Consider the following 144,179-nt stretch of genomic DNA (forward strand, 5'->3'; position numbering starts at 1 on the left):
TCATCCATGAGTTGGGAATTCCGGCTCCTTCCTTTTATTCCCAGGGGCTTGGGAATGGAATTCTGGGAAATGCTGTGGAAATCTGGGATCTGGATACGAAAATTTTCTGGGAATGCATTCCAGGTGCTGGAATATCAACGGGAATGCTGGACCCGGCCAATCTGTGGGAAGCTGTGATTCCCAAATCCATAATGAAGCAGAATTCCTGGGTTTTTCCTTTTGGAAAACAATGCGGAAATCTGGGATCTGGTTCAGGGAATTTTCTGGGAATCCATTCCAGGTGCTCGGGACATCAACTCTGGCAATTCTGGGATGGCAATTCTGGTTCATTCCCAGTGTCTCATCCATGAGTTGGGAATTCCGGCTCCTTCCTTTTATTCCCGGGGTTTGGGAATGGAATTCTGGGAAATGCTGTGGAAATCTGGGATCTGGTTCAGGGAATTTTCTGGGAATCCATTCCAGGTGCTCGGGATATCAACTCTGGCAATTCTGGGATGGCAATTCCAGATCCTCCCTTTTATTCCCAGGGGTTTGGGGATGGAATTTTATCCCTTTGGAAGAAGTTAAGGAAATCCCAGGATGAGGTTCAGAGAATTTTCTGGGAATGCGTTCCAGGAACGTGGAATATCAACTGGGAGCTCTGGGATGGCAATCCCAGCTCCTCCCTTTTATTCCCAGAGCTTTGGGGATGGAAATCCCGGGATGTGGATATGAGGATTTTCTGGAATCCATTCCAGATGCTGGAATATCAAATCTGGGAATTCTGGGTTATGAATTCCAATTCGTTCCTTTTTTTTACCAGAGGTTTTATTTTCAATTTTCTCATATTTTTATTTTATTTAATTATATTTATTTTATTTGTTTAAAAATATTTTTTCTTAGATTTTTAATCTTTTTAAATTATGTTATACTTTTTCTAATTTTTAATTATTCAATTTTTATTTTTTCCTCTATTTTTATTTTAATTTATCATAAACTTTATTTTTATTTTCTATTATAATTTTTAAAATGTCAAATGTATTTAATATTTTAAATTTAATTTTTCTTTTATCTATTCTATGTTTTATTTATTCCTATTTAATTTTTATTTAATTTTTCTCTCTCTGTTTTGTTTATTTTAATTAAACTTTATTTTTTTAATTTTTAATTCTTTATTTTAAATTTCTTTAATTTTATTTTTTTATTCAATTCTTGTTTTATTTTTTATTTAACTTTACTTAATTTTATTTCTATTTTATTTCATCGCTGATTTTCTTTCTACGTATTTTTATTTTTTACTTATATTTATCCTTATTTGGATTTTTAAATTTAATTGTTCTTTTAATTCTATTTTAATCGATTTGATTCCATTTTTTTTTATTTCAACAACGAGGCGAAACAAAAAATAATTTTATTATTTTAATGAGATTTAACTTTATTTTTAATTTTAAACATTTAATTTTAATTTTATTTATTTTATTAAACTTCAGTGTCTTTTAATTTTAAATTTTATTTATTTTTATTTATTTTATTATTTAATTTTGTCAAATCCGGTAAAATCCAGGAACCTCGGGAATTGGGGGAATATTGGGGAATTCGGTGCCGTTTCCCTTTAAATCCTCCCCAGCCCTTCCCGGCTCGGGTTGCAGCCGATGGAATTTTCCAGCGCGAGGTTTCCATGGAGACCGGGAATGTTGTGCCGCACCTTGGGAGAGAAGAATTCCAAGAATTTCGCGTCCTTCCCGTTGGAATTGGGGCTGGGAAGGAGCCGGATCCACGAATTTTCCCGTTGCCGTTCCCATCAATCCGGATCCCGGCCGGTGCCGAGGTAAAAGGGAATTTTGGCTCCCGGAGACGCCTCTGGAATTGTTCCCGTGGGATTTTGGGAGGATCAAGGGGCTCCAGCTCGGGAATTTTGGGATTTGGGAATGTCTGTGCCGATGTTCTGGGGCGTTAGGAGAGGATCCGAAGGTGCGAGGGAGGACGGGGAGCTGGGAATTCGGGAAAATGATCATCCATGGGAATTGGGCCTCGTTTCCTACAAATATTCCCAAATCCTGGACAGGGATGGAACATCGGGAATGGGATAAATATTCCTGAATCCTAGAGTTAGAGCATCAGGAATGGGATAAATATTCCCAAATAATGGACACGGATGGAACATTGGGAATGGGATAAATATTCCAGAATCCCAGCGTTAGAACATCAGGAATGGGATAAATATTCCCAAATCCTTAACAGGGATGGAACATTGGGAATGGGATAAATATTCCCAAATCCCTGAAATGGATGGAACATTGGGAATGGGATAAATATTCCAGAATCCCAGCGTTAGAACATCAGGAATGGGATAAACATTCCCAAATCCTTAACAGGGATGGAACATTGGGAATGGGATAAATATTCCCAAATAATGGACATGGATGGAAAGTTGGGAATGGGATAAATATTCCCAAATAATGGACACGGATGGAACATTGGGAATGGGATAAATATTCCCAAATCCATGAGTGGGATGGAACACTGGGAATGGGATAAATATTCCCAAATCCATGAGTGGGATGGAACACTGGGAATGGGATAAATATTCCCAAATCCCTGCAGGTTTCAATGGGAGTGTTGCGAATGGGATATAACAGTGGGATAAGTTGGGAATGGGATAAATATTCCCAAATAATGGGCATGGATGGAACATTGGGAATGGGATAAATATTCCCAAATCTTGGAGAGGGATGGAACATTGGGAATGGGATAAATATTCCCAAATCCCTGCTGGATCCCTGCTGGTTCCTATGGAACGTTGGGAACGGGATAGAATGGTGGGATAAATATTCCCAAAATCATTAAGTTGGGTGGAAAGTTGGGAATGGGATAAATATTCCCAAATTCTTGGCAAGTCCCAATGGAGTGTTGGGAATGGGATGTTACAGTGGGATAAATATTCCCAAATCCCAGAGTTATATGGAACTCTGGAAATGGAATAAATATTCCCAAATCCCTGAGATGGATGAAACGTCAGGAATCGGATAAATATTCCCAAATCCCTGGTGGTTCCTATGGAATGTTGGGAATGGGATGTTACAGTGGGATAAATATTCCCAAAATCCCTACATTGAATGGAACATCAGGAATGGGATGTAATGGTGGAATAAATATTCCCCAAATCCCTAAATTGGAAGCAATGTTGGGAATGGGATAAATATTCCCAAATCCCTGCTGATCCCAATGGAATTTTGGGAATGGGATAGAATGGGGGGGGACAAATATTCCCCAAATCCCTGAGTTGGATGGAATATCAGAATGGGATATAATGGGGGGATAAATATTCCCAAATTCCTGCTGGTTCCTATGGAATGTTGGGAATGGGATAGAACAGGGAGATAAATATTCCCAGAATCCTTAATTTGGATGGGACATCAGGAATGCGAAATAACGGTGGGATAAATATTCCCAAAATCCCTAAATTGGAAGAAATGTGGGGAATGGGATAAATATTCCCAAATCCTTGCAGTTTTAATGGAATGTTGGGAACAGGATAGAACAGGAGGTAAATATTCCCCAAATCCCGAAATTGGGTGGAACGTCAGGAATGGGATATGATGGGGGGATAAATATTCCTAAATTCCTGCCAATCCTGATGGAATGTTGGGAATGGGATAGAACGGTGGGATAAATATTCCCAAAATCCTTAATTTGGATGGGACATCAGGAATGTGAAATAACGGTGGGATAAATATTCCCAAAATCATTGAATTGGATGGAAAGTTGGGGATGGGATAAATATTCCCAAATCCTGGAGATGGATGGGATATGGATAAATATTCCCAAATGAAGGACAGGGATGGAACATTGGGAATGGGATAAATATTCCCAAATCTTGGAGAGGGATGGAACATTGGGAATGGGATAAGTATTCCCAAATCCCGGAGTTAGAGGGAATGTCAGGACCCTCCTGGTCTTGATGGATCATTGGGATATAATGGTGGGATAAATATTCCCAAATCCCTGCAATTCCTGATGGAATGTCAGGAATGAGACACAATGGTGGGATAAATATTCCCAAATTCCCTGAGCTGGATGGAATATCAGAATGGGATATAATGGGGGGATAAATATTCCCAAATTCCTGCTGGTCCCGATGGAATGTCAGGAATAGGACACAACGGGGGGATTCTCTGGGTCCTGACGGAGCTCAGGGAATGTTTGGACAACAATCCCAAAAATATTTTGGGATGTCCTGGGCAGGAGCAGGAGCTGGGTGATCCCGGATTCTGTTTTTTGCGGATCATTATGGATGTCCTGAGCCTTTGGAGATGGGGACAGGGCGGGGTTGTCCCCATGGAGCTGGGAAATGTTGGACACAGGTGGAATGGCTGGATAGGGATGGGAAGGTCACTCCAAGGCCACCAACTCGTGTGGCCACAGGAAAAAAAGTCCTGGAATGTTTGGGATGGAAGGGACCTCCAAATGTTCTCCAGAGCAACCAATTCCAAGACTTCATCTCTCGTGTCTCCTCCATATCCAAAGGTTGGAGTCGGATGCCAAGGTTGGATAGGGATAGAAGGTTCTGAAGGGTTGGAGGTGGATGGGAAGGTTGGGAAAGGTTGGATAGGGATGGGAAGGTCACTCCAAGGCCACCAACTTGTGTGACCAAAGGAAAAAAAAATCCCGGAATGTTTGGGATGGAAGGCACCTCTGAAGTTTGTCCAGAGCAACCAAATCTGAGATTTCTTCCCTCCTTTTTCTCCTCCGTATCCAACGGTTGGAGGTGGATGGGAAAGGTTGGATGTGGATGGGAAAGGTTGGATGTGGATGGGAAAGGGTTTGGGAATGTTGGAGATAGAGGGGAGGAGTGGGAGATGGATGGAGAGGTTGGGAAAGGTTGGATGGGGATGGGAAGGTCACTCCAAGGCCACCAACTTGTGTGACCAAAGGAAAAAAAAATCCCGGAATGTTTGGCATGGAAGGCACCTCTGAAGTTTGTCCAGAGCAACCAAATCTGAGATTTCTTCCCTCCTTTTTCTCCTCCGTATCCAAAGGTTGGATGTGGATGGGAAAGGCTGGATAGGGTTTGGAAATGTTGGAGATAGAGGGGGAAAGTGAGAGATGGACGGAGAGGTTTGGAAAGGTTGGATAGGGATGGGAAGGTCACTCCAAGGCCACCAACTCGTGTGGCCACAAGAAAAAAAGTCCTGGAATGTTTGGGATGGAAGGGACCTCCAAATGTTCTCCAGAGCAACCAATTCCAAGACTTCATCTCTCGTGTCTCCTCCATATCCAAAGGTTGGAGCTGGGTGGGAAAGGTTGGAGATGGATGGGAAAGGTTGGAAAGGGTTGGATGTGGCTGGGAAGGGTTGGAGATGGATGGGAAGGTTGGGAAAGGTTCTGAAGGCCTGGAGATGGATGGGAAGGTTGGATAAGGTTGGAGAGGATGGATGGGAAGGTTGGATAGGGTTGGAGATGGATGGGAAGGTTGGGAAAGGTTCTGAAGGGCTGGAGATGGATGGGAAGGTTGGATAGGGTTGGAGATGATGGATGGGAAGGGTTGGAGATGATGGATGGGAATGTTGGATAGGGTTGGAGATGGTGGATGGGAAGGTTGGGAAAAGTTCTGAACGGTTGGATGTGGATGGAAAGGTTGGATGTGGATGGAAAGGTTGGATGTGGACGGGAAGGTTGGATGTGGATGGGAAGGTTGGATGTGGATGGGTTGGATGTGGATGGGAAGGTTGGATGTGGATGGAAAGGTTGGATGTGGATGGAAAGGTTGGATGTGGACGGGAAGGTTGGATGTGGATGGAAAGGTTGGATGTGGATGGGAAGGTTGGATGTGGACGGGAAGGTTGGATGTGGATGGAAAGGTCATTCCAAGGCCACCAACTCCTGAGGCCACAAGAAAAACCATCCCGGTGGTGACGGAACTCGAGGAATGTTTGGACAACGCCCTTGGAAAAGCTGGAACGGGACGGATCCAACCTGGAACCCTCCAAAGGAAGGGACAAACCCGTGATCCCGATCCAAGAGCTGAGAATTCCCTGGGAATCAAATATTCCTGGGACCTGACGGTCGAGCCAGACAGGTTCTGGAACTCCTGGAGAACCTCCTGGAGAAATTCCAGCGGCAAGCCGGGTGGGGGAACTGCCCCGGGGATTCCCATGGAATTCCGGCTTCTCCCATCCCATCCCATCCCATCCCATCCCATTTTTCCCTAAATCCTCCTGCTCATCCCAACGGGATGTTCCTAATAGGGAATTTTCTGGAATGAGCCCTGGAATTCCATCCTGGTTTCCAACAGCTCTTCCAAGCAAATTCCCACTGCTGATCCTGGGTTTTTTTCCCGTTGTTTTCCAATTCCTAAAAAACCTTAAACCGAACCTCAAAGTTCCTAAAATCTTGTAAGGAGACCCCAGACACCTCAGCCACCTTTAACTCCTTTCCTTCCTCCTAAAAAATCCCAAATCCAACCCCAAAATACCCAAATCCATTCCTTAGGAGGTCCCAGGCACCTCAGCCCCAGGAACTTTTTCCGCTCCTCCTAAAAACCCTAAACCCGACCCCAAAAATTCCCAAATCCATCACTCAGGAGATCTCAAAGTTCTCTGAGCACCTCAGCCACCTTTAACCATTTCCCTTCTTCCTAAAAAATCCTAAATGCAACCTTAAAATTCCTAAAACCTTTTCAGGAGACCCCAGACACCTCAGCCACATTTAACTCCTTCCCTTCCTCCTAAAAAATCCCAAATCCAACCCCAAAATACCCAAATCCATTCCTCAGGAGATCCCAGGCACCTCAGCCTCATCCTTTAGGGAAAGGTTTGTGTTGCTGTGGTGAAAAAAGTGGGATTGGGTTTTGGGATCGCAGCTCCACATCCCCCGTTTTCCAGGAACATGAAAATCCCGGAATTCGGGCCTTGCAAAGCAAAAATTTGGGAATTTTGGGGTCGGATTTAGGATTTTTTTAGAAGGAGGGGAAACGGTTCCTGGGGCTGAGGTGTCTGGGGTCTCCTTAAAAGGATTTGGGAATTTTGGGGTTGGATTTGGGATTTTTTAGGAGGAAGGGAAATGATTCCTGGGATGGAGGTGTCTGAGGTCTCCTTAAAAGGTTTTGGGAATTTTGGGGTTGGATTTGGGATTTTTTGCAAGGAGGAGAAAGAGTTAAAGTCGCGGAGGTGCAGCAGAGAACTCTGGGAGCTCCCGAGAGAAGGATTTGTGGGTTTGGGGTCGGATTTAGGGTTTTTAGGAGGAGCGGAAAAAGTTCCTGGGACTGAGGTGCCTGGGATCTCCTGAGGAATGGATTTGGGTATTTTGGGGTTGGATTTGGGATTTTTTAGGAGGAAGGGAAGGAGTTAAAGGTGGCTGAGGTGTCTGGGGTCTCCTGAAAAGGTTTTAGGAATTTTGGGGTTGGATTTAGGATTTTTTAGGAGGAAGGGAAATGGTTAAAGGTGGCTGAGCTGCACAGAGAACTTTGGGAGGTCCCGAGAGAAGGATTTGTGGGTTTGGGGTCGGGTTTAGGGTTTTTAGGAGGAGCGGAAAAAGTTCCTGAGGCTGAAGTGCCTGGGATCTCCTGAGGAATGGATTTGGGTATTTTGGGGTTGGATTTGGGATTTTTAGGAGGAAGGGAAGGAGTTAAAGGTGGCTGAGGTGTCTGGGGTCTCCTTACAAGATTTTAGGAATTTTGGGATTGGATTTAGGATTTTTTAGGAGGAAGGGAAATGGTTAAAGGTGGCTGAGGTGCACAGAGAACTTTGGGATCTCCTGAGTGATGGATTTGGGAATTTTTGGGGTCGGATTTAGGGTTTTTAGGAGGAGCGGAAAAAGTTCCTGGGACTGAGGTGCCTGGGACCTCCTAAGGAATGGATTTGGGTATTTTGGGGTTGGATTTGGGATTTTTTTAGGAGGAAGGGAAGGAGTTAAAGGTGGCTGAGGTGTCTGGGGTCTCCTGAAAAGGTTTTGGGAATTTGAAGGTTGCATTTAGGATTTTTTAGGAGGAAGGGAAATGGTTAAAGGTGGCTGAGGTGCTCAGAGAACTTTGGGATCTCCTGAGGGATGGATTTGGGATTTTTTGGGGTCAGGTTTAGGGTTTTTAGGAGGAGCGGAAATGGTGAAAGGTGGCTGAGGTGTCTGGGATGTCCAGACCGATGGATTTGGGAATTTTGGGGTTGGATTTAGGATTTTTAGGAGGAAGGGAAATGGTTAAAGGTGGCTGAGCTGCACAGAGAACTTTGGGAGCTCCCGAGAGAAGGATTTGTGGGTTTGGGGTCGGGTTTAGGGTTTTTAGGAGGAGCGGAAAAAGTTCCTGGGGCTGAAGTGCCTGGGACCTCCTGAGGAATGGATTTGGGTATTTTGGGGTTGGATTTGGGATTTTTTAGGGGGAAGGGAAGGAGTTAAAGGTGGCTGAGGTGTCTGGGGTCTCCTGAAAGGTTTTAGGAACTTTGGGGTTGGGTTTAGGGTTTTTAGGAGGAGGAGAAAGAGTTAAAGGCGGCTGAGCTGGAGCCGGGAACTCCGGGATCTCCTGAGGGAAGGATTCGGGAGTTTGGGGTTGTTTTTAGGAACGAGTTCCTGGGGCTGAGGTGTTTGGGATCTCCTGAAAAGGTTTTGGGAATTTGAAGGTTGCATTTAGGATTTTTTAGGAGGAAGGGAAATGGTTAAAGGTGGCTGAGGTGCACAGAGAACTTTGGGATCTCCTGAGGGATGGATTTGGGAGTTTTGGAGTTGGATTCAGGATTTTTAGGGAAATGGAAAGAGTTAAAGGTGCCTGAGGTGTCTGGGGCCTCCTTAAAAAGTTTTAGGAATTTTGGAGTTGGATTTAGGATTTTTAGGAGGAGGGGAAATGGTTAAAGGTGGTTGAGGTGTCTGGGATCTCCGGACCGATGGATTTGGGAATTTTGGGGTCGGGTTTCGGGGTTTTAGGTGGAAGGGAAAGAGTTAAAAGTGGTTGAGGTGTCTGGGATCTCCTGACCGATGGATTTGGGAATTTTGGGGTTGGATTTAGGACTTTTTTTAGGAGGAAGGGAAAGAGTTAAAGATTGCTGAGCTGCACAGAGAACTCCGGAATCTCCTGACGGATGGATTTGGGAATTTTGGGATCTTATTTAGGGTTTTTGGGAGGAAGGGAAAGAGTTAAAGGTGGCTGAGGTGTCTGGCACCTCCTGACCGATGGATTTGGGAATTTTGTGGTTGGATTTAGGAGGAGGGGAAAGAGTTAAAAGTGGCTGAACTGCACAGAGAACTCCGGAATCTCCGGACCGATGGATTTGGGATATTTGGGGTCGGGTTTAGGGTTTTTAGGAGGAGGGGAAAGAGTTAAAGGTGACTGAGCTGCACAGAGAACTCTGGACCGATGGATTTGGGAATTTTAGAGTTGGATTTAGGGTTTTTAGGAGGAAGGGAAAGAGCTAAAAGTGGCTGAGGTGTCTGGGATGGATTTGGGAATTTTAGAGTTGGATTTAGGGTTTTTAGGAGGAAGGGAAAGAGCTAAAAGTGGCTGAGGTGTCTGGGATGTCCTGACCGATGGATTTGGGAATTTTGGGTCGGATTTAGGATTTTTAGGAGGAAGGGAAATGGTTAAAGGTGGCTGAGCTTCATAGAGAACTCCGGAATCTCTTGACCGATGGATTTGGGAATTTTGGGGTTGGATTTAGGATTTTTTTTAGGAGGAAGGGAAAGAGTTAAAGGTTGAGGCGCAGCAGAGAACTCTGGGAGCGCCTGCCCGAGGGATTCGGGAAGTTTGGGGTTGGTTTGGGGATTTTAATGCGGAAGGGAAGCGGCGTGCGGCGCATGTGAATGGCAGGAAAAATCTCCTTTTCCAAGGAATTCCTGGAATTCCCAGCAAATGGGAGCGAGCCTGGAAGGAGGCGGAAAAAAAAATCCCAATTTTTTTTTTTTTTTTTTTTTTTTTGGGAGAAGCGCTGTGGGAACAGAGCGAGGCTGAGAAACGAAACTTGCCCCAAAACCACTCCTGACCTTTTTTTCCTTTCACTTCTCGAATTTTTCAACTTCCCGAAAGTTCAACTTCCCCCCAAATCCGCGTTGACAAAATCCGGGATGACAAAATCCGGCCTGACAAAATCCGGATTATTTAAATAAATAAATAAAATAATAAAAGTTGGGGGGGAAGAGGAGGAGCAGGAACTTTGGGGAGCCAAGATTCGGGATTTTGTAATCCCCGGCTCCCGTGGGCGTTTGGGATTTGGGGCTCTGCCTCCAAATGTGGGAGGGAAAGATGGGAGGGAAAAATTCCAGCCTGGGGAACAGCGAGAATTCCCGGATTTCTGCGCCTCCCGGAGATTTTCCCAGCCGGGAATTTTCCTGCGCTGCCTCATTCCAGGTGGGTCCCTCCGAAATCCAGCAAACTTTGGGATTTCCTGCGTGCTTTTGGGATCAGTTTCATTTAATCCGGATGAAATTTGCGAGTGTTTTCCCCATGTTAGAACCGGGATCAAATTGCAAATCCCGGAGCGGATTTTCCCACTAAACCCCGCTTTTCCAAAGGAATTTCAGCTCTTTTTAAGGGATTTCACTCCTGGCGAAAATAAAACCCCGATTTAAACCGGTCCTTGCTCCCACCGCGGCTTTTCCAGGCGGGACTCCCGGTCCTGCTCCTGCAGGGAGGGATTTTCCAGCCTCGCCTGCAATTCCAGGGCGGATGGAACAAAGCTGGAGAAGCCGCGGCCGTGCCAAGAGATGGAGAATTAAAGCCAGGCTGATAAACTCGGTTTAACAGGTTTCTGTCCGGGGGAGGTGATCCCATAAAAACCCTTCCAGGAGTTTCGGAATTCCATGGAAAGTCGGGATTCCAGGCTCGGTTTTGGGTGGGGAGCGGCGCTTTGGAGGCTTTTAAAAATAATAAAGAATTAAAGGCAGAGGAGGGGCTGGGTTTAAACTTTGGCTTATTTTGGGGCTGGGTTTAGTCTGTGGTTTAAACTTTGGTTTCGTTTGGGGCTGGGTTTAAGCTGTGGTTTCATTTGGGCTGGGTTTAAATTTGGGTTTATTTTGGGGCTCATTTGGGGATGGGTTTAAACTTTGATTTCATTTGGGGCTGAGTTTGAACTGTGTTTTAAATTGTGGCTGGGTTTAAATTTGGGTTTAATTTGGGGCTGAGTTTAAACTGTTGTTTCATTTGGGGCTGGGTTTAAACTGTGGTTTAGTTTGGGGCTGGGTTTAGTTTTTGGTTTAGTTTGGGGCATGTTTTAAACTTGGGTTTAATTTGAAGTTGGGTTTAAATTTGGGTTTAGTTTGGGGCTGAGTTTAAACTTTGGTTTCATTTGGGGCTGGGTTTAAACTTTCATTTAAATTGGAGCTGGATTTAAATTTGGGGTTAGTTTGGGTCATGTTTTAAACTTGGGTTTAATTTGGAGCCGAGTTTGAACTGTGGTTTAAACTTGGGATTCATTTGAGGCTGAGTTTAAACTGTGGTTTGAATTGGGGCTGGGTTTAAAGAGTGGTTTAGTTTGGGGCTGAGTTTAAACTGTGGTTTAAATTGGGGCTGGGTTTAAACTTCGGTTTAGTTTGGGGCTTGTTTTAAATTTGGGTTTAATTTGGAGCTGGGTTTAAACTGGATTAAAGTTGGGTTTATGTAGGCCTGGCCTAATGCTGAAGCATTTTAGGGAAAACCCCTTTGGAACGTGCAGCTGCTCCCTGGAACGGCTTCAATCCCAAAGAGCAGGAAAATGGGAATTTTTGGGAATGTGGGTGGGATTTTCCCAAAAATCCAGCCTAGATTACTTTTGGAGGCCAAAAAACTCGGGAATTCTGAAGAAATTCAGGAATAACAGGGAGGAACAGTGACTGAAGTTGGGAATTTGGAGATTCCTGATTCCAGAGTTGGTTTTTTTGGGAATAGGAGCAGAATAAACCTCGGGAAGCCTCCCGGGTTTAGGTTTGGTCGTTAAAACCAGCTCTGGTTAATCCCAGCCTAGCTGAGGCACAGGCCTGACCTGTTTGGGAATGTTGACATTCCAAAGGGGTTGGAAAAGCCTCATGCAAAGCACCCGGAATTCCCTTGGGAACGGCTCCGGGCAGGAAAGTGCTGGGGGGAATTTCTCTGGGAATTGTGGGAAATTCCTCCAGGAATTGTGGGAATTCTTCCTGGGAATTGTGGGAAATTCCTCCAGGAATTGTAGGAATTCTTTGTGGGAATTGGGGGAAATTTCTGCAGAAATTGGGAAAATTTTCTGTGGGAATCGGGGGAATTTTCCTCTGGGAACTGTGGGAAATTCCTCCAGGAATTGTAGGAATTCTTCCTGGGAATTGGGGGAAAATTCCTCCAGGAATTGTGGGAATTCTTTGTGGGAATTGGGGGAAAATTCCTCCAGGAATTGTAGGAATTCTTCCTGGGAATTGTGGGAAATTCCTCCAGGAATTGTGGGAATTCTTCCTGGGAATTGGGGGAAAATTCCTCCAGGAATTGTAGGAATTCTTCCTGGGAATTGGGAGAAATTCCTCCAGGAATTGTAGGAATTCTTCCTGGGAATTGGGGGAAATTTCTGCAGAAATTGGGAAAATTTTCTGTGGGAATCAAGGGAATTTTCTGTGGGAATTGTGGGAAATTCCTCCAGGAATTGTAGGAATTCTTTGTGGGAAATTTTTGGGAAATTTTTTTGCAGGAATTGGGGGAATTTCCTCTGGGAATTGTGGGAACTTTCTCTGGGAATTGTGGGCATTTTCTTTGGAAAAATAAAAATAATCCTGCTGGATTCCATTAATTCCTGAAGGAATTGGTTCCAGGCTTTTCTGAGTATTTTGTGGCCCTGGGATCATCGGGAATTTGGGAAAAGAGGGACAAGAACGGGAATGAGAGGGGTGGGAAGAGATTTCTCCTTCATCCCGTGGATTTCCGGGATTTTCTCCTGGGAAAACCCCTCTGGAATTCATTAGGGTTAACACAAGGAATTCCAAGCTTTTCCTGATTATTGGGAATTTCAGAAAACAAGGCTGGGAATGAGCGGGACAGGAGTGAGAGTGGTGGGAAACGATTTCACTTTCATCCTTGGGATTTCCAGGATTTCTGCTGGAAAAGCCCCTCTGGAATGGGAAAATTCCCATCAGGATTAACACAAGGAATTAATTCCAGGCTTTTCCAGCTCTGAGGTCATTAGGAATTTGGGAAAATTCGGGAAAATTTGGGAAAATTTGGGAAAATTTGGGAAAATTCGGGAAAATTCAGGAAAACTGGGCTGGGTTGAGCTGTTTGGTTTCTGTTTCTCTTCCAACTTTTCTCGAGGATTTTTGGGATCAGCCCCACTCAAGAATGGGGCCAAGGGCAGGGAAGCTTTGCTGGAAATCCAAGGAAAAACCTTGGAGATGGAATCCGATGGATTTCCAGGGATTTGATTCATTCCCGCTGTTTTCCAGGCCATGTCCACAGCTGGAATTTCGGGAATTTTGGAATTGTTGCTCCAGCTGGAGGAAAACTTCTCCTCCTGCCTGGCCCGGATCGACGCCCTCATCATCAAACCTCTGCTCCAGGCAGGTAAATTCCGGAATTTTCTGGGAATTTTTCTATGGAATTCCCACCTGGAATTGATCTGGGAGGGGATTTCTGGCTGGAATTCCTGCTGGGAAGAGGAAATGTTTTGTGGGAATGTTTTCCTTAAATTGGGAATGGAGAACGAGACCAGGGTGGTTTTTTGGGATCAATCCGTGTTTTCATCGGGATCAGCGTTCCTGATCCAGGGAAATTCCAAATCCAAGGAAATTCCTGGCCCTGATTTTCCTGCGTGGGGCTTTTCCAGGAATTCTTTTTGGGATGACTCCAAGGAAAGTGGGAATTTTTCCCACCCTTGGGAAAAGGGTCCAGAGAGTTTGGGATAGAGTTTGTCCCATTCCAGCAAAAACGCTCCATGGCCTCCAAAAATTCCTGGAATTTCCCCCTTTTTCTCCCCATTCTTCCCATTTTTTCCCCTCTCTATTTTCCCAAATTATTTATTTCCTTCCAGTCAAAACAGCTCCAAAAATTCCTGGAATTTCCTTTTTTTTTTTCAGATCTATTTTCCCCATTTCCCCCCCCCCCTCTATTCCCAAATTATTCATTTCCTCCAGGAAAAATGGCTGCATGGACTCCGAAAATTCCTGGAATTTCCCCAGTTTTTTCCATTTTCCCATTTTTGTTCCTTTTTATTTTCCCACATCATTCAATTTATTCCAGCAAAATGGCTCCAAGGCCTCCAAAAATTCCTGGAATTTCCCCCTTTTTCCCCATTTTTCCCATTTTTTCCCCTCTCTATTTTCCCAAATTATTTATTTCCTTCCGGTCAAAACAGCTCAAAAAATTCCTGGAATTTTCTTTTTTTTTCAGATCTATTTTTCCCATTTTTCTTCCCCTCTATATTCCCAAATTATTCATTTCCTCCAGGAAAAATGGCTGCATGGACTCTGAAAATTCCTGGAATTTCCACAATTTTTTCCATTTTCCCCATTTTTTCTCCTTTTTATTTTCCCACATGATTCAATTTATTCCAGCAAAATGGTTCCTTGAAAACCATTCTGAAAATTCCTGAAATTTCCCATTTTTTCCATTTCCCGCATTGTTTTCCTCTCTGTTTTCCCAAATTATTTAATTGATTCCTTCCAAAACAGCTCTGAAAATTCCTGGAATTTCCCCTTTTTTTTTTTTTTTTTTCATTCTTCCCATATTTTCTTTTCTCTACATTCCCAAATTATTCAATTCATTCCTTCCAACCAAAACAGCTCTGGTAAAAAATTCTTGAAATTTCCCATTTCTCAGAATTTCTCAACCACAAAATTCCACAAAACCCCTTTGGAATTCCACTTTTCCCACAGGATTTTCCCAATTTTTCCCCTCCCAGAGCCGCAGGATCCGAAGGAAAAGGAGAATTTCCAGCTCTTCGTGCTCCTCAACGATCGCTTCCAAACCCTCTGGAATTTCACGGAGGAGAATTCCCGGATCCTGAGGGGGAAATCTCCGTTGGAAAATTCCGGCTGTATCCAGGATTTTTACATCCTCTGGAAAGGAGAAGTTTTCCTCAGCCTCTACATCCAGTGAGCGTCGGAATATTTGGGAAAACGGGATTGGGTTGATCCCATTGGGAATATCGGGAAAAATTGGGATGGGAGCTCACAGAGGGAAAATGGCCATGGAAAATGGGTTGGGTGGGATTTTCCCAGGATTTTGTGAAATTTTATGGAGAGCTGAAATTCCATAAAAATCTTCAATTTTACATTTTCGCTTCTCCATGGAAGCGGCCAAAGCGTTCCCAGTTTGGGCTTTCCCAGTTTGGGTTTTCCCAGTTTGGGTTTTCCCAGTTTGGGCTTTCCCAGTTTGGGTTTTCCCAGTTTGGGTTTCCCAGTTTGGGGTTTCCCAGTTTGGGCTTTCCCAGTTTGGGGTTTTCCAGTTTGGGTTTTCCCAGTTTGGGCTTTCCCAGTTTGGGCTTTCCCAGTTTGGGTTTCCCAGTTTGGGCTTTCCCAGTTTGGGGTTTTCCAGGTGAATGAGATTTTGGATGATCCAAAGAAATTTTCCAGAGGTTTTATTCCTGTTTTTTTTGAATTAAACCCAGGTTTAATGTGGGATTTGCTGGGAAAATGTGAAATTTGCTGGGAGAAAATGTGGGATTTACTCAGAATTTTAGGTGCAGAAAATGCAGATCTTGGAAGAAAATCTTGGGAAACATGAGATGGAAAAAAAGAGAATTCCAAGTTTTACTTGGAAAAATAAAGCACAGAGCTGGAGTGTGACAACTCCATTATTTCCACCCCAGAATTCCCAAATTTTCCCAATTCTGTTGGGAATTCTGTGGTGAATAAACAGCTCAGATCAGAAAATTCCTTTATGGAATTTTATTCTGTAAAATCTGATGGAAACGGATCCCAGGATTATCAGCACTTTTGCCTTATCCAAATCTGCCAAAAAATCCTGGAATTAAGATTGGGAAAGAATTCCAAGATCTGATCCAACCTTTGATCCCAATCCATCCAACATCTGGGCCTGCATTTTTCCAGAGGTGCTTTTATGGGATTAAGGGAACTCCCCAAAAAGCTGGGATCCATAAATTCATCCCGAATTTCCCTCTCAAACTCCTCCTTGGAATTTTTTCCAGGTATTTCGTCACCTTCGCCAACTTTGTCGTGGTCCAGGGCTTCGAGCAGGCCGCCAGGAGCAAGAGGTCGGCGGGTGGAAAATCCTTGGGAATTTTGGGAATCCTTGGGATGTGGGGACACCAGAGAATCTCAGAATTCCAGAACGGTTTGGAAAATTCCCCAAAAAAATCCTCTCATCCTATCCTGGGCCAACTCCCACTGTGGTTGCTCCAAGCCCTTTCCAACCTTGGACAATTCCAGAATTGGATTTTCCTCTTCCCTTCTGGAGCTGGAAAGTTGGGATTTGGGGATTTAGGGAAAAGATGGAATTGGAATTCCCAGCCAAATTCCTTTCTCCAATTTATCCCAGATTTTTATGGAAGCAGGGAATGGAAACATGGATTTCTAAGGAGCACATTCCCAGTTTTTCCTTGGCTCCCATTATCCCAGGTTGCTCTAAACCTTGTCCAATTCCAAGATTGGCTTTCCCTCTTCCTAACCTGGGATTTGGGGATTTAGGGAAAAGATGGAATTGGGGAGAGGAATTTGGCTGGGAATTCCAATTTATCCCAGATTTTTATGGAAGCAGGGAGTAAAACCAGGGATTTCTAAGGAGCACATTCCCATTTTTTCCATGGCTCCTGCTATCCCAGGTTGCTCCAAACCCTGTCCAGTTCCAAGACTGGATTTTCCTCTTTCCAACCACCCCCAGCTCCTTCTGGAATTGGAAACTTGGGATTTGGGGATTTAGGGAAAAGATGGAATTGGAATTCCCAGCCAAATCCCTCTCTCCAATTTATCCCAGATTTTTATGGAAGCAGGGAATGGAAACACGGATTTCTAAGGAGCACATTCCCAATTTTTCCATGGCTCCTTTTATCCACGGATGGATTCCCTCTTTCCCAGTTCCCTCTTTCCAACCATCCCCAGCTCCTTCTGGAGTTGGAAACTTGGGATTTGGGGATTTAGGGAAAAGATGGAATTGGGGAGAGGAATTTGGCTGGGAATTCCCACTTATCCCAGATTTTTATGGAAGCAGGGAGTAAAACCATGGATTTCTAAGGAGCACATTCCCAATTTTTCCATGGCTCCTGCTATCCCAGGTTCCAAGATTGGATTTTCCTCTTCCATCCACCCCCAGCTCCTTCTGGAGTTGGAAATTTAAGATTTGGAGATTTAAGGAAGGGGTGGGAATCTGTCTGGGAATTCCAACTTATCCCAGATTTTAATGGAAGCAGGGAATGGAAACCTGGATTTCTAAGGAGCACATTCCCAATTTTTCCATGGCTCCTACTATGCCAGATTGCTCCAATCCTTGTCCAATTCCAGGATTGGATTTTCCTCTTCCAATCACTCCCAGCTCCTTCTGGAGTTGGAAACTTGGGGTTTGGGGATTTAGGGAAAAGATGGAATTGGAATTCCCAGCCAAATTCCTTTCTCCAATTTATCCCAGATTTTTATGGAAGCAGGGAATGGAAACCTGGATTTCTAAGGAGCACATTCCCAGTTTTTCTTTGGTTCCCCCTATCCCAGGTTGCTCCAAACCCTGTCCAGTTCCAAGACTGGATTTTCCTCTTTCCAACCACCCCCAGCTCCTTCTGGAGTTGGAAACTTGGGATTTGGGGATTTAGGAAAGGGGTGGGAATCTGGCTGGGAATTCCCACTAATCCCAGATTTTTATGGAAGCAACAACTGCAGACAGGAATTTTTAACGAGCGCATTCCCATTTTTCACGCCTTTCCCCGTCCTCACCACACAGAAAGTTTGGAAAACAGAAGAGCGGGAATTCCGGGATAATTAATGACCCTTTCTCATCATTCCATGGATGGATTCCCTCTTTCCCAATTCCCTCTTTCCAACCACCCCCAGCTCCTTCCAGAGTTGGAAATTTAGGATTTGGGGTTTAGGAAAGGGGTGGGAATCTGGCTGGGAATTCCCACAAATCCCAGATTTTTATGGAAGCAGGGAATGGAAACATGGATTTCTAAGGAGCACATTCCCAGTTTTTCCTTGGCTCCCATTATCCCAGGTTGCTCTAAACCTTGTCCAATTCCAAGATTGGCTTTCCCTCTTCCTAACCTGGGATTTGGGGATTTAGGGAAAAGATGGAATTGGGGAGAGGAATTTGGCTGGGAATTCCAATTTATCCCAGATTTTTATGGAAGCAGGGAGTAAAACCAGGGATTTCTAAGGAGCACATTCCCATTTTTTCCATGGCTCCTGCTATCCCAGGTTGCTCCAAACCCTGTCCAGTTCCAAGACTGGATTTTCCTCTTTCCAACCACCCCCAGCTCCTTCTGGAATTGGAAACTTGGGATTTGGGGATTTAGGGAAAAGATGGAATTGGAATTCCCAGCCAAATCCCTCTCTCCAATTTATCCCAGATTTTTATGGAAGCAGGGAATGGAAACACGGATTTCTAAGGAGCACATTCCCAATTTTTCCATGGCTCCTTTTATCCACGGATGGATTCCCTCTTTCCCAGTTCCCTCTTTCCAACCATCCCCAGCTCCTTCTGGAGTTGGAAACTTGGGATTTGGGGATTTAGGGAAAAGATGGAATTGGGGAGAGGAATTTGGCTGGGAATTCCCACTTATCCCAGATTTTTATGGAAGCAGGGAGTAAAACCATGGATTTCTAAGGAGCACATTCCCAATTTTTCCATGGCTCCTGCTATCCCAGGTTCCAAGATTGGATTTTCCTCTTCCATCCACCCCCAGCTCCTTCTGGAGTTGGAAATTTAAGATTTGGAGATTTAAGGAAGGGGTGGGAATCTGTCTGGGAATTCCAACTTATCCCAGATTTTAATGGAAGCAGGGAATGGAAACCTGGATTTCTAAGGAGCACATTCCCAATTTTTCCATGGCTCCTACTATGCCAGATTGCTCCAATCCTTGTCCAATTCCAGGATTGGATTTTCCTCTTCCAATCACTCCCAGCTCCTTCTGGAGTTGGAAACTTGGGGTTTGGGGATTTAGGGAAAAGATGGAATTGGAATTCCCAGCCAAATTCCTTTCTCCAATTTATCCCAGATTTTTATGGAAGCAGGGAATGGAAACCTGGATTTCTAAGGAGCACATTCCCAGTTTTTCTTTGGTTCCCCCTATCCCAGGTTGCTCCAAACCCTGTCCAGTTCCAAGACTGGATTTTCCTCTTTCCAACCACCCCCAGCTCCTTCTGGAGTTGGAAACTTGGGATTTGGGGATTTAGGAAAGGGGTGGGAATCTGGCTGGGAATTCCCACTAATCCCAGATTTTTATGGAAGCAACAACTGCAGACAGGAATTTTTAACGAGCGCATTCCCATTTTTCACGCCTTTCCCCGTCCTCACCACACAGAAAGTTTGGAAAACAGAAGAGCGGGAATTCCGGGATAATTAATGACCCTTTCTCATCATTCCATGGATGGATTCCCTCTTTCCCAATTCCCTCTTTCCAACCACCCCCAGCTCCTTCCAGAGTTGGAAATTTAGGATTTGGGGTTTAGGAAAGGGGTGGGAATCTGGCTGGGAATTCCCACAAATCCCAGATTTTTATGGAAGCAACAGCTGCAGACAGGAATTTGTAAGGAGCGCATTCCCAGATTTTTCACACCTTTCCCCGTCCTCACCACAGAGAAAGTTTGGAAAACAGAAGAGCGGGAATTCTGGGATAATTAATGACCCTTTCTCATCATTCCATGGATGGATTCCCTCTTTCCCAATTCCCTCTTTCCAACCACCCCCAGCTCCTTCCAGAGTTGGAAACTTAAGATTTGAGGATTTAGGGAAGGGGTGGGAATCTGGCTGGGAATTCCCACTAATCCCAGATTTTTGTGGAATCAGGGAATGAAAACATGGATTTCTAAGGAGCACATTCCCAATTTTTCCATGGTTCCTGTTATCCATGGATGGATTCCATCCTTCCAACCACCCCCAGCTCCTTCCATAGCTGGAAATTTAGGATTTGGGGTTTAGGGAAGGGGTGGGAATCTGGCTGGGAATTCCCACTAATCCCAGATTTTTATGGAAGCCACAACTGCAGACAGGAATTTGTAAGGAGCGCATTCCCAGATTTTTCACACCTTTCCCCGTCCTCACCACACAGAAAGTTTGGAAAACAGAAGAGCGGGAATTCTGGGATAATTAACGACCCTTTCTCATCATTCCCAATTTTCCAGTGATGCCTGGAGGCTGCACAAGGCGGTGCTGAAGGAATTCCTGCGGGATTTCACCTCGGAGAGCTCCCTGGGCCTGGCCCTGCACTTGGTGCTCCACAAACCCTTCCGGGAGCACATCCAGAGCTACCTGCGGCTCCTCACGCAGCTCCAGGAGCAGCTCCAGGAGGTGGGAATTCCCTGGAATGCTCAGGGGATCTTCTTGATGGGATTTGTGGGAAGAAACATTCCCTAAAATTCAATCTGGAACTCCTTTGCTAAATATTCCTGAAAATCTAACCTGGACCTTTTTTGATCCAGGATGGATACGTTGCTAAATGTTCCCAAAAATCGAATCTGGAACTCCTTTCCTAAATATTCCTGAAAATCTAACCTGGAACCTGTTTGGCCCAGGATGGACGCATTGATGAATATTCCCAAAAATCCAACCTGGAATTTTTTTCCCTAAATATTCCCTAAAATCCAGCCTGGACCTGTTTTGATCCAGAATGGACACGTTGCTAAATATTCCCAAAAATCCAACCTGGAACTCCTTTCCTAAATATTCGCTAAAATCCAGCTTGGAATTCCCTTCCTAAATGTTCCCAAAAATCCAACCTGGATCTTTTTTGATCTGGAATGGATGCGTTGCTAAATATTCCCAAAAATCGAATCTGGAACTCCTTTCCTAAATATTCCCTAAAATCCAGCTTGGAACTCCTTTCCTAAATATTCCCTAAAATCCAACCTGGATCTCCTTTGTTAATTATTCCTGAAAATCCAGCCTGGACCTTTTTTGATCCATGATGGACACGTTGCTAAATATTCCCAAAAATCCAACCTGAAATTCCTTTCCTAAGTATTCCCAAAAATTCAACCTGGAACTCCTTTCCTAAATATTCCCAAAAGTCCATCTTGGAACTCCTTTCCTAAATATTCCCTAAAATCCAGCTTGGAGATCCCTTCCTAAATATTCCCTAAAATCCAGCCTGGACATTTTTTGATCCAGAATGGACACATTGCTGAATATTCCCTGAAATCCAGCCTGGAACTCCTTTCCTAAATATTCCCTAAAATCCAGTTTGGAACTCCTTTCCTAAATATTCCCAAAAATCCAACCTAGAACTCCTTTGCTAAATTCCCTAAAATCCAGCCTGGAACTCCTTTCCTAAATATTCCCTAAAATTCAACCTGGATCTCCTTTGTTAATTATTCCTGAAAATCCAGCCTGGACCTTTTTTGATCCAGGAGGGACACATTCCTAAATATTCCCAAAAATCCAATCTGGAATTCCTTTCTTAAACATTCCCAAAAATCCAGCCTGGACCTTTTTTGATCCATGATGGATGCATTACTAAATATTCCCAAAAGTCCAACCTGAAATTCCTTTCCTAAATATTCCCAAAAATCCAACCTGAAATTCCTTTCCTAAATATTCCCAAAAATTTAACCTGGAATGCCTTTCCTAAATATTCCGTAAAATCCAGCCTGGACCTTTTTTGATCCATGATGGACACGTAACTAAATATTCCCCAAAATCCAACCTGAAATTCCTTTCCTAAATATTCCCTGAAATCCAGCTTGGAACTCCTTTCCTAAATATTCCCTAAAATTCAACCTGGATCTCCTTTGTTAATTATTCCTGAAAATCCAGCCTGGACCTTTTTTGATCCATGATGGATGCAGTACTAAATATTCCCAAAAGTCCAGCCTGAAATTCCTTTCCTAAATATTCCCAAAAATCCAACCTGAAATTCCTTTCCTAAATATTCCCTGAAATCCAGCTTGGAACTACTTTCCTAAATATTCCCAAAAGTCCATCTTGGAACTCCTTTCCTAAATATTCCCAAAAATCCAAGCTGGGCCTTTTTCAATCCAGAATGGACACGTTGCTAAATATTCCCAAAAATCCAGCTTGGAACTCCTTTCCTAAATATTCCCTAAAATCCAGCCTGGAACTCCTTTCCTAAATATTCCCAAAAATCTAGCTTGGAACTCCTTTCCTAAATATTCCCTAAAATCCAGCCTGGAACTCCTAAATATTCCCAAAAATCCAGCCTGGACCTTTTTTTGATCCAGGATGGACGTGTTGCTAAATATTCCCTAAAATCCAACCTGGACATTGATAAATATTCCCAAAAATCCTACCCGGACCTTCTTTGCTAAATATTCCCAAAAACCCAGCCTGGACCTCCCTCATTCCAGGCGGGACACGATGCTGGATATTCCCAAATATCCCGCCTGGACATTGCTACATATAAAAGAAATATTTCAATTTAATGTTTAAATGGATAAATATTCCCAAAAATCCAGCCCGGACCTCCCTTGACCCAAATTTCCTGGAGTTTTGCCGTCCTTTCCCAGGGCTCGGAGCGGGATGTGGTGGCCACAGTGGCGCAGGAATTTGGGAAGCTGGAATCCTTCATCAGCCAGGTCCTGGATGAAGCCGTCTTCACCAAGGAGCTCTGGAAATCCCTGGGCCACAAATTCACCGTGAGTCCCGAGGGAATGGAGCAGGGATCGGGAATTTGGTGTGGATTGGGGATTTGATAAGGATGAGGAGTTTGATATGGATCGGGAATTTGATGAGGAGTTTGGTATGGATCAGGAATTTGAAGTGGACTCGGAATTTGTTAAGGATAAGGAATGAGATGTGTATGGGGAATTTGGTATGGATCAGGAATTTCAAGTGGATTGGGAATTTAATAAGGATGAGGAATTTGGTATGGATTGGGAATTGATAAGAATGTGGAATTTGGTATGGATTGGGAATTTGGTATGGATTGGGAATTGGAATTTGAAGTGGACTGGGAATTTGATAAGGATGAGGAATTTGATATGGATTGGGAATTTGATGAGGAGTTTGGTATGGATCGGGAATTTGAAGTGGACTGGGGATTTGATAAGGATGAAAAATCTGGTATGGATCAGGAATTTGATATGGATCAGGAATTTGAAGTGGACTCGGAATTTGTTAAGGATAAGGAATGAGATGTGTATGGGGAATTTGGTATGGATCAGGAATTTCAAGTGGATTGGGAATTTAATAAGGATGAGGAATTTGGTATGGATTGAGAATTGATAAGAATGAGGAATTTGGTATGGATTGGGAATTTGGTATGGATTGGGAATTGGAATTTGAAGTGGACTGGGAATTTGATAAGGATGAGGAATTTGGTATGGATCAGGAATTTGATGAGGATTTTGATATGGATCAGGAATTTGATATGGATGAGGAATTTGAAGTGGATTGGGAATTTGTTAAGGATGAGGAATTAGATACGTATTGGGAATTTGGTGTGGATTAGGAATTGGAAGTGGATGAGGAATTTGATAGGAATGAAGAATTTTATAAGAAAAAAGAATTTTATTTAACTGGGAATTTTGTATGGGTCAGGAATTTTATATGGTCAGGAATTTGGTATGGATTGGGGATTTGATAAGGATGAGGAATTTGATATGGATTGGGAATTTGATGAGGAGTTTGGTATGGATCGGGAATTTGAAGTGGGCTGGGGATTTGATAAGGATGAAAAATTTGGGATGGATCAGGAATTTGATATGGATCAGGAATTTCAAGTGGATTGGGAATTTAATAAGGATGAGGTATTTGGTATGGATTGGGAATTTGGTATGGATTGGGAATTGGAATTTGAAATGGACTGGGAATTTGATAAGGATGAGGAATTTGGTATGGATCAGGAATTTGATGAGGGTTTTGATATGGATCAGGAATTTGATATGGATGAGGAATTTGAAGCAGATTGGGAATTTGTTAAGGATGAGGAATTAGATATGTATTGGGAATTTGGTGTGGATCAGGAATTGGAAGTGGATGAGGAATTTGATAGGAATGAAGAATTTTATAAGAAAAAAGAATTTTATTTAACTGGGAATTTTGTATGGGTCAGGAATTTTATATGGTCAGGAATTTGGTATGGATTGGGGATTTGATAAGGATGAGGAATTTGATATGGATTGGGAATTTGATGAGGAGTTTGGTATGGATCGGGAATTTGAAGTGGACTGGGGATTTGATAAGGATGAAAAATCTGGTATGGATCAGGAATTTGATATGGATCAGGAATTTGAAGTGGACTCGGAATTTGTTAAGGATAAGGAATGAGATGTGTATGGGGAATTTGGTATGGATCAGGAATTTCAAGTGGATTGGGAATTTAATAAGGATGAGGAATTTGGTATGGATTGGGAATTTGACAAGAATGAGGAATTTGGTATGGATTGGGAATTTGGTATGGATTGGGAATTGGAATTTGAAGTGGACTGGGAATTTGATAAGGATGAGGAATTTGGTATGGATCAGGAATTTGATGAGGGTTTTGATATGGATCAGGAATTTGATATGGATGAGGAATTTGAAGCGGATTGGGAATTTGTTAAGGATGAGGAATTAGATACGTATTGGGAATTTAGTATGGATCAGGAATTGGAAGTGACTGGGGAATTTGATAAGAATGAAGGATTTGATGTGGATTGGGAATTTGGTATGGGCAAGGAATTAGATATGGATCAGGAGTTTGAAATGGATTGGGAATTTGATATGGGTCAGGAATATGGTATGGATCGGGAATTTGATAAGGATGAGGAATTGAAATTGGATGGGGAATTTGATATGGGTCAGGAATTTGATAAGGATGAGGAATTTGGTACGGATCGGGAATTTATTATGGATTGGGAATTTGAGGCTGGAATTCAACAGAGCAGAGTTGGGTGGAAGAGTTGGAGGAATTCCCTGGGGTTTCAAAGCCAAGTTTGTGTCCTAAGTGTGTCACTGTCACTGGAACCTTGAGCCAGAGAGAATTTTATATGGATCATGAATTTTATATGGATCGGGAGTTTGATTTTGACTGGGAATTTGATATGGATGTGATATGGATTTGATATGGATCCAGGGTTTGAGGATTGAAGTTGACAGAGCAGAGCTGGGTGGGAGACCTGGAGAAACTCCCTGGGGGTTTTAATGTTGAGTTTTGTGTCCAGTGGTGTCACTGTCACTGGAGCCCTGAGTCAGAGAGAATTTGATATGGATCAGGAATTTGATATGGATCAGGAATTTGATGTGGATTGGGAATTTTAGACAGGGATTCAACAGAGCAGAGCTGGGTGGAAGAGTTGGGGAAACTCAATGGAGGTTTCAAAGCTGAGTTTGTGTCCCAAGTGTGTCACTGTCAGTGGAACCCCGAGCCAGAGGGAATTTGATGTAAATTGGGAATTTGATATGATCAGGAATTTGATTTGGATCAGGAGTTGGATTTTGACTGGGAATTTGATATGGATGTGAAATGGATTTGATGTGGATCAAGGATTGAAGTTGACAGAGCAGAGCTGGGTGGAAGAGTTGGAGAAACTCCGTGGGGATTTCAAAGCAGAGTTTGTCACTGACACTGGAACCCTGAGCCAGCGGGAATTTGATGTGGATCGGGAATTTGGTATGGATCAGGAGTTTGATTTTGACTGGGAATTTGATATGGATGTGATATGGATTTTATGTGCATCAAGGAACTGAGGCTGACAGAGCCAGAGGGAATTTGGTATGGACTGGGAATTTGATATGGATTGGGAATTTGAGGCTGGAATTCAATAGAGCAGAGCTGGGTGGAAGAGCTGGAGGAACTCCCTGGGGGTTTAAATGTTGAGCTTTGTGTCCAATGTCAGTGTCAGTTTTGTGCCCAGTGTCACTGGAACCCTGAGTCAGAGGGAATTTGATATGGATCAGGAATTGGAGGCTGGGATTCAACAGAGCAGAGCTGGGTGGAAAGGCTGGAGGAATTCCCTGGGGTTTCAAAGCCAAGTTTGTGTCCCAAGTGTGTCACTGTCACTGAAGCCCTGAGCCAGAGGGAATTTGATGTGGATTGGGAATTTCATATGGATCAGGAATTTTATATGGATCCGGAGTTTGATTTTGACTGGGAATTTGATATGGATGTGAAATGGATTTGATGTGGATCAAGGATTGAAGTTGACAGAGCAGAGCTGGGTGGAAGAGTTGGAGAAACTCCGTGGGGATTTCAAAGCAGAGTTTGTCACTGACACTGGAACCCTGAGCCAGCGGGAATTTGATGTGGATCGGGAATTTGGTATGGATCAGGAGTTTGATTTTGACTGGGAATTTGATATGGATGTGATATGGATTTTATGTGCATCAAGGAACTGAGGCTGACAGAGCCAGAGGGAATTTGGTATGGACTGGGAATTTGATATGGATTGGGAATTTGAGGCTGGAATTCAATAGAGCAGAGCTGGGTGGAAGAGCTGGAGGAACTCAGTGGGGCCAAGTTTGTGTCCCAAGTGTGTCACTGTCACTGGAACCCCAACCCAGCTGATCCCTGCAGGAATTCCTGCCTGGAATTCCACGTCCTCTCCCAATCCTGGTTTTTCCTGCTGCTCCAGGACGTGCTGTGTGTCCCTGAGAGGAGGCTCCTGGAGGACAGCAGGAACCTTCCCATCGCGTCCGGCTCCGCCCGCTCCGAGCGGCTCCTGCTCTTCGACGACGTCCTGGTGCTCATCCAGGTGAGCCCGGGATCCTCCTGGGAAGGGAGCACGGATAAATGGGCCTAAAATTCCAGTGGAATGGCAGAAATGACAGGAATTTCCATAGGAATGGTGGTAAAATTGCAGTTTTTTGGTGTTGAACTCACAGCAGAGTTTGGCTGTTGGGAAAATTGGGGAAACTTTGTCTCGGATCCATCTGTGTGTGGTTGGCTCTGGAAAATAAAGGAAATCTGGGAAGGAGTGGAGGAGATCCACAGAACATTTTTCCAGGAAGTGTGGATTGTCCACCATCACAGGCACCTTTTGAGTGGTCCACACCATTTTCCACAGGGAATTTTGGCCCTTGTTTATCCCAAGGGATTTGATGGATCAAGGATGACATTCCATGAGATCCCATGCATTGGGATAAACGGGATTTTCCATGTTTGTGCCACATCAGCAGATTTGGAGGTGGTTTTGGGGCTATTTTGGGAATTTTGGGGTGTGGGGATGTGTTCCCATGAGGGAATTCCAGCTTGGATCGTGATGGTGGCTGGGATGGGAACACAGGATCAACAAATCCATGGAATTATCTCCATGTTCAATCCATGATTTCCATCTGTGTCTCACCTGCTACTGCCGAGCTTTATGGAGCTTTGGGAATTCCAACCAAATTGGGATTGACCTGGTTGGGAATTTTGATTCCTTCCTTTTCTGTTCTCCCAAATCTGGGAAACCAGTGTGGAATTCCTTGGAAAACTCCATCCCTCCAGGCAGCACCTCTGTGTGAACACCTGGATGTGAGGCAGGGAAAAGAGATGATAAATTACAATTTCCCTTTTATTCCAATCGTTGGAGTTTGTTTTTTTGGGTGCTGTTGATTCCCAAAGTGACTCCTTAAATTTGGGATTTCTGGGATATTTCTAATGGTGCCACGTGGAGTCCAAATCCTAAATAATTCCCAGAATGGATTGGATGGAAAGGGAGCTCAAAGATGATCCATTCCCACCCCATTCCATGGTTCCCACCATCCCAGGTTGCTTCAAGCCTTGTCCAACCTTTCCTTGGATACTTCCAGGGATGGGCAACCAGAAATCTCTGGGAATATTGGCTGGAATGATTTGGGAATGTTGCCATGTGCTAGGGAAGGAATTCCTGTGGAGATCAGGGTCATGTGGGAATGTTTTACTCCTGGATGTGGCCATGGAATTTTGAAAGAGCTTCAGGACTGTTCAAACGAGAACTTCCCTCCTTTTCTGGTGGCTTTTCCATCTCCAGGGTCTCTCCTCCCAATGTGGGATGGATAGACCTTCAGAAAGTTGGGAATTTCTGCTGCCACTCCAGCTCTGCCATTCCATGGATGTTTCCAGCAATAGCAGGACCATCTTTTCCCATTTTTTTTCCAGGGAAACAGCTTCCAGAGTTTTGATCTGAAGCTAGTGTGGGTGGATGAAAACTGTGGAGAGAAATCGGCTCCAGGACTGTGAGTGAGAAATTCCCACTGGGAGTTAAACAAAAGGAATAAAAATGTTCAGGTCAATGGGAAAAGGATCCAAAGCTTTGTCCCATCTCCTTTCCAAGCCATGGGATTGGGATATGAATAATGGGATCTCACCAGCTTGGAATTTGCTGCCAGATTGAAATCCCAGAATTTCTGAGGTTGGAAAAGCCCTCTGGGATCATCAAATCCAACCTGTGTCCCATCCCCACCCTGTTCCCAGCCCAGAATTCCTTGGACACCTCCAGGGATGGGCACTCCAGACCTCCCTGGGCAATTCCAATGCCTGACCACGTTTTCCATGAAAAAATTCCTGCTGATGTCCAACCTGGCCTTCCCCCGGCACGACCTGAGGCTGTTCCATCTTATCCCATTCGTTGCTAATGAATCCCAAAATTCTTTAATCCAGCCCTGGAGAACTTGAGATGTCTCCAGAAGAACCACCTGGGAAAGCACCAGGATCTCCAGGAGGGGAATGGGAAGAGCTGATGGATTGGGAATTGTGTTTTCCATCCTTTTGTTTCCCTCCCAGGCACAGCCTACGCATCACAACCCCGGAGGAGACGTTCGTCCTCTCCACCAAGGACCCTCAGATGAAGGTCAGGACTTGGGATTTTCCCATCTCTTTAGTATTTAAAATAGGATAATAATTCTGGTGAGGGTGGTTTGGGATCTTTGGCTCCTTTTCCCAAAAAACTCCTGGATTAGATGGCCAGAGGAGGCTCAGAGTTGATGGCTGGTGAGGAATGCTGGTTGGAACCCGTCGGTTTCTTGCTGCTTTTCCTGAAGGACAGGCCTATCCTGTGGGCAAATCAGCTTGAAAATTGTCTTTTTTTTTTTTTTTTTCATATCCAAGTGGAATTTTTCCCTCTTTTTCAACATCCAAGTGGAAATTCCTCCCTCCCGGCTGTTGTGCCTTGCTGCAGTTTCCACCTTCCAGGAGAACCCCTGTGGAAGCTGCAGAAGGGCTTTGATGGGAACCCACGAGCTCCTCGCCGCTTTCCTGCAGTTGTCTGCGGTTGATTTTCCTGGGATTTGTGCCCATTCCGTGTTTTCCGTGCCCTCAGGCCGTGTGGAGGTGGAAGCTGGAGCAGGCCGTGCGCCAGGCGCTGAACGGGAAGCGGGATTTCCCTCTCTGGGGCCGCAGCGGGGAGGGCAGCGAGGCCCCGTCCCGACGCTTCTTCAGCTACGTCTTCCGCATGGAGGGACGGCTCCGCGGGGCCACCTACGAGGGCGAGTGGCTCTGGGGGAAGCCCCACGGCAAGTAAGGAACATTTTGGGTCACTTTTCCAAGGGGGAATAAGGTTGGAAGTGCTGGTTTGGAGTTGCTGTGAAGGTTGGGAATGATCTTCAAGGTCAACCCAAACATCTCCAGGTCACTTGACCACATCATGAAGCCTGCCCACAGTTTTCTTGGCAGGCTCCGTGAGGCCACCTACGAGGGAGAGTGGCTCTGGGGGAAGCCCCATGGCAAGTAAGGAACCTTTTGGGCCTCTTTTCCAAGTGGGAATAAGGTTGGAAGTGCTGCTTTGGACTTTCTGTGAAAGTTGGGAAAGATCTCCAAAGTCAACGCAAACTTCTCCAGGTCACTCAAACATATCATGAAGGGGCTGCTCCTTTTCTGGGCAGGCTCAGGGTGGCCACTTATGAGGGTGAGTGGCTCTGGGAAGAACCTTCTAGGCCTCTTTTCCAAGTTGGACTAAGGTTGGAAGTGCTGGTCTGGCATTTCCGTGAAGGTTGGAGAAGATCTGCAAGGTCAACCCAAACCTCTCCAAATCACTCATGAAGGAGCTGCTCCTTTTCTAGGCAGGCTCTGTGGGGCCACCTGCGAGGGAGAGTGGCTCTGGGGGAAGCCCCATGGCAAGTAAGGAACATTTTGGGCTCCTTTTCCAAGTGGGAATAAGTTTGGAAGTGCTGGTTTGGCATTTCCATGAAGGTTGGAGAAGATCTCAAAGTTCAACCTAAACTTCTCCAGGTCACTCATGAAGGGGCTGTTCCTTTTTGAGCAGGCTCAGAGTAACCACTTATGAGGGTGAGTGGCTCTGGGAAGCACCTTTTAGGCCTCTTTTCCAAGTGGGAATAAGGTTGGAAGTGCTTGGAGCTTCCATGAAGGTTGGGAAAGGTCTCCAAGGTCAACCCAAACTTCTCCAGGTCACTCATGAAGGGGCTGCTCCTTTTCTGGGCAGGCTCCACCTATGAGGGAGAGTGGCTCTGGGAAGGAACATTCTAGGCCTCTTTTCCAAGTGGGAATAAGGCTGGAAGTGCTGGTTTGGAGTTGCTGTGAAGGTTGGGAAAGATCTCCAAGGTCAACACAAACATCTCTGGATCACTCAACCACATCATGAAGGAGCTGCTTCTTTTTGGGCAGGCTTAGAGTAACCACCCATGAGGGTGAGTGGCACTAGGAAGGAACCTTTTAGGCCTCTTTTCCAAGTGGGAATAAGGTTGGAAGTGCTTGGAGTTTCCATGAAGGTTGGGAAAGATCTCCAAGGTCAACCCAAACTTCTCCAGGTCACTCATGAAGGGGCTGCTCCTTTTCTGGGCAGACTCCACCCATGAGGGTGAGTGGCTCTGGGAAGGAACCTTTTAGGCTCCTTTTCCAAGTGGGAATGAGGTTGGAAGTGCTGGTTTGGAGTTGCTGTGAAGGTTGGGAAAGATCTGCAAGGTCTTCCCAAACTTCTCCAGGTCACTCAGGAAGGGGCTGCTCCTTTCTGGGCAGGCTCAGGGTGGCGACCTACAAGGGAGAGTGGCTCTGGGAAGGAACCTTCTGGGCACCTTTTCCAAGCAGGAACAAGGTTGGAAGCACCTTTTGGGCCTCTTTTCCAAGTGGGAATGAGGTTGGAAGTGCTTGGAGCTTCCATGAAGGTTGGGAAAGGTCTCCAAGGTCAACCCAAACTTCTCCAGGTCACTCATGAAGGGGCTGCTCCTTTTCTGGGCAGGCTCCACCCATGAGGGTGAGTGGCTCTGGGAAGGAACCCTCTGGGCCCCTTTTCCAAGTGGGAATGAGGTTGGAAGTGCTGGTTTGGAGTTGCTGTGAAGGTTGGGAAAGATCTCCAAGGTCACTCAACCACCTCATCAAGGGTCTGCTCCTTTTTTGGGCACTTCCAGGGTGGGGATAAGATTAGAATTTGATTTTTAATGATGTTGTGGATGTGAATCCAGGCCCGGCTCTCTTGGTTCCTGCCTCACTCATTCCCAGAGGGAATTCTGGCCTTGAGGGCAGGCTTAGCAAAGCCTGAGTCCTAAAACTTGGGATTTATTGTGGATGTCTCATCTGTGGTTTATGGATTAAATCCTAAAGGCTGCCCCAGAAACATGGTGTTGGTCTCACTGAGGGTGCTGCATGAGCTGGTGCCTCTACTTAGGATTTAGCCTGGGCCTAAAATTGAGATCTCACCCTCATGATGAGGAAAATCCCTGATAAAAACCCTTTGGGGAGAATTTTATTTATATATTTTATTTATATTTTTTTATTTTATTCTCCGCTAGCACAATCTCTTTGAACTTTATCCAAACTTGAACATCCAAACTTTTATCGCAGGAATTAAGAGAAGCTTAAATCCAAAAGGAGCTAAAATGGGAACATTGGGAACTGTTCAGTAAATCCAAGTTTAAGTGAATGTCTGTAAATCAAAAGATCCTGACCGAAATTTATTGGAAATAGGATAGAGAACACTCTGGGTTTTTTTGGGAAGAAACCTGGAATATGACCAAGCTCCTCAGCCACCAAAACACTGGGAAATTTTATTTCCCGTGAGTTTTGCACAGTTTGCTCTGGAAGCAAAAAGGATGGAGAGAGACTCACTTTGAGAGAACCTTAAAATAATGAAAGAATCCAGAATGGCTTGGAAGGGATTTGAGTCCAGTTCCAGTCCCAAATCCAAAACTGAACCCTGAATATTCAGTGGAGGAGATTGTGCCGTGCCCTGGAACAGCATCAAGGGAACGTTTAGGGCAGGAGACCTTTGGGTCATCCCCACCTTCACTCCCTCCAAACCATCTCCAGGTTTTTGTCCTCTCCTGCCTTAGGGCTGGAAAACTGGGATTCATCCAAACCTCTCTTGCCACATGGAGTGACTCGGGTGAGGCATCCCAGGAGATTTGTGGCAGAATTCAGGGACTTCAGGTGTTCAGCTCCTTGGATTTGAGTTCTCTTCCCACTGCTGGAATTCCTCTGCTGTGATTTTGTTGCTGGAAGGTTCCAGAGCAGCATCCTGGCCTTGGTGGCTGCTCTGGGATTTCCGAGGGAGGAGCACGTGGGCAGAGCTGTGGGAGTGGGAATTTGGGCTCTTTGGCAAAAACATCGGCGTTCTCCAGCTCCATTCTGCCTGTCCTGGAATTCCAGAGCTCTCCAGTGCCTGTCCTGGAATTTGGGGTGACCTGGGCTGGGAGAAGGCCAGACTCCCACTCACATGTGGCTTAAACATCCTTGTGCCTGGAGCAGACATGAAATTATGGAATATCCTGAGTGGGAAGGGCTCACGGGGATCAAGCCCTGTACAGATCCCAACAACCCCGCCCTGTCCAACCTCCTGGAGCAGCCTTGGGATTGTGCCCATTCCTTGGGGAATGTTCAGTGCCCGACACCCTCTGGAGGAACAACTTTTCCCTAAAATCCAACTTAAACCTGGCCCAGCTCCAGCTGTTCCCTCAACCCTTTGAGTGCTCCCCTTTTCCATTCCACAAAGCCAAAGGAGATTTAATTTTAAATTAAAATTAAAATATTGAAATTTGAAACACATCCAACCGATCCTCTGGAAAACTTGGAGAAGAGCCACTCTCATGGAGGTGTTTGAAACAACAACCTGGGTGAAAGTCAAACAACCTCCTCACGGTTTTGGTGTTGCACCATCTCCTGGCAAACCAGCCCAGAGGAGGTTTGGAGTCAATGTTGGGAAAGAATTCCTGGCTGGGAGGGTGGGGAGGGGCTGGGATGGAATTCCCAGAGAAACTGTGGCTGCCCCTGGATCCATGGAAGTGTCCAAGGCAAGGTTGGACACTTGGATCACCTGGGATAGTGGGAGGTGTCCCTGACCATGGGGTTGGAACTGGATGTTCTTTAGGATCCCATCCAGCCCCAAAAATTTGATGATTCCATGATTTTGAATTGTTCCAGTTGGGGTTTTGAAGTAAACCAGATGAGCTTGGCATCAGTGTGGAGGGAAAATATTCCAACATTCCCTGAGGGATTCCAAAGCCTTGGCCCTCAGCTCCAAAAAGAGCCCCAAATTCCTAAAATCCCTGATATTGCCTCTACCTACTTCTCAGCTTTAATTCCAAGCTCAAGATCCATTTAAGCTCAATTTGGGCAGGAATTCCTGGCTGGGAGGGTGGGGAGGAGCTGGGATGGAATTCCCAGAGCAGCTGTGGCTGCCCCTGGATCCCTGGCAGTGCCCAAGGCGAGGTTGGACACTTGGAGCAGCCTGGGGCAGTGGGAAGTGTCCCTGGCACAGGGTTGGAACTCGATGTTCTTTAGAATCCCATCCAACCACAAAAATTCCACGATTTCATGATTTTGAATTGCTCCAATTGGGGTTTTAAGGCAAAGCAGATGAGCTCAGCATCAGCATGGAGGGAAAATATTCCAGCATTCCCTGAGGGATTCCAAAGCCTTGGCCTCCAGCTCCAAATAGAGCTCAGAATTCCTCAAATCCCTGATATTTCCTCAGCCTAATTCCCACCTTTTATTAAGATTCATTTAAACTCGATTTGGGCAGGAATTCCTGGCTGGGAGGGTGGGGAGGGGCTGGGATGGAATTCCCAGAGCAGCTGTGGCTGCCCCTGGATCCCTGGCAGTGCCCAAGGCCAGGCTGGACACTTGGAGCACCTGGGGCAGTGGGAGGTGTCCCTGGCATGGGATGAGAAGATCTCGAGGGTCCTTCCAAGCCAAAGCATTCCAGGATTTTGTAATTCCATTGTGTCCGGCTGGGGAACGTGCAGGATCCGATTTTCTGGGCTGCGGCCGGAATTGAAGCTCTCAGTGGGTGTGGGTGGAGTGGGATTCCGGGAGGGAGGGAAATCGCTGCGGAGCCGGGCACGGCCGGGCAGGAATTTCCCTGGCATTGCCCATTCCCGGCTCTCCTTGCTGTGGGATCAGCTCCTGGAATCACTTCCCAGCCCCACAGAACATGGGATGAGCGATCCCTTGGGAATGGTTTTCCTCTCTGTTTTCCCGGTGGCTGAGCCGCTGGCATTCCAGGCTGCGGTGTCACCGTGCCCACGGGGATGTGCCAGGCAGGAACTGCAGCTGGATTAATCCCTGTAATTAATTCAGGGTCAGGTGCAAGGTCCCAAAGGCACGAGGCAGCACCTCCAGAAAATACTTTTGGGATTAGGGAATGGAACGGGTTCTTCCCACTCAGCCCAGAGCAGGAAAACATTGTGGGATTAAATCCTCCTGCTGGAAACCAAGGCCTGGGGGTGCCTTTTGTGTCTCTGTGCTCCGAGGAGCATTTTGGATGTTTGCCGTAAAATCTGGGAATGGTTTGGGTTGGAAAGAACTTTGGGAAAGATCCAATCCCACACCCTGCCATGGGCACCTTCCACGTAACTCCAAGGTCCATCTGAGCCGGCCTCAATATTTAGGCTGGGCTTTGGTGGGTGCTGCTCCATGTGGGAATGTTGTGGTGTCCCTTGTGAGAGAATTCCTTGGGTTCCAGGGGGACGCTGAAGTGGCGCGATGGACGCAACCACGTCGGGGATTTCCAGGAGGGCCTGGAGCACGGGTAAGCCTTGGAAAACAGCCTTGGAAAACGGGACATTCCCTGCTTTGAAATTAAACTGGAATGGTTCCTGCCAGAGGGTGGGACCTGGAGGGAGGGGACTGACACTGACTGACCCCAGGGGTTGAAATCTGATCCCAGATCCCAAAATCTGTGAGAATTTATTCCTAGGAAGTGTCTTAAAGTTGTTTTTAGATCCCTTTAAAACCTCACTTAAATGAGTTTTTCCTTCAAGATTTAAGATATCAATCCATGAAATTCAAGTATTATTTATCTCAATTTTATTGGAAATAGGACTTTAGGATTCCTCATTTTTCCAAAGAGGGGGCGAAAAAAATCCCAAATGCTTTTGTTGGGAATCCCAGAACGTTTAACTCTGCCCCTAAAATAGGAAATGGGGAAAGAGGGGAAAACAGAACTGAAAGAAACTCTGGAGAAGGAACAGTGAGGATCTGGGAGTGCAGCTCCCAGAGGGATGAGCTTTCCTTTGGGAAAAGTCCAGTGGCACCTGGGAAAAGTGTCTCAGGTAGGGCTGATCCAAGCACATAAACATTGGGAATTTGGACAATCCTTGGTTTTTGAACTTCATCCGCTACAATGGAGTTGCTGTTTTCAATACAGACATTTCCATCCAGTTGGAATCTGATCCCAGATCCCCAAATCCATGGGAATTTATTCGTAGGAACTGTCTTAAAGTTATTTTTAGGTCCTTTTATAAACCTCACTTAAATGAGGAGTTTTTACAGAAAAAAACCCAAATCCCATGAAATTCAAATTGGTTTTTAAACTTCATCCAGTACAATGGAGTTGGCGGTTTCTGTGCTGACCTTTTTCAGGCAGACATTTCCATCCAGTTGGAATCTGATCCCAGATCCCCAAATCCATGGGAATTTATTCCTAGGAAGTGTCTTATTAGATCCTTTTATAAACCTCGCGTGAGGAGTTTTTACAGAAAAAAAAATCCCATGAAATTCCAGTTGGTTTTTAAACGTCCACTACAATGGAGTCGCTGCTTTCTGTGCTGACCTTTTTCAGGCAGACATTTCCATCCAGTTGGAATCTGATCCCAGATCCCCAAATCCATGAGAATTTATTCCTAGGAAGTGTCTTAAAGTTGTTTTTAGATCCTTTTATAAACCTCACTTAAATGAGGAGTTTTTACAGAAAAAAAACAAATCCCATGAAATTCAAACTGGTTTTTAAACTTCATCCAGTACAATGGAGTCGCTGCTTTCTGTGCTGACCTTTTTTCAGGCAGACATTTCCATCCAGTTGGACTCTGATCCCAGATCCCCAAATCCATGGGAATTTATTCACAGAAAGCATCTTAAGGTTGTTGTTAGATCTCTTCAAGACCTCATTTAAATGAGAAGTTTTTTACAGAACAAAAATCAATCCCATGATGTTCAAAATGGTTTTTGAAGTTCATCCGCCACAATGGAGTCACCCTTTTCCACGTTGACCTTTTTGATGCTGACTTTTTTTCCATCCCGACCTTTTCCATGCTGATTTTTCCATGCTGACCTTTTCCGGGCTGATTTTTTTTTTCCATGCTGACCTTTCCCACGTGCCCCCATCAGGTTTGGGATCTGCCTGGTCCCGCGGCGCTCCGAGGATCGCTACGACTGCTACAAGTGCCACTGGTACCAGGGCAAGATGAGGGGCTATGGAATCTGTGAGTAAGTAAAATCCAGGATGGGTTCCAGGGAGAAGGGGGTTCCAGGGATTTAAAGTGGGAAATGCTTCCTGAAATTTTTGGAGCCTGGTCTGGAAATGCTTTGTGGGCATTTAGAATTCCAGAAGTGTTTGGGAGCTTAAGGATGATGCCGTTCCACGGGCAGGGACGCCTCCCACTGTCCCAGGGTGCTCCAGCCTTTCCTTGGGCATTCCAGGGATCCAGGGGCAGCCCCAGCTGCTCTGGGAATTCCATCCCAGCCAGGAATTCCCAATTCCCAATCTCCCATCCATCCCTGCCCTCTGGCACTGGGAGCCATTCCCTGTGTCCTGTCCCTCCATCCCCTGTCCCCAGTCCCTCCCCAGCTCTCCTGGAGCCCCTCCAGGCCCTGCCAGGGGCTCTGAGGTTTCCCTGGAATTTTCTCCTCCAAGGTCACCCCAAATGCTTTGGCTTCTGGGAACACTGGGCTGCCCCCGGTTCCTGCTCATCCCTATCCCTGATTTCTCCATGCCAAGTGGGACAGACCCAACATTCCAACTGGGATAGACGTGTCCTCCAACCTGGATGTTCTGCTCCTTTGTTCAACTCAGAGCTGCTCTTCCCAGAGGGACCTGTCCAGGGAAGGGCTTTGTGGTGGCCACCACAAAGAGCTGGATCCAAGCTTGGCCTCCTTCCTATGGATCCGATTTTCCAGCCTGGATTCACCAGAGCTTCCTGTGCCCAGGCTGGTGAGAGGTCAATTCTTGAGTGGCCTCTCCCAGGACAACTCCAAGCCCGCACGTTGAATCCTTGGATAGTTTGGGAAGCTTTGGAATGTCCGGTTTGGGTGATGCACATTCCCAACAGCAAACGGGGATCCAATTCAATGCTGTGGGGAAAATCCTTGGAATATTTTGAGATGGATGAGCCTGATCTCCTCACTTCCCTGGTTTTCTACTCCAGGAGAAGCTGTCAAATATTCCCAGGCTGGAATTGCACCCCTCTTCCTGCAGGTACGGGAATGACCTGGTCTACAAGGGCTACTTCAAGGACAGCGTGCGCCAGGGCTTTGGGATCCTGGAGAACTTCTCGGCTGAGAATCCCTTCAGATACACGGGACAGTGGGAAAACGACAAAAAGAGCGGATACGGAGTCTGGGAGGACAAGGAGAGGTAAAGGTGGGATGGATCTGAGGTGTGGGAATGTTGAGGTTGCAGGAAACCCCGACAAGGGAAGGGATGAGAATCTTGGCTCCATGTTTCAGAAGGCTGATTGATTATTTCATGATATAGATTATATTAAAAGAAAATGATATATTAAAACTACACTAAAAGAATAGAAGAAAGGATAGCAAGGAATAGAAAGGAATGAAAATAAAATCTTGTGACTGACCAGAGTCCAAGCCAGCTGGGCTGTGATTGGCCATTAATTATAAACATCCAACATGAGCCCAATCCCAGATGCACCTGTTGCATTCCACAGCAGCAGATAATCAATGTTCACATTTTGTTCCTGAAGCCTCTCAGCTTCTCAGGAGAAAAATCCAAGCAAAAGGATTTTCCATAAAATATGTCCGTGACACAGGAGTGTGGGTATTAATTGTTGTGGTGTTGTTGTGGGTCCCCAGGACGAGGGAAGAGATGAGAATTTGACTCCATGTTTCAGAAGGCTGATACATTACATTACATTACATTACATTACATTAAAATAATATAATATGATAATATAATATAATATGATAATATAATATAATATAATATGAAAATATAGTATGATATGACAATATAGTATGATATGATAATATAGTATGATATGATATTATAATAAGATATAATATTATATTATGATATAATATTATATTAGATATAATATATATTATGTTATGTATAATATGTATAATACATAATATACATTATGTATTGTATATAATATATATAATATATATAATATATATCATATATATCATATATATCATATATACCATATTTTATATAATATATAATATATATTATATTATATTATATTATATTATATTATATTATATTATATATATTATATATTATAATATATAATATTACAATATAATATGATAATATTATATTATCACATTATCATATTATATTGATCTGTTATAATATTATATTATATTGATAGATTAAAACTACACAAAAAGAATAGAAGAAAGGATAGCAAGGAATAGAAAGGAATGAAAATAAAATCTTGTGGCTGCTCACAGCCTGGACACAGGTGGCTGCCGTTGGTCACCAAGTAAAAACAATTTCACACGCTGGGTAAACAATTCTCCAAATCACATTCCAAAGCAGCAAAACGTGGGGAAGCTGAAACTTCCCAGCTTCTCAGGAGAAAAGATCCTGACAAAAGGATTTTTTATAAAATGTGTCCGCGACATGGGACAGCTTTGGGTTTGGTGGGATAAATCCTGGAGATGTGGGATGGATGAGTGGGGATGTAAGGCTTGAATTCCTTGGAAAACACTCCCTGAGCTCAGTTTGTGTGGGACATCCAGCCTGGGGTGTTGTGTCAGGGAAAGCCACCCTGAGCAGGACAAATCCGACGGATTGAGAGCTGGGGAAACTGGGAACATCCGTCACTTGGGATTTCCTTGCGTTCCAGAGCGGAGAGGTACATCGGGATGTGGTTGGATGACCGCAGGCACGGAGAAGGCATCGTGGTGACGCAGTCGGGGCTCTGCTACCAGAGGACATTCCATGCGGATAAAATGGTGGTGAGTCCGAGATTTCCGTGGAATCTGGGAATCCCTGGGATGGGGAATCCATCGCTGAGGGCGAGATCGAGGCTTCGTTCCCAAATTCATCGTGGAGGACAAAGAGGCTTTGGAGATCAGGGAAAGGTTCTGCCCCCAGTGAGTGCTCGGGATGGACATTCCCAAGGGAATGGGCACATTCCAAAGGCCGCCAGAGCTCCAGGAATGTTTGGAAAACTCTCCAGGAAAGGATGGAATTGTTGGATCTCTCTGCAAGGCCAGGGGTTGGATTTGGATCCTTACGGGCCCCTTCAGGACATTCCATGATTCTCCCATAATCACGGTTTGGAAGAACAAGGTTTTGTTTCTTCTCCCCTTCCAGAGGGATTGATGGGATATTGGGAAGGAATTCCTGGGTCGGAGGGGTTGGGATGGAATTCCCAGAGATTTGGGGCAGCCCCTGGAATGTCCAAGGCCAGGTTGGAGCACCCTGGGACAGTGGGAGATCCCTGCCCATGGATCCCGAAGGTCCCTCCCAGCCCAAACCATTCCAAGAATTCCATAACATTCCGTCTTTCCTGGAAATCATGAAATCCTGACTTTTCCAGAGGGAATTCACTCATCCAGTTCATGGAACGTTGGGAATTTGGTGGGGAAAGCAAAGGGAATTGGCATTGGAATAAAAACATCCTTAAAAAAACCCAACCCTAAAAAAATCCGTCCTTAAAAAACCCAACAACCCCAATTCCACTTCCTCAATTAGGGAAAAATGGTTTTTATTGCGTTTTATGAGACATTTTTGGTTGAGGTTTTGGGATTTTTTTTCTCCTTTTTGGGTTTTTTTTATTGAGTTTTATGGGACAATTTTGATGGAGTTCTTGGGATATTTTTCTCTCTTTTTTGGGGTTTTTTTTGGGGTTTTATGGGACAATTTTGATGGAGTTCTTGGGATTCTTTTTCTCTTTTTTTTGGGTTCTTTATTGGGTTTTATGAGACATTTTTGGTTGCAGTTTTGTGATTTTTTTTTCTTTTTGGGTTTTTTTTGTTGGGTTTTATGGGACAATTCTGATGGAGTTTTTGGGGGTTTTTTGGGGGGGGTTCTTTATTGGGTTTTATGAGACATTTTTAGTTGTTGTTTTGGGATCTTTTATTTTTTTTCTTTTTGGGGTTTTTTATTGGGTTTTATGGGACATTTTTGGTTGAATTTTTTGGGGTATTTAATCCCAGAAGAAAATATCCCACCTCTGGAAGTGATCCCAGCTGGTTTGGGGATGAAGAAACCTTTGGGCTTAAACCATGGAATAAATCCCAGTGGGCAGAAAATTCCCTATGGACAGGAATTATTCCCTGGAATAATTTCCCACGGAATGGGCACATTCCCAACACCGCCAGAGCTCTGGGATTTTCCGGGAATTCTTGGGATGCCTCCTGTGCCAAGAGTTGGATTTTGATCCTTCTGGATCCCTTTCCCACAGGGAATTCCACATTTCCACACCGTCGTTCTTTTCTTGGAATCATTTCCCAAAGAATTCCCTAAAATACCCCAGGATTGAGAGCACCACGAGTTTGACCCTGTGACAATCCTTGGTGGCTTTTCCTGGTTTTTTATTCCTTTTCCATGGGAAACCCATGGAATAATTTTATTGCTCCAAGTTTCCTGACCTCCTTCTCCATGGGTTTTCTTGGAGCTTCTCCCAAACATTGAAAACTGATGTTTGGCTTTAAAAAAAAAAATTCTTGGAATCTGCATCCCATAAATTTTTCTGGGATGAATTGGACCAGGTGTGGAAGTTCATTCCACGAATTCCTGATTTTTCCTTTCATCCCAAGGGCTCAGGAATTCTGCTCCTGGAAGACGACTCCGTCTACGAAGGGAACTTCACGGATGATCTGACGTTCGTTGGAAAGGTTGGAATTCCCTCCCTCTTCTTCTGGAATTTTCCATGGGTTCATCTCCCAACTTTATTCCTTCCTGCTCTGCTTCCCTCAGCTTCCTACAAAACCCCGTTTTCCAAATTTCTGGAATATTTAGCACAGAAGGAAAACTGCAGCTGGAGATTTTGGGAATTTCGAGAATAATTTGGGATTTTCACGTTTTATTTACTTCATGTTGGTTGGGTTGGGTTTTTTGGGGTTTATTTTTTTGGGGTTTATTTTCTTGGGTTTTTCTTGGGTTTTTCGGGACATTTCTGGTTGAGGTTTTGGGGTATTTTTCACTCTTTTATGAGGTTTTTTATTTGGTTTATGGGACATGTTTAGTTGAGTTTTCTGGGGTTTTTTTTGTTGTGTTTTTGTTGGGTTTTATGGAACATTTTTAGTCGAGTTTTTTAAGTTTTTAAAAATGTCTTACAGGACATTTTTGGTTGAGGTTTGTGGATTTTTTTCTCTTTTTTTGGGGTTTTTAAATTGGGTTTTAAAAAAACATTTTTGATTGAGTTATAGGGGTTTTTTGGTTGGGTTTTCATTGGGTTTTATGGGACATTTTTGGTTGAGTTCTTGGGGTTTTTTATTGGGTTTTATTAGGGTTTTAGATGACATATTTTGTTGAGATTTTGGGAAATTTTTTTCTTTTTTTTGGGTTTTTTTTGGTTGGGTTTTATGGGACATTTTTGATTGAGTTATTGGGTTTTTTGGTTGGGTTTTCATTGGGTTTTATGGGATATTTTTCATTGAGGTTTTTTTTTTTTCTCCTTGGGTTTTATTAGAGTTTTATGAGACGTATTTGAGATTTTGAGATTTTTTTTTTCTTTGTTTTTTTTTTGTTGAGTTTTATGGGATTTTTTGCTTGAATTTTTCTGGTTTTATTGGCTTTTATGGGACATTTTTGATTGAGTTATTGGAGGTTTTTTTGATTGAGATTTTGTTGAGTTTAAAGTGACATTTTTGGTTGAGGTTTTGGGTTTTTTTTTCTTTTTTTTGGGGGGGGGGTTTGCTGGGTTTTATGGGGTTTTTTCTTTGAATTTTTGCAGTTTTATTGGGTTTTATGGAACTCAATTTTTTGATTGGGTTTTTATTGAGTTTTAAGTGATATTTTTGGTTGAGTTTTTTGGGATTTTTTTTGGGTTTTTAGTTGGGTTTTATGAGATATTTTTGCTTGAATTTTTCTGGTTTTACTGGCTTTTATGGGACATTTTTGATGGAGTTATTGGGCTTTTTTGATTGGGTTTTTTTTTGAGCTTTAACTGACATTTTTGGTTGAGGTTTTGGGAATGTTTTTTTCTTTTTGGGGTTTTTTGTTGGGTTTTAGGGGACATTTTTGCTTGAATCTTTGTGGTTTTATTGGCTTTTATGGGACATTTTTGATTGAGTTATTGGAGGTTTTTTTGATTGAGATTTTGTTGAGTTTAAAGTGACATTTTTGGTTGAGGTTTTGGGGTTTTTTTTCTTTTTTTTGGGGGGGGGGGGGTTTGCTGGCTTTTATGGGGTTTTTTCCTTGAATTTTTACAGTTTTATTGGGTTTTATGGAACTCAATTTTTTGATTGGGTTTTTATTGAGTTTTAAGTGATATTTTTGGTTGAGTTTTTGGGATTTTTTTTGGGTTTTTAGTTGGGTTTTATGAGATATTTTTGCTTGAATTTTTCTGGTTTTACTGGCTTTTATGGGACATTTTTGATGGAGTTATTGGGCTTTTTTGATTGGGTTTTTTTTTTGAGCTTTAAGTGACATTTTTGGTTGAGGTTTTGGGAATGTTTTTTTCTTTTTTGGGGTTTTTTGTTGGGTTTTAGGGGATATTTTTGCTTGAATTTTTATGGTTTTACTGGCTTTTGTGGGACATTTTTGATTAAGTTTTTGGGGGTTTTTTTCATCTTTTTGAGTGTTTTTATCAGTTTTTTGGGGGATTTTTGGCTGTGCTTTGCAGCCGCACCCGAGATCCTTCTTTATTTTTAAAAAAGGCACATTCCAGGCTTTGGGGCCGCAGGAAATGATGCAGAACCCGGAGCTGCCGTGACCGAGGCAGCGGAAATTTGGGATTTCCCAATCCGGGCCCTGCCCTGACCCCTCCCAGCTTTTGTGGTTGCATTCCAACAGAAATTCCCGCTCCGAAGTGCTGAGAAAACCCCCAGGGCAGGAAAAATGAGATTTCCAAAAATCTGGGATGAGCCTGGCAGGAATTCTGGGAAATGGCACAATTAATGCTCGTTAATTAACGCTGACGAGCTTTGGCAGCTGAGGAAGAATTTGTCATCATCTTCCTCCTCCAGGGGCGTTCCGTGCTGAGAAAATGGTGGGGAATGCAAGAATTCCTTGGGATCTGGGAATCCCCGGGATGGGGAAAATCTGGGAATCCCTGGGAAATCTCCGGGGTGGATTTTGAGGGATTGGTTCCAGTGCTGGGATATTTTCCCTCCAAAATTCCTGCTTGGATTTGGTGGCAAATCCAGAGAAATCCGGGATTTGGGTGCGGCTGGAATTCCAAGGCAGATTTGGGATATTGTGTTGGATTTCATTTTGGGAATTTGAATAATGAATAGAGAATTGAATAATGGAGGAGTGGGAGAATAATTGAGAATTTAATTATAAATAAAGAATTTATATAATCATCGGAGAATTTAATTATAAATAGAGAATTTAAAAGTAAAGAATTTAAAATTGTAGAATTAATAATAAATAGAGATTTTAATAATACAGAATTTATATAATAAATGAAGAATTTCATAATAAAGGATGTAACAGTAAATAGCGAATTTAATTATAAAGAATTCAATAATAAAGGATTTAAAATGAAAGAATTTAAAATAGAGAATTTCTGTAATAAATACAAAATTTATATAATACATAGAATTGAATAACAAATAGAGAATTTAGTAAAAAGTGTTTAATAATAAATTTGATTTTGAATTATTATATTAAATTAATAATCGGCAATTTAATAACAGAGAGTTTAATAATAAAAAGGGAATTTAATAATAGAATTCTTATATAATTAATAGAAAGTTCAATAATAGTGAATCTAATAATTAGAGAATTCAGTAAGAAATAGAGAATTTAATCATAAATAGAGAATTTAATGACAAACTAAAATTTAAACAAAATAAAAATAATTTAATAATACAGAATTGGATAGAGAATTTGAAATAAAGAATTTGATTTATAATTAAGAATAATGAAATTTATAGTTTTAATTTAATTCCTAATCCTGGATTTTTCTGCAGGGAAAGCTCTCCAGAATTTAATAATAAATAGAGAATTTAGTAATAAATAGAGAATTCAAGAATACAAAGGTAATTTAATGATAGAGAATTTAGTAATAAATGGGAATTTAATAATAAAAAAGGAATTTAATAATAGAAATTTTAATAACAAATAGAGAATTTAACAACAAAGAATTTAATAATGATTGACAATTGAATAGAGAACTGATGCAGAGAAATTGAACTAAGTAATTTTTTTAAATTCAATTTTTTCAAAATTCATAGTTTTTAGTTTAATTTATAATTTTTATATTTTTTCAGAGAGAAAGCTCTCTGGAATTTAATAATAAAGTGGGAATTTCACAATAAATAGAGAATTCAATAATAAAAAGGGGATTTAATAATGGAGAACTCAATAATAAAAGGGAATTTAATAATAATTGAAAAATGGAAATAACTAATGTAAATTTTGATTAAAACCACATCGAATGTACAATTTTCATTAAATTTATAACTCTTTCTTTAGGGGAAGCTGTCCTTTGCCAACGGCTCCGTGCTGCGGGGGGACGTTCAGCTCGCGGGGCGGGCTCAGCGCCCAGGGCCAGCTCAGCGCGGCCCCCGAGCCCCAGAGACAGCCGGAGTGAGAGCGGGGACAGCGGGGACAGCGGGGACAACAGGGAACAGCAGGAAACAATGGGGAACAGCGGGGAACAACGGGGAACAACGGGGAACCACGGGGAACAACGGGGAACAACGGGGAACAGCGGGGAACCATGGGGAACAACAGGGAACAACGGGGAACAACGGGGAACAACGGGGAACCACGGGGAACAACGGGGAACAGCGGGGAACAGCGGGGAACCATGGGGAACAACGGGGAACAACGGGGAACAATGGGGAACCATGGGGAACAACGGGGAACAGCAGGGAACAACGGGGAACAATGGGGAACAGCGGGGAACAGCGGGGAACAGCAGAGAACAACGGGGAACAACGGGGAACAGCGGGGAACAACGGGGAACAGCAGGGAACCATGGGGAACAACGGGGAACAATGGAGAACAGCGGGGAACAACGGGGAACAACGGGGAACCATGGGGAACAACGGGGAACAACGGGGAACAGCGGGGAACCATGGGGAACAACGGGGAACAACGGGGAACCATGGGGAACAGCAGGGAACAACGGGGAACCATGGGGAACAGCGGGGAACAACAGGGAACAATGGGGAACAGCAGGGAACAACGGGGAACAGCGGGGAACAACGGGGAACCATGGGGAACAACGGGGAACAACGGGGAACAGCGGGGAACAATGGGGAACAGCAGGGAACAACGGGGAACAACGGGGAACAGCGGGGAACAACAGGGAACAACGGGGAACCACGGGGAACAACGGGGAACAGCAGGGAACAACGGGGAACAGCAGGGAACAACGGGGAACCATGGGGAACAACGGGGAACAGCGGGGAACAACGGGGAACAATGGGGAACAACGGGGAACAGCGGGGAACAACGGGGAACAACGGGGAACCATGGGGAACAACGGGGAACAGCGGGGAACAACGGGGAACAGCAGGGAACAACGGGGTCCTGGGGATCAGCGGGGTCCAGGGGAACAACGGGGAACCACGGGGAACAGCAGGGAACAACGGGGAACAACGGGGTGCTGGGGAACCACGGGGAACAACAGGGTGCTGGGGAACAATGGGGTCCTGGGGAATGGGATCCTTGGGGTCCTCGGGATTGGATCCTCAGGATCCTGGGGAAATGGGATCTTTGGAATGGGACCCTGGGGACCAGGGTACTCAGGAACAAGATCCTTGGGGTCCTTGGGATGGTATCCTGGGGAATGGGGTCCTGGGGAAGGGGATCCTTGGGATTCTGGGAATGGGATCCTTGGGAATGGGATTCTTGGGATCGTTGGGATGGGATCCCGGGGAACAGTGTCCTCGGGATCCTTGGGAAGGGGATCCTTGGGAACAGCGTCCTGGGGAATGGGGAAGGGGATCCTCAGGAACGGGGTCCTTGGGATGGGACCCTTGGGAATGGGATCCTCAGGGTCCTCAGGAAGGGGATCCTTGGGGGCAGGGTCCTCAGGATGGGATCCTCAGGAAGGGGATCCTCGGTATGGGAGTCTTGGGAATGGGGTCCTTGGGAAGGAGATCCTTGGGAATGGGATCCTCAGGATGGGATCCTGGGGAAACAGGGTCCTTGGGAACAGGATCGTGAGGAATGGGATCCTCAGGAATGCTCTGGATCCATCCCACAGGCGTTCCTGGGAATTGATCCCAATGTGGATTTATGGGCAGCAGGACAGGGGGGGATGGAGCCCGGGGGATTCAGTGTGGTGGGAGGCAGGGATGGATGTTGGACTGGAATTCTGGGATTAATTCCATGTGGGAATGAGGGAGTGGATGTTGGACTGCAATCCTGGGATTGGGATTCATTCCATAGGGAAGCAGGGATGGATGTTTTCCTGAGATCCTGGGATTTCCATGGAGTTAACTCCACGTGGGAAGCAGGGATGGATGTTGGACTGCAATCCTGGGATTTTCATGGAGTTAATTCCATAGGGGAGCAGGGATGGATGTTGGACTGTAATCCTGGGATTTCCATGGAGTTAATTCCATAGGGAAGCAGGGATGGATGTTGGACTGCAATCCTGGGATTTTCATGGAGTTAATTCCATAGGGAAGCAGGGATGGATGTTGGACTGTAATCCTGGGATTTCCATGGAATTAATTCCATAGGGGAGCAGGGATGGATGCTTTCCTGCAATCCTGGAACTGGGGTTAATTCCATAGGGAAACAGGGATGGATGTTGGACTGTAATCCTGGGATTTTCATGGAATTAATTCCACAAGGAAGCAGGGATGGATGTTTTAGCGCCATCCTGGGATTTTTCATGGAATTAATTCCTGTTGGGAAGCAGGAATGGATGTTTTGATGCCATCCAGCCCAAATTCCTCTCAGATTCCAGTTCCCCTCCCAAATCCCAGTTCAATTCCATCTTTTTTCCCCTCAAAACATTCCCAGTCACTCGGAGCATCCATGGGACAGAAATTCCCTTTCCCTGAGCTATCCAGGCAGGAACAACTCCTGGGAGCAGTTCCTCAACTCTTTTCCAGCTTTTCTGCAGGAATTCTGAGGAGATAAAGAATCTTAATTAGGAATATTTAGGAATATCCAGCAGTGCATGGAGCAGGAATTCAAAAATTTTGGATTATTTCTGTCCCATGCATCTGGAAATTTTTTCCCCCCAGAGGATTTCTGTGGTCGGGACAAGAGACTTGCAGGGTTTTTATGGAATTCCCATTTAGGAATTCCCATTTAGGAATTCCCATTTATGGAATCCACTTAGGATTATCTGGGAATGGTTTTGGTGGGAATGGATTTCAAGGATGATCCCATTCCATGGATTCTCCCACTCTCCCAAGTGGATCCAAGCTGAGCTTGGAAAACTCCCAGGGATCCAGGGGGCTGCCACAGATTCTTTGGGAATTCCATCCCAGCCAGGAATTCCTTCCCAAAATCCCATCCAAATCCCCGTTTTTCCCATGGGAAGCCATTCCCTGTGTCCTGTCCCTCCATCCCTTATCCCAAGTTCTTCTCCAGCTCTCCTGGAATTTTCCCTTTTCCAGGAAAACATTCCCAGCTCTCCCAGCCCTGTGTTTCCATCAAATCCCAGAGATTTTAGGGGGAAATCCACAAGAATTTGGGAAGACCATGGAAAATCCCAACCCTGTGTTGTTTTCCAGCCAGCTGGGCCTCAAGGAATTCCCAGTGGAGAAGAGATGGACGGGAATCTTCGAGCAGTTCCTGGAATTCCTCCATTCCGGCTGCAAGGAAGAAATGGAGGAATCTTTCACGGGATTCCACATCCAAACCAGCAAGGAGCTGAGGAAATCCCAGGAATATCTGTTCTGCCAGAGGTACTGAGGGAATCCCGGGAATTCCTGAGGAAATCCTGGGAATATTCTGTTCTTCCAATGAGGAAATCCCAGGAATTCCTTTCTGTTCTGCCAAAGGTACTGAGGAAATCCCGGGAATTCCCAAGGAAGTCCTGGGAATATTTGTTATGCCAATGAGGGAATCCCGAGAAACCCTGAAGAAATCCAGGGAATTCTTGAGCAAATCCCAGGAATATTTTTTCTGCCAATGAGGGAATCCAGGGAATTCCTGATGAAATCCTGGGAATTCTTGTCCTGCCAAAGGAACAGGAACTTTTACTGAGGGAATTCCGGAATTCCTGTTCCGCTGAAGAAGAAATTCTGGGAATTGCTGGTCTGCCAAAGGTAGTGAGGAAATCCCAGGAATCCCTGAGGGAATCCCAGGAATATCTGTTCTGCCAATGAGGGAATCCCGAGAATCCCTGAGGAAATCCAGGGAATTCTTGAGCAAATCCCAGGAACAGCTGTTCTGCCAGAGGTACTGAGGGAATCCTGGGAATTCCTGAGGAAATCCTGGGAATTCCTGTTCTGCCAATGAGGGAATCCAGGGAATTCCTGAGGAAATAAATCCTAGGAATATTCTGTTCTTCCAATGAGGAAATCCCAGGAATCCCTGAAGAAATCCTGGGAATATCTGTTCTGACAATGAGGGAATTCTGGGAATCCCTGAGGAAATCCTGGGAATTTCTGTTCTGACAATGAGAGAATCCCAGGAATCCCTGAGGAGATCCAGGGAATTCCTGTTCTGCCGGAGGTACTGAGGGAATCCTGGGAATTCCTGAGGGAATCCTGGGAATATCTGTTCTGCCAAAGAGAGAATCCTGGGCATTCCTGTTCTGCCAAAGGTACTGAGGAAATCCCAGGAATCCCTGAGGAAATCCCAAGAATTCCTGTCCTGTCAATGAGGGAATCCCAGGAATTCCTGTTCCACCAAAGAGGAAATCCCGGGAATTCCTGAGGAAATCCTTGAAATTTCTGTTCTTCCAATGAGGAAATCCCAGGAATTCCTGTTCTGCCAGAGGTACTGAGGGAATCCTGGGAATTCCTGAGGAAATCCTGGGAATATCTGTTCTGCCAATGAGGGAATCCCGAGAATCCGTGAAGAAATCCAAGGAATATTTTTTCTGCCAATGAGGGAACCCAGGGAATCCCTGAGGAAATCCAGGGAATTCCTGTTCTGCCAAAGAGAATCCTGGAAATTCCTGAGGAAATCCTGGGAATATTCTGTTCTTCCAATGAGGAAATCCTGGGAATCCCTGAGGAAATCCCGGGATTTCCTGTTCTGCCAAAGGAACAGGAACTTTTACTGAGGGAATTCCAGGAATTCCTGAGGAAATCCTGGGAATATTTGTTATGCCACTGAGGGGATCCTGGGAATCACTGAGGAAATCCAGGGAATTCCTGTTCTGCCAAAGAGAAAATCCCGGGAATTCCTCTTCTGACAATGAGGGAATCCTGGGAATTCCTCTTCTGCTGAAGAAGAAATCCTGGGAATTCCTGGTCTGCCAAAGGTACCGAGGGAATCCCAGGAATCCCTGAGGAAATCCTGGAAATTTCTGTTCTGCCAAAGAGATAATCCCGGGAATTTGTGAGGAAATCCTGGGAATATTCTGTTCTTCAAATGAGGAAATTCAGGGAATTCCTGTTCTGCCAGAGGTACTGAGGGAATCCTGGGAATTCCTGAGGAAATCCTGGGGATTCCTGAGGAAATCGGGAATATCTGTTCTGCCAATGTCGGAATCCCAGGAATTCCTGTTCTCCCAAAGGAACAGGAATTTTACTGAGGGAATTCTGGGAATTCCTGTCCTTTCAATGAGGGAATCCCAGGAATTCCTGTTCTCCCAAAAAGAAAATCCTGGGAATTCCTGCTCTGCCAAAAGGGGAATCCCGGGAATTCCTGTTGTGCCAGGGAACTTTTACCGAGGAAATCCTGGGAATTCCTGCTCTGTGTAAGAGGAAATCCCGGGAATTCCTTTTCCCCCAAAGAGAAAATCCTGGGAATTCCTGCTCTGTCCAAGAGGAAATCCCAGGAATTCCTTTTCCCCCAAAGAGAAAATCCTGGGAATTCCTGTTTTGCCAATGTCGGAATCCCAGGAATTCCTTTTCCCCCAAAGAGAAAATCCTGGGAATTCCTGTTCTGCCAAAAGGGGAATCCCGGGAATTCCTGTTGTGCCAGGGAACTTTTACTGAGGAAATCCTGGGAATTCCTGCTCTGTGTAAGAGGAAATCCCGGGAATTCCTTCTCTGTGTAAGAGGAAATCCCAGGAATTCCTTTTCCCCCAAAGAGAAAATCCTGGGAATTCCTGTTCTGCCAAAAGGGGAATCCCGGGAATTCCTGTTGTGCCAGGGAACTTTTACTGAGGAAATCCCGGGAATTCCTGCTCTGTCCAAGAGGAAATCCCGGGAATTCCTGTTGGGAATGCAGACCCGCATTCCCACCCAGGAATGTTGTGCAATTCCAAGGATTTTCCAGTTGTTCCCGCTCAGGAAAAAGGAGCAGGAATTTCCCACCTCAGCTGGAATTTTTGCTGCTGAGATTCATCCACATCCACGAGAAATGAATTTGTTGAAATTATTTTAGTGCCCCTTGGGAATTTGCCAGTTGGGATTTATCCATTCATTCCTCAATTCCCGTTTTTCCAGAGGTTCTGAGGAGTTTTCCTGGAAAATCGAGGAGATCCTGGAAGATCTCGTTGAGCACCAGGAGCCAGAGTCGCTCCAGAGTTATTTGGAGAAGGTGAGGACTGAAATTATTCAATAAAATCATCAAAAATTAATAAAATTTTAATTATTAAAATGATCAAAATCCAGGATTTGATGATGAATAAATTGAATAAATAAATAAAATAAATAAATTGAATAACAGAGGATTTATCAAAGAAATAATTTCATAGTAGAGAATTTATTAACAAATAGAGAATTAAATAATAAAGAATTTATGTTATAATATAAATATTATAAAAATATCAATTTATATTATAAATATATTGTAAATTATATTTTAAATGAGGAATTTATTTATAACAAAGGAATTTATATTAAATAAAGGAAATTTAATAATGGAGAATTTAATAAGAAATAAGAAGTTTATATTATAAACAGGGAATTTAATAATAGATAATTTAATAATAAACAGAGAATTTATTAATAAATAGAGAATTTAAAAATAAAGCATTTAATAATAAATAGAGAGTTTAATAATAAATAGACAATTTAATTATGGAGCTTTAATAAATAGGGAATTTAATAATGGAGAATTTAGTATAATAGATAATTTAATAATAGAGAATTTATAGGGAATTTAATAATGAAAAGAAAATTTAATAATAGAAAATTTATATAACAGAGAATTTAATAATAATTGAGAATTTAATAATAAATAGCCAATTTGATACTAAAGCATTTAATAATAAATTTGATGTTGAATTATAAAATTAATAATAGAGACTTTATATAACAAATGGAGAATTATTAATAAAAAAGGGGATTTAATAATAGAGAATTCACTAGTAAATACAGAATTTATATAATAAATGGGAAATTTAATAATAAAAAATTTAATATTTCTTAGAGCACTTAAAAAATAATTTAATAATAAATAGAGAATTTAATAATAATGTAACAATGCATATAAAGTTTGATAATTAAGAGTGTATTAATAAAAAGAGAATTTAATTATGGAGATTTTTATTATAAATAGGGAATAATAATATAGAGAATAATAGAGAATTTAATGTAATAAATATTTTAACAATAGAGAATTTTATAAAGAATTTCATGATAGAGAATAATAGATAATTTCATACTAAATAGAGAATTTACATAATAGAGATTTTAGTAATGAATAATTTAATAATAAATTGAGATTTTAATAATAGAGACGTTATTAGTAAATAGAAAATTTAATAATAGAAAATTTATTTTAAAACCATATAATTATATACTGGAAAATGTAGTAATACAGAATTTGAAAATAAATGGAGAATTTAATAATAAAGAATTTATTAAAAATAGAGAATTGACTTTAAAAATATATAACATATGATTATATAATTAAAAATGGAATAATAAAGAATTTCTAGAATGAATTTTTCCCTCACCCACTTTTCCCTGGAGCACCTTTTGTTGCCTCTGGAATATCCCAGCAAATCCCAACTGGAGAAGGGATCAGGGAGCATTTAAGGCATCCCGAAGATCCGAAATTCCAGCTGGGAATTATAGAAAATTTTTTTTTTCTATAATTTTTTCTTTCTATTTTTTCTATTTTTTTTTATTATTTTTTCTTTCTATTTCTTCTATCGTTTTTTTAATTTTTTTCTATTTTTTCTAATTTTTTTTTCCAAATTTTTTTTCTATTTTTTCTTTCTAATTAAGATCCCAAATCCCAGCTGGGAATATATAACATATGATTATATAATTAAAAATTGAATCTTTTTAATTATATAATCATTTTTTAATTAAATAATGAAATAATAATTATATAATCATTTTTTATTATTTCAATAATTAAATCATTATATAATCGTAACTATAATTATGATTATAATTATATAATCATTTTTAATTAATAAAAATGGGGATCTTATAAAAATAGAAAAAAAATAGAAAAAAAAAATAGAAAAAATAGAAAGAAAAAATAAAAAAAAAATAGAAAAAATAGAAAGAAAAAATTATAGAAAAAAAATAAATTTCTATAATTCCCAGCTGGAATTTGGGATCTTAAATGCTCCCTGATCCCTTCTCCAGTTGGGATTTGCTGGGATATTCCAGAGGCCACAAAAGGTGCTCCAGGGAAAAATTTATTATATAAATTCTTTATTATTCAATTTTTTAATTATATAATCATATATGATATATTCCCAGCTGGAATTTGGGGTCTTAAATGCTCCCTGATCCCTTCTCCAGTTGGGATTTGCTGGGATATTCCAGAGGCCACAAAAGGTGCTCCAGGGAAAAATTTATTATATAAATTCTTTATTATTCAATTTTTTAATTATATAATCATATATGATATATTCCCAGCTGGAATTTGGGGTCTTAAATGCTCCCTGATCCCTTCTCCAGTTGGGATTTGCTGGGATATTCCAGAGGGAACAAAAGGTGCTCCAGGCAAAAGTGGGCGAGGGAAAAATTCATTCTAGAAATTATAATCAAGAATTGAATCATCAAGAATCCCAGGAGAAATCCAGGTGCCCTTTCGGGGTTTTCCCTCTCCTCCTGATCCGTGAAATCGGAATTTCCAGGCGTTGGAATCTCCCCTGCATCCCTTGGGGAAGCTGCTCCGGGCTGTGACCGCGGCGTTCCGGGCGACGTATTCGGGCGTCGGCGCCAGCCGGCACCTGCTGGCCATGGCGCAGGAGGAGGTCAAGTTCTACTCCAGGAAAATCTGGGAATTCTACCGGTGAGTCCAGAGGGAGCTGTGCCGAGGGGTGCGAGCGTGGGATGGGGGTTCGGGATCGTGGGATTTGGAGCTGGGGCTGATTTGTGCTCCTGTTTTCTCGGGCGTTCTTGGGGATTCTTGGGAGTCCTTGGGAATTCTTTGGAATCCTTGGGAGTCCTTGGGAATTCTTGGGAATTCTTGGGAGTCCTTGGGAATTCTTGGGAATTCTTGGGAGTCCTTGGGAATTCTTGGGCGTTCTTTGTAATTCTTGGGATTTCTTCAGAATTCTTGGGAGCTCTTTGTAATTCTTGGGACTTCTTTGAGACCTCTTTGGGACTTCTTTGGGACTTCCTCCGAATTCTTGGGAGCTCTTTGTAATTCTTGGGAATTCTTCTGAATTCTTGAGAATTCTTGGGAATTCTTCTGAATTCTTGGGAATTCTTGGGAATTCTTCTGAATTCTTGGGAATTCTTGGGAGCTCTTTGTAATTCTTGGGAATTTTTCAGAATTCTTGGGAGTTTTTTTGGGAGTTCTTTTGGCAATTCTAGAGAATTCTTCGCAGGTTCTTGGGAATTCTTTGGAATTCTTGGGAGTTCTTCTGAATTCTTGGGAATTCTTCTGAATTCATGGGAATTCTTGGGAGCTCTTTGTAATTCTTGGGAATTCTTCTGAATTCTTGGGAATTCTTGGGAGCTCTTTGTAATTCTTGGGAATTTTTCAGAATTCATGGGAATTCTTGGGAGCTCTTTGTAATTGTTGGGAATTCTTCTGAATTCTTGGGAATTCTTGGGAGCTCTTTGTAATTCTTGGGAATTCTTCTGAATTCTTGGGAATTCTTGGGAATTCTTCTGAATTCTTGGGAATTCTTGGGAGCTCTTTGTAATTCTTGGGAATGCTTGGGAATTCTTGGGAATTCTTCAGAATTCTTGGGAATTCTTGGGAGCTCTTTGGAATTCTTGGGAATTCTTGGGAGTTCCTCAGAATTCTTGGGAGGGAGTTCTTCGGAATTCTTGGGAATTCTTTGGAATTGTTTGGAATTCATGGGAATTCTTGGGAGCTCTTTGTAATTCTTGAGAATTCATGGGAATTCTTGGGAGTACTTTGGAATTCTTTGGAATTCTTTGGAATTCTTGGGAGCTCTTGGGAGTTCTTGAGAGTAGTCTGGAATTCTTGGGAATTTTTTGAAATTCATGGGAATTCTTCAGAATTCTTGGGAGCTCTTTGTAATTCTTGGGAATTCTTGGGAGTTCTTCCGAATTCTTGGGAGTTCTTCCGAATTCTTGGGAATTCTTCAGAATTCTTGGGAGTTCTTTGAAATTCTTGGGAGTACTTTGGAATTCATGGGAATTCTTTGAGATTCTTGGGAGTACTTTGGAATTCATGGGAATTCTTCAGAGTTCTTGGGAGTTCTTTTTAATTCTTTGGAATTCTTGAGAATTCTTGGGAGTTCTTTGAAACTCTTGGGAATTCTTCAGAATTCTTGGGAGTCCTTTGTAATTCTTGGGAGTTCTTCCAAATTCTTGGGAGCTCTTTGTAATTCTTGTAAGTTCTTGTGAGTTCTTTGTAATTGGGAGTTCTCTGGGAGTTCTCTGGGAGTTCTTGGGAATTCTTTGGAATTCTTGGGAGTTCTTGGGAATTCTTCGGAATTCTTTGGAATTCTTAGCAGTTCTTGGGAATTCTTTGGAGTTCTTGGGAGCTCTTTGTAATTCTTGAGAATTCTTCAGAATTCTTGGCAGTTCTTTCTAATTTTTGGGAATTTTTGGGAGCTTTTGGGAGTTCTTCAGAATTCTTTGGAGCTCTTTGTAATTCTTGGGAGCTCTTTGGAGTTCCTGGGAGTCTTTAGGAGTTCTTGGGAGCCTTTGGGAGTTCCTGGCAGAGTTCCTTCCTCAAGGTGACAGCGTCAATCAGAGCACAAATCCCCGTGGCTGGAAATCCACGACTGAAGGAAAAATGGGATCCTGGAATGCTTTGGGTTGGAAATCTCATCCAGCTCCAATCCCTTCCTGCTATCCCAGGGTGCTCCAAGCCCCGTCCAACCTCTCCTTGGACACTTCCAGGGATCCAGGGGCAGCCACAGATTTTCTGGGAATTCCATCCCAGCCAGGAATTCCTTCCTAAAATCCAACCTGAACCATTCCAGGATTCGCTGGGACATCACGACAAAGCCCAGCTGCTTTTCCACAGTGGGATCGGGAATTGTCACCACTGTGCTCTTTAGAATCCATGGAAATTCTGGAATTCTCAGCCGTTCCTGGTGCTTCTGCTGCTCCAGCAGAAACCCCTCAAACACTGCAACCGCTCTGCCGGAATTCCAGGGATTTTCACTGATCTCCCACTGGGTGCCGGGACAGCGCCTCCTTTGGGAACAAATTATCCTTCAATAAACCGAGGAAGGAGCTGATCCTTGTTTTTTCTCTCCAGGGGTTTGCTGCGGGTGGCCCTGGAGCGGAAGGGCCGCGCGCCCTCGGAGGATGCGGATCCCAGGTTGGTGGCGCCTCCGGAGGTTCCGTGTTCGGATCCCGGTGGGATTTATGAGGGGTCGTGGAATTCGGGAAGCGCTGGGCTCGTGTTTGTCTGCTTGAGCCAGGATTAGTGCCCAGCCTTTGTTTGAGCCAGGATTAGCGCTCAGGTTTTTCCCAGTGCCTCCAAAGATCTCCAGGTTTCTCCTGGTGACTCCACTTCCATTGGAGCTCCCATCCCATGGAGATCTGGAGCTCCAGGTTTTCCTGGTGACTCTGGAGATCTGGAGCTCCAGGTTTCTCCCAGTGAATTTCTTGGACATCTCCTGCTGTTCCCGGTTTTTCCCAGCGGCTCCAAACATTCTCCTGGAGCTCCAGGTTTTTTCTGGGACTCTGGAGATCTGGAGCTCCAGGTTTCTCCCAGTGAATTTCCTGGAGATCTCCTGCTGTTCCAGGTTTTCCCAGTGACTTTGGAGCTCTCCCGGAGCTCCAGGATTTTCCTGGTAACTCCAGAGATCTGGAGCTCTTGGTTTTTCCCAATGAATTTCCTGAAGGTCTCCTGCTGCTCCAGGTTTTCCCAAGGACTCTGGAGATCTGGAGCTCCAGGTTTCTCCCAGTGAATTTCCTGGACATCTCCTGGAGCTCCAGGTTTTCCTGGTGACTCCAAGATCTCCTGGAGCTCCAGGTTTTCCCAGGGACTCCAAAGATCTTGTGGAGCTCCGGGTTTATCCCAGTGAATTTCCTGGAGATCTCCTGCTGCTCCAGATGTTCCCAGGGACTCCAAACATCTCATAGAGCTTCAGGTTTTTCCTGATGACTCTGGAGATCTGGAGCTCCAGGTTTTCCTGGTGATTCCAGAGATCTGGAGCTCCCGGTTTCTCCCACTGAATTTCTTGGACATCTCCTGCTGCTCCAGGTTTTCCCAGTGGCTCCAAAGATCCCCTGGAGCTCCAGGTTTTCCTGATGACTCCAGAGATCTTGAGCTCCTGGTTTTTTTCCAGTGAATTTCCTCGAAATCTCCTGGAGCTCCAGGTTTTTCCCAGCGGCTCCAAACATTCTCCTGGAGCTCCAAGTTTTTCCTGGGACTCTGGAGGTCTGGAGCTCCAGGTTTTCCTGGTGACTCCGGAGATTTGGATCTCCAGGTTTCTCCCAGTGAATTTCCTGGAGATCTCTTGCTGCTCCAGATTTTCCCAGGGACTCCATACATCTCGTGGAGCTTCAGGTTTTTCCTGATGACTCTGGAGATCTGGAGCTCCAGGTTTCTCCCAGTAAAGTCCCTGGACATCTCCTGGAGCTCCAGGTTTTCCTGGTGACTCCAAGATCTCCTGGAGCTCCAGATTTTCCCAGGGACTCCAAAGATCTTGTGGAGCTCCGGGTTTATCCCAGTGAATTTCCTGGAGATCCCCTCCTGCTCCTGGTTTTCCCAGGGACTCCAAAGATCTCCTGGAGCTCCAGGTTTTTCCTGATGACTCCAGAGATACTGAGCTCCAGGTTTCTCCCAGTGAATTCCCTGGAGATCACCTTGAGCTCCAGGTTTCTCCCAGTGAATTCCCTGGAGATCTCCTGGAGCACCAGACCCTCTTGGACCAACTCGTGGCCACCACAACCCAACCATGCCAAACTCGGAAGAGCGGAAAACAAGGAGAATTCCTCAGAAATGCCCTCATAGGTTTGGGAATATCCACATGGATTTCCCTGGAAAATCCCAGGTTTTTTCCCTGTTTTCCAGTCTCGGGAAGGGCCCCAGCCTGGTGCTGCCGCTGATCCTGCCCGGATTCTATCCCGAGCTCTCCATGCTCTACATGCTCCAGCACCAGCGCGAGGACGAGCTCTACTGCCAGGGAATCGTGGAGCTCAGCCTCTACCCGGATATCCAGCTCCTGGAGTTCCTGGATGTGCAGAAGTAAGCGGGATTTTTCCATCCCCTGGGAAAATCCCAGAAAGGTTGAGTTGTTGTTGAATCCAGCATTGGTTTTTCCCAGTTTTTCACTGGAATTTCTCCCAGAATTTCTACTTGGGAATGTTTGGTTGGAAGGAGAATTGGTACTGGAAAGCTGCTGTTATCCCTGCTAATCCTCATTTTTGTGTGGAAAATTCCCAAATTTTTTTCTCCAAATCAGCTGGAATTGTTAAATATCTTGGAAAAGGAATGTTCATTCCATGGTATTCCCTGTTAAAATGTGGGAATATCCACTGAAAAGATGGAAAAAGTGGAGGCAGATGTTTCCCTCATCCATTCCTGCTCCTGGATCCACCTCTGGAAGTGATGGGAAGCAGCTTGGGAATTTTCCTCTGGGATTTCAGGAGCGCAGCAGGTCCAGGGTCTCAATTGGATTCCATCCAAAAGAAATGAGAGGAGTTGGATCCAAAAGTGCCAAAATTTCTCATGGATTGTCCCAGGATCATCCCTGAGGAATGCAAACTCTGATGGGATTCCCAGGGAAGGGGATCCATGGGATGGGATCTCCCAGGGAAGGGGATCCATGGGATGGGATCTCCCAGGGAAGGGGATCCATGGGATGGGATTCCCAGGGAAGGGGATCCATGGGATGGGACCTCTGATGGAAGTGGATCCATGGGATGGGAACTCCCAGGGAAGTGGATCCGTGGGGATGGGAACTCCCAGGGAAGTGGATCCATGGAATGGGAGCTCTGATAGAAGTGGATCCATGGGATGGGAGCTCCCAGGGAAGTGGATCCATGGGATGGAATTCCCAGGGAAGTGGATCCATGGGATGGGATCTCCCAGGGAAGGGGATCCATGGGATGGGATTCCCAGGGAAGGGGATCCATGGGATGGAATTCCCAGGGAAGGGGATCCATGGGATGGGATCTCCCAGGGAAGGGGATCCATGGGATGGGAGCTCTGATAGGAGTGGATCCATGGGATGGGAACTCCCAGGGAAGTGGATCCGTGGGGATGGGAACTCCCAGGGAAGTGGATCCATGGAATGGGAGCTCTGATAGGAGTGGATCCATGGGATGGGATCTCCCAGGGAAGGGGATCCATGGGATGGGAGCTCCCAGGGAAGTGGATCCATGGGATGGGAACTGAGGGAAGTGGATCCATGGGATGGGAACTCCCAGGGAAGTGGATCCATGGGATGGGATTCCCAGGGAAGGGGATCCATGGGATGGGAACTGAGGGAAGTGGATCCATGGGATGGGAACTCCCAGGGAAGGGGATCCATGGGATGGAATTCCCAGGGAAGTGGATCCATGGGATGGGAGCTCCCAGGGAAGTGGATCCATGGGATGGAATTCCCAGGGAAGGGGATCCATGGGATGGGAGCTCTGATAGGAGTGGATCCATGGAATGGGAGCTCCCAGGGAAGTGGATCCATGGGACAAAGGCTGCCAGGGAGGGGGATCCATGGGATGGAGGGAACTGGATCCATGGGCTGGAATTCCCAGGGAATTGGATCTATGGAATGGGAGCTCCCAGGGATATGGATCCATGGGGATGTAGGCACCCAGGGAAGTGGATCCATGGGATGGGAGCTCTGATAGGAGTGGATCCAGGGGATGGGAGCTCCCAGGGAAGTGGATCCATGGGACGAAGGCTGCCAGGGAGGGGGATCCATGGGATGGAGGGAAGTGGATCCGTGGGATGGGAGCTCCCAGGGAAGTGGATCCGTGGGATGGGAGCTCCCAGGGAAGTGGATCCATGGGATGGGAGCTCTGATGGAAATGGATCCATGGGATGGGAGCTCTCAGGGAAGTGGATCCATGGGATGGAGGCACCAGGGAAGTGGATCCATGAAATGGAGAAAAGTGGATCCATGGGATGGAGTTCTGATGGAAGTGGATCCATGGAATGGGATCTCCCAGGGAAGTGGATCCATGGGATGGGATCCCTGAGGGAAGTGGATCCATGGGATGGGATCTCCCAGGGAAGTGGATCCATAGGATGGAGGAAAGTGGATCCATGGGATGGAAACTCCCTGGGAGATGGATCCATGGGGATGGAGGTTTCCAGGGAAGTGGCATGGAGAGAAGTGGATCCATGGGATGGGTCCTCTGATGGAAGTGGATCCATGGGGATGGAGGCACCCAGGGAAATGGATCCATGGGAATGGAGGCTTCCAGGGAAGTGGATCCAGGGGATGGAATTCCCAGGGAAGTGGATCCAGGGGATGGGAGCTCTGATAGGAGTGGATCCATGGAATGGAGCTCTGATGGAAGTGGATCCATGGGCTGGAATTCCCAGGGAATTGGATCCATGGCATGGAGGCACCCAGGGAGGTGGATCCCTGGAATGGGATCTCCCATGGAAGTGGATCCATGGGATGGGAGCTCCCAGGGAAGTGGATCCCTGGAATGGGATCTCCCAGGGAAGTGGATCCATGGGATGGGAACTGAGGGAAGTGGATCCATGGGATGGGAGCTCCCAGGGAATTGGATCCATGGGATGGAGCTCTGATGGAAGTGGATCCATGGGCTGGAATTCCCAGGGAATTGGATCCATGGCATGGAGGCACCCAGGGAGGTGGATCCCTGGAATGGGATCTCCCATGGAAGTGGATCCCTGGAATGGGATCTCCCATGGAAGTGGATCCATGGGATGGGAGCTCCCAGGGAAGTGGATCCATGGAATGGGAGCTCCCAGGGAAGTGGATCCATGGAATGGAGCTCTGATGGAAGTGGATCCATGGGCTGGAATTCCCAGGGAATTGGATCCATGGCATGGAGGCACCCAGGGAGGTGGATCCCTGGAATGGGATCTCCCATGGAAGTGGATCCATGGGATGGGAGCTCCCAGGGAAGTGGATCCATGGGATGGGAGCTCCCAGGTTCCTGAGGCAAATCCCACCTGGAGCAGGGCCAGGAGAGGAGCAAGCGGAGCCTCCGAGGCTTTGGCAGCGCCTTGGATGAGGAGATGGGAGAACTGATGGGATTCAGGATGGAATCCATCCTAATTCCTGCTTTTCCCTTTCCAGGCACCTGTGGCCTCTCAAAGACCTCACCCTGACCTCCAACCAGGTAAGGAAAATGCTCGGAGCCAGCCGGGAATGGGAACGGGACATGGAATTGGGCTTGGATGGGGACAGAGCTTCTCCCAGCGAATCCCAGGAATCCGAGCTCCATGATCAGCTCCCATCCGGAGGCTCTGCCCGTGGATTTCCATGGAGGTTTTGTGGGATGGCTCTGGAATCTCTGCCCCCGGTATTCCAAAGGTATCCCTGTCTCTTTTCCAGAGGCGCTCCCTGATCAAGGACAAATGTTTCCTGTCAGCCACCGAGTGCCTGCAGAAGCTCATGTGAGTCCCTGTCCGGCTCTTCCCACTCAAATCCAGGTTTTTTTTTTTTTTTTTGGGGAATGCCAGGAATTTGTACCTGTTTCAAAAGCATTCCTGGGCCATTCCATTCATTATTTAAGGAAAAGTTGTTTGGGATGTTCTTTCTGGTTCAAAGTGAATTCCATGGAATTTTTCCCTCCAAAATTTCATGAAGGCATCCATAATGAAATCCAGCAATTTCCTGCTCAGCATCTTCACTTCCCACAGATATTCCCTGGGCAGGAATTCCTGGCTGGGATGGAATTCCCAGAGCAGCTGTGGCTGCCCCTGGATCCCTGGCAGTGCCCAAGGCCAGGAGCAGCCTGGGACAGTGGGAATTGTCCTTGGCCATGGAATGGGATCATCCTTAGGGTCCCTTCCCACCCAAACCATTCCATGTTTTCTCCCTGTGGAAAATGGCTCTGGAGCAGCTCCTACAGTCAGACCTGGAGTGGGATTTGGGTTGGGATTATTCCATGTTGGATTTGGGATCCTTTAGTAGCCCTTGGCTTTTCTGGGAACGTTCCCACTCCTCCAAGTTGCCTTCCCCCAGCTCTGCCTTTCCTTCTCCAGCTGGAAAAGAAGCTTGGGAAGGAATTTTCCCTGTGGGAATGGGGAGGGGCTGGGATGGAATTCCCAGAGGAGCTGTGGTTGTCCCTGGATCCTTTGAAGTGTCCAAGGAAAGGTTGGACTGGGTTTGGAGAATCCTGGGATAGTGGGACATGTCCCTGCCCATGGAATGGGATGAGATGTTCCTTAAGGTCTCTTCCAACCCTAAACCATTCCAGAGTGATGATTCCACACAAAATCTTGCATCAAAGGGAATTCACTGTTGTCACCTGGAGGGCAGATTTGGCTTGGCTGGGATATCCTGGCATTCCAGAGCCTGTTCCTCTGGATTTGAGCTCCAGGAGGGTCATCCATCCAGTGGAGCATCCCAAGAGTTTGAGTCGATCAGTGGGATGGGATCCACCTTGGAGATACCAGGAATTCCACCCTGGGGAAAATGGACAGGAATGTCCCATCCCATATTGGAGACACCAGCAATGTCCCATCCAATATTGGAGATCCCAGGAATGTCCCATTCCACCCTGGAATATCTCCTGGCACTGGCTCTTGGTGCCTCCTCTTTCCTTCACCCTTTGGAGCCAATTCATGAACTCCAAATCTCCCGAAATCCCTTAATCCCTAATTTAATTTTTTTTAAATTAAACCCCGTTTTTCCAGATGCAGCTTTTCCACGGCTCTTTTACCCCGACAGCACCACAGTGGATCCCAGGGAGAAGCTGGAAATCCTTTAGGAGAGGATCTCTAGGAATGTCCCATTCCACTTGGGAGACACCAGGAACATCTCATCCAATATTGGAAACACCAGGAATGTCCCATTCCATATGGGAGATCCCAGGAATGTCCCATTCTGTATTGGAAACACCAGGAGTGTCCCATTCTGTATTGGAAACACCGGGAATGTCCCATTCCATATGGGAGATCCCAGGAATGTCCCATTCTGTATTGGAAACACCAGGAGTGTCCCATTCCATATGGGAGATCCCAGGAATGTCCCATTCTGTATTGGAAACACCGGGAGTGTCCCATTCTGTATTGGAAACACCAGGAATGTCCCATTCCGTATTTGAGACACCAGGAATGTCCCATTCCATATTTGAGACACCAGGAATGTCCTGTCTGATATGGGAGACACCAGGAATGTCCTGTCTGATATGGGAGACACCAGGAATGTCCCATTCCGTATTTGAGACACCAGGAATGTCCTGTCTGATATGGGAGACACCAGGAGTGTCCCATTCCACCCTGGAACATCTCCTGTCCCTGGCTTCTCTTGGTGCCTCCTCTTTCCTCCGCCATTTGGAGCCAACCCATCAATCCTTTCATCCCTAATTTTTTTTTCCTAAACCCCGTTTTTCTGGGTGCAGCTTTTACCCCCTCTATTACCCCCATAGCACCACAGTGGATCTGCGTGAGAAACTGGAGATCCTGCGGAAGACGATCTCCAGGAATGTCTAATTTAATATTTGAGAGACACCAGGAATGTCCCATTCCATATGGGAAATCCCAGGAATGTCCCATTCCACTTGGGAGATCCCAGGAATGTCCCATTCCATACAGGAGACACCAGGAGTGTCCAATTCCATATGGGAGACACCAGGAATGTCCCATTCCACTTGGGAGATCCCAGGAATGTCCCATTCCATACAGGAGACACCAGGAGTGTCCCATTCCACATGGGAAATCCCAGGAATGTCCCATTCCATATTTGAGGCACCAGGAATGTCCAATCCAATATTGGAGATCTCTGGAATGTCCCATTCCACCCTGGAATATCTTCTCGCCCAACCTCAGTGCCTCCTCTTTCCTCCACCCTTTGGAGCCAACCCATCAATCCTTTCATCCCTAATTTTTTTTTCCTAAACCCCGTTTTTCCGGGTGCAGCTTTTACCCCCTCTATTACCCCCATAGCACCACGGTGGATCCGCGTGAGAAACTGGAGATCCGCCAGAAGAGGATCTCCTGGAATGTCCCATTCAATATGGGAGATCCCAGGAATGTCCCAGTCCATATGGGAGACACCTGGAATGTCCCAACCCATATGGGAGACACCTGGAATGTCCCATCTAATATTGGAAACACCAAGAATGTCCCATTCCACCCTGGAGATCCCAGGAATGTCCAATTCCATATGACAGACACCAGGAGTGTCCAATTCCATACAGGAGACACCAGGAACGTCCAATTCCATATGAGAGACACCAGGAATGTCCCGTCCAACATTGGAAACACCAGGAATGTCCCATTCACCCATTGGGACATCTCCTGTCCCTGGCTTCTCTTGGTGCCTCCTCTTTCCTCCACCCTTTGGAGCCAATCCACGAACTCCAAATCTCCTGAAATCCCTTAATCCCTTAATTTATATTTTTTTTAATTAAACCCCGTTTTTCCGGGTGCAGCTTTTCCACGTTTGTTTTCCCCCCCCCAGCACGACGGTGGACCCGCGGGAGAAGCTGGAGATCCTCCAGAAGAGGATCTCCAGGAATGTCCCATTCAATATGGGAGATCCCAGGAATGTCCCATTCCATATGAGAGAGACCAGGAATGTCCCAGTCCATATGGGAGACACCTGGAATGTCCCATCCAATATTGGAAACACCAAGAATATCCCATTCCAGCCTGGAGATCCCAGGAATGTCCAATTCCATATGGGAGACACCAGGAATGTCCAATTCCATATGGGAGACACCAGGAATGTCCCATCTACTATTAGAGATCCCAGGAATGTCCCATTCCATATGACAGACACCAGGAACGTCCAATTCCATATGACAGACACCAGGAACGTCCAATTCCATATGAGAGACACCAGGAATGTCCCATCCAACATTGGAAACACCAGGAATGTCCCATTCACCCATTGGGACATCTCCTGTCCCTGGCTTCTCTTGGTGCCTCCTCTTTCCTCCACCCTTTGGAGCCAATCCATGAACTCCAAATCTCCTGAAATCCCTTAATCCCTTAATTTATATTTTTTTTAATTAAACCCCGTTTTTCCGGGTGCAGCTTTTCCACGACGGTGGACCCGCGGGAGAAGCTGGAGATCCTCCAGAAGAGGATCTCCAGGAATGTCCCATTCAATATGGGAGATCGCAGGAATGTCCCATTCCATATGAGAGAGACCAGGAATGTCCCAGTCCATATGGGAGACACCTGGAATGTCCCATCCAATATTGGAAACACCAAGAATATCCCATTCCAGCCTGGAGATCCCAGGAATGTCCAATTCCATATGACAGACACCAGGAACGTCCAATTCCATATGGGAGACACCAGGAACGTCCAATTCCATATGAGAGACACCAGGAATGTCCCGTCCAACATTGGAAACACCAGGAATGTCCCATTCACCCATTGGGACATCTCCTGTCCCTGGCTTCTCTTGGTGCCTCCTCTTTCCTCCACCCTTTGGAGCCAATCCACGAACTCCAAATCTCCTGAAATCCCTTAATCCCTTAATTTATATTTTTTTTAATTAAACCCCGTTTTTCCGGGTGCAGCTTTTCCACGTTTGTTTTTCCCCCCCCCAGCACGACGGTGGACCCGCAGGAGAAGCTGGAGATCCTCCAGAAGAGGATCTCCAGGAATGTCCCATTCAATATGGGAGATCCCAGGAATGTCCCATTCCATATGAGAGAGACCAGGAATGTCCCAGTCCATATGGGAGACACCTGGAATGTCCCATCCAATACTGGAAACACCAAGAATGTCCCATTCCAGCCTGGAACATCTCCTGGCCCTGGCTCTTGTTCCTTCTCTTTCCTCCACCCTTTGGAACCAACCCATCAATCCTTTCATCCCTAATTTTTTTTCCTAAACCCCGTTTTTCCAGAGGCAGCTTTTCCATGTTTGTTTTCCCCCCCCAGCACGACGGTGGACCCGCGGGAGAAGCTGGAGATCCTGCGCAGGACGTACGAGGAGCTGGAGCTGACGGTGTCGCGGCTGCGCGGCGCCGAGTACCGGCTGCCCATGGACGACCTCCTGCCGCTCCTCGTGTTCGTCGTGTCCCGAGCCAAGTGAGTGGAGTTCGTTCCCTCTGGAATGTTTCCAACCGGAAGAATTCCAATGAAAACTTTCGGGATTTGCGGTTGGATGTGTTGGGGTTTTTGGTGTTGTTTTTTTCCTAGAGGCGCGGTTGGGTTTTTGGGATGTAAAGTGCGGGTGGAATTCTGGAGTGTTCGTGTTTTATCCCAAAGAATATTTAAAGGAAAATCAGATTCCTTTTGTCCCAGAATTCTGGAGTGTCTGTGTTTTATCCCAAAGGATATTTCGTGGAAATGAGATTCTCTTTATTCCAGAATTCCAGACTGTCCATCTTTTATCCCAACGATTATGTCATGGGAATGAGATTCCTTTTATTCCAGAATTTCGGAGTCTCTGTGTCTTATCTCAGACCCTCTTCCAGGATTTTCATGGAAAATCAGATTCATTTTATCCCACAATTCCAGAGTGTCTGTGTTTTATCCCAAAGGATATTTCATGGGAATGGGATTCCTTTTATCCCAGAATTCCAGAGTGCCCGTGTCTTATCCCAGACAATATTTAATGGAAAATCAGATTCCTTTCATCCCAGAATTCTAAAGTGTCCAGGTCTTGTCCCAGACAATATTTCATGGAAAATCAGATTCCTTTTATCCCACAATTCCAGGGCGTCTGTGCCTTATCCCAAAGGATATTTAATGGAAAATCAGATTCCTTTTATCTTGGAATTCCAGAGTGCCCGTGTCTTATCCCAAAGGACATCTCATGGAAAATCAGAATCCCTTCAGAATTCCAAGGTGTCCATGGCTTATCCCAGACAATATTTCATGGGAATGGGATTCTTTTTATCCCAGAATTCCAAAGTGTCCGTGTTTTATCCCAAAGGATATTTCATGGGAATGAGATTCCTTTTATCCCAGAATTTCGGAGTCTCTGTGTCTTATCTCAGACCCTGTTCCAGGGTTTTCATGGAAAGTCAGATTCCTTTTATCTCAGAATTCCAGAGTGTTCGTGTTTTATCCCAAAGGATATTTCATGGGAATGAAGTTCCTTTTATCCCAGATTTCTGGAGTGTCTGTGTCTTATCCCAGAGGAATTCCAGGGTTTTAATGGGAAAATCAGATTCTTTTTATCCCGGAATTCCAGAGGATCTGTGTTTTATCCCAAGGGATATTTCATGGAAATCAGATTCCTTTTATCCCAGAATTCCAGCGTGTCCATCTTTTATCCCAAAGAATATTTAAAGGAAAATCAGATTCCTTTTATCCCAGAATTCCAAAGTGTCTGTGTTTTTATCCCAAAGGCTATTCCAGAGTTTTAATGGAAAAAATGATTCCTTTTATCCTGGAATTTCAGAGAGTCCATGTTTTATCCCAAAGGATATTTCATGGAAATGAGATTCCTTTTATCCCAGAATTCCAGACTGTCTGTGCCTTATCCCAGATGATATTCCAGGCTTTTCATGGAAAATCAGATTCGTTTTATCCCAGAATTCCAGAATCTCCATCTCTTATCCCACTGAAGGTTGGGATAGTGGGAGATCCCTGCCCATGGATCGTCTTTAAGGACCTTTCCAACCCCAAACACTCTGGAATTCTGGAATTCCCACAGGAATTTTCCACCCTCAGCAGGGACTGGGATTCTGTTGGGAGATGAGGAATCCAAAATTCCATCCAGCAGTTGGAATTTCCTATGGATGGATCTGGAATTTTCTTGGGATGGAGCATCCCAAAGTTGTGGCTGATCCATCCCTGGAGGTGTTCCCGGTGGGAAGTGCTTGGAAAAAATTGGGATAATGGGAAATCCCTGCTCATGGATTTTCCTGAAGGAGCTTCCCAGCCCCAAACACTCTGGAGTTCTGGGATCTCAGGATTCTGGAGTGCTGGGATTCTGGAATGCTGGGATTCCGAGATTCTTGGATTCTGTGACTCTGGAATTCTGTGACTCTGGAAATATGGATTTCTGTGATTCTGGGATTTTGGAGTTCTGGGATTCTGAGATTCTTGGATTCTGTGATTCTGGAGCTCTCTGATTCTGGAAATCTGCAGTTCTGGGATTCTGGAATGCCGGGATTCTGAGATTCTGGAATAATTCTATGATTCTGGAAAGGAAATCTGGAATGCTGGGATTCTGGGATTCCGAGATTCTTGGATTCTGTGACTCCGGAATTCTCTGATTCCGGAAATGTGGAGTTCTGTGATTCTGGATTTCTATGATTCTGTGATTCTGGAGTTCTGGAATTCTGGAATTCTTGGATTCTGTGATTCTGGAATTCTGTGAATCTGGAAATACGGATTTCTGTGATTCTGGAAATCTGGAGTTCTGGAAATCTGGAATTCTATGATTCTGTGATTCTGGAGTTCTGGGATTCCAAGATTCTTGGATTCGGTGACTCTGGAATTCTGTGATTCTGGAAATCTGGAGTTCCGGGTCTCTGAGATTTTGGGGCTCTGGGATTCCAGAATTCTGGAATTCTGGGATTCTGAGATTCTGGAATTCTCTGATTCTGGAGTTCTGGAGTTCTGGAATTCTTGGATTCTGTGATTCTGGAATTCTGTGAATCTGGAAATACGGATTTCTGTGATTCTGGAAATCTGGAGTTCTGTGATTCTGATATTTTGGATTCTGTGAGTCCATAATTCTATGATTCTGGAAAACTGGGGTTCCAGGACTCTGGGATTCTGGGATTCTGGGATCCTGAGATTGTGGAATTCTCTGATTCTGGAAATCTGGATTTCCAGGATTCTGGAATTCTGGGGTTCTGGAATTTTGGGATTCTGAGATTCTGGAATTCTATGATTCTGGAAATCTGGAGTTCCAGGATTCTGGGATTCTGAAATTCTGGAATTCTATGATTCTGGAAACCTGGAGTTCTGTAATTCCAGAGTTCTGTGATTCTGGGATTCAGGGATTCTGTGATTCTGGAATTCTGTGAATCTGGAAATATGGATTTCTGTGATTCTGGAAATCTGGAGTTCTGGAAATCTGGAATTCTATGATTCTGTGATTCTGGAGTTCTGGGATTCCAAGGTTCTTGGATTCGGTGACTCTGGAATTCTGTGATTCTGGAAATCTGGACTTCCGGGTCTCTGGGATTTTGGGACTCTGGGATTCCAGAATTCTGGAATTCTCTGATTCTGGAAAGCTGCAGTTCTGTGATTCTGGAATTCTGAGATTCTGGAGATTCTGGGATTCTGGAAAGCTGGATTTCTGTGATTCTGGAGTTCTGGAATTCTGGAATTCTTGGATTCTGTGATTCTGGAATTCTGTGAATCTGGAAATACGGATTTCTGTGATTCTGGAAATCTGGAGTTCTGTGATTCTGATATTTTGGATTCTGTGAGTCCATAATTCTATGATTCTGGAAAACTGGGGTTCCAGGACTCTGGGATTCTGGGATTCTGGGATTCTGAGATTGTGGAATTCTCTGATTCTGGAAACCTGGAGTTCTGGAAATCTGGAATGCTGGGATTCTGGGATTCCGAGATTCTTGGATTCTGTGACTCTGGAATTCTCTGATTCTGGAAATCTGGAGTTCCGGGACTCTGGAATTCTGGGATTCTGAGATTCTGGAATTCTGTTTTTCTGGAAACCTGGAGTTCTGTGATTCTGGAGTTCTATGATTCTGGGACTCTGGAGTTCTGGAATTCTGGAATTCTTGGATTCTGTGATTCTGGGATTCTGGGATTCTATGAATCTGGAAATAGGGATTTCTGTGATTCTGGAAATCTGGAGTTCTGGAATTCTGGAATGCTGGGATTCCACGATTCTTGGATTCTGTGACTCTGGAATTCTATGATTCTGGAAATCTGGAGTTCCAGGTCTCTGGAATTTTGGGATTCTGAGATTCTGGAATTCTGTTATTCTGGAAACGGGGAGTTCTGTGATTCTGGGACTCTGGAGTTCAGAAATTCTGGGATTCTGGAATTCTTGGATTCTGTGACTCTGGAATTCTCTGGTTCTGTGATTCCGGAGTTCTGGGATTCAGAGATTCTGGAATTCTGAGATCCCAGACACCTCCAGCAGATCCAGATGCACCAGCACTGGAATTCCAGAGTTTTCCTCTCCAAAATTCCAACCCCTCTACGTGCCCTGAGATTTTTGCTGGATTTTGGGATTTTTTTTTCCGTAGGATCCAACACCTGGGAGCTGAAATCCACCTGATCCGGGATCTGATGGATCCGACCAACCAGGGAGGAATGTTGGATTTCCTGCTGACGACACTGGAGGTAAGGAAATTTTTTTTCCAGGAATTCCAGCAAAATTCCAGCTTCTCTGGAATGGAATTTTTTGGATTTTATTCCCTTGCTGGGCTGGAAAAAAATCCTAATCCTTAATTCCAGAGAGATTGAATTCTGTTGGAATTCTCCTTGGGATCAGCAGGGATTCTCTGCCGGGATGTGATCCCAGAATTCCCCAAATTTTTCCCTGATTTTTTTCCTCTCTTCCCTCCCCAGTCGTGCTATGAACACATCCAGAGGATCCGGCTCCATGCAAAGGAAAACTCCCACAGCTCCTGATCCATGGGGAAAATCTGAATTTTCCCAAATTTTCCCCAATTTTCCGGACCAAACCTCGCTGGAAAAAGCGGGAATTTTATCCCTGGCTGCCTTTAAAGGGAAGAATTCCTCCCCAGCCGAGGTTTTCCTGATCCCAAAAACACTGGAAGGGCTGGAATTTCCATCTTCAGGGTTTTTTTGTTGGAGTTCAATCCCCTTTTCCTGTAAATAATTCCCAGGAAAAATCTCCTTTCCTTGCTCAGGATGAGGTTTTTATTTATTTTTTGCACTGGAAAATTCCCAGAAAAAGAATTTCTATGGGAAAATCCAATTTTTAATGGGATTTCTTGGACTGGGAAGGGAAGCTCATCCCAAAACTCCTAAAAATTCTGGGAATTCGAGGAGATTTTTCCCACCACTCCTTTTCTTATTTTTCCCAACTCAGGATTTTTCCAATTCCATTTGGAAGCTGCTGTTCCCAAATTTCCCGATTTTCCCGTGCTCCAAGATTTTTATTTCTCCTTGGGAGACCTCAGGGGTGATCCCACACCTTGGAATTCTGGAGGGCTTGGGAAAAACAGATTTATCCCAGATTTTGGGAAATTCCAGGAAAACAACCAGAAATTATGGGATAAAAACTCCAATCCCAGCTGGATTTGTGCTCTGAGCTGGAATTTCCCTTGGGAAAAGAAATATTTGGGATATTCCCAATGGATATTTGGGATTCTGTTCTCAGCATCCCATAATAATTTAAAAATAGCCTAAAAAATCTGAATTTTGACAGGTTTTATCCCATTTTTTTTCATTTTTCCTGGGATTTTTTTTTCTTATCCAGGAAAATAAAACTCCCCAAGCTTTTTCCAGGTGTTTTCCCCAAGTTTTCCTGATTTTCTAAATTAAGGAAAGTGCTCCTTGATTTTTTTGGAAACAAAAAATTGGAAATCCAAAGCTTTCAAAAAATGGGATTTTTGTCCTTTTTTCCTTGGGATTTCTTCATTTTTCCCAGGAATTTCTTCATTTTTCCCAGGAATTTTTTGCCTTATCCAGGTGACTCTGGGAAAACAAAACCCCCAAGTTTTTTGCTCCCATTTTCCCAAATTTTATCATTTAATGAGTAACAGATTAATTACAATAATTATTTCATTAATGGCAGAATCCCATGGGAAGATTGTCAGGAATTTTTATTGAAATAAAATCATTGGAATTTTTGTTGAAATTCCAGGATCCAGGTGCTCCTTCTTCCAATCTTTGTTTTCATAAATTTGGGAATTTTCTAAATGAAGGAAAAGTGGATCCTTGATATTTTTGGGAATGAAGAAAAATTGGAAGTCCAAACCTTTAAATAATTGGGATTTTTGTCATTTTTCCAAGGAATTTTTGTCATTTTTCCAAGGAATTCTAAACCTTATCCAGGTGACTCTGGGAAAACAAACCCCCCAAGTTTTTTTCCCCCATTTTTCCCAAATTTTATCCTTTAATAAATAACAGATTAATTACAAGAATTATTATATTAATGAGAGAGTCCCATGGGAAGTTTGCCAGGATTTTTTATTTAAATAAAATGATGGGAATTTTGAAGAAATTCCAGGATCCAGGTGCTCCTTCTTCCAATCTTTGTTTTCATAAATTTGGGAATTTTCTAAATGAAGGAAAAGTGGATCCTTGATATTTTTGGAAAGAAAAAATTGGAAGTCCAAATCTTCAAATAAATGGAATTTTTTTCATTTTTCCGTTGGGATTTTTGTCATTTTTCCCAGGAATTTCTTCATTTTTCCAAGGAATTTTAAACCTTATCCAGGTGACTCTGGGAAAACAAAACCCCCCAGGTTTTTTCCTCCCATTTCCCCCGATTTTTATCCTGTAATAAATAACAGATTAATTACTTTATTACTAATTAAGAATTAATATATTAATGAGAGACTCGAACTGGAAGTTTGCCAGGAATTTTTATTTAAATAAAACTTTGGGATTTTGACGATTCCAGGCTCTGCGTGCTCCTTATTCCAATTTTTGTCGTCTTCAAGAATCCGCAAAAACGACTCCTTGGTATTTTTGGGAATGGAGAAAAAATGCAAAATTCCTACTGGAAAAGGACATGCAAAATGCAGGGGGGGGGGGGGTAAAAATCCCAAGGAATTCAAGGAAAACGAGGTGGATTTTCAGTTTGACTTCCTAAAACTTCCCGAAATTCCAAGTTTTTCTCGGCTTTGATTTCGGGAAGAGTTCGAGCGAGGCCTGAAGGGTAACAGTGTGCAGCCATTTGTGCTTCCAGGTTTTTGGGTTTTTCCAAGGAAAATCAGGAGGGGGAGGTTCCTCTGGGAATATTCTGGGTGGGAATTGTGCTGTGGAAGCGTGCAGGAGGTGCTGGATCCGCAAAAAAATTCCACAAGGAGTTATTTCCCTGAGTGCCTGCTCAGAACCCTAAAAAAAATTGGGATTTTCCTTTGGCTGGGATGGGTTTTTCCTTAATTCCTCCAAACTTTCCTGGAGGGAATTCTGGGGCTTGGAATTTTGGGAGCACATTCCCATTCCTGCTTTTTATTGGGATGAGTCAAGGCAGGTTTTGCTGGGAGTTGAATTAAATTAAATTTAATCCTGAGCGTCTCAGCCTTGGAAATCCCAGTTTGGAAGACATGGAATCAACATTCCCAAATCCAGGCTCCAGCCCAGATTCCATGGAATTCCCTAAAAAAGGCTGGAAAAGCTGAGCTGGACCTGGAAGAGGAGAGGTTTTAACAAAGCTGAGCTTAAGCTTTGCTTCATTATAAATGAAAACTTGTTAATTTTATTTAAATAAGAATTTGCTTCGTTCCACTTCCAGACTTGGTCCACGGGGAATTTCTGCCCTGAGTGATGCTCAGAATCCTAAAAAAATTGGGATTTTCCTTTGGCTGGGATGGGTTTTTCCCCCTAATTCCTCCAAACCACTCAGAGCTTTCCTGATCTTTCCTGGAGGGAATTCTGGGGCTTGGAATTTTGGGAGCACATTCCCATTCCTGCTTTTTATTGGGATGAGTCAAGGCAGGTTTTGCTGGGAGTTGAATTAAATTAAATTTAATCCTGAGCATGTCAGCCTTGGAAATCCCAATTTGGAAGACATGGAATCAACATTCCCAAATCCTGGCTCCAGCTCAGATTCCATGGAATTCCCTAAAAAAGGAATGGAAAAGCTGAGCTGGACCTGGAAGAGGAGAGGTTTTAACAAAGCTGAGCTTAAGCTTTGCTTCATTATAAATGAAAACTTGTTAATTTTATTTAAATAAGAATTTGCTCCGTTCCACTTCCAGACTTGGTCCACGGGGAATTTCTGCCCTGAGTGATGCTCAGAACCCTAAAAAAATTGGGATTTTCCTTTGGCTGGGATGGGTTTTTCCTTAATTCCTGCAAACCACTCAGAACTTTCCTGGAGGGAATTCTGGGGCTTGGAATTTTGGGAGCACATTCCCATTCCTGCTTTTTATTGGGATGAGTCAAGGCAGGTTTTGCTGGGAGTTGAATTAAATTAAATTTAATCCTGAGCATGTCAGCCTTGGAAATCCCAATTTGGAAGACATGGAATCAACATTCCCAAATCCTGGCTCCAGCTCAGATTCCATGGAATTCCCTAAAAAAGGAATGGAAAAGCTGAGCTGCACCTGGAATTAGAAAGGTTTTAACAAAGCTGAGCTTAAGCACAGGGAATTTGCTTCATCCCACTTCCAGACTTGATCCACAGGGAATTTTTGCCCTGAGTGATGCTCAGAATCCTAAGGAAGTTTGGGATTTTCCTTTGGCTGGGATGGCTTCTTTCCTTAATTCCTGCAAACCGCTCAGAACTTTGGGAATGTTCTCCCTCCTTCCATTCTCCCTCCTCCCACTGGAACAAACTCTTGTCCAAGTCCATTTCCTCCTCCAAACCCTTTGGGAAACCTCTTGGAAAAGCAGGAATTCAGAGCAGGGCCGTGTCTATGGCTGATTCCAGGTGCTGGCTCCAGCTCAGCTTCCATGGAATTCCATGGAATTCACCAGCTGGATTTCCCTGAAAAAAGGATGGAAAAGCTGAGCTGCATTTGGAAGTAGCGAGGTTTTAACAAAGCTGAGCTTAAGCACAGGGAATTTGCTTCATTCCACTTCCAGACTTGATCCACAGGGAATTTCTGCCCTGAGTGATGCTCAGAATCCTAAGGAAGTTTGGGATTTTCCTTTGGCTGGGATGGCTTCTTTCCTTAATTCCTGCAAACCGCTCAGAACTTTGGGAATGTTCTCCCTCCTTCCATTCTTTCTCTTCCCACTGGAGTAGAGCTTTTGGCCAAGTCCATTTCCTCCTCCAAACCCTTTGGGAAACCTCTTGGAAAAGCAGGAATTCAGAGCAGGGCCGTGTCTATGGCCGACTCCAGGTGCTGCAGCAGAGCCTCTGGAGAAGGGCTCAGGCCGGTCAGGTCCAGCTTGCGGAAATCCTCGTTAGCGCTTAACGAGCTCAGCACCTTCGCCGTCCGCTTGAGGTCGAACACGGCGTGCAGCATTCCCAGGGTGGAAATGGCGGCTTTGGAATCGTTCTGGGCCGAGGATTCCTCATCCAGGCCCTTCTCCAGCACCGAGATCCGGTTCTCCGCGATGACTTTGAGGAAGTTGTAGAATTCCTTGTAGTCGATGCCCGTGCAGGATTTCATGATCAGCTAAAGGGGGAAGCGGAGGGAGAATGGGAATGACAGCAGGGAAAAAATCCCTAAAATTGGATTTGGTGAAGTTGGGGGTTCTTTGGAATCATCAATAATTGTGTTTAGGAATTTTCTCATTGGAATTGCTTCTGGTTGTTTTTCCCAAATATTAATTGTGGGAATTTTCCCAAATATTCATTTCTGGAAGGAGATCAACCCAAGGAGAGGGAACAGCTTCCAGAAATAAATTGGAATTTTTCTCATTTAGGAGATTTTGGAAGGAATTTCACCCATCCTCTTCCTCATGGAATTTTGGTTGGATTGTGGAGTTTGGTCCTCTGGATTCTTTCCCAGCTCCAGGGATCCAGGGGCAGCCACAGCTTCTCTGGGAATTCCATCCCAGACAGGAATTCCTTCCCAAAATCTTAACTAAATTCCCATTTTTCCAATGGGAAGCCATTCCCTGACTCCTGTCATTCCAGGTTTATCCCAAATCCCTCTCCAGCTTTTCTGGAGCTGGATTGTTTTCCCAAATATTAACTGTAGGTATTTTCCCAAATATTCATTTTTGGAACGAAGTCAACCCAAGGAGAAGAAACAGCTTCCAGAAACAAATTGGAATTTGGTTTATCCAGAAGTTTTTGGAAGGAATTTCACCCACCCTCTTCCTCATGGAATTTTGGTTGGGTTGTGGAGTTTGGTCCTCTGGATTCTTTCCCAGCTCCAGGGATCCAGGGGCAGCCACAGCTTCTCTGGGAATTCCATCCCAGACAGGAATTCCTTCCCAAAATCTTAACTAAATTCCCATTTTTCCAATGGGAAGCCATTCCCTGTGTCTTGTCATTCCAGGTTTATCCCAAATCCCTCTCCAGCTTTTCTGGAGCTGGATTGTTTTCCCAAATATTAATTGTGGGAATTTTCCCAAATATTCATTTTTGGAACGAAGTCAACCCAAGGAGAAGAAACAACTTCCAGAAATAAAATGGAATTTGGTTCATCCAGAAGTTTTTGGAAGGAATCCCACCCACCCTCTTCCTCATGGAATTTTGGTTGGATTGTGGAGTTTGGTCCTCTGGATTCTTTCCCAGCTCCAGGGATCCAGGGGCAGCCACAGCTTCTCTGGGAATTCTATCCCAGCCAGGAATTCCTTCCCTAAATCCCCATTTTTCCAATGGGAAGCCATTCCCTGTCTCCTGTCATTCCAGGTTTATCCCAAATCCCTCTCCAGCTTTTCTGGGGCCCCTTTAGGCTCTGGAAGGGGCTCTGAGGATTCTCCCTTCTCTATGTGAACATTCCCAGCTCTCCTGATCCTGATTTTTTTCCACCTTTCCAACCAACATTCCAACCTGGACACAGCCAACAACCAGAAGCAATTCCCAAACTTCTACAGGCAGCATTCCCAAACTTTTATGGGGAATATTTCCCAAAGAAAACAAAGCCGTCCCCAACTCCTGCTTCCTTAAAACCCACGGAAATTCTGCTGGGAGAACTCCAAGAATCCCGGAATTCCTGGATAATTTGGGATTGGGGGGTACCTGGCACTGGAGGTGCCAATCGTCCACGGGATCTTTCCATTGGCTGATCTCCCTCTGGACGGCCGCCAGCTCATCCTGCAGGAAGCTCCACATGACGGCCACGTTGCAGCCGTTCACCCAGTTGTGGTTGATGGAGATGGTGTCCTCCTGAGGGAAAAAGTTGGGATAATCCATGGATAATTAGTAATCAGTCACTAATTAGGTTATGAGGGATGATAATATGGAATTTGCTGCTCCAAAAATCCTATTCCTGAGCAATCCAGACTGTCCCCAATTCCCAACATGCTGCCGCTGACCCAGCTGTGGTGGATGGAGATGGTGTCTTCCTGAGGGAAAAGGTTGGGATAATTCATAGATAATTAGTAATTAGTCACGAATTAAGTGATTAGGGATGATAATATGGGGTTTGCCACTCCAAAAACGTGATTATTTCTTTAGAAACACAGAATGTTCCTAATTCCCAAAATGCAGCCACTGACCCAGCTGTGGTGGATGGAGATGGTGTCTTCCTGAGGGAATAATTTGGGATAATCCATGGCTAATTAGGAATTAGTCAATAAATTAGTTATTAGGAATGATAATATGGAATTTGTCGCTCCAAAAACCTGATTCTTTCTTTAGAAACCCAAAATGTCCCTAATTCCCAAAATGTTGCTGCTGAGCCAGTTGTGGTTGATGGAGATGGTGTCCTCCTGAGGGAAAAAGTTGGGAAAATCCATGGATAATTAGTAATCAGTCACTAATTAGGTTATGAGGGATGATAATATGGAATTTGCTGCTGCAAAAATCCTATTCCTGAGCAATCCAGACTGTCCCCAATTCCCAACATGCAGCCACTGACCCAGCTGTGGTGGATGGAGATGGTGTCTTCCTGAGGGAATAATTTGGGATAATCCATGGCTAATTAGGAATTAGTCAATAAATTAGTTATTAGGAATGATAATATGGAATTTGTCGCTCCAAAAACCTGATTCTTTCTTTAGAAACCCAAAATGTCCCTAATTCCCAAAATGTTGCTGCTGAGCCAGTTGTGGTTGATGGAGATGGTGTCCTCCTGAGGGAAAAAGTTGGGAAAATCCATGGATAATTAGTAATCAGTCACTAATTAGGTTATGAGGGATGATAATATGGAATTTGCCGCTGCAAAAATCCTATTCCTGAGCAATCCAGACTGTCCCCAATTCCCAACATGCTGCCACTGACCCAGCTGTGGTGGATGGAGATGGTGTCTTCCTGAGGGAAAAGTTTGGGATAATCCATGGCTAATTAGTAATTAGTCAATAAATTAGTTATTAGGAATGATAGTATGGAATTTGTCGCTCCAAAAACCTGATTCTTTCTTTAGAAACCCAAAATGTCCCTAATTCCCAAAATGTTGCTGCTGACCCAGTTGTGGTTGATGGCAATGGTGTCTTCCTGAGGGAAAAAGTTGGGATAATCCAAAGATAATTAGTAATTAGTGACTAATTAAATTATCAGGAATGATGATATGAAATATGTCGCTCCAAAAACCTGATTCCTTCTTTAGAAATCCAAAATGTCCCTAATTCCTAAAATCTCCCTAATTCCCAAAATGCTGCCACTGACTCAGCTGTGGTTGATGGAAATTATGTCTTCCTGAGGGAAAAGTTTGGGATAATTCATAGATAATTAGTAATTAGTCACTAATTAAGTGATTAGGGATGATAATATGGGGTTTGCCACTCCAAAAACGTGATTACTTCTTTAGAAACACAGAATGTTCCTAATTCCCAAAATGCAGCCACTGACCCAGCTGTGGTTGATGGAGATGGTGTCTTCCTGAGGGTAAAAGTTGGGATAATCCATGGCTAATTAGTAATTAGTCAATAAATTAGTTATTAGGAATGATAATATGGAATTTGTCGCTCCAAAAACCTGATTCTTTCTCTAGAAACCCAAAATGTCCCTAATTCCCAAAATGTTGCTGCTGAGCCAGTTGTGGTTGATGGCAATGGTGTCTTCCTGAGGGAAAAAGTTGGGATAATCCAAAGATAATTAGTAATTACTCATTAATTAAGTTGTTAGGAATGATAATATGGAATTTGCTGCTGCAAAAATCCTATTCCTGAGCAATCCAGACTGTCCCCAATTCCCAACATGCTGCCACTGACCCAGCTGTGGTGGATGGAGATGGTGTCTTCCTGAGGGAAAAGTTTGGGATAATCCATGGCTAATTAGTAATTAGTCAATAAATTAGTTATTAGGAATGATAGTATGGAATTTGTCGCTCCAAAAACCTGATTCTTTCTTTAGAAACCCAAAATGTCCCTAATTCCCAAAACGTTGCTGCTGAGCCAGTTGTGGTTGATGGCAATGGTGTCTTCCTGAGGGAAAAAGTTGGGAAAATCCATGGATAATTAGTAATTACTCATTAATTAAGTTATTAGGAATGATAATATGGAATTTGTGGCTCCGAAAATCCTATTCCTGAGCAATCCAGAATGTCCCTAATTCCCAAAATGCAGCTGCTGACCCAGCTGTGGTGGGTGGAAATGGTGTCTTCCTGAGGGGAAAATTTGGGATAGTCCATAGATAATTAGTAATTAGTCACTAATTAAGCTATTAGGGATGATAATATGGGATTTGCCACTCCAAAAACCAGATTTCTTCTTTAGAAACCCAAAATGAATGTTCCTAATTCCCAACATGCTGCTGCAGACCCAGCTGTGGTGGATGGAAATGGTGTCTTCCTGAGGGAAAAATTTGGGATAATCCACGTATAATTACCAATTAGTCAATAAATAAGTTATTAGGGATGATAATACAGAATGTGCTACTCTAAAAACCTGATTTCTTCTTTAGAAACCCAAAATATCCATAATTCTCAAAATGCAGCCATTGACCCACTTCTGGTTGATAGAAATGGTGTCTTCCTGAGGGAAAAATTTGGGATAATCTATGGATAATTAGTAATTAGATACTAATTAGGGATGATACTAATTAGATACTGATTAGGGATGATAATATGGGATTTGCTGCTCCAAAAACCTAATTCCTTCTTTAGAAATCCAAAATGTCCCTAATTCCTAAAAATGTCCCTAATTCCCAAAATGCAGCCACTGACCCAGCTGTGGTTGGTGGAGATGGTGTCTTCCTGAGGGAAAAATTTGGGGTAATCCACAGATCATCAGTAATTAGCCACTAATTAAGTTATATAGGAATGATAATATGGAATGTACTGCTCCAAAAACCTGATTCCTTCTTTAGAAACCCAAAATGAATGTTCCTAATTCCCAACATGCAGCCGCTGACCCAGCTGTGGTTGGTGGAGATGGTGTCTTCCTGAGGGAAAAACTCTGGATAATCCATTGATAATTAGTAATTAGTCACTAATTAAGTTATTAGGGATGATAATATGGAATGTGCCGCTCCAAAAATTCCATTTTAAGGGATCTTAAGGATCATCCCATTCCATGGGCAGGGACAATTCCCACTATCCATGGTGCTCCAAGATGGAATTCCTCCTTCCTGGGAAGGATTTCCATTGTTTCCCATTCCTTTATCCCGGGATCTTCCTCCTCCTCACCCCATTTCTATGCCATGGAATTCCTGGAATGGTTTAGGTGGGAAAGAACCTTCAGGATCATCCCATTCCCACCATCCCAGGGTGCTCCAAGCTGGAATTCCTCCTCCCTGGGAAGGATTTCCATTGTCTCCTCTTCCTTTTTCCAGGATCTTCCTCGTCCTCCTCCTCTTCCTCTCCTCCTCACCCCAGTTCTATCCCATGGAATCCCTGGAATGGTTTGGGTGGGAAAGGACCTTAGGGACCATCCCATTCCCACCATCCCAGGGTGCTCCAGGCTGGAATTCCTCCTTCTTGGAAAGGATTTCCATCATTTCCTATTCCTTTATCCCAGGATCTTCCTCCTCCTTATCCCAATTCTATGCCATGGAATTCCTGGAATGGTTTGGGTGGGAAAGGACCTTAAGGACCATCCCATTCCCACCATGCAAGGTGCTCCAAGCTGGAATTTCTCTTTTCTGCGAAGGATTTTCATCATTTCCTATTTATTCTGTGATCTTCTTCCTCCTTACCCCAATTCCATGCCATGGAATTCCTGGAATGGTTTGGGTGGGAAAGGACCTTAGGGACCATCCCATTCCCACCCTCCCAAGGTGCTCCAATGTCCTGGAATTCCTCTTTCCTGGGAAGGATTTTCAGCCTTTCCTCTTAGTTTTTCCTGGGATCTTCCTCCTCCTCCTCCTCACCCGAGTTCTATGCCATGGAATTCCTGGAATGGTTTGGGTGGGAATGGACCTTAGGGATCATTCCATTCCCTTCCTTCCTGGGATCATTCCATCCTTTCCTCTTCCTTTATCTCAGGATCTTCCTCCTCCTCCCCCCAATTGTATGGAATTCCTGGAATGGTTTGGGTGGGAAAGGACCTTGGGGATCATCCCATTCCCACCATCCCAGGGTGCTCCAGGCTGGATTTTCTCCTTTTTGGGTAGGATTTCCATCTTTTCCTCTTCCTTTATTCCATGATCTTCCTCCTCACCCCAGTTCTATGCCATGGAATTCCTGGAATGGTTTGGGTGGGAAAGGACCCAAACCTTAGGGACCATCCCAGGGTGCTCCAAGCTGGAATTCCTCCTTGGAAAGGAATTCCATAATTTCCTATTCATTTATCCCATGATCTTCCTCCTCCTTATCCCAATTCTCTGCCATGGAATTCCTGGAATGGTTTGACTGGGAAAGGACTTCCCACCATCCCAGGGTGCTCCAAGCTGGAATTCCTCCTTCCTGGGAAGGATTTCCATCCTTTCCTCTTCCTTTTTCTCAGGATCTTCCTCTTCCTCCTCACCCCAATTCCATGCCATGGAATTCCTGGAATGGGTGGGAAAGGACCTTAGGGACCATCCCATTCCCACCATCCCAGGGTGCTCCAGGCTGGAATTCCTCCTTCCTGGGAAGGATTTCCATCATTTCCTATTCCTTTATCCCAGGATCTTCCTCCTCCTCACCCCAATTCCATGCCATGGAATCCCTGGAATGGTTTGTGTGGGAAAGGACCTTAAGGACCATCCCATTCCCACCATCCCAGGGTGCTCCAAGCCTCATCCAAGCTATCCTTGACCACTTCCACGGATGGAGTTTCTCTGGGAAAACCATTCCAAACCTCCCAACATCACCCAGGAGAACGGATCAACCTTTCCCCTGGAAATCCCAACTTCCATCCATCCATCCCAACGAAACCTTTGGGATCCCGGAGCAATTCCCAGCGGATCCGTGCCCTCACCAGGTTGTGAACCTGGTGGTGCCACCCGCTGGGGATGAAGACGATCTCTCCGGCCTCCTGGAGAATCTCCAGCGGGGGCTGGCTCTGGCCGTAGCGCGGATAAATCCTCTCGTCCCGGAGATCCGGGGCCGTCACGTCGAAGGGGAGATTCCCGTGGCGATCCTTCAGGAATTCCTCCTGCCCCGCGGGATACAGCAGCCACTTCTTCCTGCCGCAGACGTTGGCCGACCAGCTGTAGGAGCGGAAGACGTCGGCGTGGAACGGCGTCCTGGGAAAAAACAGGGATGGGCGGGAATCAATCCCGAAAAATTTCCAACGGGGGTTCGAGTCGTCGAGAAGGCGAGGGGCTGATCCCAGAATTCCGTGAGGAATTTCAGTTGGATTATGGGGTTTTGGTTATTAAAAGGCCATTATGGGGATACTGATCCCAAAATTCCTCATGGAATTTTGGCTGGATTATGGACTTTGGCTAATAGAAGGTAAATATGTGGATATTGATGCCAAAATTCTATGAGGAATTTCAGTTGGATTATGGGGTTTTGGTTATTGAAAGGCCATTTACAGATGCTGATCCCAAAATTCTTCATGGAATTTTGGTTGGATGATGGGAGATTTGGTCATTATTAGGGCATTATGTGGATACTAATCCCAAAATTCCACATGGAATTTCAGTTGGATTATGGAGTTTTGGCTATTAAAACGCCACTGAATCCATACCAATCCCAAAATTCCATGAGGAATTTCAGTTGCATTATGGGGTTTTGGTTATCAAAAGGCCATTATGTGGCTACTGATCCTGAAAATCCTCATGGAATTTTGGATGGATTATGGAGTTTTGATTATTAAAAGGCCACTATATGGATACTGATCCCAAATTTCCATGAGGAATTTCAGTTGGATTATGGGGTTTTGGTTATTAAAAGGCCATTATGGGGATGCTGATCCCAAAATTCCTCATAGAATTTTGGCTGGATTATGGACTTTGGCTAATAGAAGGTCAACACGTGGATATTGATCCCAAAATTCCTGATGGAATTTCAGTTGGATTATGGGGTTTTGGTTATTAAAAGGCCATTTACAGATGCTGATCCCAAAATTCCTCATGGAATTCAATTGGATTATGGGGTTTTTGTTATCAATAGGGCATTACATGGATACTGATCCCAAAATTCCATAAGGAATTTCAGTTGGATTATGAAGTTTTGGCTATTAAAAGGCCAATGTATCCATACTGATCCCAAAATTCCTCATGGAAATTTGGCTGGATGATGAGAGTTTTGAGTATTAAAAGGCCACTATATGGATACTGATCCCAAATTTCTATGAGGAATTTCACTTGGATTATGGGGTTTTGGTTATTAAAAGGCCACTGTATCCATACCGATCCCAAAATTCCTCATGGAATTTTGGCTGGATTATGGACTTTGGCTAATAGAAGGTCAATACGTGGATATTGATGCCAAAATTCCATGAGGAATTTCAGTTGGATTATGGGGTTTTGGTTATTGAAAGGCTATTATATGGATGCTGATCCCAAAATTCTTCATGGAATTTTGGTTGGATGATGACAGTTTTGGTTATTAAAAGGCTATTATATGGATACCGATCCCAAAATTCCTCATGGAATTTCAGTTGGATTATGGAATTTTGGCTATTAAAACGCCACTGTATCCATACCAATCCCAAAATTCCTCATGGAAATTTGGCTGGATTATGGGATTTTGGTTATTAATAGGGCATTACGTGGATACTGATCCCAAAATTCCATGAGGAATTTTAGTTTGATGATGGAGTTTTGGTTACTAAAAAGCCATTGTATCCATACCAATCCCAAAATTCCTCATGGAATTTTGGTTGGATGATGGGAGTTTTGGTCATTATTAGGGCATTATGTGGATACTGATCCCAAAATTCCACATGGAATTTTGGCTGGATTATGGAGTTTTGGCTATTAAGGCTGTTATATGGATACTGATCCCAAAATTCCATGAGGAATTTTAGTTTGATGATGGAGTTTTGGCTATTTAAAGGCCATCATACCCACACTGATCCCAAAATTCCTGATGGAAATTTGGCTGGATGGTGGGAGTTTTGGTTATTAATAGGGCATTACGTGGATACTGATCCCAAAATTCCCCATGGAATTTTGGCAGGATAATGGAGTGTTTTAGATCTTCTCTACTTTATGGAGTTTTGGCTGTTAAGGCTGTTATATGGATGCTGATCCCAAAATTCCTCATGGAATTTCAGATGGATGATGGGAGTTTTGGCTATTAAAAAATCACTGTATCCATACTGATCCCAAAATTCCCCATGGAATTTTGGCAGGATAATGGAGTGTTTTAGATCTTCTCTACTTTATGGAGTTTTGGCTATTAAGGCTGTTATATGGATGCTGATCCCAAAATTCCATGAGGAATTTCAGTTGGATGATGGAGTTCTGGCTATTAAAACGCCACTGTACCCACACTGATCCCAAAATTCCTCATGGGATTTCAGTTGGATGGTGGGAGTTTTGGTTATTAATGGGGCATTACGTGGATACTGATCCTGAAATTCCTCATGGAATTTTGGATGCACTATGGAGTTTTGGCTATTAAGGCTGTTACATGGATACTGATCCCAGAATTCCATGAGGAATTTCAGTTGGATGATGGAGTTTTGGCTATTAAAACGCCACTGTATCCATACCAATCCCAAAATTCCTCATGGAAATTCAGTTGGATGATGGGAGTTTTGGTCATTATTAGGGCATTATGTGGATACTAATCCCAAAATTCCACATGGAATTTCAGTTGGATTATGGAGTTTTGGCTATTAAGGCTGTTATATGGATACTGATCCCAAAATTCCACGAGGAATTTTAGTTTGATGATGGAGTTTTGGCTATTTAAAGGCCATCATACCCACACTGATCCCAAAATTCCTGATGGAAATTTGGCTGGATGGTGGGAGTTTTGGTTATTAATAGGGCATTACGTGGATACTGATCCCAAAATTCCCCATGGAATTTTGGCCGGATAATGGAGTGTTTTAGATCTTCTCTACTTTATGGAGTTTTGGCTATTAAGGCTGTTATATGGATGCTGATCCCAAAATTCCATGAGGAATTTCAGTTGGATGATGGAGTTCTGGCTATTAAAACGCCACTGTACCCACACTGATCCCAAAATTCCTCATGGGATTTCAGTTGGATGGTGGGAGTTTTGGTTATTAATGGGGCATTACGTGGATACTGATCCTGAAATTCCTCATGGAATTTTGGATGCACTATGGAGTTTTGGCTATTAAGGCTGTTACATGGATACTGATCCCAGAATTCCATGAGGAATTTCAGTTGGATGATGGAGTTTTGGCTATTAAAACGCCACTGAATCCATACCAATCCCAAAATTCCATGAGGAATTTCAGTTGCATTATGGGGTTTTGGTTATCAAAAGGCCATTATGTGGCTACTGATCCGGAAAATCCTCATGGAATTTTGGATGGATTATGGAGTTTTGATTATTAAAAGGCCACTATATGGATACTGATCCCAGAATTCCATGAGGAATTTCAGTTGGATTATGGGGTTTTGGTTATTAAAAGGCCATTATGGGGATACTGATCCCAAAATTCCTCATGGAATTTTGGCTGGATTATGGACTTTGGCTAATAGAAGGTAAATATGTGGATATTGATGCCAAAATTCTATGAGGAATTTCAGTTGGATTATGGGGTTTTGGTTATTGAAAGGCCATTTACAGATGCTGATCCCAAAATTCTTCATGGAATTTTGGTTGGATGATGGGAGATTTGGTCATTGTTAGGGCATTATGTGGATACTAATCCCAAAATTCCACATGGAATTTCAGTTGGATTATGGAGTTTTGGCTATTAAAACGCCACTGAATCCATACCAATCCCAAAATTCCATGAGGAATTTCAGTTGGATTATGGGGTTTTGGTTATTAAAAGGCCACTGTATCCATACTGATCCCAAAATTCCTCATGGAATTTTGGCTGGATTACGGACTTTGGCTAATAGAAGGTAAATATGTGGATATTGATGCCAAAATTCCATGAGGAATTTCAGTTGGATTATGGGGTTTTGGTTATTAAAAGGCTATTTACAGATGCTGATCCCAAAATTCCTCATGGAATTTCGGTTGGATTATGGAGTTTTGGCTATTAAAATGCCACTGAATCCATACCAATCCCAAAATTCCATGAGGAATTTCAGTTGCATTATGGGGTTTTGGTTATCAAAAGGCCATTATGTGGCTACTGATCCTGAAAATCCTCATGGAATTTTGGATGGATTATGGAGTTTTGATTATTAAAAGGCCACTATATGGATACTGATCCCAAATTTCCATAAGGAATTTCACTTGGATTATGGGGTTTTGGTTATTAAAAGGCCACTGTATCCATACCGATCCCAAAATTCCTCATGGAATTTTGGTTGGATTATGGACTTTGGCTAATAGAAGGTCAACACATGGATATTGATCCCAAAATTCCTGATGGAATTTCAGCTGGATTATGGGGTTTTGGTTATTAAAAGGCCATTTACAGATGCTGATCCCAAAATTCTTCATGGAATTTTGGTTGGATGATGGGAGATTTGGTCATTATTAGGGCATTATGTGGATACTAAACCCAAAATTCCACATGGAATTTCAGTTGGATTATGGAGTTTTGGCTATTAAAATGCCACTGAATCCATACCAATCCCAAAATTCCATGAGGAATTTCAGTTGGATTATGGGGTTTTGGTTATCAAAAGGCCATTACGTGGCTACTGATCCTGAAAATCCTCATGGAATTTTGGATGGATTATGGAGTTTTGATTATTAAAAGGCCACTATATGGATACTGATCCCAAATTTCCATGAGGAATTTCAGTTGGATTATGGGGTTTTGACTATTAAAAGGCCATTATGGGGATGCTGATCCCAAAATTCCTCATAGAATTTTGGTTGGATTATGGACTTTGGCTAATAGAAGGTCAACACGTGGATATTGATCCCAAAATTCCTGATGGAATTTCAGATGGATTATGGGGTTTTGGTTATTAAAAGGCCATTTACAGATGCTGATCCCAAAATTCCTCATGGAATTCAATTGGATTATGGGGTTTTTGTTATCAATAGGGCATTACATGGATACTGATCCCAAAATTCCATAAGGAATTTCAGTTGGATTATGAAGTTTTGGCTATTAAAAGGCCACTGTATCCATACTGATCCCAAAATTCCTCATGGAAATTTGGCTGGATGATGAGAGTTTTGAGTATTAAAAGGCCACTATATGGATACTGATCCCAAATTTCCATGAGGAATTTCACTTGGATTATGGGGTTTTGGTTATTAAAAGGCCACTGTATCCATACCGATCCCAAAATTCCTCATGGAATTTTGGCTGGATTATGGACTTTGGCTAATAGAAGGTCAATACGTGGATATTGATCCCAAAATTCCTGATGGAATTTCAGTTGGATTATGCGGTTTTGGTTATTGAAAGGCTATTATATGGATGCTGATCCCAAAATTCTTCATGGAATTTTGGTTGGATGATGACAGTTTTGGTTATTAAAAGGCCATTATATGGATACTGATCCCAAAATTCCTCATGGAATTTTGGTTGGATGATGGGAGTTTTGGTCATTATTAGGGCATTATGTGGATACTAATCCCAAAATTCCACATGGAATTTCAGTTGGATTATGGAGTTTTGGCTATTAAGGCTGTTATATGGATACTGATCCCAAAATTCCACGAGGAATTTTAGTTTGATGATGGAGTTTTGGCTATTTAAAGGCCATCATACCCACACTGATCCCAAAATTCCTGATGGAAATTTGGCTGGATGGTGGGAGTTTTGGTTATTAATAGGGCATTACGTGGATACTGATCCCAAAATTCCCCATGGAATTTTGGCCGGATAATGGAGTGTTTTAGATCTTCTCTACTTTATGGAGTTTTGGCTATTAAGGCTGTTATATGGATGCTGATCCCAAAATTCCATGAGGAATTTCAGTTGGATGATGGAGTTCTGGCTATTAAAACGCCACTGTACCCACACTGATCCCAAAATTCCTCATGGGATTTCAGTTGGATGGTGGGAGTTTTGGTTATTAATGGGGCATTACGTGGATACTGATCCTGAAATTCCTCATGGAATTTTGGATGCACTATGGAGTTTTGGCTATTAAGGCTGTTACATGGATACTGATCCCAGAATTCCATGAGGAATTTCAGTTGGATGATGGAGTTTTGGCTATTAAAACGCCACTGTATCCATACCAATCCCAAAATTCCTCATGGAAATTCAGTTGGATGATGGGAGATTTGGTCATTATTAGGGCATTATGTGGATACTAATCCCAAAATTCCACATGGAATTTTGGCTGGATTATGGAGTTTTGGCTATTAAGGCTGTTATATGGATACTGATCCCAAAATTCCATGAGGAATTTTAGTTTGATGATGGAGTTTTGGCTATTTAAAGGCCATCATACCCACACTGATCCCAAAATTCCTCATGGAAATTTGGCTGGATCGTGGGAGTTTTGGTTATTAATAGGGCATTACGTGGATACTGATCCCAAAATTCCCCATGGAATTTTGGCAGGATAATGGAGTGTTTTAGATCTTCTCTACTTTATGGAATTTTGGCTATTAAGGCTGTTATATGGATGCTGATCCCAAAATTCCTCATGGAATTTCAGCTGGATGATGGGAGTTTTGGTTATTAAAAGGCCATTATATGGATACTGATCCCAAAATTCCTGATGGAATTCTGGCTGGATAATGGAGTGTTTTATATCCTCTGTGCTTCTCCTCTTCTATCCCAAAAATCCCTTATGGGCAGGGAATTCTGATACAAACACCACAAATGCAATTTTACAACCAACACTGGGCTGGAATTTTCACCTGGAATTTTCCCCTGGAAAACACCGGAGTTATCCCTGCACATTCCAAGGATCCCAAGGGAATTTCTCCTCTATTCTCCCAGATCCTTTTTTATTTTCTTTGTTTTTGTGGGCACAATTTGGGATTTTCCCTTTTCCCTCCCACCCAGAGCCAACCAGGACACCGGGAAACCTGCCTGCTTATCCTGAGGGATAATGGGATCATTTCTTGGGATATTCAACTGGAAAAAGGAATTTTTTGGGATGAGAGCCTTACCAGGATCCCTTGGGTCCCATGTAGACGAACCTAAAATCATCCACGGCCACGGCATCCCAATATTCATTGAGCCAATCCGAGGAAAAATACACGGGAGTGGTGTAAACATCCTGCTCTGGAAAAGCTCTGGAAAACAAAAACGCTGGGAAAAGCAGCTCAGGAAAACAGGATTTCCCCCCAAATGCAGCGGGAAGAGCAAGGTGGATCCCTCAGGATGGAATTCCAGGGGTTTGGGGTGGAAGGGAGTTGAAGGAGCAGCTTATCCCAAATTTTCACTGCCCCAGATTGTTCCAAGCTGGTTCCAGGGATTCAGGGGCAGCCACAGCTCCTCTGGGAATTCCATCCCAGCCCTTCCCCATTCCCACATGGAAAATTCCTTCCCAAGCTTCTTTTCCAGCTGGAGAAGGAAAGGCAGAGCTGGGGGAAGGCAACTTGGAGGAGTGGGAACGTTCCCAGAAAAGCCAAGGGCTACTAAAGGATCCCAAATCCAACATGGAATAATCCCAACCCAAATCCCACTCCAGGTCTGACTGTAGGAGCTGCTCCAGTGCCATTTTCCATAGGGAGAAAACATGGAATGGTTTGGGTGGGAAGGGACCCTAAGGATGATCCCATTCCATGGCCAAGGACAATTCCCACTGTCCCAGGCTGCTCCTGGCCTTGGGCACTGCCAGGGATCCAGGGGCAGCCACAGCTGCTCTGGGAATTCCAGCCCAGCCAGGAATTCCTGCCCAAATTGAGCTGAAATGGATCCTGAGCTTGGAATAAAAGCTGGGAATGAGGCTGAGGGAATGACATCAGCCTGGAATATCGGGGATTTGAGGAATTCTGGGCTCTTTTTGCAGCTGGAGGCCAAGGCTTTGGAATCCCTCAGGGAATGTTGGAATATTTTCCCTCCGCGCTGATGCTGAGCTCGTCTGCTTTGCCTCAAAACCCAAAACTGGAACAACTGAAAATCATGGAATCACGGAAATTTTGGGGTTGGATGGGATCCTAAAGAACATCCAGCCCCAACCCCGTGCCAGGGACACTTCCTAGGACACTCCAACCCCATGCCAGGGACAATCCCAGCGTGCTCCAAGTTGGCTTTGGGCAGTTCCAGGGATGGAGCAGCTTCTTTGGGAATTCCATCCCAACCAGGAATTCCTTCATAAATGAAGTGGGAAGCCATTCCCTTGGTCCTGCCATTCCATGCTTATCCCAAATCCCTCTCCAGCTCTCCCGGAGCCCCTTTAAGGCTCTGGAAGGGGCTCTGAGGATTCCACGGATCCCTCCCTTCTCCAGAGGAACATTCCCGGTGCTGGATTGTTGGGAATGAGCCCTGACCTGCTCAGGTGCCAGTCCTTGAGGTAGAGGCAGCCCCGGGGGGAGCGGTGGCCGTTCCCGATGTATTCCCGCCAATATTCCACGAACTCCTTGAAGGGCAGCTGCTCCTTGGGGTTGGAGTTGTACTCCCTGACATCGCAGTTGGCAACGGGCACCACGGCTTCTCCTGGAATTACAAATCCCTCGGAATTCTCCACGGGAATGAGGAGGATTCATCAAATCAGCTCCACCTCAAGCTCATCCCTGCGGAATTCCGGGCTTTAAATATTCCAGAGGAACCATCCCGATAACGGAACCATCATTCCAGGGAAAACATGATCCAGGAATTACAAATCCCTTGGGAACGAGGAGGATCCATCAAATCACCTCCTCAAAGTTTATCCCTGTGGAATTCTGGGCTTCAAATATTCCAGAGGAATAATCTATATTCCAGAACCATCATTCCAGGGAAATACAATCCTGGAATTACAAATCCCTTGGGAATGAGGAGGACCCATCAAATCACCTCCACCTCAATCTCATCCCTGCGGAATTCCAGGCTTCAAATATTCCAATGGAACCATCCCAATCCCAGAACCATCATTCCAGGGAAAACATGATCCAGGAATTACAAATATCCCTTGGAAACGAGGAGGATCCATCAAATCACCTCCCTAAAGTTGATCCCTGTGGAATTCTGGGCTTCAAATGTTCCAGAGGAATATTCTATATCCCAGAACCATCATTCCAGGGAAATACAATCCTGGAATTACAAATCCACTGGGAATGAGGAGGACCCATCAAATCATCTCACACTCAATCTCATCCCCACGGAATTCCAGGCTTCAAATGTTCTGAAGGAACCATCCCAATGTTCCAGAACCATCATTCCAGGGAAAACATGATCCAGGAATTACAAATCCCTTGGGAATGAGGATTCATCAAATCATCTCCACCTCAATCTCATCCCTGCGGAATTCCGGGCTTCAAATATTCCAAAGGAACCATCCCAATGTTCCAGAACCATCATTCCGAGGGGAACATGATCCAGGAATTACAAATATCCCTTGGAAACGAGGAGGACCCATCAAATCACCTCCCCAAAGTTGATCCCTGTGGATTTCTGGGCTTCAAATATTCCAGTGGAACCATCACAATCACAGAACCATCATTCCAAGGAAACACAATCCTGGAATTACAAATCCCTTGGGAATGAGGAGGACCCATCAAATCATCTCCACCTCAAGCTCATTCCTGTGAAATTCCAGGCTTTAAATATTCCAAAGGAACCATCCCGATAACAGAACCCTCATTCCGAGGGGAACATGATCCAGGAATTACAAATCCCTTGGGAACGAGGAGGATCCATCAAATCACCTCCCTAAAGTTCATCCCTGCGGAATTCTGGGCTTCAAATATTCCAGAGGAATATTCTATATCCCAGAACCATCATTCCAGGGAAATACAATCCTGGAATTACAAATCCCTTGGGAATGAGGAGGATTCCTCAAATCATCTCCACCTCAAGCTCATTCCTGTGAAATTCCAGGCTTCAAATATTCCAAAGGAACCATCCCGATAACGGAACCATCATTCCAGGGAAACACCATCCAGGAATTGCAAATCCCTCAGGAATTTTCCTTGGAAATGAGGAGGACCCATCAATCACCTCCCTAAAGTTCATCCCTGCAGAATTCCAGGCTTCAAATATTCCAGAGGAATATTCTATATCCCAGAACCATCATTCCAGGGAAATACAATCCTGGAATTGCAAATCTGTCAGGAATTTTCCTCAGGAATGTGGAGGACCCATCAAATCATCTCCACCTCAAGCTCATCCCCATGGAATTCTGGGCTTCAAATATTCCAAAGGAACCATCCCAATATTCCAGAACCATCGTTCCAAGGGAACACCATCCAGGAATTACAAATCCCTTGGGAATGAGGAGGATCCATCAAATCACCTCCCGAAAATTCATCCCTGTGGATTTCTGGGCTTCAAATATTCCAGAGGAATATTCTATATCCCAGAACCATCATTCCAGGGAAATACAATCCTGGAATTACAAATCCCTTGGGAATGAGGAGGATTCCTCAAATCATCTCCACCTCAAGCTCATTCCTGTGGAATTCCAGGCTTTAAATATTCCAAAGGAACCATCCCGATAACGGAACCATCATTCCAGGGAAACACCATCCAGGAATTACAAATCCCTCGGGAAAGAGGAGGATCCATCAATCACTTCCCTCAAGCTCATTCCTGCAGAATTCTGGGCTTCAACTGTTCCAAAGGAACCATCCCAATGTTCCAGAACCATCACAACAGGGGAACACGATCCAGGAATGACAAATCCCTCCGGAATTTTCTCAGGGAATGAGGAGGACTTGTAAAATCGCCTCCCTAAAGTTCATCCCTTTGGAATTTTGGGCCTCAAATATTCCAGAAGAATATTCTATATCACAGAACCATCGTTCCAAACTAACAAAATCCAGAAATTACAAATCCCTCAGGAGTTTTCCTCGGGAATGAGGAGGATCCATCAAATCACTTCCCTCAAGTTCATCCCTGAGAATTCCAGGCTTTAAATATTCCCAAGGAACCATCCCAATATTCCAGAACCATTGTTCCAAGGGAACATGATCCAGGAATTACAAATCCCTTGGGAATGAGGAGGATCCATCAAATCATCTCCCGAAAATTCATCCCTGTGGATTTCTGGGCTTCAAATATTCCAATGGAACCATCCCAATCCCAGAACCATCATTCCAGGGAAACACCATCCAGGAATTGCAAATCCCTCAGGAATTTTCCTTGGAAATGAGGAGGACCCATCAAGTCACTTCCCTCAAACTCATTCCTGCAGAATTCCAGGCTTCAAATATTCCAGAGGAATATTCTATATCCCAGAACCATCATTCCAGGGAAATACAATCCTGGAATTACAAATCCCTCAGGAATTTTCCTCAGGAATGTGGAGGACCCATCAAATCATCTCCACCTCAATCTCATCCCCGTGGAATTCTGGGCTTCAAATATTCCAAAGGAACCATCCCAATATTCCAGAACCATCGTTCCAAGAGGAACATGATCCAGGAATTACAAATCCCTTGGGAACGAGGAGGATCCATCAAATCACCTCCCTAAAGTTTATCCCTGTGGATTTCTGGGCTTCAAATATTCCAGAGGAATATTCTATATCCCAGAACCATCATTCCAGGGAAATACAATCCTGGAATTACAAATCTCTCAGGAATTTTCCTCAGGAATGTGGAGGACCCATCAAATCATCTCCACCTCAATCTCATCCCCACGGAATTCTGGGCTTCAAATATTCCAAAGGAACCATCCCAATATTCCAGAACCATCGTTCCAGGGAAACACCATCCAGGAATTACAAATCCCTTGGGAATGAGGAGGATCCATCAAATCTCCTCCCGAAAATTCACCCCATGGAATTCCAGGCTTCAGATATTCCAAAGGAACCATTCCAGGGAAACACCACCCAAATCCAGAATTGGTTTTTTTTTGAAGTGTCCTGGATTTTCCTGCTCTTTATTCCATGTGCCCCCCAAATTTTCCTGGTTTTTCTTTGCTGGGACCTGAATTTTCCAGTTTTTTCTTTAAAGGGAATGTTCCCCTTAAATCCATTAGGAGGGAGGGATTGATTAGGACGGAATAATTTAGGATTTGGAATAATTAAATTCTCCAAGATTTTAAATTTATTTAAATAATTAATTATAACGAAAATTTGGGAATAAATTTCGGCTTGGAGTCTGCAAACCAGACCGTGAAGAAATGGGAAAAATCCATGGATTCATTTTGGGCAAAAGCTTGGGAATTGGGGTTTTTTTAGTGCTTTTATCCTGAAAATTCAATCCTAAAAAGCTGAGTTCTTTAGGATTTGGAAAAAACCCCAGGATTTACTGAACTTCTGCTCAAAGTTGGGTTTCCCAAGGAAAGAAAAATCCATGGATTAATTTAGGATAAAATCAAGGAATTTAGGGGTTTTTTTAAATGCTTTTATCTCTAAAATTCAATCCTATAAGGCTGAATCCTTTAGGAATTGGAATAATTAAATTCTCAAATTTTTAAATTCATTTGAATAGAAATTAATTAAAAAATTGTGAATGAATAAATGGAAAAAAATTCCATGCATTAGTTTAGGAAAAACTTGGAATTTTCTGTTTTTTCAGTGCTTTTAATCCCTAAAATTCAGTCCTAAAATACAAAATCCTTTAGGATTTGGAAAAAATTCCAGGATCTACCAAACTTCTGCAGGAGATGCTCAAAGTTGGGTTTCCCGTGGAAAAAATCCATGGATTAATTTCGGATAAAAACTTGGAATTTTGGGGTTTTTTAAGTGCTTTTATTCCTAAAATTCAATCCTATAAGGCTGAATCCTTTAGGAATTGGAAGAATTAAATTCTCCAAGAGTTTAAATCTATTTAAATATAAATAAAAAATAAAATTTGGGAGTAAATAAATGGAAAAAAACCTATGTATTAGTTCAGGAAATTCTTGGATTTTTGGTTTTTTTAGTGCTTTCATCCCTAAAATTCAGTCCTAAAATACCAAATCCTTTAGGATTTGGAAAAGATCCCAAGACTTACCAAACTTCTGCAGGAGATGCTCAAAGTTGGGTTTCCCATCCCACGTCACCCAGTTCTTCCTGCTGCCCCAATCCTCGGTGAACTTGGCTGAGAAAATGCAGGGATGGTTGGGAATGAGATAATCCCGGAAAAAATCGGAATAAGTGAAAGAATCGACTTTGTCAATAAAATCCACGTGGCCCCCGGGGAGAGCACCCGGAGAAGAATTCCCAAAATCCCGGAAAAAAGCGGTGGAACAGGCAAAGGTTGCTCTGTCCATGCAGGCTGCGAAAAATTCCTGGCCGAGCCAAGGAATTTGGAGAAATAATCCCAAAAACAAAATCCCTGCTAAAAATGGGATTTGAGGATTTAAAAGTGTGGGAAATCATGGGGAGATTGAGGGGGAATGAGTGTTGGGATAATTTGGGTTTTCCATGGTTTTTGGGATAGCTGGGAAATGGATTTTTTTAATGGATGTTTCTTCCTCTTGTCAGAGCTGGTTCAGTCCTAAAAAAACAGGAAAAGAAAATTTCAGTGAGGTATTTCCAAGGAATTAATAAATTGAAGGGGTGGAGGAAAAGAAATTCCTGAAATATTTGGGAATGCTCTGGGATCTTCCCTTTCTTTCCAGGTCTGGCACCTCCCATTTCCTACAGAGTTTTCCCCAAGGATTTTGAACAATGGCAGGATAAAAATGGGGAAAAAATGGAAAAAAAATAAAAAAAAAAGAGGGAAGGAGGAGGCTGAGCACAGAAGGAATGAAGCAAAGAGGCTGCAGGGTTGGGATTTGGGAAACACTGAGGGAAAAGGGGATTTAGGGATCTCCATGAGGGAATTCCTCCCTCACGGAGATCTAAAGGAATATTGAGATTAAGGAACGTCCACGAGGGAATTTTCCCTCAGAAATCTCCAAGGGAGTATTGGATTTATGGGACATCCATGAGGGAATTGCTCCCTCAGAGATCTCCAAGGGATATGGCAGTGGAATGAAAGGATTTCCATGAGGGAATTCTCCCCTCATGGAGCTCGAAGGGGATATTGGAATGAAGGGAAATCCATGAGGGAATTCCTCCCTCAGAGATTTCCTTGGGAATAACAGGACTAAGGAACATCCATGGGGAAATTTCCCCCTCACACATCTCCAAGGGAATGTCAGAATTACGGGACATCCATGAGGGAATTCCTCCCTCAGAGATCTCCAAGGGAATGTCAGAATTAAGGGAAATCCATGAGGGAATTCCTCCCTCAGAAATCTCCAAGGGAATGTCAGAATTAAGGGAAATCCATGAGGGAATTCCTCCATCAGAGATCTCCAAGGGAATGTCAGAATTAAGGGAAATCCATGAGGGAATTCCTCCCTCAGAAATCTCCAAGGGAATGTCAGAATTAAGGGAAATCCATGAGGGAATTCCTCCCTCAGAAATCTCCAAGGGAATATCAGAATTAAGGGAAATCCATGAGGGAATTCCTCCATCAGAGATCTCCAAGGGAATGTCAGAATTAAGGGAAATCCATGAGGGAATTCCTCCCTCAGAGATCTCCAAGGGAATGTCAGAATTAAGGGAAATCCATGAGGGAATTCCCCCCTCAGGGCACTCCAAGGAAACGCTGGGATATCACAGTGGGATTAAAGGATTTCCATGTGGGAATTCCTCCCTCAGAAATCTCCAAGGGAACACCGGGATTGAGGGACATCCATGAGGGAATTTTCCTTCACAGAGCTCTAAGGGAACACCAGGATACGGCAGTGGGATTAAAGGATTTCTGTGCGGGAATTCTCCCCTCATAGAGCTCCAAAGGAATATCAAAATTAAGCAACATCCATGAGGGAATTTTCCTTCACAAAGCTCCAATGGAACACCAGGATATGGCAGTGGGATTAAAGGATTTCTGTGAGGGAATTCTCCCCTCATAGAGCTCCAAAGGAATATCAAAATTAAGCAACATCCATGAGGGAATTTTCCCTCAGAGATCTCCAAGGGAATATCAGAATGAAAGGAAATCCATGAGGGAATTCCTCCCTCACAGAGCTCCAAGGGATATGGCAGTGGGATTAAAGGATTTCCATGAGGGAATTCCTCCCTCACAGAGCTCCAAGGGAATATCAAATCCAAGGGACATCCAGGAGGGAATTTTCCCTGTGAGATCTCTAAGGGAACACCAGGATATGGCAGTGGGATTGAAGCATTTCCATGAGGGAATTCTCCCCTCACAGAGCTCCAAGGGACTATGGAAATTATGGGACACCAATGAGGGAATTCCTCCCTCACAGATCTCCAAGGGATATGGCAGTGGGATTAAAGCAATTCCATGAGGGAATTCCTCCCTCAGAGGTCTCCAAGGGAACACTGGGATTAAGAAACATCCATGAGGGAATTCCTCTCTCACAGAGCGACAAGGGAATATCAAAATTAAAGAACATCCATGAAGAAATTCCCCCCTCAGAGACCTCCAAGGGAATATAGGAATGAAGGGAAATCCATAAGGGAATTCATCCCTCACAGAGTGCCAAGGGAATATCAGAATTAAGGGAAATCCATGAGGGAATTCCTGCCTCAGGGCACTCCAAGGAAACGCTGGGATAACACAGTGGGAATAAAGGATTTCCATGTGGGAATTCCTCCCTCAGAAATTTCCAAGGGAACATTGGGATTGAGGGACATCCATGAGGGAATTTTCCTTCACAAAGCTCCAATGGAACACCAGGATATGGCAGTGGGATTAAAGAATTTCTGTGCGGGAATTCTCCCCTCATAGAGCTCCAAAGGAATATCAAAATTAAGCAATATCCATGAGGGAATTTTCCCTCAGAGATCTCCAAGGGAATATCAGAATGAAAGGAAATCCATGAGGGAATTCCTCCCTCACAGAGCTCCAAGGGATATGGCAGTGGGATTAAAGGATTTCCATGAGGGAATTCCTCCCTCACAGAGCTCCAAGGGAATATCAAATCCAAGGGACATCCAGGAGAGAATTTTCCCTCTGAGATCTCTAAGGGAACACCAGGATATGGCAGTGGGATTGAAGCATTTCCATGAGGGAATTCTCCCCTCACAGAGCTCCAAGGGACTATGGAAATTATGGGACACCAATGAGGGAATTCCTCCCTCACAGATCTCCAAGGGATATGGCAGTGGGATTAAAGCAATTCCATGAGGGAATTCCTCCCTCAGAGGTCTCCAAGGGAACACTGGGATTAAGAAACATCCATGAGGGAATTCCTCTCTCACAGGGCGACCAGGGAATATCAAAATTAAAGAACATCCATGAAGAAATTCCCCCCTCAGAGACCTCCAAGGGAATATAGGAATGAAGGGAAATCCATAAGGGAATTCATCCCTCACAGAGTGCCAAGGGAATATCAGAATTAAGGGAAATCCATGAGGGAATTCCTGCCTCAGGGCACTCCAAGGAAACGCTGGGATAACACAGTGGGAATAAAGGATTTCCATGTGGGAATTCCTCCCTCAGAAATTTCCAAGGGAACATTGGGATTGAGGGACATCCATGAGGGAATTTTCCTTCACAAAGCTCCAATGGAACACCAGGATATGGCAGTGGGATTAAAGAATTTCTGTGCGGGAATTCTCCCCTCATAGAGCTCCAAAGGAATATCAAAATTAAGCAATATCCATGAGGGAATTTTCCCTCAGAGATCTCCAAGGGAATATCAGAATGAAAGGAAATCCATGAGGGAATTCTTCCCTCACAGAGCTCCAAGGGATAAGGCAGTGGGATTAAAGGATTTCCATGAGGGAATTCATCCCTCAGAAATCTCCAAGAGAACATTGGGATTAAGTGAAATTCATGAGGGAATTTTCCTTCACAGAGCTCCAAGAGAATATTGGAATGAAGGGAAATCCATGAGGGCATTCCTCGTTTACAGAGCTCCAGTGGACCACTGCGATTAAGGAACATCCATGAGGGAATTCCCCCTTTACAGAGCTCCAAGGGAATATGGGAATTATGGGACATAATGAGGGGAAATCCTCCCTCACACATCTCCAAGGGAATATCAGAATTAAGAGACATCCATGAGGCAATTCCTTCCTCAGGGAACACTCGCTAAGGGAACACCGAGATTAGGGAACCTCCATGAGGGAATTCCCCTCTCAGAGATCTCCATGGGAACACTGGGATTAGGGAACCTCCATGAGGGAATTCCCCCCTCACAGATCTCCATGGGAACACCGGGATTAGGGAACCTCCATGAGGGAATTCCTCTCTCGGAGATCTCCATGGGAACACCGGGATTAGGGAACCTCCATGAGGGAATTTCCCCCTCACAGATCTCTATGGGAACACCGGGATTAGGGAACCTCCATCAGGGAATTCCCCCCTCAGAGAACACCGGGATTAGGGAACCTCCATGAGGGAATCCCCCCACGGCCATCCCCAGTGTTGGGGGGAGGACCCGGACACCACAGGGCGTCGCACACGCCATGCCTCGCCCTCCCGTCCAGCCCGCACCGTCGCTGCCCGCAGGAACCGGGAGCACCCCGAGGGGAGCCACACTCACCCCCGCTCCCCTCGGGGCAGCCCCGCGGCGCGAATGGCGGCGTCGGCGGCGACAATGAAAGCCTATGGCGGGCGCTGCCGGAACCTCTGCGTCGAGCGGGTGGGGGCCGGAGGGGAGGCGAAAAGCGGAGCGCAGCGGGGCAGGGCTCAGCCAATAGGAACGCTCAGATGCGCGGGGCTCAGCCAATGAGAGCGCGCGGAGGGCGCAGGCGCGGAGCGGGGCCGGTGCCGCACTGAGGGAGGTGCGTGGGGAGCCGGGGGGGCTCGGACGGGTCCGGGGGGCTCCAAATGGGGCGGGAGGGGCTGGACCGGGAGCTTGGGGCTGGAAATGGGGCTGGGGGGGACACAAACTGGGGCTTGGGAGGGCTCCGGACAGGGAATGGGGGGCTCCGATCCATGGCCGCGGTGGTGTCGGACCGGGACCGGGGGGATCCGGATGGGGCTGGAGGGACTGAAAATGGCGCCGGCGGGGCTGGTGGTGGGGTTTGAGGTTGGGAATGGGGCTGGGAGATTGGAAATGGGGCTTGGGGGTCACAACTGGGACTTGGGGGGGCTCCGATCCGTGGCCGCGGTGGTGCCGGACCGGGGCAGGGAGGTCCGGATGGGGCTGGAGGGACTGGAAATGGCGCGGGAGGGTCTCCAGGTGGAGCTTGGGGTCGGAAATGGGGCTGGGGCGCCACAAACTGGGGCTTGGGAGGGCTCCGATCCATGGCCGCGGTGGTGCCGGACCGTGAGTGGGGGATCCGGATGGGGCGGGAGAAGCTCGAGGTGGAGCTTGGGGTTGGAAATGGGGTGGGGGGGGTCACAACTTGGGGCTTGGGGAGGGCTCCGGACAGGGATTGGGGGCTCCGATCCATGGCCGCGGTGGTGTCGGACTGAGGATGTCCGGCTGGGCCTGGGGAGACTCGAAATACGGCCGGAGGGGCTGGAGATGGAGACGGATTGAAATTGGGGCTGGGGGAGTCAGAGCTTGGGGGGGGGCTCCACTCCGTGGTCCCGTGGTTTTGGACCGGGAATGTCTGGATGGGGCTGGAGGGACTCGAAATGCGGCGGGAGAAGCTCGAGGTGGAGCTTGGGGTTGAAATTGGGGCTGGGAGGGCACAACTTGGGCTTGGGGAGCGGCTCCGATCCGTGCTCGGTGTGGTCTCGGACCGGGACCGGGAGTGTCCGGCTGGGCCTGGGGAGACTCGAAATGCGGCGGGAGGGGCTGGAGGTGGAGACGGATTGAAATTGGGGCTGAGGAGTCACAAATTTGGGCTTGGGGGGCTCCGGGTGGGCCCGGGGAGACTCGAGGTGGAGCTTGGGGCTGGAAATGGGACTGAGGTGTCAGAAGTTGGGGTCTGGGGGGAAACTCTGATCTGTGGTCGCTGTGGTCTCTGACCGGGACCGGGGAGCCTGGATGGGGCGGGAGGGACTGGAATTGGCACGGGAGGGACTGGAATTGGCACGGGAGGGGCTCCGAGTGGAGTGGGAAGGGCTCGAGGTGGAGCTTGGGTTTGGAAATGGCGCTTGGGGGGAGGCTCCGATCCATGCTCGGTGTGTTGGACCGGGCCTGGCGGATTTTGTGGGGATTTGGGGCGCGCTCAAACCGGGGCTGGGGCGGGTTTTGTGTGGGGACTTGGGGCGCGCTCAAACCGGGGCTGGGGCGGGTTTTGTGTGGGGACTAGGGGCGGGTTTTGTGTGGGGACTTGGGGCGGGTTTGGTGTGGGGATTTGGGGCGCGCTCAAACCGGGGCTGGGGCGGGTTTTGTGTGGGGACTTGGGGCGGCGCTCAAACCGGGGCTGAGGCGGGTTTTGTGTGGGGACTTGGGGCGGGTTTGGTGTCGGGGCTTGGGGCGCGCTCAAACCGGGGTTGGGGCGGGTTTTGTGTGGGGACTTGGGGCCGTTTTTATGTCGGAACTTGAGGCGGGTTTTGTGTCAGGGCTTGTCGTGGGCTCGAACGGGGCTGGGGCGGTTCCACACCGGGGAGCGACGGCGGCTCCGAGGCGGGCCTTGCAGAGGGGGCCGGGAACGGAGGGGCTCGGGATGGGGCTGGGGAGGCTCCGTGAGGTGGATCCTGGGCTGAGCTGGCACCGAGGGAAGGCTCGAGAGGAGTCGGGATTTGGGGAGGGAATTGATGGACAGGGAAGGGAGCTGGGTGAGGGGATTGGGGGAGATCAGTAAATTCCTGGGTAACTGTGGGAGTGAAGGGGGGTAGGACGGTGGGGATGGACAGACACAGAGATCTCTGCTGGAACTTTGGGGTTTATTGCAGAGGGCCTGGGTGCAGGGCCCTGCTGGGATTTGGGGTTTATTACAAAGGGCCTGGGTGCAGGGCCCTGCTGGGATTTGGGGTTTATTGCAGAGGGCCTGGGTGCAGGGCCCTGCTGGGATTTGGGGTTTATTGCACAGGGCCTGGGTGCAGGGCCCTGCTGGGATTTGGGTTTATTGCAAAGGGCCTGGGTGCAGGGCCCTGCTGGGATTTGGGGTTTATTGCACAGGGCCTGGGTGCAGGGCCCTGCTGGGATTTGGGGTTTATTGCAAAGGGCCTGGGTGCAGGGCCCTGCTGGGATTTGGGGTTTATTGCAAAGGGCCTGGGTGCAGGGGCCTGCTGGGATTTGGGGTTTATTGCAAAGGGCCTGGGTGCAGGGCCCTGCTGGGATTTGGGGTTTATTGCACAGGGCCTGGGTGCAGGGCCCTGCTGGGATTTGGGGTTTATTGCACAGGGCCTGGGTGCAGGGGCCTGCTGGGATTTGGGGTTTATTGCAAAGGGCCTGGGTGCAGGGCCCTGCTGGGATTTGGGGTTTATTGCACAGGGCCTGGGTGCAGGGCCCTGCTGGCATTTGGGGTTTATTGCACAGGGCCTGGGTGCAGGGCCCTGCTGGGATTTGGGGTTTATTGCAAAGGGCCTGGGTGCAGGGCCCTGCTGGGATTTGGGGTTTATTGCACAGGGCCTGGGTGCAGGGCCCTGCTGGGAGCTGCAGCCACAGCTCAGAGCAGGCCTGAGAGGAGAGAGGGGGAGAGAGGATGAGAGAGAGAGAGTAAAAGAGGATGAGAGAGTGAGATTTCTATTACAATACAATAAATCTTCTTCTGTGTTGAATATTCTAATTCTCACCAATCTAATACAAGCTACAAATCCTACAGCATTTCCATACAGCCTGTAAGAATCATTACATTACTGTGTTAAGGTATTTTCTTTGAGCCAGGTCTAATGAGCTTTAGGAGGTCTATACCACACCCAAGGCAGCTCAGCTACCTTTGGAGGCATGAAAATCAGCAGGATGGCTTCTGTTGCAGTGTTGGAAACAAAAAGGTTTAATAAAAGGCAAGATAACAAACAGAGAAAAACCGAGCCAGGTGCAAGAGGTTCTTGTGTGATGGTGCTCACAGGGGTCCGAGGATGAGGGAAGAGAGGAGGATCTGACTCCATGTTTCAGAAGGCTGATTTATTATTTTATGATATATATTACATTAAAACTATACTAAAAGAATAGAAGAAAGGATTTCATCAGAAGGCTGGCTAAGAATAGAATAGCAAAGAATGATAACAAAGGCTTGTAGCTCTCTGTCCAAGCCAGCTGATTGTGATTGGCCATTAATTAGAAACAACCACATGAGCCCAATCCCAGATGCGCCTGTTGCATTCCACAGCAGCAGATAATCATTGTTTACATTTTGTTCCTGAGGCCTCCCAGCTTCTCAGGAGGACAAATCCTAAGGAAAGGATTCTTCATAAAGCGTGTCTGTGACACACATTCCTACATTCCCACACTGTGTTACATTTTAAACCCTAAAATCTCCTCTTTGGGCCCTTCTGCCAAGCTGCAGGGTCTGCTCTGCCCCTTGGGCCTGTCTGCAAGCAGAGGGTGTTGTTCCATCAAAAGGGGATCACCTTCAGCCGGCCACACCATTGTTGTCCCATTGTTCAGTAGCTGAGGGATCTCAAAGCTTGATTTCATTTCAATCTCACTTACAGTTTCCATATTCTCAAACTCTTTCCCAGACACTGACATTGATAATTTTCCTGTTTGATCTTGCCCAGCAGATAACGCTGAGCTGGGCTGGGGATCCTGAGGGAGCTGGGAATGCTCAGCCTGAGGAAAAGGAGGCTCAGGGAGAACTTCTGGGCTCTGGCTCTGCTGCCAGGGAACAGGGACAGGAGCAGAGGGAGGTTTTGGTTGGATATTGGGAAAATTCCCTCGTGTGATTGCCTGGCAAAAGATTTTGGGAATATGGAAACTGTGAGTGAGATTGAAATGAAATCAAGGCTTGAGATCCCTCAGTTACTGAACAACAGGAAAACAGTGGTGTGGCCATTGAGGGTGATCCCCTTTGGATGGAACAACACCCTCTGCTGAGAATTCCAGAGGGTGGAAGCGTCCAAGGTCAGCTTGGATCCACCTGGGATAGTGGGGGATCCATTAATGGGATCGTCCTTGAGGTCCCTCCCAACCCAAACCTTTGGAATTCTCTGTTCCATTGGGGTGTGAGGAGGAGAACTCCTGGATATTGGGAAAATTCCATTCCAAAATCCATTAATGGGGTCGTCCTTGAGGTCCCTCCCAGCCCAAACCTTTGGAATTCTCTGTTCCATTGGGGTGTGAGGAGGAAAACTCCTGGGAATGGGATGGGAATCCTTGGCAGGAGGGAGGAATTCCAGCTTGGGAATTCTGAGGGAGCAGAAGTGAGGCTTGGGAATGAAGGAGTGAGGTCAGGCCTGGAGGCTTCACATCTTAGAAGATCCTAAATTTGGGATTTGGGGATTTATTAATCCTGCAATTGAGTCTTAATTAGAAAAAGAGGAAGAGTGACAGGATATGATTTATAAACTCATTTCTTGAGTGTGGCTCCCAGGAGTTTTAGTCTCAGCATTTCCCAGATTTATTTCTGGGATTAAACCACCCTGTGGAATTCTCAGCTCTGCAGGAGGAGAGAATAAAAATGAACAATAAAAAGTGCAGGAATGTTCTGGCCAGCATTCCCAAAAAAAAACCTGGGAATGGAATGTTGATGGCAACATCACCCAGGGATGGTGCCGGCTCCTCCCCATAATTAACTAATGAGTAACGCTCCTGCTTAATTGGGTGATCTCAGCAAAGGTGAATCAGCTCCTTTTTATGGAAACAACCGCTGGGTGATGTCCAGGGAAAGAATTCCTGCAGAATCCCCGTGACACTGCTGGATCCCAAATCCTCATCTCCCTGCTGCTGCTCCGGGCCTTGCTGGGCATGGGGGCAGGATTTGGGGGCAGATGAGGCCAAAAATCCGATTATTCCCTCAAAAAAATGTGGATTATATTGAGATTTCTTGGAGAATATTGACAAATCCCAGAGAATACTGGGAATTCCTGGAGAATATTGGGAATTGGTGGGGAATACTGAGATTTCCTGGAGAATAATGGGATTTCCTGGAGAACACTGGGAATTTGTGAGGAATACTGGGAATTCCTGGAGAATATTGGGAATTTGCAGAGAATACTGGGAATTGCTGGGGAATATTGACAAATCCTTGAGAATATTGGGATGTCCTGGGGGATACTGGGAATTTGTGAGGAATACTGGGAATTGCTGGGGAATACTGGGATTTCCTGAAGAACACTGGGAATTCATGAGGAGTACTGGGAATTCCTGGAGAATATTGGGAATTTGCAGAGAATACTGGGAATTACTGGGGAATACTGGGATTTCCTGGAGATTATTCACAAATCCTGGGGAATACTGGGAATTCGTGGGGAATACTGGGAATTTGTGGAGAAATCTGGGATTTCCTGGGGAATATTGACAAATCCTTGAGAATATTGGGATTTCCTGGGGGAATACTGGGAATTCATGAGGAATACTGGGAATTCCTGGAGAATATTGGGAATTTGCAGAGAATACTGGGAATTGCTGGGGAGTATTGACAAATCCTTGAGAATACTGGAATTTCCTATGGAATACTGGGAATTTGCAGAGAATAGTGCCAATTGCTGGGAAATATTGGGATTTCCTGGAGAATACTGGGAATTGCTGGGGAATACTGGGATTTCCTGGGGATTATTGACAAATCCTGGGGAATATTGACAATTTCTAGGGAATTCTGGGAATTCGTGAGGAACGTTGACAGTTCCTGGGGAATATTGAATTTAATAAAATAAAAGAAATAAAAAACTCCTGGAGAATTCCTGCAGTGTGTTTAACGTGCCTGGGTGTTGAGATGCCAGAGGGGAAGGGGAAGGAGCAGGGATTTATAAATATGGATGAGCTGGAATTTTGGGATATCCGGGATTTTCCTCAGTGCCTGTTGATCTGTAGGAAGCTGAGGATGAGCTGGGAGTGGGAATTTTCCAGGATATGAATGAAATTCTTGGGAAAATGCGTGGCCGGTGATGCTGATGGGCTTTTCCAGATGAAATCTGGAATTTTGGGGTATCCTGGATTTTCCTCAGTGCCTGTTGGTCTGTGGGAAGCTCAGGATGAGCTGGAAATGGGAATATTCCAGAATATAGATAGAATTATTGGGAACATGGGGTGGTCAGGGATGTTGACAGGCCTTTCCAAAGGAAATCTTGAATTTGGGATATTTGGGATTTTCCTTGGTGCCTCTTGATCAATGGGAAGCTGAGGATGAGCTTGGATGGGAATTTTCCAGGATATGGATGGAATTCTTTTGAAAATGCATGGCCAGTGATGCTGATGTGCTTTTCCTGAGAAAATCTGGAATTTTGGGATATCCGGGATTTTCCTCAGTGCCTGTTGATCTGTAGGAAGCTGAGGATGAGCTGGGAGTGGGAATTTTCCAGGATATGAATGAAATTCTTGGGAAAATGCGTGGCCGGTGATGCTGATGGGCTTTTCCAGAGGAAATCTGGAATTTTGGGGTATCCTGGATTTTCCTCAGTGTCTGTTGGTCTGTGGGAAGTGAAGGATGAGCTGGGAGTGGGAAATATTCCATTACATGAATGGAATTCTTGGGAAAATGCCTGGCCAGTGATGTTAATGTGCTTTTCCAGAGGAAATCTGGAATTTTGGGATATCTGAGTTTTTCCTCAGTGCCTGTTGATCTGTGGGAAGATGAGGTAAGGTAGGAATGGGAATTTTGCAAGATATGAATGGAATTCTTGGGAAAATGCATGGCCGGTGATGCTGATGGGCTTTTCCAGAGGAAATCTGGAATTTTGGGATATCCTGGATTTCCCTTAGTATTTGCTGGTCTGTGGGAAGCTGAGGATGAGCTGGGGGTTGGAATATTCCAGGATATGGATGGAATTCTTGGGAAAATGCATGGCCAGTGATGCTGATGTGCTTTTCCTGAGAAAATCTGGAATTTTGGGATATCTGGGATTTTCCTCAGTGCCTGTTGGTCTGTGGGAAGCTGAGATGAGCTGGAAATGGGAATATTCCAGGATATGAATGAAATTCTTGGGAAAATTGTGTGGCCAGTGATGTTGATGGGCTTTTCCAGAGGAAATCTGGAATCTTGGGATATTTTGGATTTTCTTCATGGCCTGTTGGTCTGTGGGAAGCCGAGGTAAGAGCAATGGGAATATTCCAGGGTATCAATGTAATTCTTGGGAAGATGCATGATGGGCTTTTCCAGAGCGAATATTCCTGTGGTTAGAAACGTTTCCCAAATTCCTTGGATATCCAGCTGAAAGGAGCCAGGATTAAGTCGTGTGCGTTTATTCGGGATTCCTGCTTTTCCCCCTGGATTTCAGTGTCTGCGGCCGGGTTGGAGAGCGTTTCCCTGCGAGAGGAGGCCGGGCAGCGCGAGCTGATGAACGAGGACATCCGGATCCATTCCTGGCCTTGCTCCTACTACCTGGACGCCGGCAAACAATGGATCCCTGGGAAGCTCTCCCTGACTCCCGCTTCCATCAAATTCACGGCTGACAAAACGCGAGAGCTCCTGGTGGATTTCCGTCTTTCCGGCGTCAGCGAGATCAAGAAGGAATCTTCCCATTTGATCTTCAGCTCCCTCACCGTGCTGGAGAAAGGCACCAAGCACTGGTTCGGCTCCCTGCGCCCCAACAGGAACGTGGTGTTCAACATCCTGGAGCATTTCTGGAGGGAGCAGCTGCTGTCCGGCCAGGAGGGGGGAGCGGGAGCGGCCTCGGAGTCCAGCAAGGGCAAGGAATTGACGGGAATGTTGGAGGGCTCCCAGAAACGCCTGGAGGACACGGCCAAGGCGCTGCACGCCCAGGGGGAGCAGTTCGACAACATCATGAGGGGACTCCACAAGATCGAGGGGGACATGGATGTGGCTGACAGGTTTGCAAGGGGAGCGTTCCCACAGCTGGGAATGGGTTGGGGGGCCTGGAATTCGTGGGGGAGATCTTTGGGAAATGAAATTGGATTTTTCATTGGAATGGATGGAGCAGCTCCGTGAGGAAACACTGAGGGAGTTGGGAATGCTCAGCTGGAGAAGGGAAAAATCCAGGGAAGGCTCAGGGTCTGAGGGAGCTCCAGGAGAGCTGGAGAGGGACTGGGGACAAGGATGGAGGGACGGGACACAGGGAATGGCTCCCAGTGCCAGAGGGCAGGGATGGATGGGAGATTGGGAATTGGGAATTGCTGGCTGGGATGGAATTCCCAGAGCAGCTGAGGCTGCCCCTGGATCCCTGGCAGTGCCCAAGGCCAGGCTGGAGCACCCTGGGGCAGTGGGAATTCCCTGCCCATGGAATGGGATCATCCTTAGGATCCCTTCCAATCCAAGTCTGTGTGCCCATGGGCTCAGGGAATGTTGGGAATTCAGCTCTGGGAATTCAGGAGTGCCCCAATCTCCTTCCTCCTGCCTGTGCCCTGCTCCATAGGGATAAAATTGGGATAAGAGCAGGGTCTGCAGTGCCCGTTTCTGCTGCCATTCCTGGAAAATCCTGAGCTGTGCTGCTTCCTTCCCGCCTTTTCCTTCCCGCCATTTTTCCCTCGAGATTTTTTCCCCCGCTGTTTTTGTTTCCCTCTGTTTTTTCCCTTCCCTTCCCTTCCCTTCCCTTCCCTTCCCTTCCCTTCCCTTCCCTTCCCTTCCCATCCCATCCCATCCCATCTTCCTGCTCTTTTTTTTCTTTCCCACCCTTTTTCCCTCACCATTTTTTCCCCTCACTGTTTTTGTTTCCCTCTGTTTATTCCTTTCCCACCCTTTTTCCCCTCACCATTTTGTCCCTCATGATTTTCCCCCACCATTTTTGTTTCCCTCTGTTTTTTCCCTCCCTTTTTCCCTTCCCGCCCTTTTTTTCTTTCCCTCCCTTTTTCCCCCACAGCTTCCCTGGAAATCCTTTGCCTTGATTTTCTAGGAATATCCCCAAGCCTTTAAAACACTTCAGACTGAATGGGAAAGAAGCCAAAATTGGGAATTTTGGGCAAGCTCGTGGCAGGATTGGAATATCCAATATTCCAACAGCCAGGAAAGGCAGGAATTGTCAGGAATGGGAGCAGCCAGGGCTCCTGGGAATATTTGTGCCAAGTATTTCCTTATCTTGGAACCCTCTGGATAAAATTCCAGCAGGAGTGAGGGGAATGCAGCTCTGGAGCACGAGGAGAGGAGTGGGAAAGGACTCGGAGTGTGGGAAGGGACTTGGAATTCCACGGATTCAAGGGTGGCTGAACATTACCCAGCTCAGAGCTGCAGCAGGGAATTCCAGAGGGCTCTTCCCAGTTTGATTGAATTTATAGAACAGGGAATTCCTGGGAGTATCCCAAAGTTTTAAAGGACTTAAAACAGGGAATGAAAATGGGATTAAATTGGGATTTTAGGGATGATTGTTGTCAGTTTTCCCCTGAAAAAAAGGGGAATATTTTCCTTGTCCTTGGAGCAGGAGCTGAACCTGAACAGTTCCAGCCCTGGCTCCCTTCCCTGTTTGCTGGGAATGTTTTCCTTATGGAGCTGCTCCAACACTGATGGAAAGATGGGGTGTGGACACTTCTGGGAAGTTTCTGCTGGATTTTGGAGCTTCAAGCTGGAATTTTTAGTGTTTTATCTGGGAATTTGGGTCTGAAGCAAAGGAAAAGGCATCAGGCTGAGGGGGTGAAGAAAAAGGAGCAGGAAAAGCCTTGGAAGTGGTGATGGATGGACAGGAGTGGGAATATTGAGGAACAGACACGTGGAAATGGGTCTGGAAAAATCCACTTCCATTCCTTCCTTCCCAGCTGGGATTCTGGGGGTCTTTCCAGTGGATTATGAGGAGAAGGTGGGGTCTCAGCTGGAAGGGAATCCAGTATTCAGCTGAATATCCGATGTTCGATTTCCTGCATCCTGGGAAATTGTGGATGCGTTTGAGGAGGGATTAAGGAATTTCCGTGTCTCTGAGGATTTTCTTGGAACTGCTGGAATATCCAGAGCTTTTCCTTCTCCCGACCCTCCCTTCCCTCTTCCAGGCTGCTAACAGAGCTGGAATCTCCCTCCTGGTGGCCCTTCAGCACCAAACTCTGGAAATCCCCCGTGGAAGCGAAGCCCAAGGAAACCCCAGCGGCTCCCGATCCCAAAAGCCAGGAGGAAATCCTGCTGCGAATCCCGGCGATCATCACCCACAGGACAGACTCCAGCGCCAAACCCGGCAAACTCACGGTGCTCCCCTCGGGCCTGGAGATCCAGGATTGCAATTCCCAGCTCCTGCACCGCTTCGAGGCGCGGGACGTGGACGACATCTGGGTGCACACCCCGTACGAGATCAGCGTGCGGCAGCGGTTCATCGGCAAACCCGACACCTCCTTCCGGCTCCTGGCCGCGCGCATGCCCGAGGCCATCCCCATCCTGGAGATGCGGTTCAGCAAGAAAATCCAGTTCTTGGAGGATGCTCTTGGGTTTGCCGGAGCCAGGAAGTCCCCTCAGGCGGATTTGGGGACGTCCATTTGGCAGGCAGGTGGGTGCCAGGGGGTTCCGGTCTCCAAAGGTTTTTCCAAGGAATATTCCAGAGGTCGTGGTGAGTGAGTCCATGATAAATCCAAGGAATAAACTCCAGGTGATTTCAGAGCCTTTGGCACTGCTGCTTTTCCTGGAGGTAATTCCCAGCTTAACACCCAATAATTAGTATCCAATACTCAATAATTAATATCCAATATCCCTTATCTAATGTCCAGTGTTTAATATCCAATATCCCATATCCAGTATCCAGTGTTTAATATCAAGTGGATTTGGGAGCGTCCATCTGGGGATGCCAGGGGGTGCTGGGCTCCAAAGGTTTTTCCAAGGAATATTCCAGAGGCCATGGTGAATGAGTCCATGATAAACCCAAGGAATAAACTCCAGGTGATTTCAGAGCCTTTGGCACTGCTGCTTTTCCTGGAGTCAATTCCCAGCTGGAAGGGAATATCCAATATTCAATAGCCAATAATTAATACCCAAGAATTACTCTCCAATACCCAATAATAAATATCCAGTGTCCAGTGTTTAATATCCAGTATCCAATGTTTAATATCCAGTATCCAATGTTTAATATCAGGTGGATTTGGGAATGTCCATCTGGTGGTGCCAGGGGGTTTCAGGCTCCAAAGGTTTTCCAAGGATATTCCAGAGGCAAATTGCCCCTGAGTCTATGGTGAGGATGAATTCCAGGAATAAACTCCAGGTGACTTCAGAGCCTTTGGCACTGCTGCTGCTTTTCCTGGAGTTAATTCCCAGCTGGAAGGGAATAGCCAATATTCCATAGCCAATAATTAATACCCAATAATTACTATCCAATACTCAATAACTAATATCCAGTATGCTTTATCTATTATCCAGTATCCAGTGTGTAATATCCAGTATCCAGTGTTTAATATCCCATATCTAGTGTTTAATATCCAATATCCCATACCCAGTATCCAGTGTTTAATACCAGGTGGATTTGGGAGCATCCATGTGGGGATGCCAGGGGGTGCCAGGCTCCAAAGGTTTTTCCAAGGAATATTCCAGAGGCCATGGTGAGTGAGTCCATGATAAACCCAAGGAATAAACTCCAGGTGATTTCAGAGCCTTTGGCACTGCTGCTGCTTTTCCTGGAGTCAATTCCCAGCTGGAAGGGAATATCCAATATTCAATAGCCGATAATTAATACCCAAGAATTACTATCCAATACCCGATAATTAATATCCAGTATCCAGTGTTTAATATCCAGTATCCAATGTTTAATATCCAATATCCCATATCCAGTATCCAGTGTTTAATATCCAATATCCCACATCCAGTATCCAGTGTTTAATATCCAATATCCCACATCCAGTATCCAATGTTTAATATCCAATATCCCAGATCCAGTATCCAATGTTTAATATCCAATATCCCATATCCAGTATCCAATGTTTAATATCAGGTGGATTTGGGAACATCCATCTGGAGGTGACAGGGGACTCCAGGCTCCAAAGGTTTTCCCAAGGAATATTCCAGAGGCAAATGAATTAATGGTGAGGATAAATTCCAGGAATAAACTCCAGGTGGCTTCAGAGCCTTTGACACTGCTACTTTTCCTGGAGTTAATTCCCAGCTGGAAGGGAATATTCAGTAGCCAATAATTAATACCCAGTAATTGCTATCGAATACCCAATAATTAATATCCAGTATTCCTTATCTAATATCCAGTATCCAGTGTTTAATATCCAGTACCCCATATCCAGTATCCAAAGCTCAATATCAGGTGGGTTTGGGAACGTCCATCTGGCAGGCAGGTGGGTGCCAGGGGGTTCCAGGCTCCAAAGGTTTTTCCAAGGAATATTCCAGAAGCAAATTGGCCCTGCAGTGAGTCGTGGTGCATGGATTTATCCATGGTGAGGGTAAATCCAAGGAATAAACTCTAGGTAGCTTCAGAGCCTTTTTTTCTGGAGTTAATTCCCAGCTGGAAGGGAATATTCAGTAGACAATAATTAATACCCAATAATTGCTATCCAATACCCAATAATTAATATCCAGTATTCCTTATCTAATATCCAGTGTTTAATATCCAATATCCCATATCCAGTGTTTAATATCAAGTGGATTTGGGAGCGTCCATCTGGGGGTGCCAGGGGGTTCTGGGCTCCAAAGGTTTTTCCAAGGAGTATTCCAGAGGCCATGGTGAGTGAGTCCATGGTAAATCCAAGGAATAAACTCCAGGTGATTTCAGAGCCTTTGGCATTGCTGCTTTTCCTGGAGTCAATTCCCAGCTGGAAGGGAATATCCAATATACAATAGCCAATAATTAGCACCCAATAATTACTACCCAATACCCAATAATTACTATCCAATAAATAATGAGTATTTAATATCCAATATCCCATATCTAGTAGTCAGCATTCAATATCCAATAGCCAGTATCCAATATTCCATATCCAATATTTAATATCCAGTATCCCCTATCTGACATCTATCATCTAATATTCAGTATCCCATATTTAATATCCCATATCCAAAACTTCATATCTGATATCTAGTATTTAATAATGGATATTCCATGTTCTATATCCAATATCCATTGTTTAATATCCAATACCCAATAATTAATATCCAATAATTAATACCCAGTATTTAATATCCCATATCCAGTAGTCAGTATTCAATATCCAATAGCCAGTATCCCATATCCCATATCCAATATTTAGTATACCATGCCCAACATCTGATATGCAATATTCAGTATCTCATATCCAATATTTCATATCTAATATCCAGTATTTAATATCCAATACCCAATAATTAATATCCAATAATTAATACCCAGTGTTTAATATCCAGTGTCCCATATCTAGTAGTCAGCATTCAATATCCAATATTTAATATCCAGTATCTCATGTCCAACATCTGCTGTTCAATATTCACTATCCCATATTTAATATCCCATATCCAATATTTTATATCTGGTATCCAGTATTTAATAATGGATATTCCATGTTCTATAACCAATGTTTAAGATCCAATATTCCATATCTAATATCCAGTGTTTAATATCCAATACCCAATAATTAATATCAAATAAATAATACTCAGTATTTAATATCCAATATCCCATATCCAGCATCCGATATTCATTATTCAATATCCCATTTCTAATATCCTATATCCAGTATTTCATATCTGGTATTCAGTATTTAATAATGGATATTCCATGTTCTGTATCCAGTGTTTCATATCCAATACCCAATAATTAATACCCAGTATTTAATATCCAATATCCTATATCTAGTGGTCAGCATTCAATATCCAGTATCCAATATTCCATATCCAATATTTAATGTCCAATATCCCATATCCAACATCTCATATTCAATATTCAGTATCCCATATTTAATATCCCATATCCAGTATTTCATATCTGGTATTCAGTATTTAATAATGGATATTCCATGTTCTATATCCAATATCCAGTGTTTAATATCCAATACCCAATAATTAATACCCAGTATTTAGTAGCCAATAATTAATATCCCATATTCAATATTCAGTATCCCATATTTAATATCCCATATCCAATATTTCATATCTGGTATTCAGTATTTAATAATGGACATTCCATGTTCTATAGCCGGTGTTTAATATCCAATATTTCATATCCAATATCCAGTATTTAATACCCAATAATTAATATCCAGTTATTAACACCCAGTATTTAATATCCAATATCCCATATCAAATATCCCGTATCCCATGTCCAATATCCCATATCAAATATACCATATCTGGTATTCAGTATTTAATAATGGATATTCCATGTTCTATAGCCAGTGTTTAATATCCCATATCCAATATCCTGTGTTTAATAGCCATTACCCAATAAATAATATCCAGTAATTAATATCCAGTATTTATTAGCCAGTATCCCATATCCAGTAGTCAATATTCAATATCCAGTGTGTAATATCCAATATTCCACAGTCAGTGTTTAATATCCCATATCCAATATCCTGTATTTAATATCTCACATCCTGTTTCCAATATTTCATATCCAATAATTAATATCCCACATCCCATGTCAAATATCCCATATATATCCAATATTCCATATCCAGTATCCCATATCTAATATTTAATATCCAATATCCCATATCCAATATTTATATTAAACCTTTAATATTAAATATTCCCTTAAATCCTGAACACTTTCCCCAAATATCCAGGAATCTTGAATTAAAACATGGGATAAACCTGATTTTCCCATATTAACTCCAGGATTTTGATATTAGACAAATCCAGGTGTGGGAATTCCAGAGATTTTGAAATAATTTAAAGAAAACTTTGGAGCCCGAAAATTCCCAACAAGAAAATTGACATTTTTTGCTATTAATCCTAAAATTCCAGGATGGATTTTTTTAGCCCAGCCTTGGAATTTTCAACAGCTTGGAATTTATTCTTCCCAACATCCCTGAATCCTTTTTTATCCTAATTTTTAATCCTAAAAGAGCAAAGAAAAGATGGATCCAGAACCAAAAACAACTGGAAAATTGGGATAAATTCATAAATCCACCAATTTCTGGTTGGAATCCCAGCAGGGAAGGGGAATATCCTGATTTTGAGGAATATTCCAGCTTGGAAAAGCTGCTGGATTTTTAAGGAGGTAAATTCTGGCCTCTGAAATTTCCTGTTATCCCCAAAAATTCCCAATTCCTGAGGGAATTCCAGGAAATAATTGGATCTCCAGCCCTTTTCCAGAGGTTTTCCTGCTGTTTTCCAGCTGGATTTTGTTCTCCTTCCCTGGTTAATTTAGAAAACTTTGGGAAGCAGAGGGGAGCTGATGGAAATCCTGATTTTTCCAGGTTTTTTTGTGTTTTCCTTGGATTTGTCACCGTTCCCATTCTGTCACAGGGTGGCGCTCACGGACTGTGTGGGAGCCTTTGGGATTTTTCCATAGAAAACTGATTTTTTTCCTTATTTTTTTCTTCTTTTTTTCCCTTTTTCTCAAATCAGGAGGGGAAAAAAATTAGTTTTTTCTGTTCCCCCCTGTGTGTTTTCCAATAGGAAATTGATCCAAGGATTTTTGGGATAAATATCCCAGCAGGGCATGGAAATCTCTGGGAAAATCCTGAATTTTCCCTCAAAACTGCCACAATCCTTGCATCTTTTGTTTACACCAACCCTGCCTTCAGTTTATGCCTAAATTTATAGAAATTCCCAAAAAAGTCCATTTTGGATTCATTCCATGTGGAAAAGGAATTTAGGGAATTATTTTTATCCAATACTTACTGGCTATTTTTATTTTTTAAATATTATTAATTATTTATTAATTCATTAGTATTGTAATTTAATTTTTTTTTCTGGAGTATTTTTTTTTTTATTCTGGAATAATTTTTTTTCTGGAATTTTTTAAGCTACTTTACACTTTTTTTTGGGGATAAACATTGAAATTTTGAAACAGCTTTGATCCAATTTTATCCCAAAGATTGGCTGAGAATTCCCATGAATTCCCACATTCCAAATGATCCTGTTTTCCAGAGGCTCCCTTAATAAGAAATAAAAATTAGAAAATAATTATTTAAAAAAGAAAATAAAATAAGTAACATAAAAATAAAAATAAGCATAAAATAACAGAACATAAATAAAAAAGGCTCCCTAAATAAGAAATGAAATTTAAAAAATACTTATTTAAAAAGGAAAATAACATAAAATAACATAAATAGCATAAAAATAAATAAAGATAAAATAACAAAACATAAATAAAAAAGGCTCCCTAAATAAGTAATGAAATTTAAAAAATAATTATTTAAGAAAGAAAATGACATAAAATAACATAAATAGCGTAAAAATAAAATAAATATAAAATAACAAAGCATAAATAACATGAAGTAAAATAAAATGAAGAAAAAAATAAAAGACACAAAAAAAAAATTTTAAAAAAGGAGAAAAATAAAGAGAAATTACAAGGAGTATACTTTGAATATCCCCAGAAAACCAGAATTTAATGGGAAAAATTGGATCCTGGGCACTCCCAAATTCCCATGGAGCAAAGCACAGCCCGAGCGCTTTGATCCCAGAATTCCAGCACGATCCTGAAGGATTCCACCAGCACCAATTCCGTTCTCCCGAGCTCCCCTTGGACATTCCCAGGGATTCCCCAATTCTCTGGGAATTCCCGAAGCTCCCCCTCCTTTCCAGGCAGGAATTTTTCCCTAATGTGGAATTTCTCTGGCAGCCACGGGATTCCTGGGGGCCGCGGCGAGTCCCGAAGGGCCGCGCAAGGAGCAGGTGCAGCTGCAGAAGGTGTCCCAGGAGGAGGCCAGGGAGCTCCGGCAGGTAAAAATGGGGATGGAATTTGCCAGAATTAATTCCCAGATTGATCAGGTTGGGAGAGACCTTCAAAATCATCGAGTCCAACCCAGCCCCAACAGCTCAACCAAACCCTGGCACCCAGTGCCACATCCAGGCTTTGTTAAACACACCCAGGGATGGGGACTGCACCACCTCCCCGGGCAGCCATTCCAGAACTTTATCACTCTGTTACTCTATTTTTTTAATCATTATTTTTAAATTTGATTTATTTTTAAATTTATTTTTAAATTTGAATTATTTTTAAATGTATTTGACTTGATTGTAATTTATTTTTATTTTACTTATATTATTTGCGTTGTTTATTTTATTTTTTTTAAATAGAATTGTTTGAAATTTTTTATTTTTATTACTTTTAAATTGTATTTATTTGATTTTCATTTTTTATTTTATTTATAAATTATTAAATTGTTAAATTATTTAAATATTATTTCTTATTTATTAATTTAATCTTTAGTAATTTGAAGTCATTTATTATTCACTTAGTATTTATTTAAATATTTTTATTATTTATTACTTGAATTCTTGAATTGTTTTATGTTTTAAAATTTTATTATTTGACTTTTTATTCCTTCTTTTACACTTAATTTCTTCGATTTTATTTCATTTTAATTGATTTCATTTTATTTCTTTCTAATGGGAAGAATATCCTGCCAGAGGGCAGGGCTGGATGGGAGATTGGGAATTGGGAATTCCTGGCTGGGATGGAATTCCCAGAGCAGCTGTGGCTGCCCCTGCATCCCTGGAATGTCCAAGGCCAGGCTGGATCCTCGTGGGATGGTGGGAGGTGTCCCTGCTTGGAACTGGAGGATCCTTAAGATCCTTTCCCACCCAAATTCTGGGATTCTGGGATGCCAGTCCATGAATTATCCCATTCCTCCCAAGGCCCAAATTCTGGGATGTCAGTCCATGAATATCCCATTGCTCCCAAGCCCCAAATTGTGGGATTGTGGGATATCAGTCCATGAATTATCCCACTGCTCCCAAGCCGCAAATTCTGATCTGTCAATCCATGAATTATCCCACTGCTCCCAAGCCGCAAATTCTGATCTGTCAATCCATGAATTATCCCACTGCTCCCAAGCCGCAAATTCTGATCTGTCAATCCATGAATTATCCCACTGCTCCCAAGCCCCCGAATTCTGGGATGTCAATCCATGAATTATCCCATTGCTCCCAAGCCGCAAATTCTGATCTGTCAATCCATGAATTATCCCATTGCTCCCAAGCCCCAAATTCTGATCTGTCAATCCATGAATTATCCCATTGCTCCCAAGCCCCCGAATTCTGGGATGTCATCCATGAATTATCCCATTGCTCCCAAGCCCCCAAATTTTGGGATGTCAGTCCATGAATTATCCCATTGCTCCTAAGCCCCCAAATTTTGGGATTCTACGATATCAGTCCATGAATTATCCGATTGCTCCTAAATTCTGGGATATCTGTCCCTGAATTATCCCATTGCTCCCAAGCCCCAAATTCTGGATTCTGGAATGTCATCCATGAATTATCCCATTGCTCCCAAGCCCCCAAATTCTGGGATATCAGTCCATGAATATCCCATTGCTCCTAAGCCCCCAAATTTTGGGATTCTGGGATGTCATCCATGAATTATCCCATTGCTCCCAAGCCCCCAAATTCTGGGATTCTGGGATATCAGTCCATGAATTATCCCATTGCTCCCAAGCCCCCAAATTCTGGGATCCTGGGATATCAATCCATGAATTATCCCATTGCTCCCAAGCCCTCAAATTCCTGGATTGTGGGATGTCAGTCCGTGAATTTTCTTATTACTCCCAGGCCCCCAAATTTTGGGATGTCAGTCCATGAATTATCCCATTGCTCCCAAGCCCCAAATTCTGGGATGTCAGTCCATGAATATCCCATTGCTCCTAAGCCCCCAAATTTTGGGATTCTGGGATGTCATCCATGAATTATCCCATTGCTCCCAAGCCCCCAAATTCTGGGATTCTGGGATATCAGTCCATGAATTATCCCATTGCTCCCAAGCCCCCAAATTCTGGGATCCTGGGATATCAATCCATGAATTATCCCATTGCTCCCAAGCCCTCAAATTCCTGGATTGTGGGATGTCAGTCCGTGAATTTTCTTATTACTCCCAGGCCCCCAAATTTTGGGATGTCAGTCCATGAATTATCCCATTGCTCCCAAGCCCCAAATTCTGGGATGTCAGTCCATGAATATCCCATTGCTCCTAAGCCCCCAAATTTTGGGATTCTGGGATGTCATCCATGAATTATCCCATTGCTCCCAAGCCCCCAAATTCTGGGATTCTGGGATATCAGTCCATGAATATCCCATTGCTCCCAAGCCCCCAAATTCTGGGATCCTGGGATATCAATCCATGAATTATCCCATTGCTCCCAAGCCCTCAAATTCCTGGATTGTGGGATGTCAGTCCGTGAATTTTCTTATTACTCCCAGGCCCCCAAATTTTGGGATGTCAGTCCATGAATTACCCCATTGCTCCCAAGCCCCCAAATTCTGGGATATCAGTCCATTAATTATCCCATTGCTCCCAAGCCCCCAAATTCTGGGATTGTGGAATATCAGTCCATGAATATCCCATTGCTCCCAAGCCCCCAAATTCTGGGATCCTGGGATATCAATCCATGAATATCCCACTGTTCCCAAGCCCCCAAATTCTGGGATTCTGGGATATCAGTCCATGAATTATCCCATTGCTCTCAAGCCCCAAATTCTGGGATTCTGGGATGTCATCCATGAATTATCCCATTTCTGCCAAACCCCCAAATTCTGGGATTCTGGGATGTCATCCATGAATTATCCCATTGCTCCCAAACCCCCAAATTCTGGATTCTGGGATGTCATCCATGAATTATCCCATTGCTCCCAAGCCCCAAATTCTGGGATGTCAATCCATGGTTATCCCCTTGCTCCTAAGCCCCAAATTCTGGGATTCTGGGATGTCATCCATGAATATCCCATTGCTCCCTCCCGCCAAATTCTGCGATATCATCCATGAATATCCCATTGCTCCCAAGCCCCCAAATTCTGGGATTCTGGGATATCAATCCATGAATTATCCCATTGCTCCCAAGGTCTCAAATTCCTGGATTGTGGGATGTCAGTCCGTGAATTTTCTTATTACTTCCAGGCCCTCAAATTTTGGGATGCCAGTCCATGAATTATCCCATTGCTCCCAAGCCCCAAATTCTGGGATGTCAGTCCATGAATTATCCCATTGCTCCCAAGCCCCAAATTCTGGGATGTCAGTCCATGAATTATCCCATTGCTCCCGAGCCCCAAATTCTGGGATGTCAGTCCATGAATATCCCATTGCTCCCGAGCCCCAAATTCTGGGATGTCAGTCCATGAATTATCCCATTGCTCCCGAGCCCCAAATTCTGGGATGTCAGTCCATGAATTATCCCACTGTTCCCAAGCCCCCAAATTCTGGGATGTCAGTCCATGAATTATCCCATTGCTCTCAAGCCCCAAATTCTGGGATTCTGGGATGTCAGTCCATGAATTATCCCATTGCTCTCAAGCCCCAAATTCTGGGATTCTGGGATGTCAGTCCATGAATTATCCCATTGCTCCCAAGCCCTCAAATTCCTGGATTGTGGGATGTCAGTCCATGAATATCCCATTTCTCCCAAACCCCCAAATTCTGGGATTCTGGGATGTCATCCATGAATTATCCCATTGCTGCCAAGCCCCAAATTCTGGGATGTCAATCCATGAATATCCATTGCTCCCAAGCCCCAAATTTTGGGATGTCAGTCCATGAATTATCCCATTGCTCCTAAGCCCCCAAATTTTGGGATTCTACGATATCAGTCCATGAATTATCCGATTGCTCCCAAATTCTGGGATATCAGTCCATGAATATCCCATTGCTCCCAAATTCTGGGATATCAGTCCATGAATTATCCCATTGCTCCCAAATTCTGGGATGTCATCCATGAATTATCCCATTGCTCCGGAGCCCTCACCGCGGGCTCTCCGCGTTTCCCTCCGCAGATCCTGAAGAAGCTCAAGGGGCTGGCGCTGGAGACGGAGGCGGAGCTGGAGCGGCAGGACGAGGCGCTGGATTCCATCGGCAGCTCCGTGGATCGCGCCACGCTCACCATCGAGCGGCAGAACCGCAGGATGAGGAAGCTGACGTAGCTTCCCGCCGGAGCGGGAGGGTGGCGGAGCCGGGATGTTCAGGACTGGATTTTCCAGAGACGCTTTGGGAAGGGTTTGGGATGAGGTTTGGAAAATGGCGCTGTTGGGGGTGAGCGCCTGAGAGAAATGAAGCGGTTCCTGGACTTGGATGGTGGTTGGATCTTGGAAAATGGTTGGATCTTGGATAATGGTTGGATCTTGGATAAGGTTTGGATCTTAATGAGATTGGATCTTGGATGATGGTTTGGATCTTGGATGAGGTTTGGATCTTGATGAGATTGGATCTTGGATGAGGTTTGGATCTTGGACAGTGTTTGGATTTTGGATGATGGTTGGATCTTGGATGATGGTTTGGATCTTGGATGAGGTTTGAATTTTGGATGATATTTGGATCTTGATGAGATTGGATCTTGGATGATGGTTTGGATCTTGGATGAGGTTTGGATCTTGATGAGATTGGATCTTGGATAATGGTTGGATCTTGGATAAGGTTTGGATCTTGATGAGATTGGATCTTGGATGATGGTTTGGATCTTGCATGAGGTTTGGATCTTGGACAGTGTTTGGATTTTGGATGATGGTTGGATCTTGGATGGTTGGATCTTGGACCATGGTTGGATCTTGGATAATGATTGGATCTTGGATGAGGTTTGCACGTTGGAGGATGGTTGGACCTTGCATAATGATTGGATCTTGGATGGTTGGATCTTGGACCATGATTGGATCTTGGATGGTTGGATCTTAGATGAAGGTTGGACCTTGGATAATGTTTGGATCTTGGTTGAGATTTGCGTGTTGGATGATGGTTGGATCTTTGATGAAGTTTGGATCTTGGACAGTGTTTGGATCTTGGTTCACAGTTGGACCTTGGATGAGATTTCAGTCTTGGACAGTGTTTGGATTTTCGATGATGGTTGGATCTTGGATGGCAGTTGGATCTTGGATGAGGTTTGGATGCTGGATGATGGTTGGATCTTGGAAGAGGTTTGGATCTTGGACAGTGTTTGGAGTTTGGACAATGCTTGGATTTTGGATAATGATTGGATCTTGGATGGTTGGACCTTGGATGAGATTTGGATCTTGGATGAGGTTTGGATTTTGGATGATGGTTGGATCTTGGACCGTGTTTGGATCTTGGACAGTGTTTGGATTTTGGATGACGGTTGGATTTTGGATGATGGTTGGATTTTGGATAATGATTGGATCTTGGATGGTTGGATCTCAGATGAAGGCATTGGATGAAGGTTGGATCTTGGATGAGATTTGGATGTTGAATGATGGTTGGATCTTGGATAAGGATTTGATCTTGGATGGTTGGATCTTGGATGAGGGTTGGACCTTGGATAATGTTTGGACCTTGGATGAGGTTTGCGTGTTGCAGGATGGTTGGATCTTGGATAAGGTTTGGATCGTGGGTAGTGTTTGGACCTTGGATCACAGCTGGACCTTGGATGAGGTTTGGATGAGGATCTTGGACAGTGTTTGGATCTTGGATGATGGCTGGATGTTGGATGATGGTTGGACCTTGGATAATGTTTGGATCTTGGATGATGGTTGGATCTTGGATGAGGTTTGGATCTTCAACAGTGTTTGGATTTTGGATGATGGCTGGATCTTGGATAATGTTTGCATCTTGGATGAGGTTTGCATGTTGGATGATGGATGGATCTTGGATGGTTGGATCTTAGATGAGGGCCTTGGATCACGTTTGGATCTCGGATGATGGTCGGATCTTGGATGAGGTTTGGATCTTGGACAGCGTTTATATCTTGGACGATGGTCGGATCTTGGATGGTTGGATTGTGGATAATGATTGGATTTTGGAGCACGGTTGGATCTTGGATGGTTGGACCTTGGATAACCTTTGGATCTTGGATGAGGTTTGCATGTTGGATGATGAATGGATCTTGGATCGTGGTTGGATTGTGCGTGATGGTGGGATCTTGGATGAGGTTTGGATCTTGAACAGTGTTTGAATTTTGGATGATGGTTGGACCTTGGATCACAATTGGACCTCGGATGAGGTTTGGATCTTGGATGAGGTTTGGATCTTGGATGAGGTTTGGATCTTGGATGAGGTTTGGATTTTGGATGAGGTTTGGATTTTGGATGAGGTTTGGATTTTGGATGAGGTTTGGATCTTGGATGAGGTTTGGATCTTGGATGAGGTTTGGATCTTGGATGAGGTTTGGATTTTGGATGAGGTTTGGATTTTGGATGAGGTTTGGATCTTGGATGAGGTTTGGATCTTGGATGAGGTTTGGAAGCTTTTTTTGGGGGGAAGATCCAAATTTCCAGTCAGGACGAAACAGAACTCGTGGATTCTCCACTGCCAAACCCTGTAAATAGGAAGGGATGTGACAAAACTGACTTAATTCATTAATTCATTAATCAATTCATTAATTACTGTACTTTTTCATTTTGCTGCTTTCCAGCCCATGAATTCCCTCTCCAGCTCTTTCCCTAAAAGCCTTTGGAGCTGATCCTGATTTTTTAATTTATTTGCACTCAGTGGTGATGAAACATTTCAAGGCTTTTCCAGAATTCCTAAAACAAAAAAGGGAATATTTTCAATTAAAGTCTGAAGTTTACACTTGGCTCTGTTGAGAGCAGAGATTCCCCTCTGAAATTTTTGATATTCCGTAGGAAAAATTCCCATTTCGTCAATCCCTGCCTTCTCCAGCTCTTTTATCTCCAAGGAGCTGCCATTAAATATTTATTTTTAAATTATTTTTTTATTTGAATTTAAGTATTTTTGGTGTCGCTTTCAAACCCGACACTTCCAGTGCAATATTTTTGAACAGTGAAGCTTCAAATCCTTGGATTCTGTGGGAATTTTTCCCTTTTTTTTTTTTTTTTTCTGTGGGATTTTTTTCCCATTTTTTTGGAATCCAGCCTAATTTTGGGAGAAAAAGACACCGAACCACGTCGAGGGTGTTGTTTGCAAGGTTTGTATTCCTTCAGCCTAGTTAGGACTGGAGTAAAATTTATTCCAAGTTTTTGCTGGCATGCACTTTATTAGAAAATCCGGTGATAATTCCATATCCATCGATTATTTCCTGGGAATAAAATCCTCCTGGAGTTTCTCCTGATGTTTCCCACCCCAAATCGCTGCTGGTTTACCGTGAGAGGAGAAGGAATGTCCTGCACCTCATTTTTCCATGGATTTCCAAGTGGATTTCGCACCAAATCCGTGTTTGGTGAGGCTGGGATGGGATCTGGGAGTGGGATGAGTCCGACCCAGAATTCCCAGAAGGAAATCTTTAGGATTTGAGCGGTTTTGGGGTGTTCTTTGTGCCATATTTTTTATTGTCGTGTGGTTTTAGCACCGACTCCGTATTTTGTGGGTTGTGTTGAGTCCAACATATCCCAAAAAACCTGGAATGTTCCTTGGGAAACCCATCCTGGAGCTGTCCATTGGCTGAATTCCATGTGCCAGAAGGATTTTCCACCTGTAATTCCTTCTTAATTAAATCTCTTGGAATTGTGATTTTGTGATTTTCTCTCCTGTCTTCACTTGGCTGGGAATTAGCAGGAAAAATCCATCGCTGTTTTCCTGGGATTTCGTGGATTCTGTGGGGTTGGGCTTTTAGGGTGGATTTATTTGGGATTAAAAACATGGAAAATATTCCCTGCTGGAAGGTGGCTCTGGATGAGCTTGAAGCTTCCATCCCAAACCAGTCTGGAATTCCATGATCTTCTGGGAAGAGTGGCTGATATTCCAGAGGGGCCTCAAAACCCTGGGAGAATGCGCTGGTGGGATCCTCATGGATTTAAGAAGAAGAAATTCTGCCCTGGGGAGGAGCAATCCCGGGATTTGGGACATGCTGGGAACACTCAAATGGAAAACAGGAGCTGGAGGTGCTGCTGGGTGGAATTCCCAAATGGATTGGGTTGGGATTTTTTAGGATCATCCATCCCCATCCCCAGGGATTCCCACTATCCCAGGTTGCTCCAAGCCCCTTTTTCCATGGGAGCTGGATTGGAATGGGATCATCCTTAAGATCCCTTCCATCCCAAACCAGTCTGGGATTCTCTGGGATTCTTTGTGCCGTGTTCCCGACTCCTTCTGTGGGCTGTAGATCCCAAACTCTGGAATTTCAAGCTGGTGTGGGATTCCACATAGGGGAATCCCAATATTTGAGGGATTTGAGGGATTCCAAATGGGAATTCCACGTCCCAGGTGCCAAATGTGGGAACAGGATCCAAAATGGAGGTTCCAGGGACTATCCCAGGTTGCTCCAAGCCCTTTTATCCATGAAAGTTGGTTTGGAGTGGGATGATCCTTAAGATCCCTTCATCCCAAACCATTCTGGGATTTTCTGGGATTCTTTGTGCCCTATTCCCAACTCCTTTTGCTGGCTGTAGATCCTAAACTCTTTGGAATCCCTCACCAGCTTGGAATTCCATAGGGGAATCCCAAAATTTGAGGGATTCCAAATGGGAATTCCATGTCCCAGATGCCAAATGTGGGAGCAGGACCCAAAATGGAGGTTCCAGGGACTATCCCAGGTTTTTCCAAGCCCCTTTTCCCTTGAGAGTTGGATTGGAATGGGATGATCCTTAAGATGCCTTCCATCCTAAACCATTCTGGGATTCTTTGTGCCCTATTCCCGAATCCTTTTGCTGGCTGTAGATCCCAAACTCTTTGGAATCCCTCACCAGCTTGAAATTCCATAGGGGAATCCCAAAATTTGAGGGATTTGAGGGATTCCAAACGGGAATTCCACGTCCCAGGTGCCAAATGTGGGAACAGGACCCAAAATGGAGGTTCAGGAGACCTCAGGGACGGCTCCCTCTGGAACGACCTCTCCTTCCCCATGGATCACCAGAGGAGATTCCTGGATTTGGGAATTCCTCCTTCCCCACATCCTCTCCAGAGCCTTCCCAGCTCCCGGAGGTGAGTCAGGCTTGGGAAACGCTTCCCAAAAAGAGAGGAAACATCTCGGGAGCCGCCCCTGTTGTATCCTCAGCGTGAAACCCTCGATGCCGATGCCAGCTGCTCTCCGTGGCCTTAGGGCTGCCTGGTGTTCCACACTTTTTTTTTTTTTTTTTTTTTTTTAATGGATTTTGCTGCTTCCAAGCATAGCAAATTCCCAGAGTGAGAAAAATCCCGTTCCGGCTTGGGTTTGGCTGCTCTCGGGCGGTTTGGCCTCGTTTTTGTGCTTTATTGCAGCAAATGCCCACGGGATGTTTTTTGGGAGAGCCATTAGGGACGGAGGGATGAAAGGGGGGGCCAGGAAAAAAAAAAAAAATTGGAAAAAACTCCTGAAATGCATCTTTTTCTACATTTCCATAAAAAAAAAAAAGTTAGGAAGACTTGAGCTCATAAACACCCCTGGAGAATGGGGTGAGGTTTTTCCCCCCCTCTCTCCTTGGTTGTAACCATGGTTGGGTTTGTTTTTTTTTTTTAAATCCATGGAAATAATGGGGAAAAAAATCGTGTTCCAATTTACAAGGAAATACCTTGGGCCAAATTCCTTTAAAAAAACTGAGAAGAAAAGAAAAAAGGGAAGGGAAGGGAAGGGAAGGGGCAAGGAAGAAGGCTGGTGGGAATTGTGGATGGATAAGGCTGGATCAGCTGGACAGGGGAGGTGGGAATAGGAGCATGGATTTGGAATTCAAATGTTCTCCTGTTTGTGGGGATGAGAGGATTCCCTCATTCCATGATGAGGAGGTTTTTTTCTGCTCCACAAAATCTCCAGTAATCCCATTTTATAAACTGGGAAGGATTTTTGGGAAGTCCCATATCCCTAGACTCTGTCCTGAGGGAAAATATTTTGTTGTGAAGTGGTGCAGCTCTGAATTGGGTTCATTTCCATCATTTTTTGGTTTTGGTGATGTGTCAATGTGAGGGATCGATTTTGGGCTTCATCCAAGCTCTGGATGAACGGCTCCACTTCCAGAGAGTCACAGCTCCAAATTCCCTCTTTTCTGGAGCCACCTGGATGTGCCAATTCTGCTGGTTTTGTGTTTTGCGATCCCAAAAGCTGGGAATTCCAAAGGAAAGGGGAGATTTGGATGATGGAGCAGCCGTTTCCCTTCATGGCTCCGGCTTGGAATCTGGATGGAACATTCTGGAGCTGTGGAAGCGTAATTTGGTCCAGGCTTCTTCAGGAATTGAGAGGTTATAAATTAGAAAAGCTCATCTTTGAGCTTCTCAATCCCAATTTTCCATTGCTCTTCACGTTTTTGAAATGTGAGCCCGGGAGGAAAGCGCTCTGATCTGGGCGTGGAAGTCCCTGGAATTATTGTGGGTAGATAAAAAACCTATCAGAAAACCCGTGGTTGCAGCCGTGTGGAAGAGCGTTTCATCTTCAGCATCCCGACATCTTTTTAAAGCCAAGATTTAAAACTCTGTCCTGAGGGAAAATATTTTGTTGTGAAGTGGTGCAGCTCTGAATTGGGTTCATTTCCATCATTTTTTGGTTTTGGTGATGTGTCAATGTGAGGGATCGATTTTGGGCTTCATCCAAACTCTGGATGAACGGCTCCACTTCCAGAGAGTCACAGCTCCAAATTCCCTCTTTTCTGGAGCCACCTGGATGTGCCAATTTTGCTGGTTTTGTGTTTTGCGATCCCAAAAGCTGGGAATTCCAAAGGAAAGGGGACATTTGGATGGTGGAGCAGCCGTTTCCCTTCATGGCTCCAGTTTGGAATCTGGATGGAACATCCTGGAGCTGTGGAAGTGCCGGGATCACCTCCCTGACAATCCCAAACCACCCCTGAGACTCCTGAAGTCCAGCCTGTAGGAATTGGGGTGGAAAACCCAAATGCAGGGGCGGGACTTGGATCTCCATAATCCTGATCCCTTCCAATTCAAATTCCAGGATTTTATTATGAAATTCCCCGAGGGCTGTAGAAAATGAGAGAACAGGGGTGACTTGAAATTCTTCTGGGGTTTTTTTGAGGCCTGGATCAGCTTTTCCAGCTGATTTTTGGTGGCTTTGTCAGATGGATCAGGGACAAACCTGTTCCCGAGGCCTGGAATTCCCGTGGCATCTCCTGGGACAAATCTGGAAATCTCCAGCTTCAGCACTGGGTAAGAACTTCTCAGTTTGGGTTTTCAGGGCTGGTGCCTCTGGAAAACCTGAAAAACCTCACTTCTGGCATGATTAAATTTGGAATTTTTGGTGGCTTTGTCAGCTGGATCAGGGACCAACCTGTTCCTGAGGCTTGGAATTCCTGTGGCCTCTCCTGGGACAAATCTGGGAATCTCCAACTTCAGCACTGGGTAAGAACTTCTCAGTTTAGGTTTTCTGGGCTGGTGCCTGTAGAACACCCAGAAACCCTCACTTTTGGCATGATAAAATTCGGAGTTTTTTGTGGCCTTGTCAGCTGGATCAGGAACCAACCTGTTCCTGATATTCAGAATTCCTAAAGCATCTCCTGACACACCTGGAACCCTTCAACACGGGATAAGAACATGTGATTTTAGGATTTCAGGGCTGGTACCTTTGGAGAATTTGGAAAACCTCATTTTTGTTATGATTAAATTTGGAATTTTTGGTGGCTCTGTCAGCTGGATCAGGGACCAACCTGTTCCCGAGGCTTGGAATTCTTGTGTCATTTCCTGCGACCAATCCGGGACTCTCCAAATTCAGCACTGGGTAAGAACATGGGAATTTTGGTTTTCAGTGCTGGTGCCTCTGGAGAACATGGAAAACCTCAAACCTCTGCATTTTGTGTGGCCTGGTCAGCTGGATCAGGGACCAACCTGTTCCTGATATTCAGAATTCCTGTGGCATCTCCTGACACAACTGGAACTCTTCAGTTGTAGATAAGAACATGAGAATTTAGGATTTCAGGGATGGTGCCTCTGAAAAACCTGGAAAACCTCACTTTAGCCATTATTGAATTAGGAATTTTTTGTGGCCTTGTCAGCTGGATCAGGGACCAACCTGTTCCCGATGCTTGGAATTCTTGCAGCATTTCCTGACCAACCTGGGACTCTCCAGCACAGGATAAGAGCATTTGAATTTAGATTTCAGGGCTGGTGCCTTTGTAAAACCTGGAAAACCTCAGGAAAAACTCGACCCTGGCATGAATCCCAGCTCTGTTGTCACCTGAAGTTCAGGTGGGAGGGCAGAGCTGCTCCTGGCAGGAAGCTGAGAGGAAGAAAAGAGCAAGGGAAGAGCTTTTGATCCTTCCCCTTATCTCCTGTTCTCCCCCCTGCTCTTATCTCCAGGCCCTGTTTGTTTTTCCTGAGTGGCTCCTTCCCTCTGTGGTTTTTCCTGATGGAAAATGGGAGCGCTGGGGTGAGCAGTGGGCAGAGGAGAGATTTTTCTGGATTTTATAGAAGTTTATCAGCGCTCCTCGTTATCCATGTGGGATGTGATTGATTGAGGTCCCCATCCCACCCTTGGGGACACTTTTCCTTTGGATTGAAAGGATCCAGGAGGAGGTGGCAGCTCCCTGGATAAGGCCAGGAGCAGCCAGGGCAAGGTGAGGGCAACTTTGGACTTCTGGCTCAGATTTGGAAGGTTGGAGGTGAAGAAAATCCTGGATCACAGAGAAATTATCAGCTGGCAACTGCTGGAGCTGTTGGGAAGGGGAAAATCCACACTGGGACAACTCCCACCACCCCGGGTGATCAAATGTCCAGCCTGGCCTTGGACACTGCCAGGGATCCAGGGGCAGCCACAGCTGCTCTGGGAATTTAATGAATTTCATCCTTGCCCTTCACAACCCTCACAAGGAACAATTCCTTCCCAATATCCCATCTAAGTTTCCGCTCTTTGGAGTTTGAAGCCATTCCCTGTGTCCTGTCCCTCCATCCCTTGGAAATTTTCTCTCTCCATCTTTCCTGCAGCCCCTCCAGGTCCTGGAAGGTCTCCATGAGGTCACTCCAAAGCTTCTCCTCTCCAGGTGAACATCCCCAGCTCTCCCAGCAGAGCTGCTCCATCCCTGGGATCATCCTGGAGCCTCCTCTTGTTAGCGTTCAAAAACACATAATCACGGAGCGATTATATGCGGTGCTTTTTATTAAGAGCTCTGGGAATCGGGGTATATTCAACCCAAATCTGACTCCGACCATACATCCCAAATGATCATGTTTTATACTCTATCGTTACATAACTTTCATGTTAATTATTAAACTTATATTGTTCTATTGTATACATAAATTTAGCCCCTCTCTGAATTTCCAACATAGTTTCTCACTATTCTTCTTATGGTTATATAATAATTACATTTAATTACTAAACAATCATCACATCTAACAATTACATAATTTATCATCCTGCTTACGCAGGTGCAGTTGATCTGGGAAAGCACAAAGCCCAACATTTTAGATTCTGTCTTTAACTTTTTCCAGGGTTCCACTATCGCTCTGGGCTCTCTGCAGCAGCTCCAGCTCCTGCCCGTGCTGGATCCAGGGCTGGGGCAGCTCTGCAGGTGGGGCCTCACCCGAGAACAGGGACAGAATTCCCCCTTCCCTGAATCTCCTCAGCACATTTCTTTCGGATCCTCGTTTTTCCCACAAAACTGTTGCCTTAAGCCCTCCCAGGATCATGTTTAATATCAAGTTTGATGTTTTTAAATTTCTCCCTAGTTTAGGATTTTTAGGCTTTGTGCTTTCCAGTGTTTCTCCATGGAGAGCAGCGTGGGCGCCTTGAATTTTTCCGCCAGGATCCGGGATCCACATCCCTGTGGGATTTCAGCAATTCCATCCCTGTAGCACCGAGACCCTCCAGTTCCTTCAGGCTCATCCCATGAAGGGGAATTAGGAATGAAGGGGTGGATTCAGGAATGCCAAGGAAATGTGAAGAAAAAAAAAAAAAAAGCCAAAACAAAACCACAAGGGAGAGAAGAGATTTTGAACTTGGACAAGGAATTTTTTTTTGCTGCCACATCAGAATTTTAGTGGGATTTATCCACTCACAAATCTCGTCCTTGGAATCAACCAGAGCAAATTTCATCCTGGTCGCTCCTCGAGCACAGGGACCGCGTCCCAGGTGCTGCCTGAGCTCCCCCTCCTTTTGGGCTCCCAGGAAAGTGCAGATTCCGACAGAAAACAGGAGGAAAACTCTGCCAATTCCCAGCTCCTCCAGTGCCAAGGGGTTTGGCACTAAGCAGCTTTTTGCTGCCTGGTGTCTGGCGGTGCTGGGTCTTATTTTCAACAAACCCCGTTAAAGGATTACGAGGGCCTTGTTAAAATAATGCCCTTGGAGCTTATTCCTTATTGGAAGGAAAACAAGGATAAACAGAAAGGGCTCTCTCATCCCCAGGGTTATTGCTTGGAGTGCTTTGAAAGGAGAAAAAAGGAGGAAAAACTGGCAGGAATTAGGGAATATGTAAACACACACACACTTGTCTGGGAATATAAAGTGAGTTTTGTTTCATTTCTGCTTTACAGCCCTCGGAAAAAAAAATTAATTAACAGCTCCCCCCCGCTAATTAATCTAATTAATACTGATGTTTGGCCATTGCATGAAAAGTTTTACCTCGGAGAAATAATCAATTAAAAGGGAAAAGGGAGAGGAAGCCATTCCAAAGGGGAGTTGCTATATTTACCTTTTTAATGGAGTTTAATAAATGGGAATTAGAAATCCAGGGATTTTTTTTTTTTTTGCATCGGCCAGAACGACGACAACAAAATGGGAAATTTTAACTGGTGTTTGCCACAAAGTGCTCCTCACGTTTTCCAAATAAAAGCTGGAAAGGCTGGGTGGCTCCATGGAGAGCTCTGGGGGCAGGGGGCCTTTCCGTCAAGGCTTTGATTTCATCCAGAAAACAGCAAACGGGGAAGATCCCAATGGTGCCGATCCCTGAGGTCTCCTGTGCTTCCAGGAGATCAGATCCACCCTGTCCCTCTGCAGGTGGAGGAATGGAGGGCCTGGAGCCAATGGGAATCTCTGGGATGTCACCCCAAGATAGCAGCTCAGGAGATTGGATAAAGAGTGGGAAATTCCGGGTGGGATGGGGAATATCACAGAATCCCAGAATCCCGGGTTGGTGTCGGAATATCACAGAATCCCGGAATTCCAGGTTGGTGTTGGAATATCACAGAATCCCAGAATCCCGGGTTGGTGTCGGAATATCACAGAATCCCGGAATTCCAGGTTGGTGTTGGAATATCACAGAATCCCAAAATTCCAGGTTGGTGTTGGTGTTGGAATATCACAGAATCCCAGAATTCCTTAGGAATCATCCTGCTCCAAGCAGGGACACCTTCCCCTGTCCCAGGGCGCTCCAAGCCCTGTCCAACCTGGCCTTGGGCTGGTGACAGCTGCTTGAAACTCATCCATTTGGAAAAAATTCCTGCTGTCCTAGGAATAAAACCTAGCTGGTCCCTGTTTCTTGTAATGTTCACGACGGCAGGGACGCGTGAGCTTCAAATATTGTCTTTTCTGGTTCTGGCCCAAATTTTGGGTCATTTTTCTTGGGTTTCATTGGTGGATGCTCAACTGCAGGAAATCCGAGGTCTTGAGTGGGATGGGTGGGTTTATAGACGGAATGGTTTGGGTAGGAAGGGAATTTAGGGATCATCCCAGTGCCACCCCCTGCCATATGCAGGGACACCTTCCACTGTGCTCCAAGCCCCATCCAAACTGGCCTTGGGCACTGCCAGGGATCCAGGGGCAGCCACGGCTGCTCTGGGAATTCCATCCCAGCCAGGAATTCCCAATTCCCAATCTCCCATCCATCCCTGCCCTGTGGCACTGGGAGCCATTCCCTGGCTCCTGTCCCTCCATGCCTTGTCCCCAGTCCCTCTCCAGCCTCGGAGAAGGAGTGGGGAGGCCCCAGGATGAGTGATTGGAATTTCAGGTCCCAGGTGAGTCCCTGGCATGGATTTCTGCCCCTAAATCCGTGTCTGACCATGGAATGGCCACTCTGGGCCAGCCCAAAGTCCCTCTTTGCCTCCCTGCTGCTTCCTGGAAGGGGGAATGGGACAGGGCAGGTGTCCATTGCTCCTCTCCCGAATAATCCATGTCCAGAGGTGATGGAGCTGGAGATCCATCTGCTTTTGGAATCCTGCTGGCTTCAGGCATCCATGGATTCTCTGGCCAGGAATTTGTGCTGGATACTCCAGTTGTGATTTAATTTGAGCCTCTCTGGTTCTTCCACTGAAACCAGGAATGACCAATCCCTTTTCCCTTTGTCTTTTCCCCTCCATCATCTCCCATCAATCCATCCTCAATACTTCCATTGTCAATCATTCCTCATATCCCTCCCTTTTGTTTTTTTAATCTTTGCCTCTATCCCAAAGGATTTTTCCATCTTTATTGTGGTTTTCAGGCCTTGTTTGGCTTTTGGAGCTGCCGTGACCAGAAATGTTTGGCAGCAATATCCTGACAGGAAAGGGGATGTTTTCCTCATCCCGTTCCAACGTCGGCATCACACGCTCACACCTGCACTGGCCCCCTTTCCCAAAAATTCCAGCCTGCTTTAATCAGATTAATGGAGCAGGGCAGAAAGCCCCACCCTTTAATTAAATTTAATTAAATGAAAGTGTTACGTCCCAATCAAGCCCATTGTTTTCTTTGCTTGTACACAAGCCCGAATCCCCTGGAGGCAGGAGCAACAAATTCCCAAAGATTTTCCAGGAATGCTTTGTGGAGGTGATTGTTGACCGAGGGGAGAGCGGTGCCATGGATTGTTCTCACAGTTTACTGGGAGCTGGAGCTGAGTGTCCGGAACATTCCTTGGCACAAACAATTTGCTAAAATTGGTGCAGCCATCCAGACTTTTGGCTGAGGGTGGGAAAGATCCGGCGTCTCCTCGGATCCATCGTTTGGTGAGTGCGAGCAGCGCAACGGTTCTGGGATTAAAATTCCTTGTGGATACCTCAGGGAGCCTTTGGTGAGAGGAGGAAAAGGCTGGTTATGTCCCAGATCAGCAATATTTGAGATTTCATCTGATTGTAAAGTCAGGGGCAGCCAGAGGGGACTTTAATCTGCTCAGGGAATCCTGGAATGGGTTGGGTTGGGAGAGACCTTAAATCCCATCCATTCCCACCTTCCACTGTCCCAGGGGGATCCAGCCTGGCCTTGGGCACTGCCAGGGATCCAGGGGCAGCCACAGCTGCTCTGGGAACATGTGCCAGGACCTCGCCTCCCTCCCAGCCAGGAATTCCTTCCCAAAATCCCATCTAAATCTGCTTCTTCCAGCTCAAAGCCATTCCCTGTGTCCTGTCCCTCCATGCCTTGTCCCCAGTCCCTCTCCAGCTCTCCTGGAGCCCCTTTAGGCCTTGGAAGGGCTCTGAGCTCTCCCTGGAGTCTTCCCTTCTTCAGGATGAACATTCCCAGCTTTCTCAGGAATTCTCCAGGCCCTTCCCAGCTCCCTTCCCTTCCTCGGACACACTGGTGGGAACTGGAGCTCCTGCTCCTTCCCATCTCTCCCATTCCTTCATTCCCTCAAGGAGAAGAACCACGCTGTGTTTGCTGGAATCTCCAATTCCACTTCTCCATGTCCTGGAATTCCATTGGTTCATCCCTCTTTTCAGAACTCTTAAGATTGTCTTTAAAACCATCAGAATTTTTAGCAACAAAATTCCAAGATTTTGGATTTTGGTGGCAGCATTCCCAAAATTTCCTTGGTGGTTACACCAGCTGGGAACACACTTCTGACTCCCAAAGAAATCTGAGGTTTTCCTTGGATTCTGAGAGTTGGAATTTTCCCAGAAAAAGAACAAAGTGAAATGTAAATACTCCAAACCTTTTTTTTTTTTTTTAAGAGGGGGAAATTCTGTTTATTTTGTGTTTGCTTTGTTGTCCGTGCTCTGTTTGGAACCCCGAGTGTTTGAAGTGCTCCATCCCTCGCTTATCTGGGAACATGTGGTCCCAGGGATTTCTGTGGGAATGCTGATGCTCTCACGCGTGCTTGTGGAAAGAAGGTAAAGGGAAAATCAAATTTTTAAAAATTTGATTGATAAATTCTGCTGTCTGAAAAGTATTTGGTGATGGGGAATATCACAAAATCCCAGAATTCCAGGTTGGTGTTGGAATATCGCAGAATCCCGGAATTTCAGCAGAACCTTCCACCCCGTGCCACCCACATTTCCACTTAAATGAAAAGTTTTAGTCTCATTTTCTACTTTTTTGTCTCCTTTTTATCTGCCGAAATGGAAGGAAATTTTCTTTCTGCTTTTGTCCTATTTTTGCTAATTTATTATTATTATTATTATTACTATTATTACTATTACTATTACTATTTCTTCTTTAAATCAGGTAAAAGTTCAGGAGTTTTTATGGAGGAAGGCCTGACTTCAGGAGCATCCTTCCCAATTTTTTGTTCTAAGGAAGCCGAAGCAAAATGTGCTTGAGAAAGGTTTGGATTAGATTTAGTCCGTGATGGCTGGGAGAGGGTAGTGAAGCTCTGGAAGGGATTCTCCAGGGAATTGGGACGTTCCCAAAGCTTCCAGAGCTACAGGAATATTTGGACAATGCCCTCAGGGTGGGATTGTTGGGGTGTCTGTGCAGGGCCAGGATTGGGACTGGATGATCCCTGTCCAGCTCAGGAAATCCCATGGTTCCAGGATTCCATGACAATTCTGTTCCCATTCCGTTTCTAAATCCCAATTCCTGGCACAGCCACCCTGAGCCTCCCGTCAAGGGAAGGTTTGGATTTCTGGGAATATTCTCATGGAAAAGGTTGTCCAGCCCTGGCAATGATGGAATCCCCATTCCTGGAAGGATCAAAAATCCTTCAAATGTGGATGTGGCACTTTGTGGGGACTTTGTGGTGGCCTTGGCAGTGCTGGATGATTAGACCCCAAAAAGGCTTTTCCAACTTCAACAATTCCATGATTTTTTTCCATGTTTAGGCCTGACACCTTAATTCAGCCATTCTCATGGCATTACAATATTTTTAGGGAAACTCACCGATCTTTTGGGATGAATGCCAGGAATATCCAGAAATATTCTTTCCAGAAGAAAGGTTTTTTTTGTTTTGTTTTTGTTTTTGTTTTTTTTTTAAATATTCCCAGAATATTTCCATGATCAGGAATTGTGAAGTTCCAAAGTGATTTTGTGAAGTTTTTTATTATTTCCAAGCTCCCTCAGTTTGCAGGACAAATAGATAATTTTATTTTCATGGTTCTCCCTTGCTGGCTCCCATTGGAATTGTTTTGCTTCCTGCAAAGCTCAAGGCTCTTTCCCTCAGAGTTTTAATCCTCTTTTATAAAGTTTTGGATGTTTTCACATTCCAGGAGTCACACCATTATTTCCTCCTTGGAGAACAAGCCACACTTTCCCTTTTTGGACCCCGCCAGTGCCAACACTGGAATCTTTCACGCTGAGAAAGGAGCCAGGATTTGGGATTTGGAGAAAGGAGCATCAGGTACTGCGAGGATGAGATTTCTGAGTGAATAAATTCCACTAAAATTCCAATGTGGCAGCAAAAAAATTCCTTTTCCAAGTTCAAAATCTCTTCTCTCCTTTAGGGTTTTTTTTTTTTTTCCCGTTTCCTGGGCATTCCTGAATCCACCTCTGCATTCCTAATTCCACGCAAACCAACCCTGTTCAAACCTCGTTAAACTTCTGCCTTAACAAGGAGGGCTTGGAGAGAGTGGGGAGTGTCCGTGAGCAATTCCCGACTCCTGGTTCCTTCCTACTTTTCATCCCTGAGCAGTTTAACTTGATTTTATGGAAACATTAATTAATATTAGGGAAAACAAACCATATTTTAATTAATATTCATGATCCATCCCCTCCCAGAGAAGATGAGCAGCCCTAATTTGAAGTCAGGGAGGTTGAGGCTGGATCACCACAGACCTGGAATGGGAATCATTGCACACAAAGGTCATTCCAGACATGGATTTCTCACCTGGATCATCACAAACCTGGAATAGGAATCATTGCTCACGGGCACCATCTCGGCCAAGGATTTCCTACCTGGGTGGCCAAGACCTGTAAGGGAACCATTGCTCGTGGAGGTAATTCCAGGTATGGATTTCCCACCTGGATCACCACAAACCTGGAATGGGAATCATTGAACATGGAGGTGATTCCAGACATGGATTTCCTACCTGGATCATCATAGACATGGAATGGGAATCACTGCACATGGAGGTCTTTCCAACCTTGGATTTCCTGCCTGGATCACCACAGACCTGGAAGGAGATCACTGCATGGAGAAGTCATTCCAGCCTTGAGTTTCCTGCCTGGATCATCACAGATCTGGAATAGGAATCATTGCACGTGGAGATCATTCCAGCCATGGATTTCCCACCTGGATCACCACAGACTTGGAATAGAATTACTAAACATGGAGATAATTCCAGACATGGATTTCCTGCCTGGATCACCACAAACCTGGAATGGGAATCATTGAACGTGGAGGTGATTCCAGACTTGGATTTCACACCTGGATCACCACAGACCTGGAATGGGAATCACTGCACATCCCAGCCAAGGATTTCCTACCTGGGTGACCAAGACTTGGAAGGAATCATTGCTCATGGAGGTCATTCCAGACATGGATTTCCCACCTGGATCACCACAAACCTGGAATGGGAATCATTGAACATGGAGGTGATTCCAGACATGGATTTCCTACCTGGATCATCATAGACATGGAATGGGAATCACTGCACATGGAGGTCATTCCAACCTTGGATTTCCTGCCTGGATCACCACAGACCTGGAAGGAGATCACTGCATGGAGAAGTCATTCCAGCCAAGGATTTCCTGCCTGGATCATCACAGATCTGGAATACGAATCATTGCACGTGGAGATCATTCCAGCCATGGATTTCCCACCTGGATCACCACAGACTTGGAATGGGAATTACTAAACATGGAGATCATTCCAGCCATGGATTTCCCACCTGGATCACCACAGACTTGGAATGGGAATTACTAAACATGGAGATCATTCCAGCCAAGGACTTCCTGCCTGGATCATCACAGATCTGGAATTGGAATCATTGCACGTGGAGGTCATTCCAGACATGGATTTCCTACCTAGGTTGCCACAAACCTGGAATGGGAATCATTGCACATCCCAGCCAAGGATTTCCTACCTGGATGGCCAAGACCTGTAAGGGAACCATTGCTCATGGAAGTCATTCCAGACATGGATTTCCCACCGGGATCACCACAAACTTGGAATGGGAATCATTGAACATGGAGGTGATTGCAGACATGGATTTCCTGCCTGGATCACCACAGACCTGGAATCATTGCACATGGAGATCATCTCAGCCAAGGATTTCCCACCTGGATCACCACAGACCTGGAATAGGAATCATTGCATGTGGAGGTCATTCCAACCTTGGATTTCCTGCCTGGATCACCAGATACTTGGAATGGGAATCATTGCACATGGAGACCATTCCAGACATGGATTTCACACCTGGATCACCACAGACCTGGAATGGGAATCACTGCACATCCCAGCCAAGGATTTCCTACCTGGATTGCCAAGACCTGGCAGGGAACCATTGCTCATGGAGGTCATTCCAGACATGGATTTGACACCTGGATCTTCACATACCTGGAAAGGAATCCCTGCATGGAGAAGTTGTTCCAGGCATGGATTTGACATCTGGATCACCCCAGGCCAGCCCAGTTCTGTGGTTCCTCATGAACATCCCATCTCCTCTCTGGAGCACTTGGAATATCCAGAAAGGAAAGGAGACAGCTGTGGATGTTCAAGTTCAGGGGTTGGAGATATGGAATTCCAGGCTCTGCTCTGGGAGGTGCAAATCCCTGGAATGCTGTGCCATCCCTCAAGGTTCCCACCAACGCTCTTCAGACCAGAATGTGACTTTTCAGCTCCCTCATTCCTGCACATGATTCCCATTTCATGAGGCCCAGGTCTTCCAGGATGGGATGAATCCCTCTCCTGTTCCCTTGATGTCATGGATTGCAGGGATGCTGGCTGGATCCCCCTGGCATTCCCGGGAATACAGAGATTTACAGCTCCCATTACCTTCCAGAGGAGTTGAGGGCCGTGCTCCTCATCAGAACCTGCTCCCAGTTTATGGCTGTGGCCCTCCAATCCCACTAATGATCCCAGAAAATCTTTGGGATTGTTCCCAGTCACCTGGACTCACTGGGAGTCATGCAGGGAGTCTGGGGAACAAAAATCCTTTCTTGCTTTTGGCTTTAATTACCTTTGGTTTTAATTAAGTTTCATCTCAATAATGTGGAAAAAACAGCTTTTCATGGAGGTTTGTTTTCCATGCAGGGAAAAATTGCATTCCATTTATCCCATCCCATCACCTGCGGCCTCTGTGGGGCTTTGTCCAATGCCACTGGAATTCCCAGTGCTCCTGGAGGGATCATGGAGATGATCCTGGGCAGTTCCCCATCCTATTATTCCCCTTCGATCCACTCCAAAGTTCCCCTGCTCTCTCTGATTTTTGATTCCAGTGGGTGATAATTCCTCACTGGGACAAAAATTCCAGCTGGATTTAAGGATCTCAGCAGATTTGAGAGCTGGAGGGAGCAGATGGAATTAGGAATCTCCAGGGAGATTTGTGGTCTTTCTGTGCTTAAAGAGGGCTTGTAAAAAAGAGGGAGAGGGATTTTTTACACAGGCAGGTGGAGGAAGGAAAAATTGGAATGGTTTTAAATCAAAAAGGAAAGAGTTAGATTGGAAGTTAGGAGGAAATTCCTCCTTGTGAGGCCCTGGAGAAGCTGTGGCTGCCCTGGATACTCCTGGAAGTGTCCAAGGCCAGGTTGGACAAGGCTTGGAGCAGCCTGGGACAGTGGGAGGTGTTGGGGTTGGAATGAGATGATCCTTAAGGTTCCTTCCAACCTGAGATTTGGTAATTCTGGGAGAAGGAGTGAAATCCCCAAGTCAGGGAATGTTCTGGACACACCACTCGCACTTGACCCGTGGTAAAGACATCACAAATAAAACGGTGGGGAAATGAAACCCAGAGAGAAGGAAAAGCTTTTCCACACCCTGTGGGAGCAGGACATGGAGAGCACCACCACAGGAATGCCACAGGATTCAGGGAATGGGATCTTCCCTATCCAGGAACAAGAGCCACTCCATCACTAAAAATGAGAGGATTGAATGGTTTTAGGATTGAGGGAATCTTCATCCATGAGCAGCCTGGGAGAAGCCCTAGGAGGTCACAGATTTTTCCATAGTGTCTGGAAGAGCTGGCACTGCTCCCAGTTGGAGAGGGAGCACATTCCCAGAGCAGACATTTGTCCCCAACATCAAATCCAGGCTCTTAAAATCCATGAAGTGTGAAATCATCCAAGTCATGACTGGGAATTTATGCAGCACTTGGAATTTTCTCCTCATTGGAATGGAGAGCAAAACTCTGGAAGTTCTGGAGGGTCAGGGGACACTTTGATTCCCAAATATCTTTCAGGCATTTGGGAATGTTGAGTTGAGGATTTGAAGGGTATTTTCCAAACTCAATTATCCTAAAATTCCGTTATTTTGGTGGTCAATCCTACAAAGGCAAATCCACAAAGAAGATGAGTCTTTCCTAAAATCCCTGCTTGGGGATCCTCCACAGGACAACTCTCCAGGCCAGGAATTCACCAATGGATTTTAATATCCCTAAATATCTGCCCAATAATCCTGGAGCTGGATATAAACTCCAAATTCTGCTCTTGCTCAGCCTGATCCATGAGATTATCTCAAAAGGGGTTAGAAAAGACAATTCCCAGTCATTGGTGTGGCCAAGGACCTGATCCCACACAAATCCCACAGCATCCCCCAGCTCTATCCCAGATCCGGCTGCCCTGGAGACTGGAACAGGAACGGGAGAAAATCCCATGGGACATGTGGGATTATGTCCAAAAACACCAGGAAAAAGGTTGGAATATTAGGGAAGAAGCAGGAGGATGATGCAGAATTGGATAATTTGAGGGAACATTTAAAAATCCAGGAATGGGAGAGGGAATATGAAATTAACTGGTGGAAGCCAACAGGGAAAAGCATCCTTAGGAAAACATCTCCAGAAAATTCCTTGGGAAGGTTTCACGGCCAATGCAGAGGGTTTGCTGCTCAAAATTCCTGGGGAAATTCCAGGGCACAAAAGCCGTTTCCAGATTCCCTGAGCAGCTGTGGGTTGGTTTCCCAGAAGGGGTCAGTCTTTCCCAAGGCTTTGTGGGGAATTACCCAACTCTTCCAGAGGGAAGCACAGAGCTTGGATGGATAAAAATGGGGAATAGCAGGAGTGGCTGCAGCCTCAAGTGAAACAAAGCTCATTGCAAGTGGGAACTCACCTGGATAAATTCACAAATTGTGGACTTCATATTCCTGGGATGTGGGAGTTAACCTTGGAGTGAGAGGGGATGAGATGGGAATTGTGCTTGGAAATCCCAGAATGTGGGAATTAGCCTTGGAGCAAGTGGGGATATGAGGTGGGAACATTGTGTTCAGAAATGCAAAAAGTGGGAATTAGCCTTGGAGTGAGCAGGGGATGAGATGGGAATGTTGTGCTCAGGAATCCCAGGATTTGGGAATTATCACTGCCTTGGAGTGAAAGAGTTTGATGAGATGGGAATATTGTGCTCAGGAATTCCAAAATGTGGGAATTAATTTTGCCTTGGAGCAAACAGGGGAACGGGATGGGAATATTGTGCTCAGAATTCCAGAAATGTGGGACTTAGCACTACCTTGGAGTGAGAAGTATGGGTGAGATGGGAATATTGTGCTCAGGAATCCCAGGATTTGGGAATTAGCTCTGCCTTGGAGTGAGAGAGAGGGATGAGGTGGGGATATTGCGCTCAGGAACTCCAGAAGGTAGGAATTAGCTCTGCCTTGGAGCAAATGGGGGTGAGATGGGAATATTGTGCTCAGAAATCATAAAATGTGGGAATTATCACTGCCTTGGAGTGAGAGAGGGAGATGGGACGTGAATATTGTGCTCAGGAATTCCAGAATGTGGGAATTAGCTCTGCCTTGGAATGAGAAGTTGGGGTGAGATGGGAATATTGTGCTCAGAAATCTTAAAATATGGGAATTAGCTCTGCCTTGGAGAAAACAGGGGGATGAGATGGGGATATTGTGCTCAGGAATCCCAGGATTTGGGAATTATCACTGCCTTGGAGTGAGAGAGTTTGATGAGATGGGAATATTGTGCTCAGGAATTCCAAAATGTGGCAATTAGCACTACCTTGAAATGAGAAAGGGGGGTGAGATGGGAATATTGTGCTCAGAAAAGTGCTCAGCGTTCCCAGTTTTTTTTCCCTAAATCTCCTCTCAGGTGCTGTACCAGGAAAATCCTTTTCCCTGCTCTGAAGGTCTGGAAAAGTCCAACTCTGGCAGCAGAGATGGATCTTAGGAAAATCTCCTGGAGCTGTGGGCCCTCCAGAGCAGTTGTGGAATTATTAAATCTGAATTATGCCTCAAAGCCAGGGAAAAGTGGGAGCATCCTGGTTCTCCAGCTGTAAAAACACCGGGACCTTCCACCTGCACCAGCAGCACTTTTCCCTATCCCGTTCCTGGGTTTCTGTCCCGAATCCCATAGGGATCCATCCCTCTGGACTTATATTTTTACAGCCTGTGGATGCTGGGATCAACTTTAAAAGCTGATTCCGGGGTGATTCCCAAAATTTGGGGAGACCCTGGAACCTTCACTCTGTAATTCCATCCCTCCTCTTTTCCGCTGGCGTCTCATCCAAATTTGAGCTTGAATTCCCCGGAAAGCCACCCTGAGGAAAGGCCCTGGTGATTCTGGTGGGTGGAATGATTGGAAAATAGGCATGAAATCCATGTGGAAATCCTTGGATTGCTGCAGTGAGGGAGAAGATCCCAAAAGAAGAACCTAAAAAGGAGATCCAAGGTAAGAAGCAAAGGAGGGAAAAGAGGAAAATGGGGACACAGGTGACATCCAAGGAATATTTCACTTGGCCACAGCAAGGATAAACTTTTTCCTGGTGAAATGAGCTATAGATCATTGGATAAATAACAATTAGAAGCCATTTTAAAAATTATATTTCCTGTTTAAAGCCCGGGATGAAATATTTCACCTCATAAAAGCCAATGCTTCCTCCTGGATCTCCAAAATCCGTTGACTCTGGACTGGGCACAGGATACAGCCCAGATTTCCACCTGGAGCTGTTCCTGGAGCAGGATCCCACCTAATTCCTTGTATGGATTGGTATTGATGGAAAACCCAACCCCAGCTTGTCAGAATTCTTCAAATCAGGGCAAAGTGTTCCCTTGGGATCATTACAAACAGCCAGGAAAGAAATATTCCCTTTAATTTCATTTTCTGTCAAGAAAGAAACACCTTTCAAATTCTGTTTGCTCTTCCCTGTTATTGAGACAAATTTCAGTCACAAGGACAATTCCTTGAATTTAAAAAATATTTGTGGAAGTTTCTGGGAATCCCATGAAGAAATCTCAGTGATTTTTGGCTCTGGTTTGGCCATTTTCTTGTTCCATTTCTCTGTGTGTATCAGAGAATATAAATAAATCTATTTCGGAATATTCCTAAGGATGTTTTTCCATAATATTCCCAAATATAATTTCCATAATATTCCTAAATATATTTTCCATAATATTCATAAGTATATTTTCCATAATATTCCTAAATATATTTTCCATTATATTCCTAAGTATATTTTCCATAATATTCCTAAGTATATTTTCCCTAGGTGCAACTGTCAGGATCAGAATTGCAGCATGAAATGGATCGGATTAAATGCAGACATCTACATTTTCCTAATAATCTGTTTTCTTCCATGTCAATGGTGCCTCAGGATGAGTAGGATCCCATCCATCCTAAAACTGAATGGTTTAGGAATGAGCCCATCCGTCCTAAAATCCAATCCTAAGGTTGGAGAAGACTCCAAGATCATTGAATCCTTTGTTGTCCATCAAGTCCAGGAGAAAGTGCTCAGGTGGGTTTCTGGAGTTTTTCTCAAACTGTTGCTTTTCATAAAGAGTTTGTATTTCTGGTCAAGTTAAACCAAAGGGTTTTTTTTTTTCCCTTCCGGAATCTTCTCCATATCGACCACTGTTCCCAGGTTTTGGGATAAGGAGGAGGAATTGGAAGGGACCTTCAAGCTCATCCCATTCCACCCTGCCATGGCAGGGACACCTCCCACTGTCCCAGGCTGCTCCAGCCTGGCCTTGGGCACTGCCAGGGATCCAGGGGCAGCCACGGCTGCTCTGGGAATCCCATCCCAGCCAGGAATTCCCAATTCCCAATCTCCCATCCATCCCTGCCCTCTGGCACTGGGAGCCATTCCCTGTGTCCTGTCCCTCCATGCCTTGTCCCCAGTCCCTCTCCAGCTCTCCTGGAGCCCCTCCAGGCCCTGCCAGGGGTTCTGAGCTCTCCCTGGAGCCTTCTCCAGATTGAACAATCCCAAATTTCCCAGCCTTTCACACATATTCCCATTCTCTGTCCATTCTCCTTCCCAGAGTTTGTGCTCTACCCCTCCCACAGGAGCTGGTGCCTCTCTCCCCTTTGGATGAGCTTGGAAAAGGAT

The 144,179-nt window shown here is 44.8% G+C and overlaps 3 protein-coding genes across 6 annotated transcripts; 2 read left to right on the forward strand and 1 right to left on the reverse strand.

Moving 5' to 3' along the window:
* The first annotated feature begins 13,326 nt into the window (after positions 1-13,326).
* Positions 13,327-70,536, forward strand: ALS2CL (ALS2 C-terminal like). The gene is given in 26 exon segments (XM_054273864.1): positions 13,327-13,450; positions 14,787-14,979; positions 16,035-16,100; positions 20,173-20,338; positions 22,513-22,641; positions 26,560-26,679; positions 28,047-28,123; positions 28,671-28,737; positions 29,206-29,402; positions 34,798-34,863; positions 36,441-36,539; positions 37,528-37,686; positions 39,149-39,260; positions 41,070-41,147; positions 44,899-44,934; positions 44,936-44,986; positions 48,097-48,305; positions 50,967-51,060; positions 53,567-53,724; positions 56,125-56,187; positions 57,892-58,065; positions 61,103-61,145; positions 61,361-61,422; positions 65,874-66,023; positions 70,121-70,217; positions 70,446-70,536. Coding segments are annotated over 26 exon segments (2,844 nt in total). The 5' UTR covers positions 13,327-13,335; the 3' UTR covers positions 70,509-70,536.
* Positions 70,537-73,797: 3,261 nt separating this feature from the next.
* On the reverse strand, positions 73,798-99,598 carry JMJD4 (jumonji domain containing 4). The gene is made up of 7 exons (XM_054273839.1): positions 99,507-99,598; positions 95,009-95,494; positions 90,419-90,584; positions 89,093-89,218; positions 81,921-82,188; positions 76,660-76,806; positions 73,798-75,142 (listed from the first exon to the last, which is right to left on the reverse strand). Exons 2-7 carry the CDS (start codon positions 95,265-95,267, stop codon positions 74,831-74,833), a joined length of 1,278 nt encoding a protein of 425 aa, XP_054129814.1. The 5' UTR covers positions 95,268-95,494; positions 99,507-99,598; the 3' UTR covers positions 73,798-74,830.
* A 100-nt stretch (positions 99,599-99,698) lies between these two features.
* SNAP47 (synaptosome associated protein 47) lies at positions 99,699-121,500 on the forward strand. 4 transcript variants are annotated; one of them, XM_054274082.1, is made up of 8 exons: positions 99,699-99,747; positions 107,183-107,735; positions 109,836-110,320; positions 116,531-116,631; positions 120,673-121,026; positions 121,114-121,168; positions 121,275-121,309; positions 121,363-121,500. In XM_054274082.1, the coding sequence occupies exons 2-5, from the start codon at positions 107,242-107,244 to the stop codon at positions 120,817-120,819; spliced, it is 1,227 nt and encodes a 408-aa protein (XP_054130057.1). In that variant the 5' UTR covers positions 99,699-99,747; positions 107,183-107,241; the 3' UTR covers positions 120,820-121,026; positions 121,114-121,168; positions 121,275-121,309; positions 121,363-121,500. The 4 variants fall into 4 exon arrangements, with proteins under 4 accessions (XP_054130057.1, XP_054130058.1, XP_054130059.1 ...); XM_054274083.1 differs by having other exon boundaries at positions 121,114-121,150; XM_054274084.1 differs by lacking the exons at positions 121,275-121,309; positions 121,363-121,500 and having other exon boundaries at positions 120,673-120,973; positions 121,097-121,117.
* Positions 121,501-144,179: the final 22,679 nt, after the last annotated feature.

The sequence above is a fragment of the Melozone crissalis genome, unplaced genomic scaffold (genome assembly GCF_028551555.1).
Source record: "Melozone crissalis strain CALT ecotype California unplaced genomic scaffold, PUWL_Pcris_2 ptg000016l_1, whole genome shotgun sequence".
Taxonomy (NCBI): Eukaryota; Metazoa; Chordata; class Aves; order Passeriformes; family Passerellidae; genus Melozone; species Melozone crissalis.

Excerpts from the sequence above, each read along its gene's own strand:
- JMJD4 (XM_054273839.1), bottom strand. The coding sequence starts at position 95,267 with ATGGACAGAGCAACCTTTGCCTGTTCCACCGCTTTTTTCCGGGATTTT. Across the intron at positions 89,219-90,418 it reads AAGGACTGGCACCTGAGCAG|AGCTTTTCCAGAGCAGGATG; the intron begins GTCAGGGCTCAT and ends TTTGTTTTCCAG. Across the intron at positions 76,807-81,920 it reads ACCACCAGGTTCACAACCTG|GAGGACACCATCTCCATCAA; the intron begins GTGAGGGCACGG and ends TTTTTCCCTCAG.
- SNAP47 (XM_054274082.1), top strand. The coding sequence starts at position 107,242 with ATGAACGAGGACATCCGGATCCATTCCTGGCCTTGCTCCTACTACCTG. Across the intron at positions 107,736-109,835 it reads GACATGGATGTGGCTGACAG|GCTGCTAACAGAGCTGGAAT; the intron begins GTTTGCAAGGGG and ends TCCCTCTTCCAG. Across the intron at positions 110,321-116,530 it reads GACGTCCATTTGGCAGGCAG|CCACGGGATTCCTGGGGGCC; the intron begins GTGGGTGCCAGG and ends TTTCTCTGGCAG.